Source organism: Arvicanthis niloticus, chromosome X (assembly GCF_011762505.2).
Source record: "Arvicanthis niloticus isolate mArvNil1 chromosome X, mArvNil1.pat.X, whole genome shotgun sequence".
Classification (NCBI taxonomy): domain Eukaryota; kingdom Metazoa; phylum Chordata; class Mammalia; order Rodentia; family Muridae; genus Arvicanthis; species Arvicanthis niloticus.
Genome location: NC_047679.1, coordinates 64352223 through 64480823, shown reverse-complemented (window position 1 = coordinate 64480823; position 128601 = coordinate 64352223). Strand labels below are relative to the sequence as shown.

Genomic DNA, 128601 nt, shown 5'->3' with positions numbered 1-128601 from the left:
TATAGCAAATTCATGACTTGGAGTTTATTATAAGGGTATTCTCTATGTTTTATGTAGAAATAGCTGAGTGAAGTTTAAACATCTTAAATGCCATATTCAACAGATCTCTGATTGGTTTGAGGACTAGTATGTATCTAGTATGTATATCTGAGTTAAATAATCTTTGTCTGCTATTAGTTATCTGTTTCAAACTGTACCTTGCAAACATAAAGCAAGAGATTAAGTAAAGCTTTAGTCTTGAAATTGACTGCATCAGCATTTAGCATGACTTTACTATATTTCTGAAGATATTAAAGGATTTGATCACTCATAAGGTTATTGACAGGTGTATTTCTTAATTACAGTAGCTTTTATGAGACTAAAGCCCATTAGGTTTGAGCCTTATAAATCATAATTCTGAATTGAAGCTCTTCTAGTATCAAAACAAAACTTTTAAAATCATGAACATATGCCATAAAGAGACCAGGAACTTTTTTGATCTCTGTATGGTATATCATCACAGAATACAACAGTTTCTGTTTGATTAAATTTAAGCCAAAGCACGTATCAGGACAAAAAAAATGTTAACAAGTTGGAGAAAAATAAAGACAAGGTCCTTGGCTGTTATCTGCTCCTTGGGCTGAAAGGAGAGGCTGCTGGAACCTTACCAGAGCTCAGTCAAACTGAAACAGAGGGAGGTGGATTCCAAGAGACAGGGTTTTTAAATCTTTTTAGTGATTTAACCCTTCAATCTATAACAGATAGAAAACCTCAAGAATGTATATCTAATTGACATTATATTGTAGTAATTAACAGCTGTACTTTTTAAACAAAAACCTTCTGTTATTATATTCATTATTTCCATCATCAGATCCATAGCCATCATAATTTTATCACCATCATAGTTATTTGCATTAAAAATGTTCCCATTGTAACAACTGTATACCAACAAAGACATTTCAATCATCTATATTTAATCATAATCTCTAGAAGACAAAACCAATTTTTAACAGTTTAAACAACACAGTGTCTATAAAATTAATACAAAGTGTATTACCTTCACACCATAAAGTTTTGTTGCCAGCAAGAAAAGTTCCCTCATATGAACTCATAGAGGTGCAGCTTCAATACCTCATCAAAGAGGCTTTTTTAAAGCATATTTATTATGTGATCTATTGCAGCTCATTTATTACAAATTTCACTTGTGTATTTTTGGTTTTTATTAATTGGTTATTTTATTTATTTACATTTCAAATGTTGTCCTCCTTTCCAGTATCCCCTCTACAAATCCCCAATCCCATCTCCCCTTGCTTTTGCCTCAAATAGGGTTGAAATTGTTGTTCTTCCTATGGGGTTGCAATCCCTTTCAGGTCCTTCAGTCCTTCCCCTAACTCTTCCATTGGGATCTCCATGCTTAGTCCAATGGCTGTGAGTATTTGTACCTGTCTTAGTCAGATGCTGGCAGAGCCTCTCAGAGGACAGGCATACCAGGCTCCTGTCAGCAAGTGCTTCTTGACATCAGCAATAATGTCTGGGTTTGGTGCTGGCAGATGGGATAGATCCCAAGGTAGGGCAGTTTCTGGATGGCCTTTCCTTCAGTCTCTGCTCCACTTTATCCCCCTACATTTCCTTCAGACAGGAACAATTCTGGATTAAAAATTTTGAGATGGGTGAGTGGCCCTATCCTTCAAGTGAGGGCCATGCTACTGAAGGGGGTCTCTTCAGGTTCTGTCTTCACTCTGTAGTGTATTTCAGCTTATGTAAATCCTTGGTGAGTCCTGGGAACTTTTTCCATCCCTGGAGCCTGGGACTTTCTAGTAGCTCCAACCTGTGCCCCACCCCCCACTACTACATATTTCTATTCATTCTCCTAACCCTCTGGACTTCTCTCCTGTCTCTTCCCATACCTAATCTTGGCCACCATTTCCCTTCCCCTCCTTTCTTTCTCCCAGGTTCCTCCCCATTCTACCTCCTGTGATTATTTTGTTCTCTTTTCTAAGTAGGACTGAAGCATCCACACTTTGGTCTTACTTTTTCTTGAACTTCATATGGTCTGTGATTAGTATGGTGGGTATTCTGAGTATGTACCATGTGTGTCCTTTTGGGTCTGAGTTACCTCATTCAGAATGATATTTTCTAGTTCCATCGAATTCCTGTAAAATTCATGAAGTCATTATTTTTAATAGCTTATTAGTACTTTATTGTATAAATGTACCATGTTTTCTTTATCCATTCTTCTGTTGATGGACATCTGTGTTGATTCCAGGTTCTGGCTATTATAAATAAGTATACTATGAACATGTGTCTTTGTTATACGTTGGAGCATCTTTGAGTATATGCCCAGGAGTGGTATAGCTGGGTATTCAAGTAGTACTATTTCCAATTTTCTGAGGAACCATCAGACTGATTTTCAGAGTGGTTGTACCAGCTTGCAATCCCACCAGCATTGGTGGAGTGTTCTTTCTCCACATCCTTGCCAGCATCTGATATCACCTGAGTTTTTGATCTTAGCCATTCTAACTGGTGTGAGGTGGAATCTCAGGGTTGTTTTTATTTGCATTTCCCTGAAGACTAAGGATGTTGAACATTTCTTTAGGTGCTTCACTGCCATAAAAATTCCCCAGTAGTGAATTCTTTGTTTAGCTCTGTACCACCTTTTAAAATAGGGTTATTTGGTTGTCTGGATTCTAATTTCTTGAGTTCTTTGTATATTTTGAACATTAGACCTCTATTGGAAGTAGGGTTGGTAAAGATCTTTTCCTAATCTGTAGGTTGCTGTTTTGTCCTGATAACAGTGCCCTTTGCCTTACAAAAGTTTTTCAATTTTATGAGTCCTCATTTGTCAAATGTTGATCTTAGAGTATAAGCCATTGGTTTTTTTGTTCAGGAAATTTTCCGTTGAACTGGTGTATTCAAGGTTATGTCCCACTTTCTCTTCTCTTAGATTTAACATATCTGGTTTTATGTGGAGGTTCTTGATACACTTGGACTTGAGCTTTGTACAAGGAGATAAAAATGTTTCAATTTTAATTCTACATGGTGACCTCCAGTTGAACCAGCACCATTTGTTGAAAGTGCTTTCTTTTTCCACTGGATGGTTTTGGCTTCTTTGTCAAAGATTAAGTGACCATAGGTGTGTGGGTTTATTTCTGGATTTTCAATTCTAATGTATTAATCTACCTGTCTCTCTTTGTACCAATACCATGCAGGTTTATTTTTTTTTTTAATCACTGTTGCTCTGTAGTAGTTCAGAGTTGGTGATTCCCACAGAAGCTCTTTTATTTTTGAGAATTTTTGCTATTCTAGTTTTTTGTTGTTGTTGTTGTTATTCTGGATGAAGTTGAGAATTTCTCTTTCTATCTCTGTGAAGAATTGAGTCAGAATTTTGATAGGGATTGCACTGAATATGTAGATTGCTTTTGTTAAGATGGCCATTTTCACTATGTTAATCCTACAGATCCATGAGTATGGGAGATTTTTCAATCTGCTGAGGTCTTTTTAGATTGCTTTCTTCATAACCTTGAAGTTCTTGTCATAGAGATCTTTCACTTGCTTGGTTAGAGTTACACCAAGATATTGTATATTATTTGTTACTATTGTAAAGGGTGTCATTTCCCCAATTTCTTTCTCAGCCAGTTTATACTTTGTGTAGAGGAAAGTTATTGATTTGTTTGAGTTAATTTTATATCCAGCAACTTTGCAGTAGTTGGTTATCAGCTATCAGAGATTCTGGTAGAATTTGGGGAGTTGCTTATATATACTATCATACCATGTGCAAATAGTGATACCTTGACTTCTTTCTTTCTGATTTGTATCACTCTGGTCTCCTTTTCTTATCCATGTTCTTGCTAGAAATTCAAGTACTATATTATATAGATAGGGCAAGAGTGGGCAGCCTGTCTTGTCCCTGATTTTAGTGGGATTGCTTTAAGTTTCTCTCCATTTAATTTGATGTTGACTATTGGTTTGTTGTATATTGCTTTTATTATGTTTGTGTATGTGCCTTGAATTCCTCACCTTTCTAAGACTTTTAATACAAACAGGTGTTATATTTTGTCAAAAATTTTTTCAGCATCTAATGAGATGATCATGTAATTTTTATGTAAGTTTGTTTACATAGTGGATTATATTGATGGATTTCTGTATATTGAACCATCTCTGCATCTCTGGGATGAAGCCTAGTTGATCATAGTGAATGATTGTTTTGGTGTATTCTTGGAATCAGTTGGGGAGAATTTTACTGAGTATTTTTGCATTGATATTCATAAGGGAATTTGACCTGAGTTTCTCTTTTTTTGATAGGACTTTGTGTGGTTTAGATATCAGCATAACTGTGGCTTCATAGAACAAATTAGGTAGTGTTTCTTCTGTTTCTATTTTGTGGAATAATTTGCAAAGTATCATTATTAGATTTTCTTTGAAGGTCTGATAGAATTCTGTACTAAAACCAGCTGACCCTGGGTTTTTTTAGTTGAGAGATTTTTAAATAAATTCTTCAATTTCCTTAGGGGTTATGGGACTGTATAGATGGTTTATCTGATCCTGATTTAACTTTGGTACTAGTATCTTTCTAGAAATCATCCATTTCATCTAGATTCTCCGGTTTTGTTGAGTAGACTTTTGTAGTATGATCTGACATTTTTTAAAAATTTTAATCAGTTTCTGTTATTGTTTCCCTTTTCATTCCTGATTTTGTTATTTTGCAAACTGTCTCTGCGCCCTTTAGTTAGTTTGGATAAGGGTTTATCTATCTTGTTGATTTTCTCAAGGAGCCAGCTCCTAATTTTGTTGATTCTTTCTATAGTTCTTTTGTTTCTACTTGTTTGATTCCAGCCCTGAGGTTGATTATTTCTTGTGGCATATTCCTCTTTGGTGTATCTGGTTCTCTTTGTTCTAGAGCTTTCATATATGCTGTTAAGATGCTAGTGTATGCTCTCTCCAGTTTCTTTATGGAAGCACTCAGAGCTATTAATTTTCCTGTTAGCACTGCTTTCACTGTGTCCCACAAGTTTGTGTATGCCATGCCATTATTTGCTTTAACTTCTAGAAAGTCTTTCATTCCTTTATTTCTTCCCTGACCAAGTTGTCACTGAGTAGAGAGTTATTCAGCTTCCATGAATGTGTGGGCCTTCTGTTGTTTTGCTTGTTATTTATGACTAGCTTTAGTGCATAGTGATCTGATAGAATGCATGGGATTATTTCAATCTTCTTGTATAGGTTGAAGCTTCTTTGTGACCAATTATATGCAAGTATATGGTCACTTTTGGATAAAATACCATGAGCTGCTGAGAAGGTATATTCTTTTGATTTAGGGTAAAATGTTATGTTGATATTGGTTAAATCCATTTGGTTTATAACTTTTGTTAGTTTCACTGTGTTTCTATTCAGTTTCTGTTTCCATGATCTGTCCATTGGTGAGAGTGGGGTGTTGAAGTCTCCCACTATTATTGTGTGAGGTGAAATGTGCATGCTGAGCTTCAGTAATGTTTCTATTACAAATGTTTACATTTCAGATTTTATTCCTTTACCCCATTCTCCCCACCACCCAGGAACCTCCTATCCCATCACCCCTCCTCCTGCTTCTATGAGGATGTGCCCCCACCTACCCCCCCACTCCCACCTCTCCACCCTTGAGTTCCCCACCCCCCACTCAGTGTTCAGCCTTCATGGGACCAAGGATCTCCTCTCCCACCTATGCCCAACAAGGCCATCCTCTTCTACATATACAGATGGAGTCATGGGTCCCTCTCTATGTGCTCCCAGGCTGGTGGTTTAGACCCTGGGGTTTCCTTATCTTTCTTGATAAGTTTTTGTTGAAAGTTTTTGTTGAAAGTTTTGGATATTAGAATGTCTACTGAGGCTTATTTCTTGGGATCATTTGCTTGGGAAAAAAGTTTTACAACCTTTTACTCTGAGTTACTATCTGTTTTTGTCACCAAGGTGTGTTTCTTGTATGCTGCAAAAGACGGAGTCCTGTTTATATATCCAGCCTGTTAGCCTATGCCTTTTTATTGGGGAATTGAGTCCATTGATGTCAAGAGATATTAAAGACAAATGATTGTTTCTTCCTGTTATTTTTGTTGTTAGAGCTGAAATTATGTTTGTGTGTTCTCTTCTTTTGGGTTTATTGTAAGAAGATTATTTTTTTCCTTGGGTATAGTTTTCCTCCTTGTGTTGGAATTTTCCTTCTAATATTCTCTATTGGGCTGGTTTAATGGAAAGACATTGTTTAAATTTGGTTTTGTCATGAAATATCTTGGTTTCTCTATCTATGGTAATTGAGAGATTGGCTGTCATTTGTGTTCTTGTAGGGTCTGTATGATATCTTCCCAAGTCTTCTGGATTTTAGAGTTTCTGTTGAGAAGTCTGGTACAATTCTGATAGGTTTGCCTTTATATGTTTCTTGACCTTTTTACCTTATAGCTTTTAGTATTCTGGTTTTTGTTCTGTGCACTTTGCACTTGGATTAGCATCTGATGGGAAGAAATTCTTTTCTTGTCCAAACTATTGGGCATTCTATAGGCATCTTGTATATTTATGACAATCTCTTTCTTTAGGTTAGGGAAGTTTTCTTCTATGGTTTTGTTGACGATGTGATGTTTACTGGCCCTTTTAATTGGGAATCTTCACTCTCTTCTATACCTGCCAGTCTTATGTCTTTTTTCTTTCCATTGTGTCCTGAATTTCCTGGATGTTTTGGATTAAGAGATTTTTGCACTTTTTATTTTCTTTCACTGTTGTGTCAATGTCTTCTATAGTATTTTCTATGCCTGAGATTATTCCTTTTACCTCTCATAATCTGTTGGTGATGCTTGCATTTGTGTCTCCTGACCTCTTTCCTAGGTTCTCCATCTCCAGGGTTTTCTCCCTTTGCTATTTCTTCATTGTTTCTATTTCCATGTTTAGAACCTGGACTATTTTGTTCAATTTCTTCATATGTTTGGTTGAATTTTCCTGTATTTCTTTAAGGCAGTTATTTATGACCTCATTAAGGTCCTCTATTATCTTCATGAGATGGGATTTTATATCAGAATTTTGCTTTTGGGGTGTGATAGAGTATCCAGAGTTTTCTGTCATGGGAGAAGTGTGTTCTGATGTTGCTAAGTGTTGTTGGTTTCTGTTGCTTATATTCTTGTGCTTCCCTCTCATCATCTGGTTATGTGTGGTGTTAACTGCCCTTGCTGTCTCTGACTGGAGCCTGTTTCTCTTATGAACCTGATTATGTTGGGCCTCTTTGAGTCATGCAGTCTCTGAGTGTTCAAGAGTATCTAGAGTGCAGGGCAAGAGGTCCTATATCATCAGGGGCCAGAGGGTTGCGGGGAGGCTGTTCCAGTTAGGCCAGGTATTGGGGCAGGGAGTGGGACTCACCTGTGAGACAGGTTGTGTCAGAACTTCTGGTGGGTCAAGCTGTCTCTGAGTGTGGATAGGGAGACAGGTAACTGGAGCACATTATCTGCTCCCAGGCCCAGTTACAAATCAAAAGCCAAAGAGACATTTTAAAAAACTGTCTTTTATAAGTCTAATTTCCAGAGCAGAAGCTGCATAAAAATAGTATCCCAATTTAAAAATATCTCCAGAAATCCTGTTTGATTCATGCCATGAGTTGTCCAAAATGGCTTTAATCTTGAGTTATTTCAAGTCAATATTCTATTACCAATATTATAGACAATTAACTGTGTATTATAAAGTATAAGTCAACATTTTATAACCAAGACATACAAAACAAAGTGACCTTATATATTCAAGATTGGTCAGAAATAAGCATGCAGTGGCCACATACATTTATACATTTAAAACAGAATTTTAAAAATTTCTTTTAGTTATAATTTTAGGAGAGGAGCACCTTGCTACCTGTTGAATCCAATTTTCATGGACATAGATGTTTTGTAGCAGAATTTGCCATGCTGCTTTCTTATCAGAGAAGCTGAGAAGCTCCGGAACCCTTTATAAAACAGCCTTCACAGAGCACTTGGATTGCTGCCAGCTTGATCCAGGCAGGAGACAGCGCTCCAAGGGCAACACCAGTTTGTCAGTTTTTGTTGTTGCAATTCAGCTGCTTATTTTTACTTCTAAAAATTCTCGAGATGAGTGAAAACTACGTGAAGGAGTGGACAACCAATAGATGAAGTTTTGACCATTTTTCCCTAGACCCAGAAGTACTATAGTACAGGAGTTAAAGATAGAGGAGAGAGGCAAAAGAAACGAAAAACAAAACAGAGTTGATGGTCCTGCTGTCTAGTTGTTACTGAAAAAAAAAAAAAAAAAAAAAAAAAAAAAAAAAAAAAAAAAAAAAAAAAAAAAAAAAAAGGTTAGCTTCCCTGACCATACAGTTACACTTAGATTCTCTGTCAGGCATTTGAAATCATTGAAGTATAATTGGACTAGGTCCAGCAGAATGGAGCTGATTGTCTTCCCCATGGCGTCTCTCAAGGTAATAGGAAAGAACAAATAAATAGCAAGCACAAAAAGCACACAATAAACGTACAGGAGTGCAAAAAAGAAACTCAAATAAAGCTGATGGCAGTGTATCCTTCTCTAGGGCTCTGCCTGTCAGAAACAACCTTGCAATCTCCACCAAAACCTGCATTTGGCTGGAGTTCTCTGACTCCCACTGCCAGGGGAGGCTCTAGAAATGCAGCTTCTCTAGCCCTCAGGCTACACCAACTATGTCCATCCTGTCAGCCTCTACCAAGACCTGGTGCAAATCATACAAATGGGAGCTTTTCACCTCTGACACAAGTGGTTCAGAAGCATTCTCAGAATTGCCCAGCCAGGAGGAAATCTCTGTCTCATCTGCTCTGCCGCCAGTGGCCTCTAGGTTGTGCCTCCCAAAGAAACAGAAAAGGAGAAAAAAGATCCCCCCTACACCAAATAGAGTAGGCTCTGAGCAAGATAGATAAAAATCACAAAGACCCACAACACACAGAGGTGCTTCAACACACAGATTGGCGAAGAGTCAATTACTTCCCTAGAAATGGTCTACTATTGAGTCACAAGGGTCCACAGTGATGTCAGACAAGTCCCCAAATGTTAAGGTCCAAGAGTCAATGAAGGAAGACCCCAGATACAGATAATATGCAAAGGCAAAGAACATTTATTGTGTGGAAATCACCACCATGCAGTGAGCAACTATCAAAATGGTGTCCCTGGATGTCAGGGTCCATCCTCAACACAGGATCGGAGTTCTCAACTGGAAGCAGGGATATCTGGAAGGCACATAATAAATATAAACAAACTACTTTTTTGGGTACAAGCGGACAGGCAATTTTTCAAGGCTTGAAGTTTTTCTCTTCTCCCTCACTCTCTGCTTTCTTTCTCTCTCACTCATTTGCTCACAGCTTGAGGCAGCACATGCTCCGCATTTTCCTGCACACTCTGCTTTTCTCCTGTATGCTTTTTTTTGAACTCCCACACTCTTACATACCTCTGTGCATTCCCTTTTCACTCTTATGAACACTCTTCACACACATCTTACATACATCTCATACACACCACATGCACACTCCTGTCACTCACACACACACTCTCCATACACACCTCACATTCTTTATTCACTCACTCTTCACATGCTCTTCTCATGCTCTCTACATTCACCTCACATGCTCTTTCATTTGCCCTCTCATTCGCCCTGTCATTTGTTCTCTCACTGGCTCACATGCCTTTCTCTTGCCCCAGTCTTATTGATACTCCAAAGGCAGGTAGAAAAAAATATTGTATCATCATTGCCAAATCAAATTTAAAAAAAAAACCCATATCCTACAAAGAATTAAGAATTACAATTGTACCCCAAAGTTTCAAGCTTTCTTATTCCCAGACCTGTAGCCAAAACAATAATAATTGCAAAGTTATCATTATTTAAACTTTAACTTTAACTTATTATACTTCTGAGCTCAGAGCTCCGAGGTCAGCTACTTGCATTTTCCTGTGAACCTCTAATGATAAATGACATGGGCAAAGCTGCCAGGCAGTGGCCAGAAAGAATCAAGTTAACCCTTAACTCAATAGTTCCACTAGTTTTCTACTCCTGTACATTGCACACAATGACTCTCCTAAGAGTTCCAGTGTTTTGACTTAGTTTAACTTACATATAATTTTATGTGCTCTATAATTCCTTATCTAGGAACCACTCTTAAATGCTGTGCAAAGCTTCTTTCTTAACTTCAATAGATTTTTCCTTTCTTAGGGTCCCAGGGTTGGATCTCTCTCTCTCTCTCTCTCTCTCTCTCTCTCTCTCTCTCTCTCTTGGTGTTTCAAGACAGGGTTTCTCTGTGTAGCCCTGGCTGTCCTGGAACTCACTCTGTAGACCAGGCTGGCCTCAAACTCAGAAATCTGCCTGCCTCTACCTCCCAAGTGCTGGGATTAAAGGCGTGCACCACCATTGCCCAGCATTCTCTTTAATTTTTTTAAAAATAACTTCTTCAAACTTTTTTGCAAGTCTAGCATTAATCTGGAACTTCCATTGTGCACTTATTTCATTGTTTCCAAGATGAGAACACAGAGCATGCACCTGGGCCATTAGGACTCTGTTGTGCCCTGTGCCTCAAGTTTTAATTACTTAAGAATCATTACAGTAAGGAACATCTAGTTTCACAGAATTCACCAGAGCAGAAGGAGAAAGAAGTATGAAAGTCAGATATAATAGAAGAAGAGTTATAGAATAGAAGAATAGTTGGCACACCAAAGCCAACTGAAAAGCAGTCATGCACAAATGAAATCTATACAGCCATTGTCCAGGGATAAGGTTAGGAGAAATGGGAACAACTGTTTTTTACAAAGAGCTGCCATGGGCTACTGAGATGTCTCCATCCCAGCCTACTGTAAGCAGTCCCTTATTTCAGATGGCAGGTCCCTTGGAGGGATGTGTCTCCTGCTTCTAAGGGTCCCAGATGCCATATTCTTTTCAAGGAGCTGCTGCGGGCTTCTGAAATGTCTCCATCCTGGCCTACTGCAGGCAGTCCCTGTCATTGTATGCTGTCTCCAGCATCTCCCCTTTTTGGTTAAGAAGTTGTATGGTGCGGACATCCACAGTTAAGGCCAAGAGTGAGCATTGAATTAAGGAGATGGTAACTGGAAAGATAATAAGACAAAGTAAGAAAAATCCAACAGCAATGACAGCATTCTGTAAAAATGACCTCCAGTTCACATCTTGCACAAAGGAATCCACAGAGGAGGCAAAGACAATAGTCACTTTTTCCAAAAAAGCAAAGCCAATGTGGGAATTACTAATGTCTGAAATTTCATGGTGTAAAGCATCAATAATCATAGCTGTGGATGAATGACTCCACAAGCCTCTAATATGCTTTTGAATACTTACCCAGTCATGAGTAGACTCATTATAAAGCAGGGGAGAAACATAGATCCACCTAAACAAAGAATTACACTGTACTGATAATCTGATCTTAATATTTGATATTTCCTGTCCCATATAAAGAACTGCCTTTCTAGGGCATTCAACCTGTCTTCAAATCTTCTATCTATCCTTTCTTGAATCAATAGAGCAATACTAACATTCTTAGATAGCTGGTCACATGATGAGCAGTATAAACTTCCTTAACCAAAGAAATGTTAGACAAGGGAAAAGAAGAAATTACACCAATCAGAGCAATGATACCTAAAATTATCGTGGCCACAAAACACATACCTCTGCAAAATGTAGACGAGACACGATGAATGATCTCTATGCCAGGATTAGAAAACCATGTTTCATTAATATAGACAGGCAAAAATACATAAGGAGGCCGCAGTAGTATGACAAAAACATTTTTCATTGTAACAGTAAGGCAATTGGATAATTGACAATTTATACAAGTAACATGATAAACACCACAACCATCTTGAAGAAGGGAAAAGTCACCATGCTCTTCAGAGGAGAGAATAGAGAAAGGTGCAGCCACACAGGCTAAAACTGAAGCAGAATTTCTCTTAACCTCAGAGAGAGGTCTAATAAGGGTTACTTTATGAGTAGCAGCAAAAAGGCAATATAGATCAGGTTGAACAGGGAGTAAATGGGAATTAAATGTTGGGAGAAAGGTAGGGGAACCCAGCCAGGGGCATACCAGGCATTAGTAGGGGAGGTAGGTAAAGAAGCATCTCCCTTGGTATAACTATATTGCTTCAATTGTGTAGTATAATCGTGTTCTGGACTTCTAACAGACCAATCTAAGATGACTAGATGTCCTGACAGCCAGAAAAGGTGGTCTTTGCCTGTTCCTCCAAGAAGAATGCTGTTTCTACATCAACCAATCTGGGATAGTGAGAAATAAAATACAGTAGCTACAATCAAACATGCAGAATTTCATGGAACATGAGGCCTATGATTCCTGGGTTTTTGAAAACCCTATATAGAAGTTGAAAGAAAATTTTGAAACAGGCCCAAACTAATAAAAATAACAGGGCCCTGTGATTCCTTTTCCCTAACCTAAATAGTTAAAAATGCCTGTCAACAGGTTTGGGCCCAGTTAATTAGTTACAGAAGATGTAGAGTTACAAGACAAAGGCCTGTTGAATCATTCAAGGAACTGGCTGGCCATGAAAGATAAAAGTATACAAGGACATCCTTAAAAGAACAGAGATATGTCCAAATGAGTAATGGGCCATCTGGTGTTCTTCCACCCTTCCCCCTTTTGGGCCCACTCGGCCTATACAGCCTGCTGATGTTCAAAAATGTAAAACAACCAATCATGTGTACCCACATGAAAATCTCCCACTTGCCCCATCCCTTGCCTATAAAAGTCCTAATCCTTTGAGCCTCAGAGTAAATCCCTCTGTCTCCTATGTGAGATATGGAGATATGTGCTGACCCAGAGCTCTGATATTAAACTGCCTCATGTGTTTACATCAAGCTGGTCTCTCGTGAGTCCTTGGGTGCTGCCATTCTGAGACTTGAGTGAGAATCTCCCTTTGGGGTCTTTCAAAGTCAATACTCCCTTTTATACTCATTTTCTAGTCATTTTCATGGCTTTATTATTTTCTCCCTGCCTCAGTAATCTTGTTTCTATATTCCTTCAAAGAAAAATTTAAAAAAATTTCTAACCAAACAATCAGTTCCTATCACAGGATTACCAGTCACTGTAAACAGAGGAGCCAATGTCCACAAAGGAGCCTGATGCAAATGTTTACCAAGTGAACCCCCTGATGGTGAAAGTCAAATACATCCCAAAATTGATGATTCCTCTAGACAGTAGGAAGCAATTTAAGAGATCCAATGCCCCTATAACCTTTTCACCATCAGCTTCCCCTTTCCTCTTTTTTCTTTCTCTTTATGATAAGAAAAAGGGAGAAATGTTGGCATTGGATCCTACAGTCTCCAAATCCAGTGATGACATAACTCATAGGACACTAGGACCTGCCATTTGTTGCCATGGCACTGCCATACATTCCCAGCATTTACAAGCTCTCACCTTACCTGTGTGAGGTAGTGCATGAGATTACATTATGGCCTGAATAAAAGGTAGAGCCCCCACCCTGACCTTGCCTCCTCCTCCTCCTCCTCCTCCTCCTCCTCCTCCTCCTCCTCCTCCTCCTCCTCCTCCTCCTCCTCCTCCTCCTCCTCTTCTTCTTCTTCTTCTTCTTCTTCTTCTTCTTCTTCTTCTTCTTCTTCTTCTTCTTCTTCTTCTTCTTCTTCTTCTCCCCTGTCTTAGTCAGGGTATCTATTCCTGGACAAACATCATGACCAAGAAGCAAGCTGGGAAGGAAAGGGTTTATTCAGCTTACACATTTATATTGCTGTTCATCAAAGGAAGTCAGGACTGAGATTCACAAAGGGCAGGAAGCAGGAGCTGATGCAGAGGCCATGCAGGGATGTTACTTATTTGATTGCTTCCCCTGACTTGCTCAGCTTGCTTTCTTATAGAACCAAAGACTAACAACCCAGGGATGACACCACCCACAATGGGCCCTCCTCCCTGATCACTAATTGAGAAAATGCCTTACAGCTGGATCTCATAGAGTCATTTCCTCATCAGAGGCTCCTTTCTCTCTGATAACTCCAGCTTATGTCCTGTTGCCACACAAAACCAGCCAGTATACCCCCAATCATCCTAGTCTCTTCTCCATTTCTTCCCCAATAAACATTTCTCTCCTATGGAGCTGGTCTGGTCTGGTGTGAACTGTCTGGATACAAGTCACCATTCTAACATAATGTCATGTATAAAGGCACTTGATGTCAAGTCCAACAACCTAAGTTCAATTCCTGGAACTCTCATGATAGAAAAGTATCAACTCCAAAGGCCTTTATGGATGCATGTGCATGAATGTGTACATACACATACACACACACATACACACAGATACATACACAAAGAGATACACATATACACAAATGAAGATAACAAAAGTAAAAATTAATAATGCTCACATTTATATCCATATATTAGTACAGCCTTCAAATCTCAGGATAGAAGCTTCTTGCAATGGACAGCACATAACACTGAGACTCACAGCTACTAAAATACAGAGAAGAGGTGACAGTGGATTGAACTAAATAGAACATCTATGACACTCTTCTACACTTAATGCTCAGGGAAGATTAAGAGGTGGCAGAAAGACTGTGATAACTAGATGTTGTGGAGGATCAGAACCCAGTAAAGTCTTCTGGATATGACAAGACCACTTGAATTCACAGCAGTCATGAATTCACAGTAGTTGTGGTTGCCTATACAAGACTGGCAGGAGAACAGTCCAACTAGCATTCTAGCATGCACAGAAGAGGGAACCCTGAAACCCAATCTGCAGCTGAAAGGTATTGGCAGTTGATGGCTATAGGACAAAGAAGATTTCATTTTCTTCTCTGGTAGTTTGAACCTACACTGGAGGATGGCCTTATATTCATGCACATATTGGTAGTACTGATCTCAGAGGGTTATAAATAAAAAAAAAATAAGATGTTGGGAAATTGAGAGAGAACTACAAGCCTGTGTAAGGAAAGTTAGCAAGTGTATGGGGCGATATATTTAAAATATATTGTATACATATTAAAGTCTCAAAGAATAGATACAATTTAAACATTTAAAGAACATTAGTAGACAGCACCAAAGTATAGCTACCCATCATGAAACTTTTTCCACCCAAACTCAGATCCACATAAACCTATTCTTTATGACTTGTTCAAAATTTTGTATTTCACAATAGTGCCACAAATGGGGGACTCCAAACATAAAAAATTGTAGTGAGTTGTGGGTGTAGTATTTTCATATTGATGACAACATAGGTGTATGCATATGCAAAAGGCATCAAAATGTATACATTTAATGTAATGGCCATTTATTATTTTTTTGTATGTGTGTATATGCATGTGTTCTTGTTCCTATGACTGTATGAAATGAAGAATGGCTGTATGTATATAGTTGTGTGTGCTTGTGTGTCAGAGGACAACATTTTAGATTCTCATGGGCTGTCCTCCTTCAAAACCGCACAAACAAAAGAACAACAGCCACAACAACAAATCAACCTCTCTTACTGGACTAGGACTTAGCAAGAAAAGTTGGCTAGCTGGCCAACAAGTGTCAAGGATCCTTCTCCACATTCTCAGTGCAGTAAATAAAAGTTTTGTCAGCACTACACACGGATTTTAAAACTATTTCTTTTTTAAACAAGGTTTCACTAATAGCCTCATTGTGACCTGCCTGTCTCTGCCTCATGTGTGATGAGATTAAAAGCCTATGCCACCATGCCTAGAAGATGAGGTTTTTCATTTTTATATGAGTTCTGGAGATCAAACTAAGGTCCCTCATACTTATGAGGAATCAAGTGAGTCATCTCTTCAGCCCCAATTTACTCTTTTACAAATAATTCTTCCATAAATCAGTTTCAGGATACCTCTTGAAAGGATCAAAAAAGTGTTAGAAAATACAGAGTAAATCTATGTGGAAAGGCAGTGTTGTTTTAAGAATATATATATATATATATATATATATATATATATTCTAACTAACTACACACACACACATATATATGTGTGTGTGTATAGTTAGTGCATATATATAGTGCATATATATACATATATATGTGTGTGTGTATAGTTAGTGCATATATATAGTGCATATATATACATATATATGCATATATATATATATATATATATAGTTAGTTAGTTAGTTAGTTTCATCTTTGTGAGGAGTACTGGTTGGCAGACCACTCCTTACTGTCCTATTCCTCTCCCAATTTCTGAAGTAGTAGGCTAAATCAGTGCTGCAGTTGCAGGTTTCAGTCAAGATTATTGTCTTTGTTATACACTGGCACCTTTGATGGGATGAAGTCTTTGGCTCTTCTGAGGGTCTTAGTACATGAGACCATAATAAGAAGTATAAGAAACACCACAAGCAGTTAGGAATCCTATAGGTGATGTGCTGCCTATCTTGGGACTTAAACTGCCACCCACAGTTCATATCTATGTAAAAGCCTGAAACCATAATGCATCCCTAGCTCCTAACATTTAGGAGTACCCCAGGTTTTCCCTGTTACTCTGTACAATAAATCTTCAGGGGGACGTATAAGCTAGTTTAGTTCTGACCCTCCAGTATCTGTCTATCAGTGGATTGTTCATCCCTCTCCCAACCGTGTAGAAACCAAAGTTCCTTCTGATCATCTGTCCTATCTTCCCTTCCTCCACCACCCCACTAGCTCCACCATTAGAGACTGAGAGTGACATATATTTTCATATCTGTTTGATTTTATTTTCACCATCACACAAACTAAGAGTGGTGAAATTTGCCCACAACATCGTGACTATGGGTCAGCTCCCAGTCCTTTTCACTGATGTTTAGTAGGTCATTGTCAATGAGCTGGCCAGGTCTTCATTAGGAACTTGGGCACGATTGGAGCATGGTGAAACATCCTCTGGAGTTGTAAAGTTTGCTTTCTCATTCATTTGCTCTTAAACGGGCAATGCCAGAATTGTTTCACTAATCTCTTCATGAATTCTAGTGCTGAAGGATTTCTTCGCTCTATTCCCAGTTGTCTTTCCAAGAGATCTCTCTCTCTTTTCCTTGTCATCTGAAAAACCAACATACTAATGTCATCAAGACACAGGTTTGGGACAAAGATAGATGGAATGTGGATGGGGATTCATGAGAAGAGGCAGAGGTATATGTGACATTTATAGCAGGCCTGAGAAAGTCTTAGGGAGAAGGAATGGCTGCAGAACTGAGGGAATGAGCTTAGCTTGGGACTCTCACCTTACTTGGACTTCTGCAACAAGATGACCTCTGACTCTTCTTGGGACGTTTGGACCTTGACAGGCAGCAACCTCTCTGCTTCTTTTTTGGCTTGGATTTTGTGGCTGCTCCTGTTGATGCCTCATTACTAGGCTTGGGGGCTTTCTTGGCTACCACTACAATACCGGAGCTCTCCCAGGGACTAGGCCCAGAGCTCTGAGCACCCTGCTTATCTCCTTATCATAACAATGATGGGAAACACCCCTCAGTCTTGATTGGTCAGCCAAGTCCTCCCTAGCCAATGGCAGCTAAGGAGTGGCTGAGACCTCACAAAGCCCTACCTTTGACCCCTTTGAGGATATCTAACCTATGGCAGGTATGGTATAAAAGGCTTGCAAATACATAGGTCATGTAATGTGTGCCTGGTGCCATGGTCCCTGAATATAGATCCTCTAAGTCTTTCAAAACATCATCTCCCAATTAAATCCTTTCCTTTATAAGTTGCACTGGTCATGGTATCTGTTCACAGCAAACAGAAATAACTGACTGATGAGCCATGGGAAGGTGATATAATAAAATTATGTTTTATATGTGTGTGCATAAAATTATCACAGAGTGAATTTTTAAGGGAAAAAGAACATTGCTGAATTGTATTGTGCAGAATGAAAATGACAAAGTGAACTTCGAGGATACATCAACATATTTGTCCTACTTAAACTAAGCTAAGATATTCTCTATTTTATGTTATGTGTGTAGAGATCTTGTCCACATGCATGTCTATGCATCTATTTATGTAGAGCTCCATGAGGGCAGAATTCTATGGAAGTTGAATTATAGACATCTGTGAGCTTCCACGTGTATGTTGGAAATAAAGCCTAGTTTCAAAGAGAAAATTATTCATTTTAAACACAAACATGGAAATATATCAGATTACAATGAAAGAACTAACTTTTATATTATTGGAACCTTAGATGAAGTTGGGAAACTATATTCTACTAAAAAACCTTAAACCTCCTTCCATTTTTTTATCTGAGCCCAGTTGCTAACTCTGTGCCACAGGCCTCTGTACCCTCATCCTGCCAGGAAAAAGTTGATATCCCAGGTGTGCTGACACACCTAAGATCACAGACACACAGGCACACAGGAGAGAAAAGCTCTAGTCAGAGCCATCAAGACCATCTAACACCAGAGCTACATCATGGCAAGAACTTAAGCAACAAAAACCAAGGCTACATGACATCATCACAACCCAGTTCTCCCACCACGGAAAGCCCTGGATATGCCAACATACTGGGAAAGCAAGATATGATTTAAAATCACATATCATGATGATGATAGAGGACTTTAAGAAGGACATAAATAACTCCCTTAAAGAAATAGAGAACACAGGTAAATAGGTAGAAGCCCTTAAAGAAGAAACACAAAAAAAAATCCCTTAAGAAAATACAGGAAAACACAAAGAGGTGACAGAATTGAACAAAACCCTTTAGGATCTAAAAATAATAATAAAAACAATAAGGAAACCACAAAGGGAGACAACCATGTACATAGAAAACCCAGAAAAGGAATCAGGAGTCATAGATTTAAGCATCACCAACAGAATACAAGAATCTCAGGTGTAGAAGATACCATAGAAAACATTGACACAACAAGAAAAAATACAAAAAGCTCCTAACCTAAAACATCCAGGAAATCCAGGACACAATGAAACCAAACCTAAGGACAATAGGTATAGAAGAGAGTGAAGATTCCTAACTCAAAGGGCCAGTAAATAACTTCAACAAAATTATAGAAGAAAATTTCCCTAACCTAAAGAAAGAAATGACCATGAACATACAAGAAGCCTACAGAACCCCAAGAAGACTGAATCAGATGAGAAATTCTTCTTGTCACATAATAATCAAAACACCAAATGCACGAAACAAAGAATATTAAAAGCAGTAAGGGAAAAAGGTCAAGTAACATATAAAGGCAGACCTATTAGAATTATACCAGACTTCTCACCAGAGACTCTAAAAGCCAGGAGATCCTGGGAAGATATCAGACACTAAGAGAACACAAATGTCAACCCAGACTAGTATACTTAGCAAAACCCTCCATTACCTTGGAGAAACCAAGATGTTCCATGAAAAAAAATCAAATTTATACAGTATCTTTCTACAAATCCAGCTCTACAAAGACTAATACATGGAAAATCCAACACAAGGAGGGAAACTACATCCTAGGAAAAGCAAGAAAGTAACCTTTCATGAAACCCAAAAGAAGATAGTCACACAATATCATTCTACCTCTAACAACAAAAATAACAGGAAGTAACAGCCACTGATCCTTAATATCTCTTAACATCAATGGATTCAATTCCCCCCCCCCAAAAAAAGACATAGACTAACAGACAGGATACATAAACAGGACCCAACATTTTTCTGCATACAGAAAACGAACCTCAGTGACAAAGACAGACACTACCTCAGAATAAAAGGCTGAAAAACAATTTTCCAAGCCAATGGTCCCAAGAAACTAGCTAGAGTAGCCATTCCAATATCAAATAAAATATACTTTCAACCAAAAGTTATCAAAGAAGATAAGGAAGGAAACTTCATACTCATCAAAGGAAAAATCTAACAAATGAATTCTCAATTCTGAACATCTATGTTCTAAATGCATGAACACCCACATTCATATAAGAAACTTTACTAAAGCTCAAAGTACACATTGCACATTAAACAGTAATAGTGGCAGACTTCAACATTCTACTCTCATCAATGGAAAGATCATGGAAATAGAAAATAAACAGATAAAATAAACAGTGAAACTAACAGAAGTTATAAACCAAATGGATGTAACAGATATGTATTAAATATTTTATCTAAAACAAAAAATATAACTTTTTCTCATCACTTCGTGATGCCCTCTCCAAAACTGCCCATATCAGTCACAAAACAAGAATCAACAGACACAAGAAGTTTGAAATAATCCCATGCATCCTATCAGATCACCAGGGACTAAGGATGGTCTTCAATAACAACAAAAACAACAGAAAGTCCACAAAGATATGGAGGTTGAACAACTCTTTCTGCAAGAATAACTTGGACAAGGAAGAAATAAAGAAATTAAAGACTTATTAGAATTCAATGAAAATGAATGCACAACATACCCAAACATATGGGACACAATGAAAGCAGTGCTAAAAGGAAATTTCATAGTTCTGAGTGCCCCCAAAAAGAAATTGAAGAGTGCATACAGTAGCTGCTTAACAGCATATCTGAAAGCTCTAAAACAAAAAGAAGCAAATACACTCAAGTGGAGTAGAAGGCAGGAAATAATCAACCCCGCGGCTGAAATTAACCAAGTTGAAACAAAGAGAACTATACAAAGAATCAAAATACTAGCAGCTGTTTGTGTGTGCGAAAAACACCAAGATAGATAAACCCTTAGCCATACTCACCAGAGGGCACAGAGGCAGTATCCAAATTAACAAAATCAGAAATGAAAAAAGAGACAACAATAACTGAGGAAATCAAAATATCATGAGATCCTACTACAAAAGTCTATATTGAACAAAACTGGAAAACCTGGATGAAATGATGCTCTAGATAGATAACAGGTACCAAAGAAAAATGAGGAACAGATAAACCATCTAAACAGTCCCATAACCCCTAAAAAATAGAAGCAGTCATTAAAAGTATCCCAATCAAAAACAAACAACAACAACAGAAAAGGCCAGGACCAGATGGATTTAGTGCAGATATCTAACAGACCTTCAAAGAAGACCTAATTCCAATACTCTTCAAACTATTCCACAAAAATAGAAACAGAAGGAAGACTACCCAATTCATTCTCAGAAGCTACAATTATGCTTATACATAAAGCACAAAGAAATGGAACATCAGACCAATTTCCCTTATGAATATCAATGTAAAAATAGTCAATGAAATTCTTGCAAACCGAATCCAAGAGTCCAAGAACACATCAAAATGATCATTGACCATGATCAAGTAGGCTTCATCCCAGGGATGTAGGGATGTTTCAGTATAAGCAAATCTATCAATATAATCTCCTACTTAAAAAAAACTCAAAGAAAAATACTTCATGATCATCTCATTAGATGCTTAGAAAGCATTTGACAAAATTCAACACCCCTTCATGGTAAAAGTCTTGGAAAAATCAGGAATTCAAGGCCCATACTTAAACCTAGTAAAAGCATTATACAGCAAACAAGTAGCCAATATTAAACTAAATGAAGAGAAATTTGAGGCAATCCCGCTAAAATGAGGAACTAGACAAGGCTGCCCACTCTCACCCTACCTATTCAATATAGTACTTGAAGTCCTAGCCAGAGCAATTAGACAACAAAAGGAGGTCAAAAGCATACAAATAGGAAAGGAAGAAGTCAAAATATCACTATTTGCAGATGCTATGATAGTATACTTAAGTGACCCCAAAACTTCCTCCAAAGAACTTGTAAACTGGATAAATAAACAAAGTGGTTGGATGTGAAATCAACTCAAACAAATCAGTAGCCTTCCTCTACTCAAAGGATAAGCAGGCTGAGAAAAAATTAGGTTAAGGACTTCCTTCACAATTGTCACAAATCATATAAAATACCTTGGTGTGACGCTAACCAAGGAAGTAAAAAATTTGTATGACAAGAACTTCAAGTATCTGAAGGAATAAATAAAAGAAGATCTTAGAAGATGGAAAGATCTTCAATGCTCATTGATTGGCAGGATTAATATAGTAAAAATGGCCATCTGGTGAAAACCAATTTACAGACTCAATGCAATTCCCATCAAAATTCCAACTCCATTTTTCATAGAGTTAGAAAGATCAATTGCAAGTTCATTTGGAAAGACCAAAAACCCAAAGTAGCAAAAACTTTTCTCAACAATAAAAAAAAAATCTCTGTAGGAATCACCATCACTGACCTTAAACTCTATTTCACAGGAACTGTGATTAAAAACTGCATGGTATTGGTACAGAGACAGGCAGGTAGACCAATGGAATAGAATTGAAGACCAGAAATAAATGTACATACCTATGATCACTTGATCTATGACAAAGGGGCTAAAATGATCCAGTGTGAAAAAGACAGCATTTTCCAAAAAATGGTTCTGGTTCAACTGGCAGTTAGCATGTAGAAGAATGAAAATTGATCCATTGTTTCCATGTAGAAAGTTCAAGTCAAAGTGAATCAAGGGCCACCGCATAAACCCAGATACACTGAATCTAATAGAAGAGAAAGTTGGAAAGAGCCTCCAATACATGGGCACAGGGGAAAATTTCCTGAACCGAACACCAATAGCTTATGCTCTAAGAACAAGAATTGACAAATGGGACCCCATAAAATTTCAAAGCTTCTGTAAGGCAAAGAACACTTTAAATAAGACAACATAGCAACCAACATTTTGGAAAAATCTCTTTACCAATCCTACATCCAAAAGAGAGCTAATATTCAATATATATAAAGAACTTGAGAAGTTAGACTCCAGAGAACCAAATAACCCTATGAAAATGGGGTACAGAGTTAAATAAAGAATTCTCAACTGAGGAATATGAAATGGCCAAGAAGCACCTAAAAAAAAATGGTCAACATTCTCAGTCATTAGGGAAATGCAAATCAACACGACACTGAGATTTCATTTTAAACCAGTCAGAATGGCTATGATCAAAATCTCAGGTGACAGAAGATGGTGGTGAGGATGTGGAGAAAGCGGAACACTCTTCCATTGCTGGTGAGATTGCAAGCTGGTACAACCACTCTGGAAAACAACCTGGCAGTTCTTCAGAAAACTGGACAAAGTACTACCTTACCAACCCATCTATACCACTCCTGGATCTGCTCAGATATCCAAAAGATGCTCTAACATATAAAATGGACACATGCTCCTTTATGTTCATAGCAGCCTTATTTATAATAGCCAGAAGCTGGAAACAACCCAGATGTCCCTCAACAGAGGAATAGATACAGAAAATGTGGTCCATTTATACAATGGAGTACTCTTCTCAGCTCTTAAAAACAATAATCTCATGAAATTCTTAGGCAAATGGATGGAAATAGAAAATATCATCCTGAGTAAGGTGACCCTATCAGAAAAGAACACACATGGTATGTACTCACTGATAAGTTGATATTAGTCCAAAAGCTCAGAATACCCATGATACAATTCACAGATCATATGAAGCTCAAGAAGGTCAAAACTGTGTATTCTTTGGTCCTTCTTAGAATGGGGAACAAAATACTACAGGAGGTACAGAGTGGGGGGGGGATGGGGCCACCCACTCATCTCTAAATTTTTAACCCAGAATTGCACCTGTCTAAAAGAAACAAGGGGACAAAGTGTGGATCAGAACCTGAAGGAAAGGCCATCCAGAGACTGCCCCACCTGTGGATCTATCCCATATACAGACACCAAACCCAGACACCATTCCTGATGCCAACAAGTGCTTTCTGACAGAAGCCTGACACAGCTGGCTCCTGAGAGGCTCTGCCAGAGCATCACAAATACAAATGCAGATGCTCACAGCCAACCATCTGACTGAGCACAGGGAACCCAATGGAGGAGTTTGAGAACAGACTGAAGGAGCTGAAGGGGTTTGCAACCCCAAAGGAAGAACAATATCAACTAACCAGATTCCCACCCCAACCCCCAGAGCTCCCAGTGACTAAACCACCAACTAAAGAGTACCATGATGACACTTCCACTTCTCCAGTGTCCTACGTAACATCTTTCAACACTGTGATAACTATGCAGCAGGAAAGAGGCCACTAGCTCATTTCCAGCTTGTTTTCTTTTTTTTTTTATATCTTTTTTTTCCTTTTTTTTATTATTAGATATTTTATTTACACTTCAGATGCCATCCCCTTTCCCCATTCCCCACCCCTTAGAAAACCCCTATGTCATGCCCCCTTTTCCTTTTTGCATTTATACATTTTTTTTAAAAATAATGCTAATCATAAGCGTTATAAGTTTGGAATTGTTCAATCAGAGGTGTAACCCACTACCCAACCTAGATATAACAACTATCTTTGACTGGTGGACATACATGAACATCTGCCTCCCTGTCTCCCCCCTCTTTCTCTCTTTCATCACCTAGCTTCTCCTCTCCTTCTTCTTCTCCTCTTCTTACTCCTTTTCTTCCTCTCAGTACTCCTCCTACCTTAGCTCCTCCTACACATCACCCTTCCTGTTAAAATGAAACTTTTCTCTCAAAATACAATTAGAGCATAATTATGCCAATTTGTACCAGTGAGGAACATGGTAGTCCTAATACCCAGTCCATCATTTTGTTGACTAAGCAGCACTTCTGTCATCTATCCTAACTAAAACATTTAGTTCTGAACCTGGCTTTAGGATGAATGTCAGCTGACGACCATCCACTCAAATCTTTTCTCTTATGGTAAATAGCTATAAGTTTTCAACCCCGTCAGAAATCCAGAATGACTGAGTTAACTATAATTGTGGGAAGCACAAAGCATAGCTTCTAAAACTTAGCCAATTTATAGAGACCTCTGAACACCTGAAAAGCCCCTATACTACCGAACGTTGGAGCATCAAATCTTCAGCCTTCTGGCCCAGAATCATCTGACAGACCTTGGTGATGCAGGATTATTAAGGACTGATTACTCTGTCTAGGCAGATATAATCAGTCGACTATTCTGCATGTGTGTCCTTTTCTGGACAGTAATTTGTCTGTAGATGGAGAGAGGCAATTCTTGCCTAGTGGCTGTTACCACACAACTGGAGTAACTCCAAGGATGCTCAATTTCTTCTTAGAATCCACGACAGGAAGCTGTCAGGAGGAGACAGGTCTCTAATCAGAATGGACATTAATACAGAAATGTTTGTCCAGCTTGTTTTCTTTATATCATGAAACAAAGGTGTGTTGGTGTCTTCAGCAACAGGTTCTTATCAACTAGTTTCTGGTGACTAACCAAGAGGGACATTAAGAGCCTGCATGGAGTGGAGGGCTGTGAAGTCTCCCTGACAAACAGTTCATAATATGATATTCTATAGCCAGCCACCACTGGGATTTTTGCTTTAAAACCCCATGGTTTTTAGGAGCAGCACTATCCAGTCCTCCAGGATTCCCTTTTCTCCCCTCTCCTAACAAGGTTGTAGTTTTCACATGACAATTTTATCCACCTTTTATTTAGGTTAACTCTTCCTTATGCCTCACTTTCTCCCCACACTTTTCTCTACCTCATGAATCTTGGGATTTGAACTCACGTCATTAGGATTGCCAGTAGATGCTTTTATTAGTCATTACTTTTTATAAGCAGTTTGCAACTTATCTTCTTTTCATTTCACTGAACATACTAAAGAATTCCATGAATAAATACACAGATATATTGTGTCAAAATTTGGAGATAATGAATACATGTTTGTGATGAATTAATGGAATTGGATACAAGAAATAAAAGGTTTTCATAATGGTCATCAGGAGGGGGTCAATAAAGAAAAAATCCAAGGCATAAAGAAACTAATTATCATAATTATAAGAAAAACAAAGTATGTAGAGCATGGAAATCATATTTGTCATATTTTCCTGGTATATAACAAGATTGGTGTATGTAGGTTCATTTTTCTCCATTGTGAAATTAGTAGTTAGATATCATGTTTGCACGACCAATTTTGTAAGGGATTTCTGATCGTTCATAAACTGAATATTTCTTTTCTTTTGGAGGATACGCTGCTCGTGGGACCCCGGCTGTGGAAAAATCCTGCAAGGAAGTTGAACATATCAAAGTAATTACATTACATTTGATAAAATGTTTAAGCTTGCTTAGATATAATATTGAATTAGAAAATTAAGCATATGTCATTTCATTAAAATGTTTAATTACCATAAGTCCATAATTATTTAAACCAATAAAGTGTTTCTTTTAGTAAGTGAATTTTAGCTGCTTTTGAATAACCACTAAATACTTGTACTATCAGTCCTCTAAACTGGCTTTGATACTGTACCACTCAGAATCTATTCGGTAAAAGAAGCAAGCATTGCTGGGTAATATGTATTTAAGGAAAATAAGTAGTTTTGTGATACTATCAAAGTTCATTTTGTTACTGTACAAGATGAATGTTAATACACCCTTAAGTAAGTCTCCCTGCATTTAATCACTTTGCATTGGTTTCAAATCTTCTTTCTAATAATTACATATTTAAATATTTTATATATAAATTATAAAATACAAATGAATACAAAAACATGTTATACGTACTTATATATACATTAACACCTATTCTATATTATGTATCCTATTTCTTTGATTCTCATTTCCTAATCCAATTATACAAACTGAAATAGTAGATATAGTAATTTATATGAACTTTGAAGCTTTTATTTGCCCTGATTTTATGTCATTTTAGTATAATGAATTCTAGTATTCACTATGTTGTCTGTACTGGAATAATAATTACAATAACTATAAATAGAAATTGAAATGTTTTCTACATACAAAGTTTGGCTTCATGTACATGGTTGGCAAATGATTGTTTCCATAGTTTACTGCAGGATTACTTGGTCCTGGAGAACCATTCCAGTTAAGATATGGAGAGTTGTAAAGACTGTCTTCTTTGTTTTCTTGAGCAATAAAGCTATTTTAAGAATAAAAAATTAAATACTTCAAAATATAAAATATGCATATATTGTTAAATTATATATAAAGTATATAATGTTAAGGTATTATATTATAGATAATTATGACTTTATTATATATGAAACAAATGAAGTCTTGCAGAAGTCATTAGATTGAAACAAGCATAATGAAATAATGGTGTATTCATAAGACTCAAAGTACAAAAACCATTTTTCTTTGAATTATATTACAAAACCTAAAGGATTAATAGGGAATAGTCACTATTTTCTTTCTTAGAATGGCTAAGAAGTTGTGATACTTAGTTAAATGAGGATGCACAGCATTTAATATTCTATAGCTTAATTTTGGTCACTTCTGAGTTTTTTCTCAGGAAATATACTAAAGAGCTATATTTTATGCTGTCAGAAATACCATTATATAGATATTTACAGTTGGAAACAGTGTTATCTCTAACTATGCCTGTTTCTCTCTGCAAATTTGCCTCTTATCCAAAAAACAAACAAAACAACAAAAACTCAAAGAAGTTTAAACTGTCTAAAGCAATTCTTTCCAAATAAGATACTCTTGTCTCCCTTTTCTAGTATTTGTATTTTGCACTTCCCTTTTATAGAATAAGATGGCTTACTTGGAATTTGTTCTGGATAATTGTGATGATGGAGAAAAAGAAGTTCCAGAAAAGGCTTCCTGGTGGGAGAAACTCCATGGATTCTGCACAGGGATTTTTTTTTAAGAGGGAGAGAAAGTGGTTAGTTATGACTTTAATGAAATGTGAAAATATAGTGAATAATAACTCACATTGCATCTCCATGCTAATATCTAAGTATCATGATAGTGCTAAATCACTTCCTACATAATGACATGTGAAAAAAGTAAGCAAGAATATTAGGAATTTTGCAAGCATCTACTAATTGATCTGACAACTATCATCTGTCACCTATCTAGCATATAGAATGGCATTCTGAACCACTGTAAATGGAAGCTGCATTTCAGACACAATCTAAGCATTAACACTTTTAACCAAAGATTAAATTTAAGCCCATCTTTCAACTGTCATAATGTGGAAAACTTCATATATACAACAGTTTTATGACAAAATAGCTCTGGAAGAGAAAATTTAGGTTGAATACAGAACCACAGCATCAGACAGCTAAAGTATACTATATTGTATGTTTTCTTTTTAAGAAAATCCATGAAAATCAATTGATTAAGTCTTTGAACTCAAAGACCAAAATACCTCAAATGTATGTAAAAGGGCTGACTTGTAACAGTACAGTTTTGAAGCAAGATATTCAAATTTTAGTATAGATGTGAAACATGTATAGTAGATCCAATCTACACAGAACCTAATCTTTTACACACTTTAACTATGAGTAGAGGTACAATACTGTGTTGTGGCCATTTAGACAGACAGACATTTAAAAATTAAGGATAACTTTAAATAACTACTTTGATACAGCTAACTTGACAATGAGAAGTTTCAGATAGTCTATAAAATTACTCATGTACTTACTTTGACATAGACATGGTTAGATGGTTATGTACATCATGATCCATGTGGGTTTTACTTTCTCCTTGAAAAACATTTTTTTATGTATTATTTCATAAAATTTTGAGATATCATACTCAACAACAAGGATTCATTGTTTTACATTCATGTTGATGCAAAGAGAGTAAAGGGCACATTTGTCTACCATGAAGCAATTTGTAGCCTATCCCATCGATTTTAAATAACAAAGAGAAAGCCACATGGAGGAATACTTTGGGGGTACAAAGGTACAGGAGCTACCAGATATAACATTTAAATAAATACTCAAAGAGCATAGACATCATCTGTGTTTCTTTCATAAATACAAAATTTTTTACAGTGGAATCTATGATAATATTATGAAGGATAACCAAATAGTCATGTGCATTAAGGTACGGAGGTCCATCTACTATAACTAGAACAGCCTAAGCCTATCTTTTGAAAATCACAGACAAGGAAGCATTCTGTTCTTTCTCTTCCTGAATGTCAATGATGTCTTCCCAATTTTTATATAATACAAGCCATCTCTATGAAAATAATACCTGGAACCAGAAGAACACTGCATCGTGTAGAACAAAATCTGAATTTCTCAGAGGTAGTTAATCTTTTAAAATTCATGATTTAAAAAATAAACTTACACTAATGCACTATTCAGCCTATACTATAATTGTCTTGTTCTTAGAATCTCCCCAAACTTCCAAATCTTTCTCCATGATCTTTATTCTCAGCTAATAACCTCACTTTTTAAAGATTATAATGAATGAGGAAACCCAGACCCAGAAAGACAATCATCACATGTTCTCTCACTTGCTTTTCCTAGTGCTACATCTTCAGATGTTGTGTATACAACATGGAGCAACCACAGAAACCACTAGCGTATAAGGGAACCATGAAGGAAATAACAGAAGGGAGTTTACAGAAAGTAGAAAAGGAAAAATGGAGAATTAGGCTCCAAATGGGAAAGGGAAGGGAGGTTAATACAGAAGGAGAGGGAGAGAGAAGAGAAAAAATAGCACTGTTTTTTTTAAAAGCTTCAAGTAATATTATTTTATAGTTACCAAAAATTGTATATATAAGTATATGTGCATATATATATATATATATATATATATATATATATATAAAGATTTTATGGCACTAGAGCTAGCAATGTCACCGTAAACAACTGTAGACTGGCAGAAACCTCAGTACTAGGCATGAGAAATTTTAAAAACAGTTGTTAAGGGTAGTCCAAGTGACTCATCAAACAATATTGACAATGGTTGTTGCCCTGGGTTGTCTCAGGAGGTTAAAGGTAAGCTTCTGTTGCTAAATACTTCACACTTAGGACACAAGACCCAGATTATTTGATCTGCAGCTAAGCGGAAGGCCTGCTTCCTATGGTCTAGCTATCATGGTACCAAAAATTACTATTCAAGCTGCTAAGGGAAGGAAACAATTAATAGTCCTTCCTATCTATCTACAACACCTCTGAACCAAAACAATGACCAGCATGGCAAGATGCCCATAAAGCTGCAGTAAGCAACAGTTATTTATTTAAATTTAAGGCCCATCCAACAGAAGGGAAACCATGTCTGGTCTTAGAAACCTAACCTAGGACTACTAAAGTCCTGTATCTAAAAGAGATCTGCACCTTTTGCTAAACCCACATTAATTCCTGCCTACATTCTGAATCTTGTCCTTTTATCCACAGGAAGCTTATCTTCCCAGCAAATGGGGAGCATCAGAGAAGATCTCAACTGGAGACAATATAGAGCTTTATTGTATGGGTTTCAGGAGCCTACACAACATCTCCTGTATCTTTAGCTCAGTGACCTCAGAAAGAGGTTAGAAAGATTTTAACAACTAGACCACCAGGAAATCTTCTGTGAAACACTCTGTCATAGAAATATCTTAAGAATGGCAACATCAATGGGACATGCTAATATGGGAGGAAGAAAAGCTCATTGAATTACACACTTGGAAAAGATACTATAGACAATTGAGAGGAGAATTAGTCTATTTCAGGGATGAATCTCTAATTGTTTAATAAAATTGGTGATTGCTGAAACCTGATATATACACAAACAACAACAACAAAAAACAAACTTACCATCTTGTCTTTATATACTTATACCTCTCTCTCTCTCTCTCTCTCTCTCTCTCTCTCTCTCTCTCTCTCTCTGTGTGTGTGTGTGTGTGTGTGTGTGTATGTGTGTGTGTGTGTGTGTGTGTGTGTGTGTGTGTGTACACGAGAGTAATTTGGGAGTGATGGGGACATGGAGGGAGTTGGAGGAATTTAAGAGGGATGGTAGTAGGAAACGGAAAGTGGGATGAAGAAGAAATTTCTAGTTGTGTCATGTGATACAGATTCAGAGATGTCTTGCTGACCCATGGGAGGACAAATGATATTTGGAGAGAGTATAAATAGGACCCAAAGGAAAGAGACAGGTCACTTGAATTACGTGTAGTGTGCCCCAACTTCACTGATCTCCACTATATTGAGAAAGGCATGGCAGAAAACTCCTAGCATTCTGGATGGTCCTGGTTGCTCCTGGTCACTCGTGCTGATTTGGCAGAGGCATCATCTGGATTGTGGTATTGTTGCTGATTCAAGTTTGGTATCCTGACACTACTGAACTGAATTCCTGGTATCCTGACAAATGGAGATTGGAATCACCCCAAAGAACTACTCCAAACAGGTACACATCCCTTTTTACTATTCACCATCTTTTCTCCCCTACCTTTAGATGGTGGGCTAGAAGGGAGTTTGAAGCATTTGAGAACCCTTTATTAAAATAGGTTTTGAAAACTCTAAGCCTACAGGGGGAAGTGATATGATTATATTCTAATTAAAATGTCTACATAAAGAAAAAGAAAAACGTCCTGCTTGTTGAATTGTAAAAGACAGAGAGGACTACTAAATTTATCAAAATATCAGTGTCCATTAATACTCTAACATGAATAAAATGTGTAAGCTGATATCAAAGATCCACTCCTTCCAAGTCATCTCAAGATAAGACCTCTTCTTGCCTAAGGATTAGTGCCCAGTTATGTACATTCTTACAGTAACAACTTACTGTCCATTGAATCATACTTACTAATACAAAGATACATATGAGACAGAAACTCTCTTAACTACTACATTACTGCTTCATGTCTCTGCTTCCTATTTCTGTAAAATGACTTTAAAGGCTGTCTATCATCATTGTCACAATTATTGCATCTTCCTTTCACTTTTGCATCTATGTCTAGTTTGCTTCTGCCTCTACCACATGGCTAAAACTGTACTTGTTAATGTTATCAACCACTTTCATATTGCCTAATGCAAACCAATTGTGAACCACCGTCCTCATTTCACATGCTTTTTTCAGTACAGTTTGATACAGTGGGTAATTTCCTCTTTCTTGAAATATATTTTCAGCTCTCTATTATCAAGATATCACACTACCATGACTTTTCTCCTATTACTGTGATTTATCACAATTTATTTTGTTAATACAGCTTCTTTATTAACAAACCTCTAAATGTAAAATCTAAGGGCTTGTTAATGAGTGCTTGCTTCCTTTGTAATTGTACTACAAATTTAAGTTTAGTAGTGTGACATTAAATAGCACATATATCATCATAACAAAGATTTCCAGCCTATATGTGTCCCTTGAGAATCAAATTCACTTACCCAACTACCTATTCACCACTGCCATTTATAAGTCTAATAGGTATCTCCAACAAAATGTCAAAACCAAAAATTTTGATCGCTCTGCACACTCACACACCTGTTCCTCCTCCAGTGATCTCATTTCATTAGTTCCTCAAAACATTTCTTGTTAATTATGCTACCTCCTGTTCTTCCTCTTTCTTATTCTTCCATATCTTATCCCATTTGAACTTCCTTCTCCATTATTCCTCTTTTCTTCTTTGTGTCACGTATGTTCTGCTATTCCTCACTCTTTGTTTTTTTTGTTTTTTTTTTCGAGAGCTATCCCTCACTCTTAAGATCTTCTTCTCCTTTACTTTTCCTGACATCTACAGGTATTCCAAGTTAAATATTCAAACATGAATAATGTTAGGTTTCAAATATGAATGGGAAAATGTGAAATGTGTCTTTTGAAGCCTAGTTTACCTCACTCAGTATAACGTTTTCTATCTAGCTCCATCAATTTAACTGCAAATTTCATAATTTCACTTTTGTTTACAGCTTGATAAAATCCCATTGTGTATATAAATCACATTTTTATAAAGAGAATATTAATCAGGAACAAAATTTTTACTCACATCTTTCTGTTACTATTAGTAATTTTAATAAAAAAGAAAAAACCAATCAAAAGAAAGTATTATGAATGAAATTTGATTAGTTTTTACTTGAACATTTAGCATATCCACATTTCTTTTACTCTTGCTTCTTCAGGACTGACAATAATTAAGCACTGAGTGCATAAAATCTAGTGAATAGTGTTCATCTACCCAGAAAATAGATAACTTAAGAAAATAGAAAAAGAGTGATGGTACTTTTAAAGCATCTATGATACAATTAATCCAAAACCAGAATGAAATTGTTTTCTGTTTCTATTTCATAGTAAGAGCACAACCCCCCACCCACCCAATAATAACCTTAGGTCTCCTTTGATATATTTTGCATCAATTGTGAAATAAATTTTAACCTTTCTTACATTTTTTAATATATGCCAATTGGCTTGTGGAACTTAGAGAAAAATTCCCTTTCATGACTGAAAAAATCTATAAAGCATATATAAACGTGCCTAAAATATATCTGTGAGAGAAAAATTAAAATATATCAGGTATACACAGGCACATAATAAAATATTAAAGATGTGTCTTGTAAAAACCAGCAAAACAGCAGCAGAATCTCATTAAGATCATTCTTGCTAACTTACACTCTTCTTTGTTATGCTGAAATTCTCTTTGACCACAGTCCAGAAATATAATAAAATTAAGTATTTCAGTCATTGGCCAAAAGTTTTTCCTCTCTCTCAGATTTAAATTACACTTGCATGAGTGTATTCATGCATGCACCTGACCACATAAATATACACTATGTGAATGTATTGTAAGGTCCATTAAAATACAGTCACCTCTGTTTGCTTTCTGTGCTACCATTAACAACACCCTGAGGGGACTATAGAGTAGAACGAGTGAATGAATGTGCCAAAGGTGCACACTTTATAACTGTTGTGTTAATTAAATGCCTCATCTTATTCATGTTACAATTTCTTCCATTGCATAACACCTAATAAAGAGACTATGTATCTTGGGTTTTTAAAAGAGACAGCACAAATTTCATGTAATTGTTTTCAATAATAGAAGTCAAGGACTCATGTGGTTAAATCAGGGAAAGACTAGAAGAATCTGAGGAGGAGGGCAACACCATGGGAAGACCAGCAGTCTCAATTAACCTAACCCCCACCTCCAAGATCTCTCAGACACTGGACCACCAACTAGGCAGCATACACCAGCTGCTATGAGGTTCCCAACACATATACAGCAGAGGACTGCCTGATCTGGCTTCAATGAGAGAAGATGAACCTAACTCTTGAGAGACTTTGAGGCCCCAGGGAGTGGGGAGGCCTGGTGGGGTGGGTGTGGAGGGTAGGGTGGGTTTGGAGGGTGGGGACATCCTCTTGGAGACAGCAGGGAGGAGAAATGGGATGGAAAAGGAACTGTGGGAGGAGTGAGGACAATTGCTGGACTGTAAAAATGTAATATAAAAAAGAAATTGTTACATATATCATCTAAAGTAATCTCAGCCTTATGCAAAGATTTTAATGTAAATAAATATAAAATTGTTTAAAATAATTTTGGAATGATAAATATTTTTCTATGAAAAATAATTCTTTTACAAATATCACCTATCATTTTAAAATAGTTGTCTTTCAGATCCATGATGAGGAGAAAAGGGCATAAAACTTGCAAGAATGAGTCTATTTATCATCACATCAATTTTTTATTCATTAGGAGATCATATATGTTTCCAAGATTTGAGTGCAAGTTCTATATTAATCATTTGAGTCTCAGGTATTTATTTGAGTCTTGGGTGTTTATTTTATTATTAGTTCAAAATATGAATAATAGTATCCACTACAAAGTTTTCTGTTGCAAGAATTAAATAAGATTTGTGAAATCTTGAGCCCAATGCCTGGTGAGTTATACCTTTTCATTGAAATTGTCTCAAGGCCTGTTTTTAATGTAAGGTTATAACTTCCCCTATTATCCACACTATACTTTTCTCTAAGTACATTCTATATTTTAATGGTGCAAACACAAAGATAGACAGGTCACAGAACTTGTAGTCAAGACAGAAAGGATCTCAGGGAAAAAAATCCAAACAACAATGACAATATAACAGTACAGTCTCTGTTTCCAAAGGATAATGAGCAGATAAATTGAGATAATGTGAATAAAATGCTTTAAAAATCAAATAGAGGGCTACTGGATAGATGGCTTGGCAGTTAAGAGCACCCCACTACTGTTTCAAAGGACCTGGGTTCAGATTGCAATGCCCAAGAAGTGGCTTGAAACAAACTGTAATTTCATTCCATGGGATCCTTTGCCCTCTTCTGGTCTCAGAAGACAACGAATGCATGTGTTGCACAAACATGCATACCTGCAAAACGCTCATAACATAAAAATAAATGTTACCAATGGGATGGAGAAGAGGAGGCCCTTGGTCCTGAGAAGGCTCCATGCCCCAGTATAGGGAAATGCCAGGGTGGGGAGGGAGGCATGAGTGAGTGGGTGGGGGAGTGCCTTCATAGAAACAGGGAGAGGAAGGATGAGATAGGGGGTTTCCAGAGGGGAAACTGAGAAAGGAGATAACATTTGAAATGTAAATACATAAAATATCCAATAAAAAATGAAAAAAATGGGAAAATGGGTTGGAACACGAAATATAAAAGTATAAGGTTCTTGGACATTTGCAATCACTCTTTTTCTAAAAACAGTTTTACTAAGATGTTGTTAATATAGTATAAAATACATCCACTTAAAGTCAATGTTGTTTTCAGTATAGTCATAGAATGGTATAGTTATAAGTAAAATTGTAGAACATTTTCATCATCTCCAAGACAAAGCTCTGTTCTCATGAGCATTCATCCATCATTTCTTCTCAAATATTACACCATACTCCTGCCCTAGAAAATTATTAATCTGTTTTCTGACTGTGGAACCTCTGGAAATTGTGTATGAGCAGAATTATAAAATATGTAATCCTGTTAAGACTTACTGGCATTTTCACATACTGCAGTGTTTTCAAGTGTTATCCATGCTATAACATATATCAGAATTCTTATTTTTAATAGAATACAATAGTTCATTGTCAGAATATGCCGCATTTTGTGTATCTATTGATTGATGGATGTTTTGTCTCCTTAGTTTGTCTATCTTGAGTTTGCTGTAAACATTCCTGAATAAAATATTATTGGACTGTAGCCAATTCTCCTTGTTCTATGCTTACAAGTAGAATTGCAGGTCTTATGGTAACACTGTGGTTAACTCTTGGAGCAAGTGCCAAGTTGTTTCTCTGTGCTATAGAACATTCCAAATAGCAATGTAAGAAAATTCCAATTCAAAATGGTTCTCACTAGATGTTTTCTTTTCTCTTTCATTTTTTCTGCCTTAGAGTGTGCAGCACAGTTTTTCATTATGGTTCCAGTTCTCATTTCTCAGATAACTATTGATGATGAATATCTTTTCATGTATTTATTCTTCATTTGTACATATTACTTACTAAAAATTTATCTAGAGACTGTCAATTTTTAATTGGGTTATTTACATAAACCAAGAAAATGTGTAACTATAATCTACTAAAAATTGTCTTTTAGTTCTTATGTTTAGATTGTTTACCAGTTCTAAGTTACTTTGTATATGGTATGAGATAGATGTCTAGTTTACTTTTGCATATGAAGACTTGATGCTCTTCCTGAAGACCTTAGTTTGATTCCCATCATCCACAACCAGGGGGCTAACTGCCTGTAAGTCTAGCTCTAGAATAACCAGCATCCTCTTCTGGCCTCTGTGGACATCCACACATATGAAGCATACACTCACAGACAAATATCAGCGCAAATACAAGTACAAATACATTTAAATGGGAATACAAACAAAATAAAAATAAATCTCTGATTTTTTGATATGAAAAAAATAATGTTTCATCCGGATGTTTGAGTCTATTTCTCATATTGAGTTTCACTGGCACCCTTGTAAATACCAACTGATTGCTAATGTGAAAGTTTGTTTTAAAATTACAAATTTTATTATATTAGTTTCTATGCCTACCATTATGCTAATATATCATCATCCAAACCACAGGAACGTATTCAGAAATATCAGTCCTTCAACTTTCAAAATTTTCATTTTATTGAACACATTTATGAGATATAATATGTAATAGGCAACGCCCATATGGTAGATACACTAATCAAATCAGGATCAGTAAGGCTTCGATTTCTTTATCATGAATTTTTGTCTGAAATCTTTGAGCTCTTCTTTTCTAGACATTCAAAATACATACAATAGATTATCAGGTGCTATATTTATCAGATTGTGCTTTGAAAACTGCAACTTAATACTTTCATCATTGCCACAAATTATTTTTAAAGACCATTAATATTTCTCATGTTTAAAAAATTATCTTGTAGTAGTTCTGTACTTCTACAGAACCACAAAATAACCTCAGGCTGCTTAAGCAATTTTAAGCAAAAAGAACAAAACTGGAAGCACAACACTGCCTGGTTTTCAAATATAAGACAAAGTAGCTGGCAAGATGGTGGGACTGGTAAGAGCTCTTGCTGCCAAGCCTGATGACTAGAGTTTAGTCAACAGAACCCACATGGTGGAAGGATAGAACTGACTCCCTCAGGTTACCCTCTGACTGCCACATGCTTTCTGGGGAATGTGTGTAGCTATTGTAATCATATCATTGGCACTTATTCAAGGGCAAACCCACAGAAGACTGACTCAGAACGGAGTGCCAAGTGTTATCTCTGGGCATTCATAGCTAACTTATTTTCAAGTTGCATGAATGTGCACTTGTATAAAGCAATGGGCATTCATAATGAGATTTCTGCTGAGGTTTATCATGTACTTTGGACAGATTGACTCCCAGTGACCCTCTTAAATACTCTGTCTCATACTTTGATAATCTTCTGCCACTTCTCACGTAGACCTCTTTCTAGTTTCATGCCATATGTATATGCATATGTATATGTTTTGATATATCTATCACCTAGGTTCTATCTAAGATAAAATACATGCAAAATTATCTTCCCAGGTATGATTTATTTAGCTTCGTATGATGATTTCCTATTTTCATTCAAATGGTCTAATTTTGTTTTCCTACATGGCTAAAAAGTTTCCACTGTATTTCTTTATTTTATATATATTTAAATATATATAGTTTATAATATGTAATATTATATCTGTAATATATAATATGTAGCAGAATTTTAGCAAGAATCTAGAGTGATGGAGCCAAAGCTTTGAAGCCTTTTGTCAGTGATTGTTATCCAACATTTTACTGGGTTATTCATTTGAAGGATTCTCAGAACCTTTGCATAAATTAGTCCCAAGACAGTCCTGGTAAACCAGGAAGCCTTGTATGCCTGAGAATTGCTTAGGTGATGGGTCTTTCAAGATAACCCCTAATTCAGATAAGAAGTTTTGGTATACAGAAATTTACTTGATAAATGTGTCTTTTAATATAACAATAAAAAGAGCTTTAGAAAGCTGTCAATGCTCAGTCCTTCAGAGGCTGTATGAAGTCCTTTCCCCATACTCATACCATTGTTTGTTGTTGCTGGTATTATTGATGAGGGCCATTTTGACTTGGGTGACATAAGATATTAACGTATTTTTCATCTATGTTCTCCTGAAAGCTAAGGATGCAGAACACTTTAAAAGTGTTCCCTGGCCTGTGCATTATTTCTTTGGGGACATATTTATTCATGCAGCTCATTTTTAATTGGTTTGTTTGCTTTCTTGGAGTTTTTTCTCTACAGTAGGGATGAAATCTCTTTCATATGTAGCTAGCAAAGATTTTCACCCATTCTGTGTGCTGCCTCTTCATGTGATTGATAGTTTCCTTTACCATAGCTTTTTAAAAATTCCATGAAGTTCTATTTGTCAATTGTTTTCTTATTTCCTGTGTTACTAGAGTCATATTCAGAAAAACACTATCTATACTTATATGCTCAATATTATAGAATGATTTTGGCAAAAAAACAGGTGCATATATCAGTCTTAAAGAGAACACACATGGTATTCACTCACTGATAATTGGATATTAGCCCAGAAGATTGTAATACCCAAGATTCAACTCACAGACCACATGAAGAAGGAAGACCCTGTGTTGGTGCTTTGGTCCTTCTTAGAAGGAGTAACAAAATACTCAAGGGAGCAAATATGGAGACAAAGTGTGGGATCCCATGTGCAGTCACCAAAGGTAGACACTGGAAGGACAAACACTACATATTCATATATGGATTCTAGCTCTATAGCCATGCCATACCTATGGAAGCCAATAAGGGGATATGGGTAAAAGTAATTACTTTGGTTGGAAATTATTAAGCAGAGAGAAAAGGCAGGGATTGGGAGGTGGTTGGTGGGGTTGTAGGGGAAAGTAATTAGGATAAAGATTTAAAATTTCTATGGAAATCTGTGATTTTGTATTCTAAATAAAAAAATATATATAAAAAAATCTCCTTTCATTGCTTAATGGCACTGCTCCTAGAAACAGTGAGTTGCTGAACATTTTCTCCAGTCCCAAGGATGAGATACTGCTACTGGACTTGGTCAACGATGCCACAGAAGCCCTCAAAACAATGCAGGCTCTTGTCAATTCTTTGGCTTGCATGCCAGAATTAGAGACTATGATAGAATTGTTGGAGATATCTGTCCTGGTAAGGTTTTCATTTGTTTCATTTTTTTTTTTATCAACTTGACCCAACCCACAGTTATCTTGAAAGGGAGAACCTCAAATGAGAAAATGCTTTCATCAAACTGATCTATTGGCATTTTCTTGGGGTTCGTAAGAAAGCTGGCTGAGGTGAGCTGAGGAAGCAAGTCTCCATGATCTCTGCTTTACTTATGACCTCCTTATATTATCTGAGTTCTGTCTTGGTTTCCTTCAGTGAAGGACTGTGGTCCAGAAATGTAATCCAAACAAACACTTTCCTCACCATGTTCCTTTTGGCTATGGTTATTAGAAATATAACTAGAACAATGCCCTACCTTTGTCATAGGAAATATCCACAGCAGGAGAACCAGAAGCAGAAGACCAATCTGCTAGGCATTATAGGCCCACCTGCTCAATAGCAACTTCACTGGGGTTAACTAACAGCTCTCTGATTGGTTTTGAACCCCTATCAAGTAAGGGGCCCCATGTCTTCTACTTTAAGTGTTGCTAACAGTTTAGGCTCTGCTAACAGATAATAGGCTCTGGTGGACAACATTACTCTAGTGTAAGTAAATTGACATGGTGTCAACCTGACTTCCTAAGTATCTATGCTTATGCTCAAAAACCAACAGCTGTTCCCAGCTTACATCAGAGAAACCTCTTTCTACAATGAACAGTGGCAATATAGAGACTCATGGCAGTCCAAGATACTGAAAACAAGTAAAAGTTCAGTTCACTGACTCAGTTCAAAACAAAATAATTGCATCACCTTCTCTAAGTTTCATGTAATACTGCAGAGTGAGGAGCAGGAAGTAGTTAAGAGTTATAATATAAAGGGCTACAAAATGTAATCATCTGTACTTGACATGACCATTGCAATCATTCCCTCCAGTCCATGGTTACCTACCTGCACTAGGCTTCTATACGATTTGGCTATCAACAATTAGTCAAGGAAAGAGAGACTTATGGGGTCTCTACCCTTCACTTTTGAATTGTTCACTATTGGTTGATTCTGGGGTTTAGGGTTCCTGTCTTAGTTGTATACCCAGCAATTTCCAAAGGATAGTGCCAAATCCATAATCATACAGATAGCTCTTATTTAACTTTGCATGTCACAAACATACAAAATAACAAGATGTGAACACAAGAAAGAAGAAGACATGTATGGGGTTGAAAAGTGACACAGTGGTTGTACAGAGTCGAGAGAGGGCAGGATATGAGAGTATTCAGTATTCATTCTATACTTGTGTGAAATTGTGTCAAAGAACAACTTGGGTAGTAAAAAAATTAGATAGACCTTCAAAATACATGTCAAATTTCTACAACAAAATCTACTTAAATTTAAGTCACCATAGGACTAGAGAGATTATCTGCCAAAGAAATATCTAATTTCTTCCAAGCTACAATTTGATAATGTCCTTCCTGGGAATAAACTTTTAAGTCAAGGATAATCCTCACTGAGATCAGTGAAGGCTGGTTGAATGAGTAGGACTCAGCAGATAATCTTCATTAAACTAAATGTTGTTCATTAGAAAATGGGCTTCAAAGGGTAGCCTTGGCATTTAACATACTTAGAACACAGAATTCAGAAAGGATGTTTGGAAATACACAAGTCTAGTAAGTCAACCACTTTCTGTTGGAAGGCCACATATCCAAAGATATATAGGCAGCATTAATTGAACTTAAAGAGTTTGATGAAAAAAATGACACAAAAATGCAGGTGGACCCAGGATCAGTTGGGGCAGTGAATATGATCTAAATATGTTGTACAAATTTTAAAACAACACATATGCAGGCACACACACAGACACACAGACACACACACACACACACACACACACCTTGGATCCTTCACGTGTAGAGTTAAATCAAATTTAAAGTATGGCTTGCAGGAAAGGTATACAAATCCTTGGAGCTGACTGACGATCAGCGAATCTTAGCTGTCATTTAATCTGCACCTTCACTTGAAGATTTCCTTTTTGTCATTTTTGCCTTCATCAGGAATATTTAGAGTTTGAATGTGAACACTGTTTCATCCTCACTAGAACAATCTGCTTGCTATTCCAGTTGTTAGAAATTTAACTACTTAGATTGAGGTGACATTTGCCTTTACTACAAGTTCCAATTTTGCACTTTGAATCTATACAAAAGTAATATAGAACCTCTTTCACATGAAATATCCTATATATACTTTCAATCCTCTGTCATGTACACTATTGTACAGAATGTTTCCTCTGATGCTGTTAAGCACAAAGTCTAGAGGAAAAGTAGGTATTTAGAAGGGCCATTTACACACTAACTACCATGAAAATACCAAAATAAAGCTGAATGCACATATATTTCTTCACAATAGCAATTTCAATTATTTTAGCTATTTACAAGGAGGTTAACAGTTTTAATTTTTGAGAACCTATATGGTCTTTTCCATAGTTGCAGCACTAATTTATGCTCCACTCCCAACAATACTACCCTTTTTATTAATGCAAACATTTAGAGATGGCTCAGTGGTTAAGAGCACTGACTGCTCTTCCAGAGGTCCAGAGTTCAATTCCCAGCAAGCACATGGTGGCTCATAACCATCTATAATGAGATTTGGCACCCTCTTCTGGTATGCAGGTATATATGTAAACAGAACATTGTATGTAATATAAATAAATCTTTAAAAATTATGTATAATAGAATACTATACATTGTGTATAATAGAATATTATACAGCCTTAAAATAAGATTCTGTCATTTGAGACAACCTAGACAAAACTTTGAAACCTTATACTAAGTGAAATAAACCAAGAACAAAAGAAAAAGTATCATTTAATTTGAAATCTTGAAAAACATGGAAAAGATAAAGTAACAGATCTTAAAAAGCACCTGTAGTCTTGGGCCTAAATAATGATGTGGTTAATTTGTTGGGTACTTTATTCCTGTAGTTTATATTTATTTTTTAAAAAGGTAGTTGTAATCTTTTATCATCTGTTTTCCTAGTTTTTCTTGATTGAGTGTTGTCTTAGAATACCTTTTTTGCAAATCTGATCAAGGGTTCCCAGTGGAGAATTAGAAGACTGAAGGAGCTGAAAGGGTTGGTGGCCCCAAGAGGAGAGCAACGATACCAACCAACCAGAGCTCCCCAGGGTCTAAACCACCAGCCTGGGAGCACATAGGGAGGGACCCATGACTCCAGCTGTACATGTAGGGGAGGATGGCCTTGTTGGGCATAGGTGGGTGAGGAGATCCCTGGTCCCATGAAGGCTGAACACTGAGTGGGGAGGAATTCGAGGGTAGAGAGGTGGGAGTGGGGGTAGGTGGGAGCACACCCTTGTGGAGGCAGGAGTGGGGGATGGGATAGGGGTTCCTGGGTGGTAGGGGGAATGGGGTGAGGGGATAAAATCTGAAATGTAACATAATAGCCAATAAAAAATATGAAAAAAATAATGTATTTTTGGTATATTCTCCAAATAATTAGGCTCAGAGACCTTAACTACCATTTCCTTTTAAGAAACTGAAATATTGAACCTATTTATTGACATCAGTATGTGTATGTGCATGTACATGTGTACATGAATAATACAATCTTTAAAACTAAAGTTTTGGTCATTTGAAAGAATGGACCTACAGAAAAGTTTGTTGAATGTGAGACTAGAATTTTAATTCATTAACTTTTAAAACTTAGAGTTCAGTGGCCAAGAGAACTGGCTACCTTTGCAGAGAAACCAGGTTCGGTTCCTAGCACCCACATGGTGGTTCACAACCACCCCTAACTCCAGATCCAGGAAATTCTGACTTCTACAGTTACCAGGCATACATGTGATGCAGATACACAACTGCAGGCAAAACATTCACACAAACACAATCAATGAAAAACTACATTACTGATCTCAAGAGACTGTTCTGTCAGTAATGTGTTTGGCAAAGTAAAAAAGAAAAAGAAAAAGAAACATTTTTTTTCCAAGATAGGGTTTCTCTGTGTAGCTTTGGCTGTCCTGGAACTCACTCTGTAGACCAGGCTGGCCTTGAAATCAGAAATCTGCCTGCCTCTGCCTCCCAAGTGCTGGGATTAAAGGTATGTGCCATTTGATTCCAAAACCACACATGAATAGTTTAAGGGCTCAAAGGCAGGCTGATCCCCTAAGCTATGATACCTACTTGTTAAATTGCAGGCAAATGAGAGAACTCATCTCTTAAAAGCAAGGTATATGATGAATAAAGAATGACAGCCAGATATTGTTTTCTGTCCTCCACAGTCTCCTCCCTCCCCCACACACTTGCACACATGTATGCATTCATGTGTATACATATATATTTGTATTAATACCTGTGCCAGTATATATATGTGTGTGTTTGTGTGTGTGTATGAATATGCACATACATACACACAAAATTTATATTTCTTTTTTTGCTACCTTTAACACTTAAAACATTTAAATCACATATTGGATAAGGTTTTTTTGTTTTTTGTTTTTTTTTTTAGTTTTCTGCCTCAAAAATGCAAATTGTTTACAGTATGAAGTCAAAACTTTGGAAATGAAGCCCTAAAGCTCTCAAGGTCACTGCCCCCTGCAGTCTCTGGCTCAATACAAACATGCTAGTTTTATTTTTTAATTGTGTATTATATTTACATTTCAGATTTTATCCCCTTACCCCACTTCCTCCCACGACCCAGAAACCTCCTATCCCATCCCCCCTCCTCATGCTTCTATGAGGCTGTGCCCCCACCTACCCCCAGCCCCCACTACCCCCTCCCCACCCTCACATCCCCCCCACTCTGTGTTCATTTTTCATGGGACCAAGAATCTTCTCTCCCACCTATGCCCAACAAGGTCATCCTCACCTACATATACAGCTGGAGTCATGGGTCCCTCCCTATGTGTTCCCAGGCTGGTGGTTTAGACCCTGGGGGGCTCTGGTTGTTTGGTATTGTTGCTTTCCTCATAGGGTCACAAACCCTTTCTGCTCCTTCAGTCGTCTCTCTAAGTTCTCCATTGGGAAACCCTTGATCAGATCAGTGGTTAGCTGTGAGCATCGTCCTCTGAATATGTCAGACTTTGTCAGACCTCTAAGGAGACAGCTATATCAGGCTCTTGTCAGCATGCACTTCCTGACATCCACATCAGTGTCTAGCTTAGGTGACTGTACATGGGATGGATACCCAGGTGGAATGGTCTCCAGATGGGCTAGTTGTATTAAAAAAAACAGCATGTACATATTGCAGTGTCCTACACTAATCCTTAAAATAAATTTCTGAATCTTCTACAACATGCTTCCTGTTAGCTTGATTTCCTCCCACTAAGCCCAACAGTTTATTACCCATAGCATCATTATTTAGTAATAAAGTAGTCTGAAAAAGTTTTATGAATTTTAGAAAATGATTATGAGAATATTAATTTACAGATTAAAAAGAGTTTAATGTATTAGAAACATTTTATTTAATTACTCGATGTGTGAACATTCCTGCATGAGTGTGTGTGAGTGTGTGTGTGTGTGTGTGTGTGTGTGTGTGTGCGCGCGCGTGCGTGTTTGTGTTCCAGAAATTAAAGTCAAGTAGTCAGGTTTGGCATCCAGTGCTTTTACCCAGTAAGCCATCTCACATTTGCTAAAATTTCTTTAGAAGAATATTTATACAATCTAAATTTCAAGTTATTATAAGCACTATCTATACCATTGTCAAATAAAAACAGTTTCACATAGGTCTTTCCTCAAATTCCAAGAGAAGATAGATATATAAAGGTTAATCACTGCCATCTACTGGTAAACTTAGTGACATGCCTTTTCGAGGACTGCTCCTTTCTGAAGAGGAAACAGGACAGTGGATCTGGGGGAGAGGGGAAGTGGGGAGGAGCTGGTAGGAGTGGAGGAAGGGAAAACTGTGGTCAGGTCATATTCCATGAGAGAAGACTCTATTGTGAATAAAAATTTTGGCAAAAAATTAAAGGAACAAAAATAGGCTTATGATATAACAAAAGAAAATGCATTTGTTTATTTTAATTTTTGAGGCTACAAGTGATCTAAGACAACTTGAAACAAAAGTTTTAGGGGTTAGATATAATAATTAGATCATTATATTAATTAGTTAGATTAAAATGTCAAGAAAGTTAATTGGTATCAGTCAGTAATCACTCAGAAACAGCATTGATATCTCAGTTGAATAAAATAAGTTATTCAAATTAAGGCATATTTGGAAGGTTCTTTTACAGGTGTTACTGCCATTGTTGGTGTCTTGTATTTTAAGCTTTATTAAACAAAATTTAGGCCATGATTCCATCACAGATTGTTAGTGAGCAAAGGCTAAAGATAAAGAAGATACTGGGTTTTACTAGATTAGTCCATAGAGCTCCTATAGAGTGCCATCATGTTTTCTCAAAGGCTGTGGCCAATTAGCAATCAATTTTATTCCAGCTTGGGCCATATAAAATAGGACATCCCCAGCCAATTGATCCTTGACAATGCTGCCTTCTATTACTGGGTCCATTGTAATTCAGATCTAGAGGGAAATATCTACCATTTTAATTCCATGAAGAAATGATACAGAGTATTAATCCTTTGCCTTTGAATCTGAGAGAGACTATATTGGATTGAAGTCCAGTTGGTTAGAAATCATATTCCATCAACATCTGAAAGGTAATTATGTTTTTAGCAGTCAGAATGACATATTATATACTAGGCACTACACAGCGAACCACCTTGCCACTGTGAGGCAAATTGTGATTGGTTTTGTTAGAAATTCATAACATTATCAAGGGATCAAATAAGAATAGCTGCAGAGATTTAATTTCATGTTCATGCTTCTATAAGAAAGATAGCAAATTTGCTGAAGTAATGAGCAGTTATAATATGATAGTAATTAAACTGCTATTTTGGAATAGAGATGCAAGCTTTGACAAGTATACTATCAATGCCCTTTAGCTCATTATAGACTTTCCAGAATTAGGTCCACACCTCATGCTTATTCTAGAATCATTTCCAAAATAGAGGCAGAAAGTCTTAACAGATAACTTATTATCCCATCTTTTCCATTCTCCCATTGTCTGTGCATTGCATTTTAGTTCAAAGGACATATGGCCCACACAAAGCTACTCCTCAGAGCTCTTCCATTATGCTGTGTGTACTCATAGCCTTCTGGAATGCAAAGAGGATGCAATAAACTACTTTTCTCCTGGTAGACAAGTGTTATGTAATAGTTTTACTCACTCATTGTAAATAGTAACAGATGCCGTTTGCAGATTGATAACTACACTCTAAGCGTCAGTCCATTATTTCCCTTTGCAATCTCTTACTCAAAACATATTTTAATATCAATTTAAAACTGAATAGTAATAAAAGACTATTAAAAATTGTTAAGTTCTAATCCTCTGTCTCAATAACTCATATTTTTATACATTACCATGTTATTCCATGAAACACAAACTCCAAGTTTACCTATAAAACTGTACACTGACATTAACTATACAAGTCAGTTCTAGGCAGCCTAGAGCAACATCTATGGGAAACTCATACACTAGAAGAGAGAGTAAAGGGACATGTGGCTGGGGTAGGGGTTATAAGTTACTAATTGCAGTGTCAGGTGCTCCAGCCTCACCCCTGAATCTGTGATAAGCATTGTTACTATGATTGAGGCAAGGTCAGAATTTAACACAATTGTTACTTGAAGATTGAACTCATATTACAAACATAAGCCAGGTTGACAAAGGGACAGAGAGATAGGGGGCAAATGAAAGCATTAAGAGAGAATTCTAAAAGCTGTTTACAACATAGCTAAATAAAATAGGAAAAGGTATTATTGGATGATAGAAAAAAATCTTTAAAAACACCAAAAGCCTTGAAGATAAAATTTTAATGTATCCAGTAAATTTGTGTGCTACTAATTAAAAATGGAATTTTTCTATTATTAACTCATGGCAAAATAAATGTTTTTTAAATACTAGAAAAAATAATAAAAGATAAATGAATCTATTGTGTGCTTTTATGGTCTTTCAGATATGCGACGTGGACGTATACCCCGATAGCTGTCCTCAATGACCCATCCATCTGGAAGAAGCCATATCAAATCATTGCTCCAATTCTACAGTGGCAGTTAAGGTTACCACTGTAGAGTAAGGGAGATGATAAAACAACAGAAAAGGCCTCTTAAGAGAAAACTCCCTGTGATCAAGAAAAACTAATCTCAGGGTATGGTGAAAACTTCATATACTCTGTCAATGGATCATCTCTAGGAAGGTGGGACCATAGTAATAATATATTGTTAATAGAGCCCCATATTTCCTAAACGGTGTGTTCCCATCAATGAGACCTAAGGTAGGGATTAAAAAAAAATAAACAGAGGTCATGATCAAGCACACTCATGAGATCAATTTGAGTTCTGAAGCATCATTAAATTCTTGTTACCAAAAATTACCATGGTGGGGTTGAAGGGAGGATCTACTTGTTGATTTAGTGAAAATTTTGAGAGGAATTGGCATAAGAAATAGACTCTGTGGCAAACTCAGACGTTTAAATAGCAACTGGGAAAATATTTAGCTATCATGTGTGGCCTTAATACAGCAGATTTAATTTTTAAACTTTTATTATCAGTTTGTGTAAAACAAATTTTATCATGATCCTAGATAAATAGTAATATATTTTCTAATAACCCCTTTGATTCAGTAATCTTTAGCCATGGTAAAATTTCCTGAATAAATCACTATTTTTTTCTAGTAAAGTTCAGGATGCTTATCCTCTTACATGTGTAACATGCTCCCCAGAAAAACATTATTTATTTATTCATTAAACATTAGAATCATTGGAAGGGGAAGTATTTGTAAACGTGAAAATATTTGAATGATGTTTCATATCATAATTTTAACTTCATTAACTATATTTCAATAACAATATTGTAACTTGGAACCTAAATAATGTGTTGATGCTACTATAAAATGTTTACAGGAAAACTTTAATATTCATCATGGATTTAATCTTATAAGAATCAAAAATGAAATCAAGAAACAAATATTTATTTCTAACTAGACCACTAAGATGCCTTTAAGCAATTCTCTATCTTTTCTCTTGTGGTTACAGCATGGGAACAGGTAAATGCTGACCCTGATTTTTAATTAAATGTACTTGAATACTTGTGTGGAGGAGTATGTGAAAGTTAGAAGACAACTTGTTAGAGGATCAGTTCTCTCATTTCTCATAGCCTGGTGAAAGTGTCTTTAACCACCTTACCTGCTGAGTCCCTGGATTAATTCTTTAATGTGGAAATTCTCGATTTTTTTCAAGACACAGAGCCCATGTTTACACAAAACAAATAGAGTGTTAAATGAAGATGGAAATAAGTATAAGGAACAATTTGGCTGACTGTTGTTTTCTGCTAAGATTATATGTTTATGGCCGCAGTGAGAGAGTATGTGCCTAATTCTGCAGTGATTTGATGTGCCAGTGTATAGTGATACCCACAGGGTGGCTCCTTATTCTCAGAGGAGAAGGAGAGGGGAGGACTTTGGGGGGGAGGCTGCAATCTAGGTATAAAATGAAGAAATAAATAAATAAATAAATCCAAAAAAGAAATTTGCCAAAATAGAAAAAAATATAAGATAGTTTGCCTTTCACCAGAGCATGAGATTGGTTTTCATGCTTTAAACAATTTCACTATGATTTTTTTCAGTTTCTTTATTGACCAAACAACACAAAGTGAAGATATGAAGAATCATATTCACTTTTCAGTTAATGAGACTCTTCGGTGTTTCTAGAATGCCTTTTTATGTAAAATATTGAACCACAAAAAAAGTAATCTTAGCCAGTCATATTTGCTCATACCTGTTATCCCAACACAGGAGAACTGCCTTAAACATGAGGCAAATCAAGGCTACAAAGTGAGATCTTGGCTCAAAAGAGAGAGAGAAGGACTAATAAGTTATCATAGCAAAGGGATTATTTTGCCTTGTTGCTAATTTACATAATAAATTTTCTTTAGAAATTTGGAATTAGGTAAATGACAAAAGATAAAGTTTTATTTTATATATCAATAAAATGATAGCTAATAACCTACTTGATGTCAAATATATGCAGACATATCACATATTGAAAATGTAGCAATGATCTTGAGTTTATCAAAGTTTTCGCAGAACTGTTTATAATAGAGTGGTATTACTATTTGAAATGACATTGACTTCTAAGGAGAAAATAAGTCAAAATAATAGTATGTATATAAGGAGTACTTTACTTACTCTTTTTTTTCTTTTCTTTTCTTTCTTTCTTTCTTTCTTTCTTTCATTCTTTTTTTTTTTTTTTTTTGGTTTTTTGAGACAGGGTTTCTCTGTGTAGCCCTGGCTGTCCTGGAACTCACTCTGTAGACCAGGCTGGCGTCGAACTCAGAGATCCATCTGCCTCTGCCTCTGAAGTGCTGGGATTAAAGGCGAGCACCACCCCGCCCAACTGACCATGGAAACTCTTACAAAGGAAAACATTTAACTGTGACTGGATTTCAGTTTCAGAGGTTTAGCTCGGTGATGTGCAGGCAGTCATAGTGTTGAAGAAAGAGCTGAGAGTTCTGCATCCATATCAGCAAGTAGCAGGAAGAAAGAATGTCGTATTGGACCTAGCTTGAGCATCTGAGACCTCAAAGCTCACTCTCAGAGACACACTTCCTCCAACAGTGCTACACTTGCTTCAACAAGGCCACACATCCTAAGAGTGACATTCTCTGTGAACCTATGAGGGTCATTTTCTTTCAAACAACAATTATCTAGGATGAATGATTACCTGAGCTTATCTTAACATTTCTTAATATGAATTTACTCAATTTGTAAATATAACAAAGTTGGCAACTGAGAATGTCTTGTGAGTATTACTACCAAATTTTTAAAAATTGAATTATTCTAGCTTGAAGAAGTTAATGAAGAGTTGGCACCCCTATTTTCTGGGCTTGGGGACTGATGTGGTTAATATTGGGCTGTCTTTCTAGGGAAAAGTAGTGGTTTTGTTGGAACAGGAAGGAATAGCTAGAGTTTATTGCATAGCCATAACCTATTGGTAGAAATATGTATAATTGTTATTAAGATGAAGGTATAATTTCTTAAACGATACAAAATTTACTTTGATTTCAAATTTAAGATTTTCATTAGTACGGGTTTCTTATTAATATAAAAGTGAAATTAATATTGTTACTCTCATAGGCATTGTACCTGCATAACACATTTAAAAATATAAGGCTTAGACCCAGTCCTTCTTTAAATTTTTAACTGATTTGAGATGGTTAGCCTGTGAGTTAAGGGCTTATAGCAAATTCATGGCTCTGAGTTTATTGTTAGGATGTTTTCTATATTTTATTTAGAAATAGCTGAGAGGAGTTAACATACAACAGTCCAGATTGCCTTACATGGATAGCTGGTTTTCAAAACACCAGAAGTCCATAAAATTGACATTACAAACATTTCTGTATTAATGTTCATTTTGATTAGAGACCTGTCTGCTCCTGACAGCTTCCCTGTCTTGGATTCTAAGAAGAAATTGAGCATCTTTGGAGTTACTCCAGTTGTGGTGAGACAGCTACTAGGCAAGAATTGCCTGTTTCCATCTACAGACAAATTACTGTCCAGAAAAGGACACACTTGTGGAATAGTTGACTGATTATATCTGCCTAGACAGAGTAATCAGCCCTTAATAATTCTGCATCACTAAGGTCTGTCAGATGATTCTGGGCCAGAAGGCTGAAGACTTGATGCTCCAACGTTCTGTAGTATAGGGACTGTCCAGGTGTTCAGCGGTCTTTATAAATTGGCTAAGTTTTAGAAGCTATGCTTTATGCTTCACAAAATTTGAGTTAACCCAGTCATTCTGGATTTCTGACAAGGTTGAAGACTTATAGTCTCATAGCCAATCCCAGATATTTACTTTGAGAGAAAAGATTTAAGAGGATGGTTTTCAGCTGACATTCATTCTAAAGCCAAGAAAAAAGCCAGGTTCATAACTAAGTCTCTTAGTTAGGAGGGAGGGATGACAGAGGTTCTGGTTAGTCAACAAAATGATGGACTGGGTATTAGGTCTATCTTGTATCTTACTGACATAAATTGGTATAGTCATGCTCTAATTGTATTTTGAGAGAAAAGTTTTATTTTAACAGGAATGGTGATATGTAGGAGGAGCTAAGGTGGGAGGAGTAAGGAGGAAGGGAAGGAGAGGAGGGCTAGGTGATGAGAGAGAGAGAGAGAGAGAGAGAGAGAGAGAGAGAGAGAGAGAGAGAGAGAGAAACATGGAGGCAGATGTTAGCATGTTTCTGCCAGTCAAAGATAGTTAATATATCTAGGTTGGGTATTGGGTTACACTTCAGATTGTATGGGCATCTTGTTATTGAGCAGTACCAAACTTATAAAGCCTTTGATTCACATTTTTTAAAAAGTTACTAATAAAAAATAAATAAATAAATAAATAAATAATTCTCTTTAAGGTTTTTGGGAGACCATTTCTCCTTAAATGTTTCTATTTTATGCTTTAGTCTTCCAGTTATATCATTATTTATTCTATGATCATCAAGACATATTCATTTTCCAAAGCTTTATTAAGTACAACATGTCCCAGTATAGTTACTGTAAAATTTCATGGATGAAAATGATTCAAGTATATTTATTCTGTGGTAAGGACTCCAGCAAATAAGCTTATTTTAAAAGACAAAAAAATTTTAAGTTACTTAAGATCAGAATAAATTCCCCAAATAACCAGCAAACCTAGTGGTGAATTCTTGCAGGATGTACACATTTGGCTGTCAAAGGGTCAGAATAAGTTGGGCTTTCTAATTATATGCTCATGCTCAGATTATATCAACTTTAAAAACCACTTTGTGCTAAATGTAAAAAATGTGTGTGTGGTTGGATAAAGAAGAGCTAACAAATACAAAATCTTACCAGTACTCTCTTAAATTTAAGTAAGTCAAATCACAAAAAATATGGACAATTCAAGGACTTTGTGTTTATATTGTATTAGCTAGCTGAATAAACAAGTTATCAATGGAAAACTGTTTAATTCAGTGGAAACAATTTGGTATTTAGCATCTGAGAAATCATTATTTATCAAAGGCAATACTTTAAATGTACAATTAGAGTATAATGTATCTAGACAACTTTCTAAACAGCTTAAGTCTAAGTCTTCCAGTTCCTTATTCAGTCGCTAACTAATGTAGTCAATTTCTATGTTTTAAAGTATCCAAGCTGGCCAAAAATTTTAAAGCGAAAACTGTGCTAGATTGTGACAGATATTGTGGAACATTTGAAGCTTCCCCAGGCAAGGACTATTCACAGCACTTGAATATAAATTTTTAGATAGACATAATAACAATAGCAAGCATCTATCCACAGAGAGATGGAGAGGAAGGAAGGGAAAATTGTATTTAATGAATACTACCTAGCCAATAAGCATTTCATCTCATGAGTTTCATGTTTCGTCTCATGAGTTTTACCCATACCCAGAGTGTACATAGCACTTTCTTAAAAGATGAGAGGGAAGTAGAGAAAATCAAATCAACTCAGAAATTTGGAAACTAGATAGGTGACAGACGTCACTATGGAGGCTAAGAACAAGTGAATTATTAAAATGGAAAACTGTGCTATTGCATGTTAGGTTCTCTAATTCATAGTTTCTTCCTACAAACCAAATGCTCACTTCAAGGGAAAAAACAGCCAAAACCATTTGACAATCTTAGAGAATACCATTTTGGAGATATGAATAATATTTACATTAGCATGTTTGTCCAGAGCAGTTTAATCTTTTTTTTTGAAAAATGCTTTGGAACAGATCTTTAATGCTGCTATTTTAAAGTTCAAATATTTAATTTATTTGATGTTAAGTAGAAAATAACTCAACAAATCCTCCATTCAACAAACATTTAGGTTAACCTTTTAGTGCTCCAATTTTTAACTGGCCTTGATATTAAGATGGTACCAGATCAGACACATATATAGAACTATACTGAGCTTGGAGTTATTTAATTTCCATACAGTTATACTTCTTTAGAATACAAACATTGCTATTAGTATATTTAAGGATAAATAAAAGTTAATAAAGAGATTACTTTATGGTACTTTGTGATTTGTTTGAAGAATATTTCTGACACTCTTATACTTGTGGTCTAATGTGACAGCAAGGTCCCTTTTATTTTTTGTTCAGAGCAGTTCCTAAAATACACTGAGCCCAGTGTTTCCACATGACTTCTTTTAAATGATCTGTGCAATTGATCCAGTATTACTAGATATGAGATTTTATATCAAGACCAAATTCTTGGCATTTTACTCATTTTTGTTGCCCTCTTCTGGCAACTTTTGCTACTTTTTTGTTACATATTTTAGTTTTCTCCAAGCTTGCCTTTAATATCTGTTTTAACTTGATTCTTGGAGGAAATGATGTACAGAGAGATAGAGAACATCTCCAGTGTCACTGCTGCAGGCCTGTCCTGTCCTCTATTGATATTTGATATATAACTCAGCACCAACCATCTCATATTTGTGCAATTTTATCTTTTGATAACATTTTCTTTTAACATTGGAAAGCACGACTTTCAATCTCTGTGACATTTCTCTCTTTGATGTCTTCTGCAAACTTAGTTTATTTGACAAATGATTTTCAGTTTTTACCTCTCCTTGATTAGGTTGAGAAAGATTACCAAAACTGTATGCAGAATTCTGCTGAGGTCGAAGTTCTGACATACTCCTCTCCACCCTGGCACACATAAAAAAAAAAGTGGCAATTCAGTTAGAATGAAGCATTTGCATAACTGGTTATAAGCCAATGTCTTAATAATTTTTTTGAGACTACACATCAAATGCTTCCATTTTAAGACCATACTCAAGAAAAAGAATTAATAAAGCTGCAATCTATCAAATCTATTTTATGATCAAGGTGCTTTACTTCATCAGATTTTATACAACATTTCGTTGTAAACACCTTCAAGCATATTGTAAAGTAAAAAGAAATTTTTAGCAATATCTATATCTCTTGCACATTTACTCAACTATTACCATTTTATTACATATATTAACACATACATATTTATATATCTATTTTCCTATGGAACTATCAATCCATCCTATTTATTATGCAATTGAAAGTAAATTTTAGAGAGCAGAATATTACACAAAGAAATTCACTGAATCATTTGAATATTACAGAGAGCTTGCTAATTGAGTGTTTTAAATTTAATTTAGAGATAAGAAACGTAAGGCCTAGACAATTTGTAGAAACTTCCTGAGCTACCTGTTTTTAGGACTTTGTGGGGGAAGAGATGATAACCCTATTTACTAGGCTCAATAATCTTTTCACTTTCCACTAATTTAAAGAATCTCACAGAGTGGATTCAGAATTATCTTGTCAATTCACAATTCAGATAATAAAAGGGCTATAAAAAGAAACTCAAATTAAAAATCACGTTAAGTTAAAGAAAATAGAGTAGCTTAAGTATTTATACAGAAAACCCATGAATGACTTCAAATCTTGTGAAGACTACTACTATCTTGATAAAATCTATTTTGTTTATCATTCTAAATACCATTAATTATTTCATTTAAATCTCAGAATACTGAAGAAAGAAGATACAGAAACTCCTCTTTCTACAACAGTGAACTTTGATTCATTTAAAGTCACAGAGTTATTAAAAGAAAGAGAATTGGAACATATGTTCATTGATTAAGTACTTTGGAATAGGGGGCTGGGAGTGAAGTGCTCAGTAAAGAACTTGCTGCTCTTTGAAAAGATGCAAGTTCAGTTCCTAGCAGCCATGTTGGGCAGTTCACAACTGTCTATAACTTCAGTGTCAGAGTCTCAGACTACCTCTTCTAGCTTCTATAGGTATTTACATTCACATGGTATACATAGACATGCAGCCATGCAAACAATGATAAATCTAACAAAGAACTTTTGGATGGGAAGATTATAGAAAAATATTTTTAAAGTGACTTGCATAGTTGTTATTCATAATTATAATGCTTGGTTAGTGCCTCAAGGAATTTACAGCTCATATTACAGCTGATAATATGAAATTCTTCATATTAGTTTCAATTTACAAAATTATGTTGGTTAACATTTATTATATATACCACATACATAAACATATGAATATGCATGTATACATATATACTACATGACACCTTAAAGAATATGGAATAATGGCATAAAGATTAGAAGTTTAAAATGATCAAATAGTTGGTGAGTTTAATCTTACTTTCTCTATAGACAAATAGCCATGGCAATTCAAACTGCTGATTTTGTTGGAATTTGAAAGCCAGCTCTTATCAATATGAGGCAAAGAGTACCAGACACTTCCCATTTAAAACTAATATTTCACTGTACCCTCATAATGCTTGGAAGGAAGGTAACATTATCTTGTCATGGAGGAATGATGAAGTAAAGTAGATGATAATTTTAATTATCTGATAGAAAATTGATGAGATTATACATTGATATTTAACCCTCATATTTCTAAAATCCAGAAGCATTAAAACCATAAAGGATAGAGTTTGTTTACATAAAGAAATAAAGGTGATGCAGCAAGGCATACCAACTTTAACACTGTTTTAAGCTAATTGGATTCTGTTAACACAACATGAATTTTATGCCTAGTAACCAGACTCAACACCACAACCTTGGCCAAGTTATTTGATCTTTCTATGCCTCAGTAGTTTCATCAATGTCTTATAGGGTTATTGAGAGGATTAAATGAATTACTAGGCATGAAACTTTTGTAACTCATCTTGCTATGCATAATAAATAGTCTGTGCCTGATTGCTGCTTTTAGTGTCATCCTTACCATCTCTGAACTGAGTAGGCCTGATTATAAACATCTATATTTTGTAGATGAGAAAATTAAAGCCTAAGGATGTTAAATTAGTTAAATAAGACAGAGTGCCATTGCAGCCAAGACAATCAGATTCATCTTTTGGTGTGTTGGATAATGCTGCTAGATAAGGAAGCTGGATGGACTGGCACAGCCACCTCTGATCCTCTATTCCCACCCTACCAGAGAAGAATGTGTGGTATGTGCAAACACTGCCTTAGTGGACAAAAAAGCACTGAAACTGGACATATGTTCAATTAATTTGGTTTTTATTTGGAGAAAGGTTTTTTATATTTTTCCCTAATGAAATTCTAAACCAAATATGTGTACTTTGGCAATGTTAACTTGACACTGAATTACAGTGTTGATGGATAGGAAAGAAAACATACATATTACATGCATAGTGAGTGGCATTCATTATTTCTTGATTCATTTACTGGTCACATAAGTGAGAAAAGACATACTACTTTTCTCTGAAGTACTGAGAAATCTCTTACCTGTGATGATTTGCATTCTTCTTTGACTTCCCTTTACAGTAATGGATAATCTGGATTACTACACCAACAATTATAGCCAGTGCTATTCCAGGCAATGTTGCTACTAAAATCAAGTCCAGAGTATTCCAGAGTTGATCACATTTCTCCCCCATGTACCAGTAGTCTCCCCATTGGCCTCTGAAATTTGGACATCTAGGTAAGGACAAAATAAATGTTTCACACAACAGCGGAATACAAGTTATCTCATATGAGTGAATCAAATGTTTCATTGTTATTCAACCATGAGACCTCTCCTTAATCTCTTCAGAGATTTACATCATCCCATTTTTCCACTTGAGCAAGTGCTCTAAACCTACAAGTTTTGACACATTGAGTAATCATACCAAAGATGTGGGATTTTAGGATTTACTAACCATCAGCTAATGAAGATGCAACAATTAGTACATAGGAACAGAGAGGGAAGAAAAGCTGTTTTAAGTATGCTTTCAAAACTCATTGTGCACTGCTCCTACCTGCATTCTAATTTGACTACTCCAGCTTTCTCGCTTCTGAAAAAAAGAGTTATACTCAGTATAAGCTGCCAGTTCTGTAGAGGGCAGGCCATGTGCCTCCCACCTACTAACTTCTGCAAGAAAGAATACAAGTTAACAGACTAAATCTACCACACCACAAGAAATGCAAGAAGAAACATGAGAAGTGAATAAGCTGCCAGAAAATATGTCTGCCCCCATCTTTCCCATGGCTCCAGAGTTTCCTTTTCATTTTTTTGAAAGAAGTGACTCATTTGTGAACTACATGTGTTTCATAAGTCTTGGGATACAGCCAAATAATGTGAATACAACTCTCTGGTGCATAGACTAAAATCTGGCATAGCATACACCCACATAGAAATGTCCATGAGTTGGTGAAGTCAGAAGGATGGGATTTTTCATGCCTTCCCTGGAAGTGCCTAGAGAAGTTTTCTGGGGTAGTGTGTTTAGGGATACTGTCTCCTAAAGGACTGATAGGAGATTACCCAGTTGTATAATAAAGGCAGTTAGTAAGGCAAGTTCACTTGTGGCCTTTTGTGTTGTTCCAAAACACTAAATTTTACTGTCATGGTTGACGTGAAGAAACTGACTAGATAGTTATAATCTTTTATAGCACCAATTGTCTGTGATTCTTTAAAAAAATGCATCTGCCAATTTCAACCTAATAGTCATTTATTAATAGGATGTGCCTTTTGGTATGCAATATACTTTTATCTATTTAAACAGGTCAAAGAACAGTTTTCTTATATCTTATCTACCTTCCTGTATTTCTTCCTTGGAAAATTTCTTCCTGCCATGAGAATATATTTCTTTACCTAGCAGAAAATCACAATTATCCTACAATAATATTTCACTCATTCAGCATGTATTCACTATGTGCTAAATATTATTTCAGATATTTGCAATATACTATTGAATAAAATAAAATTATCCATATGCTCAACTGACATAAAATATAGCAGAGAGAGAGAGAGAGAGAGAGAGAGAGAGAGAGAGAGAGAGAGAGAGAGAGGCAAAATTAGTAATTTATCTACCATCCTTAAATTTAAGGAGTGCTATGGGGTTAAGTAAAGTAGAATTGGTTAATGGGGTTTGATGCCATTAATATATTCTTCAACTAACACTGACTTTTCTTATACAACTTCTGGGAAATGAGATTTTAAAATGTGGATTATGTTGAGAAATTGGTCAAAATATAGAATAAATACAAAACATTGATTTTACATGATGAATGTATTTAATGGTCACATATTATCATCTTGAAAAATACTGAGAGTAAATATGCTTTCCTCAAAAAAAGATGAGGTCATGCATATGATAATTAACTAGATCTAACAAAATTGTAGTGGATATGTGTTTGAAAATCCCATATTTTACATAATAAATAGAGATTCATGTGCCAAATAAAAGATAATTTATATGAAGATTTTATTCTGTAATTACATTAAAAAACAAAAAATTTACATACCACTCAAGACTACTGTGAGAAATACAAAGAAATATTTCAAATGTTTAGAATTGTAACTGTCTCAGACTCTGCTCTGAAATAACATTTCATTTCTTATCCATAACCTCATGGTGTCAAAGGTAACCTAAGCTCTCATTTTACTTAACCTGTCAGCAGCAATTAACATAGTTGATCACTCTCTGAATTTTTACTTGACTTCAAGAACATTTTTTCTAGTTCATTGTTCATCTCTAAATTACCTTTCTTAGTTTCTTATCTTCACCAATCTACTTAAAGATTGGAGTGTTTCACAAATACCATTAATATTCTTAGATTTGTTTGCTTACCTTGGAGTACTTGTGGAATCTAGAAAAGACCAGACAGAAGAGAAAGATCTTAAAATAATAGAATAGTGGATCACATATCATATGAACTGGGGAATAAGAGGAATGAAGGTTTAAGTGGAAAAAAGAATGGAAGAATAAGGCAGAGGAGAGGTTAGGAGAAGGGATAACTAACAAGAATGTTTGAAGAGTACATGCAATGAAGCACTCGAGAGGAGGCAGAGGCATAGGCATAGGCATAGGCAGAGGCAGAGGCAGAGGCAGAGGCAGAGGCAGAGGCAGAGGCAGAGGCAGAGGCAGAGGCAGAGGCAGAGGCAGAGGCAGAGGCAGAGGCAGAGGCAGAGGCAGAGGCAGAGGCAGAGGCAGAGGCAGAGGCAGAGGCAGAGGCAGAGGCAGAGGCAGAGGCAGGCTGCTGTCTGTGAGTTTGAGGCCAACCTGGTCTACATAGTGAATTTGATGCCAGGCAGAACTACATAGTGAGACATTGAATAATAATAATAATAATAATAATAATAATAATAATAATAATAATAAATGTTTGAAAAAGTTATGTAGAAATCTATTACACACACACAAGCACACACGAGAGGTGAGAGAGAAAATTCAAATAAAAGTTTAATTGAAATCACCTTACACAGAGAATTATGTTATTTCTAGAAGACAAAGGTTGCCAAATTAAAAGCTAGTGCCAAGAGTGGGATACCTCCTCTCTGGTTGTTGCTCAGAGATGACCCAGTATTCCCCAAAACAAGTTATCAATATTGCTCTTTGTGGCCAACCAGAAATTATTGGTAAGACTTTATTATTGAATAAATAGTTTCATCACAGGACATAGAAAAATCAAGTTGGTGATGATTTGGAAACTTCTTTCTTGCTGGGTCACTTTCATAGTATCAGAAGGTACTGTGTAAGGTGCTATAGGGGATAAAGTCATCAAGAGTTTTACTTAGTTGTAAACTGTAACAATGACAGGTGTGGCAGAATATACCAGTGGGTGCAATAGTGGCACAGATGTTATGGAGGGAATGTACCTTGTTTGATTGTATTTAAGGCCCATCCCACAGTTAAAGACACATAACTAATACTAAAATCTGGCCAAGAACCCATGGTTGGGGAGCTCACAGGCCCCAGTGTGAATCTACTATTCTTATTTTGTTAAATAAATACAGCATCAAACTGTCCTGTCTATTAAAATCTCTCTACCCACATTTGATAGTAGATTACTATTTACAGTATATAAACAACTAAAAAAAACCTAAGAATCAATGAAACAAATAACTTAAAATGAGGTACAGAACTATGGAGAGGGTTCCCAAAAGATAAAACACAATTGGCTCAAAAATACTTGAGGAAATAGTCAGTATCCATAACCATATGGAATACACAAATTGAAACTACTTTGAGATTTCATCTTACCCCAGTCACAATAGCCACTCATGTGCACATACTCAAAGAACTCTACAGCCTACAATGGAGGTACTTGTTCACTCATGTTTATTGCTGCTCTACTCATAGTAGCTAGAAATTGGAAACAGCTTAGACATCCATCAACAAATTAATGGAAAATGAAAATGTGGTATATTTACATAATTGAATATTATTCAGCTGCTAAAAAAAAATAAAATTTGTGGATAGAGTGGATGGAGCTAAAAAGAAAAAAAATCATCCTAGGTGAGTTAATCCAGACTCCCAAAGACAAATATTTTTAAAAGCATTGCTTAGCTATTTATATTTTATCTATGAACTTGTTCAGTTCCATAGTCTACTTTTAATTGGGTTGATTTTTCTTTTAGACATTTAGATTTTTTTAGTTCATATATACTTTAGACACTAATCTTCGAGCTAATGTATAGATGGTGAAAGGTTTTGTTTTTGTTTTGTTTTTTTTTTTGTTGTTGTAGTTGGTTTTGTTTTTGTTTTCTATTCTGTAGACTGGCAACAGCCATTTCTTTGGACTTTATTTGACTGTTAATACCCACCTGGCTACAGATGAAGGAATAAGAATACTAGAGAGTGAATTCTATTTTGAGGTATACAGTATCAGAGCATGGTAGTACATACTTATAATCCCAGAACTCTGGAGGCAGAGACAAGAGGTCACAATTTCAAGGCTATCCTGGGAAATACAACTAAATTTTGTCTCTCAAATGAGGAAATAATGTATTTCCCCTCCCTCAGTTCCTTAAATGACTAATAAAATGGGGAAAGAAGAAGCCAAAATTTAAATTCCATATTATTTCTTTAGGGAAAAAACAAGAAGAGAAAATGGGTGCTGGATCCTTTCTTATGACCAGAATGGCATGCAAGGACTTGGGATATCTGGGAAGAGAAGAATGAGGAAGAACATGAAACTCAAGTGAAACACACACACACACACACACACACACACACACACACACAAGCTTTGCTTTTTGCCTGCCAACTAACTAAAGACAAAGAAAAAGTAGACACATGAAAATATAGTAAAAGGTCTTCATGATCAAAAAACTACATCTGGTCAAGTTTATACTCTCCAGAAATGTTAGATACTACAAAATCTTTAACATTTAGCTCCAGGAAAATCTGAGTGCCTGGATGATGGGTCTCTGGGACAAGGGAAGAAATGAAGCAGAGAAAACAGTAATATTATTGTGCACCCATCCCTAGGCATCATGTTAATAATGGCTGTAAATCTAAGGAAATATTACCCTTACTTAATGGATTATCTTGGGCAGAAGGGAGGCATGACCAGCTGATCAGGATCTTCCAGTACAAGGACGATCCCCATGGGAAATCAGAGGAAGGGAGGATAATCTGCAAGAATTGAGCATTCAATGGCATTTTGTACTCAAGTCTTTCAAGGGTATGACAAAGCCATTTTTATAGCCACAATGAAGAATAGCTGTTACAACATGCTCCTTGATAATTTGTAATCTGTTTTCTTCTTCTTTCTTTACCCTGATAGTGGGCCAGTATGTTTATTGTGTGGGAATGGCTACTGTGGGCCTGGGAAATATCAAATGTGGCCAGGACAGGGTGTAACTTGTCATAAGACTTGATAGGAAATAGAAGCAAAGAAGAATAGAAGTAGGGGCAGAGGTAAAAGCAAGTTAAGATAACAAGAAAGCAGATGTCTTGTGATTTATTTTCTTTTGGCAGCCTCAAATGAAATCTTGGTAGTTTTATAGTAGGAACTTAGGTCCAAATAACAATTACAAGAATTTTCTCCCCAGAGTGAAAGAAGGGATTCCATACTCCAGGATTGCTGGATGCTAAACCTGGGTTTTCCTAACTTGACATGCTTTAAGAGTGGGACCATGATTGCTTCAAATTGATGCCTCTAAGGGGTAACCAAAGGCTTTACATGATTGTGATTAAACCTCTTCAGTCCTTGAAATCTAGGATAGATAGTCTGTAAAGGAGAACATTACAAGTAGCAGAAGCTTTCAGGTGGATAGCTCAGAAAGAAATGTCATAAAATGAAGTACTGTAGAGTGTCATAAATTGTCCACAGCATCTTCCAGAGTCCCAAATTACCATTGAGAAAGATGACTGCAACTTTGAGGTTAATGATTGTCTATTGGGAACTAAGCATTTCTTATTTCTGGTACAGTACCTAACATTTCTCTGGTACTGGAGGAAGAAATCCCCTCCCTTAGCTTTTTCAGCACTCCTTTGAATTAAATGCATAATATTGAGTTACCTTCATTTAGTAAGAAATAATGCACATTCCTAACTGATATCATGTAGATAGATAAATAGATAGATAGATAGACAGACAGATAGATAGATAGATATAGATATATATGTATCTACCTATCTAAAAATAGATAGAGATAGATATAGATATATATGTATATACTCATGATATATATGTGTGTATATATAAAGTTTATACTTTGTCATAAAACATGCAAACTATCCTTTCAGGGATTATTTATATAGTTTATTATTAATTCTTAGTGAATGATCATACACTTACACTTAAAGTGTCTTTCTGTTTAAAATCACTTTTCATTGTTTTTAGTATGAGGCCAGTATTTTGTAGTACTAAGTAAGTACTCCTATTCAGTGATTGGTTCATTGAAAAACCCTTGTAAAGAGGGAAGATAAAATAGTATATGTATAGAGATGAAAGCATATTCATTCAGAATGTCTAGAGCATAGTCTATCTGCATTTTTCTAACTGTATAATTTTTTCAAACCTCAGAGCCCTTGCCTGTACATGGTTATGCTATTGTACAATTTTATTATTGGCTTCTTGCTGGCTATACTCTCTTTAGTCAATGAGGCAAGCTTTCTTATTTATATGATATCTTTTCCTCCAATCACTCTCATTTTTAGGGTTAGAAAAACAGAAAATCTGTTTAAGATTTTAAATACTTTAATAACTGGGAAAAGAAAGGCTGTCACATGTCTAAAGGATATTTTAATTTACAAACAAAAGATCATTATTCATTATTGAATAAAGTGATACATACCTAATTTTCCTTGCTTATTAGAGTAATAAAACATTTACTAACAAATATATATATATAATCTAGCTGTAAAAAGTCTAGCTACAGAAAGCAAATCTGAGTGCTATTAATCTCATGAAGTCAAAAGAAACCATCTCAGTTTTAATTTTTAAAATTTCAGTATAATTTTTATAATATTTAAAAAACACAACCATTGTCCTATGTGCATAGGAGATGTTTCTTATTACATTATTATTTTAAAGTGTTACATCATTGCATACACAAAACAAAGAAACAAACAAAAATAAAAATTACTTACAATATACCATGTTCTCATTTTCTACAGTATAAATACTACTTACTTGCAGAAAGGCTTGCCATCTTTGCATACACAGACAATAGACTCTGGGCAGAAATCTGCTGTGTCTCCTAGACAATCATTAAAGTCTTTCACAGATGTACAGTTAGCTGTAAACAGTAAAATTCAAAAATCAACTTCACAACAGAAAATAATGTTTCAAATGTATATACTACACATGTGCAAGGTTCTAAATGTTAAGAAAATTGTTCATGTGGGAAGGAGAAGGTGGGAACAGACATGAGAGTGGAAATTATGAAATTATCATTTCATAAAAGAAAAAGAAGTTTAAAATAAAAACTGAAAATAAGTTTGTGCCACTTTAAGATTTTCCAGACATCATACTGATAAGGATTAGGCCTCTAAATTCAAGATGAATATCCTAACATCACTTTCTCATACTATTTTGTTCTGTTTATTTGGAAACATGGCTTTATGAAGATCCATAGCATGATGGACAAAAGGGCATCTGGCGCTCTTTCAGAGAAAATGTGAGCATGATCTGGATAAGGCACAAAAGTATCATATCTAATGGTAGAGGTAGTATACAACTGGCATGCTTAACTTCACTTTACTATTGCTACCCTAGAAAAACAACTGCATCCCCTTCCCTTCAAAGAGACAGGAGAGAAGTCCAGAGGGCCAGGAGAATAAATAGAAACATGTAGCAGTGGGGGGCCAGGAATGAGGGAGTGGGAACCACTAGGAAGTCCAGGACACCAGGGATGTGAGAGGCTCCCAGGACCCAATGGGGATGACATTAGCAAAAATGCCCAACGGTGGGGAGAGAGAAGCTATAGAGACCATATCCAGTAGATAGACCCAGCCCCTACTAGAGGTTTGGGGGCCCACACATTTCTCAAAAATTTTTATCCCAGAATTTTTCCTGTCTAAAGGAAATGCAGGATCAAACATGGAAGAGAGATTGAAGGAAAGGCCATCCAGAGACTTCCCCACCTGGGGATTCATCCCATAGACAGATACCAAACCCAGACACTATGGCTGATGCCAAGAAGCACTTACTGATAGGAGCCTGATATAGCTGTCTCCTGAGAGGCTCTGCCAGAGCCTGACCAATACAGATGTGGATACTTACAGCCAAGCATTAGACTGATCATGGGGTCCCCAATGGAAGAGTTAGGGGAAGGACTGAAGGAGCTGAAGGGGATTGCATCGCCATAGGAAAAACAACATTATCAACTAACCAGGAGCCCCCAGAGCTACCAGAAACTAAACCACCAACCAAAGAGTATACATGGGTCAGTCCATGGCTCCTGCTACATATTTAACAAAAGACTGCTTTATCTGGCATCAGTGGGAGGGGAGACACTGGATTCTGTGGAGGCCTGATGCCCCAGAGAAGGAGGATGCTAGATGGGTGAGGTGGGAGTGGATAGATGGATAGTGGATAGAGTGGGGGAGCACCCTCTTAGAGACAAAGGGAAGGGGAATGGGGTGGAGGTTTTATGGAAGGGAGACTGGGAAGAGGGACTTTTGAAATATCAACAAATAAAATAATTTTTAAAGGATATTGATTTACAAAGCTAGATTAAAGAATCCATCAGATGGATGTGTCTCTGACTCTTTTTCTTGCTCTTGAAATTCTTTCCTCCTTTTGGGTTGCTTTGCCCATCCTTGATATGAGGGCTTTTGCCTTATCTAATTGTATCTTGTTTTTTCATGTTTGATTGCTGTTTGTTGGAGGCCTGCTCTTTTCTGAAGGGAAATAGAGGGGAATGAGTCTGGGTAGAGGGGAGGTAGGTGGGAGCTGAGAGGAGTGGAGGGAGGAGAAACTGTGAGTGGTATGTATTGTATGAGAGAAAAATATATTTTTATTAATAACAACAACAACAACAATAACAATAATAATATCCCTGAACTAGTAAGCCACAGAGAGTAACACAACAGACACTTCAGCTTCAACATGCTTTGTTTTTACCCAAGGCATCTATAGACACTTATTCTGCCAAAGATATGGCTGCACTAACATCCCAATGAGAACTGAGAAAAAGACTAGTCTAAAAACAAGTGAAAAGTGCTTGTTACAAATCACAAGATGCATAAAGCACAAAAAAATCTTAATCCCAGAAAATGGTGAATCATTTTTATCCTCCACCAGTACAGATAAAAAAAAAAAAAAACAAAGAGTTTATAGAGTGAGATTTCAGAATTGTCTGAATACTGGTATCTCTTTGGTTCAGAAGATGTGGGTAATGTAGAATCCAATAGGAGGCTAATAATCTTTTCTAGAGACAATTTTCCTGATTTTCTTATTTAAATATATTACTGAAAGGAACAAAAGAGAAACATCACAAAACATAATAGCATTTTTAACCAAAACTAAACAATAATGTAATACTTTAAAGGTTTGATTCTCATTTTTTTCTAATATGAAAGAAACTTCAACTAGCCAAAATGTTCCCTCTAACTGCACATTATAGAAATCCCACCACAATTACTTGGGCAAATATTGCTGCTTAGCAAAACGTTAGCCATATCTGTTTTTACCAGGCAGTGTTTAGAAAAAGAAATATAGTTCTTGTCTTGGTAACAATTTTAGGTTTTATTTTATAGACAGACATGATTAATTAATCCATTTTTAACCACCACTTTAAAGCAATCTATGTAATTTGATCATATCAAATAAGTACATAACTGAATATATTACAAAATAAAATTTTTCTTAAAAATAAATTACAACTTTAAGACATTCTGAAAAACAAATTATTAAATGTAAGTGGCCTAAACCAATTACCAGTATCCTGAAAATAAAATCTTTATTTCTTTCCCTACAGAATTTTTCACCTAAGAGACTTTTTAACTAAGAGATCAGAAACAAACATGTTAACTTCAGAATAAAAAATCCCTTCAGAAAGTAAATAACTCCAATAAAGGAGATATTTTCAAATTTTACATATTTTCAATAACAGAGCTCTTGCCTAGAATGCTGGTTAATTTCTTAGTCTTGGACACTGAAACCCTATTAATTCATTGTCTTCAACCTATAGAAATAAAGCAAGTAAAATTTTCTTACGTTGTGAGCAATGTGCTGTCAAAAACCAGGAGATGAACAGAATTTGAGTCAGCATAAGTGCGCACTCCGCCATTATGAGAGTAAAGCAGAACCCTAAGCAGTGTTAACAACTGAACTTAGGTCTCCTGCAGTTAAGATAGCCAGCTGCTGAACAGACACTGTGAGTGGCTTATATAGGAGATATGTGAAGATGGATTTTGAACTTTTCCCTTACAGAGTGTATAAACTGCTAATTAACTTTTCACTGAGATTTATTGGTTTACTGTACCCACAGTTCCTACTTCACAGAATACAAGTGATTTGTTTATGAACTGTATACTGCTTGTGTTTATTCTCAACTCTGTGCCATTTACTAAAACTATTTGTTTCTACTTCTACATTAACTTTCTACTATGTTTCATAATGTTTTGCTATTGCCAAAGAAGAATCTTTACTTGGAACATATTTCTATGAATACAGTTTTCAACATTGCTTAGAGCAAGAGATCTCTGACTTCACGATCACTGGGAGTACTAAGCAAGAATCAGAAGACACAATTGTGTTGTATTGCCAATAAGAAAAAGAGAAGTTAGAAAAAGGAATAAACTCAGAAGCAGATAAGGAGAGCTATGAGGAAGGGAAAATTAAGTGATGAAGAGGGAAGCAAACCAGATGTAAAAGTGTTGGAACACACTTTTCACGTTCACAAGCAATACTGAGAAAAAAATGGAATATAGTTTCTGGCTTGGAAACATTTTAAGATTTATTTTATTGACAGATATGATAGCATTGTTTATTTCTTAATCCATTACTTTAGAGAATATTTTATGTACTATTTCCTGTTTGGAATTGATCCATTGTTTTACCTTATTCTCAACCCATGCTTTCTAGCTACCAATAAAATAATAATACTATGAGCTCCAGATTGAAATTTCTTGTTACCATGAATAAAAACATGGTATCCAATAAAAGCATCCTTTACTTGGTACACCCTGATTCAATATAATTTATTCTGAACAGTTTTATTTAATGTTTTAAGAGACAGCTATTTATTTTTATAATATCATGGCAAGGCAATTAAATGTGTACTTTATGGTATTAATATGCTATTATAAAAATATAAATACTCATTTTGAGTATAAACAATTTTCTTTATTTGTATCTATTATGATTAAAGCCAAGGTCTTGTAGGCACATAGTAAAAATTAATATGTTATAAATACAGAATTTAATTATTTTCCTATTATGTTACTTTTCTCTATAATAGCCATTGCATTCTTTTTAAGTCAGACACTCACTATATGGTCCAAGTTGACCTTAGACTCAGTGGTGATCCACCCAACACACTGTGCTTGCTAAGTGTTGGGATATGTCACCACACCTATTTTCTAGTGGACTTTAAGATGAATATCAGTCCATCTTGGCTCAGAACTTATAAATTACTGGTGTCATTCAAGAATTCTGCTTATGTAGTCTAGAGACAGGTAAGTGATCCTTTCTACACACAGGCTTCTTGCAGCTCTGTCAGAAACAACTTTTATCCTATTAAACCAAAACCCACTTTCCTGAAACTTCCAATTAGTAAGGAATAAATTGATTATGATCTACTTTGAAAGTTCTGGCATAAAGTGAGACTCTGTAAATACAGTAGCACTAAGTCTTGATCAGGAAATGTTTAGAGCTCACATAACTAATTTAATATGGATACAGTTAATACCTGGTTCCTCAATATCATTTTAAGACACTAACATTTGTTTCTAACTTTGTACAGTAAGCACACAATGGTAGTTACATGTACAACAAATTTCTCCTCAGTAATCTTTCATGCTATGTAGAAACTAGAATTTCCAGTTATTTCTGTTATAGCCTATTTTGCAGCTAAGAGGGGACATATGAGAAAATAACAGACTAAGAGTAAGTGTAACTAGGATTCTCAGAAAGTTTTTCTTCCTGTGAAGAAAGGGCTAATGTCCTTTTTGGGCCCCCTTATTCCTCATTGCCTACATCTTGGTGTGGCTGTAATGATGGAACTTTATAAACTCATCTGGCCACTTTAAAACCCTGGATTTTTCAGAATAAAAAACTGGACAAAAATGTGTGTTTGAGTGACTAGATTGACCCTAAGATTGCCTAGATTTAGACTTCTTAACATGTAAAATTTACAAATAAACATCTGTTGCTTAATCTATGTTTTGTTGTTTTTTCTTTGTTTTTGAGACAGGGTCTCATTGTATAACTCTGCCTAGCTTGGCATTCACTGTGCAAATGAGGCTTGTTTGAAGTTCACAAAGACCTACTTATCTTTACCCCCAAGAGCTAGAGTTAAAGTCATGTGCCAAGAAGCTTAAATTAGTTTTAGTTGGGTATTATGATGGGGAATTTATAGAAGGAAATTACTGTAGTTGATATCTTAATTAAAAGTAGACACTTGAAGTGAGATCGCCACTTTCACTCCAATAACTATACAAAGCAGGACCGGCCATGAGTGTACAGGGCAATCCTTCTGGTCTCCATCTGCATCTGGGAGCTGGGGCTGTTCAACTACCCTCTGCACACAAATAACACCAGGAGAGGACTGATCTCCCAGGAGCTCCTAAGCTCAGAAGTGAGATCACCACTTTCTCTCCAATACCTATCCAAAGTGGGACTGGCCAGGAACACACAGGGCACAGGAATAGTGGAGCAGCTAGGGACAGGATCTTTCCATATCCATATGCACCCCTGAAATAAAGCTGTTCCACAGCCCTCCATAACCAAACCCAGCCAAGGAGGGAGCTGCTCTCTCCAGAAGTGCTGACAAAACTATGATTACAGGCTTAAAGACCCCCAGGTAGGACAAGATCCAGTCAGAGGCAGCAAGACCAACTAAACTCAGAGATAACCAGATAGTGAGAGGCAAGCACAAAATCCTTACCAACAGAAATCAAGGCTACTTGGCATCATCAGAACACAGTTCTCCCAGAAGAGCAAGTCCTAAGCAAGATGCAGATTTAAAATGATGTCTCATGATAATAATAGAGAACTTTAAGAAAACAATCTTCTTTTTTAAAAAAACAAGAAGAAAATAGCCAGATAACCACTATTCTACCTCTAACAACAAAAATAACAGGAAGCAATAATCAGTTTCCCTTAATATATCTTAACATAAATGGACTCAATTCCCCCCCCAAAAAAATACATAGACTATCAGACTTGATACATAAACAGGACACAGAATTTTGCTGCATACAGGAAACACACCTCAGTGACAAAGATAGACTCTACCTCAGAACAAAAGGCTGAAAATTTTTCCAAGCAAATGGTCCCAAGAAAACAAACTGGAGTAGCCATTCTAATATAGAATAAAATCAACTTTCAACCAAAAGTTATCAAAAAAGTTAAGGAAGGACACTTCATACTTATCAAAGCAAAATCTACCAAGATGAACTCTCAATTCTGAACATCTATGCCTCAAATGGAAGGGCACCCACATACATAAAAGAAACTTTACTAAAGCTCAACACACACTGCACCTCACACAATAACAGTGGGGGATTTCAACACCCCACTCTCAACAAAGGACAGATCATGGAAACAGAAACTAAACAGAGACACAATGAAACTAACAGAAGTTATGAACCAAATGGATTAAACAGATATCTATAGAACATTTCATCCTAAAAGAAAAGAATATACCTTCTCAGCACCTCATGGTATCTTCACCAAAATTGATCATATATTTGGTCATAAAACAGGCCTCAACAGATACAAGAAGTTTGAAATAATCCCATGTATACTATCAGATAACCACAGACTAAGGCTAGTTTTCAATAACAACAAAAACAATAGAAAGTCCACATAAACATGGAAGCTGAACAACATTCTACTCAATGATAACTTGGTCAAGAAAGAAATAAAGAAATTACAGATGTTTTTTAATTCAATGACACCAAAGGCACAATATACCCAAACTTATAGAACACAATGACAGCAGTGCTAAGAGGAAATCTAGTAGTTCTAATTGCCTAAAGAGAGATCATACATTAGCAGCCTGACAGCACATCTGAAAGATCTAGAACAAATAGAAGAAAATACATCCAAGAGGAGTAGGTGGCAGAAAATAGTCAAAAGCAGGACTGAAATCAAACAAGTAGAAAGAACAACAACAAAAAACTATACAAAGAATCAAAAAAACCAGAAGATGGTTCTTTAAGAAAATCAACAAAATAGATAATCCTTTAGCCTGACTAACAAGAGGGCACAGAGACAGTATCCAAATTAATAAAATCAGAAATGAAAAGGGAGACACAACAGAAAATGAGAAGATCCAAAAAATCATCAGATTGCAAAAGCCCATACTCAACAAAACTGGAAAATCTAGATGAAATGGACAATTTTCTAGGCAGATATCAGGTACCAAATTTAAATCTGGATCAGATAAAACATCTAAACAGTCCCATAACCCTAAAGAAATTGAAGCAGTCATTCATAATCTCCCAACCAAAGAAATCCCAGGACCAGATGGTTTTAGTGCAGAATTCTATCAAACCTCCAAAGAAGACCTAATACTCTCCAAAGTAATTCACAAAATAGAAACAGAAGAAACACTACCCAATTCATTTTATGAAGCCATAGTTATGCTGATACCAAAACCACACAAAGACCCAACAAAGAAAGAAATTTTCATACAAATTTTCCTTATGAATATCAATGTAAAAATACTCAATAAAATTCTCACAAACCGAATCCAAGAACACATCAAAATGATCATCCATCAGGATCAGGTAGGTATGCTTCATCCCAATGATGCAGGAATGCATGGAAATCCATCAAAGTAATTCACTATATAAACAAACTCAAAGAAAAAACCACATGATCATCTCATTAGATGCTGAGAAAGCATTTGACAAAATCCAACACCTCTTCATGATAAAAATCTTGGAAAGATCAGGAATTTAAGGTCCATACCTAGATATAGTAAAAACAGTATACAGCAAACAGGTAACCAACATCAAACTAAATGGAGAGAAACTTGAAGCAATCCCACTAAAATCATGAACTAGACAAGGCTGCCCACTCTTTCCCTACCTATTCAATATAATACTCAAAATCCTAGCCAAAGCAATTAGACAACAAAATGTCAGATGAATACAAATTGGTAAAGAAGAAGCCAAAATATCACCATTTGTAGATATGATAGCATACTTAAATGACCCCAAAAATTGACCAGAAAACTCCTAAACTTGATAAACAACTTCAGCAAAGTGGCTGGATATAAAATTAACTCAAACAAATCAGTAGCCTTCCTCTACTCAAAGGATAAAAAGGCTGAGAAAGAAATTAGGGAAATGACACCCTTCAAAATAGTCACAAATAATATAAAATACTTTGGTGTGACTCTAACCAAGTAAATAAAAGATCTATATGTCAAGAACTTCAAATCTCTGAAGAAAGAAATTGAAGATTTCAGAAGTTGGAAAGATCTCCTATGCTAGTGGATTGGCAGGATTAATATAGCAAAAATAGCAATCTTGCCAAAGAAATCTACAAGTTGAATGCAATCCTCATCAAAATTTCAACTCAATTCTTCATAGAGTTAGACAGAACAATTTTCAAATAAATCTGGAATAACAAAAAAACCCAGGAGAGCAAAAACTGTTCTCAACAATAAAAGAACTTCTTGGGGAATCACCATCCCTGATCTCAAGCTGCAGTACAGAGCAACAGTGATGAAAAAATGCATGGTATTGGAATATAGACAGGCAGGTAGATCAATGGAATAAAATTGAAGACCCAGAAATGAACTCACACACCTATGGTCACTTAGTCTTTGACAAAGGAGCTAAAATCATTCAGTGGGAAGAGACAGCATTTTCAACAAATGGTACTGGTTCAACTGGAGGTCAGCATGTAGAAGAACCCAAAAAGATGCATTCTTATCTCCTTGGAAAAAGCTCAAGTCCAAGTGGATAAAGGACCTCCACATAAAACCAGATACACTGAAACTAATAGAAGAGATGGTGGGGAGGAGCCTGGAGCACATGGGCAGAGGGGAAAAGTTCCTGAACAGAACACCAATGACTTATGCTCTAAGATCAAGAATTGACAAATGGGACCTCATAAAATTGCAAGGCTTCTGTAAGGCAAAGGCACTGTCAATAGGATAAAATGTCAACCAGCATTTTTGGGAAAAGATCTTTACCAATCCTACATCCAATAGAGAGCTAATGTCCAATATGTACAAAGAAATCAAGAAGTTAGACTCCAGGCAATCAAATAACTGCATTAAAAAGTAGAATACAGAGATAAACAAAGAATTCTCAATTAAGGAAATTTGAGTGGCCTAGATGCACCTAAAGAAATGTTAAATATTTTCAGTTATCGGGGAAATGCAAATCAAAACAACCCTGAGATTCCACCTCACATCAGTCAGAATGGCTAAGATTAAAAACACAGGTAACAGGAGATGCTGGCAAGGAAAGAGGAACACTCCTCCAATGCTGGTGGGATTGTAAGCTAGCACAAGCACTCTGAAAATCAGTCTGGCGGTTCGAAGTAATTTCAGACAGAAATCTAAATTTTAGTCTAGAACAAGGAAGTAGGCTTCAGACATGAAAATGACCTTAGTCTAGGACAGGGAAGTAGGCTCAGATACTTTGGTCATCCTGATAAGCCCTTAGAAACAGTGATCAGAGGAGTCTTCACAGAATTGGATTTAAAGCCTTGCTTTTTTTTTTTCTATTTGTGCTTATTGTCTTGCTTGTTCCTTGACTATTTGCATCTAATGTATTGCTAGACCCTCAACCTAGAACTGACCTTACTTAATACATGCATGGAATTAAAATGGTATAAAAGTATAAAGGAGGAGGGGGATGGGACAGGGTTTTCAAAGGGAGGGGAAATGGGGAAAAGGGATGGCATCTGTATTGTAAATAAATAAAATAAGCCATAAAAAATTTAAAAGAAGAAAATTGGACATAGTACTACCTGAGGACCCAGCTATACCACTCCTGGGCATATATCCAAAAGATGTTCCTACATATAACAAGGATACATGTTCCATTATGTTCATAGCAGCCTTATTTATAATAGCCAGAAGCTGCAAAATAACCTACATGCCCTTCAACAGAGGAATGGATACAGAAAATGTGGTATATTTATACAATGGAGTACTACTCAGCTATTAAAAACAATGAATTCGACCCAGCTGGTCTGCTCCCCTGTGAAAACCACATCCGAGACATCCTAGAGAGGCCACAGACCTCAGAGAAGCAGGCAAGACCAGTCGTCTACCACCCTACAACCCAAAGCTACATCTGGGAGCAGGGAGGCCACAGGATCCGCCAGCCACCCAAACCCCGCCCCTGCGAAACACCACTCCCCTTCTGCCCCTTGCCCGGATCCCTGTGGCCAGAGCAGACACACAGCTGGTCTGCTCCTTTGTGGAAACCGCATCCGGAGACATCCTAGAGAGGCCACTGAACTCAGAGCAGCAGACACCATATCCTGAGACATCCTAGAGGAACAACTACACTCAGAACAGCAAACACCTAGCCAGTCTGTACCCATGAAGACATCTTATCCGGAGACATCCTAGAGGAGTCGCTGCATTTAGAGCAGCAGACACCTAGCTGGTCTGCTATGGTGGAGACACCATATCCTGAGATATTCTAGAGGAGCCATGTGGGAAAAAACTCACAGGGAGTCCAGCATCTGGGTCCCACAGCGGTCCCGCGGGGTCCCAGGCAGGCTTTCCAGCGGAGAGTCCCACATTCACACAGCCACCACAGGCTGGCGGCTGCAGTTCAAGGTTCCAAAAGCTGGGAACCTGGAGGCTGCAGGCACAGGAGACACATGGAGTCTAGTTTTCCAAAGCTTTTATTGTTCATGGCTTGGTGAGTGGGTGTAGATGGTGCATGCTCCCCCCAAAAAGTCAGGGGGCCTGACTTTTTATAGGGATGGGGAAAAGGAGCAGGAATAACTTAATTAGCTATGACCCCCAGCCATTAGATAACTCATTAATATTTTCATCTCTGGAGGTGGAGACTTGTTAATCACACTCTCTACCTGCATCATATGTGATTGATGGTACAGGTTAAATGGCCAAGGCCCAATAGAGCCAGTGTACGCAGAGAAGCTGGAGCTCAGGATCACAGGATCACAGAGACATTTGGACCCTGAGGAGTTCTGATACAAGCAAGATAACTGGAAAGGCAGGCTCCAGTCAGAACCAGTAAGTGCAGGTAGCACTAGAGCTAACCAGATGGCGAAAGGCAAGCACAAGAATGTAAACAACAAAAACCAAAGTTACTTGGCATCACCAGAACCCAGTTCTTCTACCATAGCAAGTCCTGAACACCACATCACACCAGAAAAGCAGGATTCAATAAAAGAACTTCTGGGGGAATCTCCATATGACCTCAAACTGTACTACAGAGCAGTAGTCATCAAAACTGAATGGTATTGATACAGAGACAGGCAGGAAGATCAATGGAATAGAATTGAAAATTCAGAAATGAACCTACACACCTATGGTCACTTGATCTTTGACAAAGGAGCTAAAACCATCCAGTGGAAAAAGGACAGCATTTTCAACAAGTGGTGCTGGCTAAACTGGAGGTCAGCATGTAGAAGAATGGAAACTAATCCATTCTTATCCCCTTGTACAAATCTCAAATCCAAGTGGATCAAGGACCTTCACATAAAACCAGATACACTAAAACTAATAGAAGAGAAGGTAGGGAAGACCCTAAAATACCTAGGCACAGAAGTCCCTGAACAGAACAACAATGGCTTATGTTCTAAGATCAAGAATTGACAAATGGGACCTCATAAAATTGCAAAACTTCTGTAAGGAAAAGGACACTGTCAATAAGACAAAACGGCAACCAACAGATTGGGAAAAGATCATTACCAATTCTACATCTGATAGGGGGCTAATATCCAATATATACAAAGAACTCAAGAAATTAGACTCCAGACAACCAAATAACACTATTTAAAAATGGGGTACATAGCCAAACAAAGAATTCTCAAATGAGGAAACTCAAATGGCCAAGAAGCACCTTAAGAAATGCTCAACATCCTTAGTCATCAGGGAAATGCAAATCAAAACAACCCTGAGATACCACCTCACACCAGTCAGAATGGATAAGATAAAAATCTCAGGTGATAGTAGATGCTGGTGAGGATGTGGAGAAAGAGGAACACTCCTCCATTGTTGGTGGAATTGCAAGCTGGTACAACCACTCTGGAAATCAGTCTGGCAGTTCCTCAGAAAATTGGACATAGCACTACCTTAGGACCCAGCTATACCACTCTTGGGCATATACCCAGAAGATGCTCAAACATATAACAAGCACATATGCTCCACTATGTTCATAGCAGCCTTATTTATAAAAACCAGAAGCTGGAAAGAACCCAATGTCCTTCAACAGAGGAATGGATACCAAAAATGTGGTGCATTTATACAATGGTGTATTACTTGGCTATTAAAAATAATGAATTTGAGAAATTCTTAGGTAAATGGATGGAACTAGAAAATACCATCCTGATTGAGGTAACCCAATCACAAAAGAACACACATGGTATTTACTCACTGATAAGCAGATGTTAGCCCAAAAGCTTGAAATAGCCAAGATTCAACTAACAGACCACATGAAGCTCATGAAGAAGGGAGACCAAGTGTGGATGCCTCAGTCCTACTTAGGAGTAACAAAATACTCAAGGGAGCAAATATGGAAACAACATATGGGACAGAAACTCAAGGAGGGGCTATCTGAAAACCATTCTACCTTGGTATCCATCCCAGGTGCAGTCATCAAAGATAGATGCTGATATGGATGTCAGGAAGTGCATGCTGACAGGAGCCTGATATAGCTATCTCCTCAGAGGTCTACTAGAGTCTGACATATCCAGAGCAGATGCTCACAGCTAACCATTGATATGATCAAGGGTTCCCAAAGGAGATTTAGAAGACTGAAGTAGCTGAAAGGGTTGATGGCACCAAGAGGAGAGCAACAATACCAACCAACCAGAGCTCCCCAGGATCTAAAACACCAGCCTAGGAGCACATAGGGGGGGGGAACCCATGACTCCAGCTATATTTGTAGGGGAGGATAGCCTTGTTGAGCATAGGTAGGAGAGGAGATCCTTGGTCCCATGAAGGCTGAACACCAATTGGAGAGGAATTCAAGGATGGGGAGGTGGGAGTGGGAGGCAGGTGGGGGCACACCCTCATAGAAGCAAGAGGAGGGGGGATGGGATAAGGAGTCCCTGGGTGAAGGGGGAAATAGAGTAAGGGGATAAAATCTGAAATGTAAATATAATATAAATAAAATAAAATTTAAAAAATTAAAATAAAAACAATGAATTCATGAAATTTTTAGGCCAATGAATGGAACTAGAAATTATCCTCTTGAGTGAGGCAACTCAATCACAATTATAACCACACACTGTATATACACAGAAATAAGTGGATATTAATCCAAAAGTTTGGAATCCCCAAGATACAATTCACAGACCACATGAAGCTCAAGAAGAAGAAAGATCAAAGTGTGGGTGCGTCAGTCCTTCTTAGAAGGAAGGACAAAATACTCATGGGAGGAAATACAGAAACAAAGTGTGGAGCAGAGACTGAAGGAAATGCCATCCAGAGACTGCCCCACCTGGGGATCCATCTCATATACAGTTACCGAATCCAGACACTATTGTGGATGCCAAGAAGTGCTTCCTGACAGGAGCCTGATATAACAATCTCATGAGAGGCTCTGTCAGAGTCTGACAAATACAGAGGCGAATGCTCTCAGCCAACAATTGGACTAAGCACATGGTCCCTAATGGAGGAGTAAGAGAAAGGACTAAAGGAGCTGAAGTGGTTTGCAATCTCATAGGAAGAACAACAATATCAACCAACCAGACCTCCAAGAGCTCCCAGGGATTGACAGGGAGCAATTCATGGCTCCAATGGAATATGTAGCAGAGGATGGCTTTTTTGGACATCAGTGGGGGGAGAGGACCTTAGTCTTATGAAGGCTCAATGCCCCAGTGTAGGGGAATGCCAGGACAGGGAAGTCAGAATGGGTGAGTAGGTGGGGAAACACCCTCATAGAAGCAGGGGATAGGGGGGATGGGATAGTGGGTTTTCCAAGGGGAAACTAGGAATGGGGATAACATTTGAAATGTAAATAAAGAAAATATCTAATAAAAACATGGAAAAAGTAGACAGCTAACATGAACCAGCAAAAATGCTTTTTATTATTAATTTTATTATTTTTTACAGTCCAGTTGTTGCCCTTTTCCCAGTCCACCCTCCCACAGTTCTTCATCCTATTTCTCCTCCCCCCAATTCTCTAAGAAATGCCCCCCTACCATGCCTCTTCACTTTTGGGGGCCTCAAATCTCTAAAGAGTTAGGTGCATCTTCTTTCACTGAGGCCAGACCTGGCAGTCCCCTGCTGTATATGTGTCAGGGGCCTCAGATAAGCTCATGTATGCTGTCTGCTTGGTGGCTCAGTGTCTGAGACATCTCTGGGGTTCAGGTTAGTTGAAACTGCTGGTCTTCCTATACGGTAGCCCTCCTCCTCAGCTTCTTCCAGCTTTCCCTAATTCAACAACAGGAGTCCCTGAATTCAGTATAATGGGTGCTTTAAAAAACATCTAGGAATAAGAGGTAAATATACTATACTTATATTCTAATAAGTTTTCTAAACATTTATTTACTTATTGGTATGAGTGTAATCATGTGTACATGTAATCCTGAATGATACTATGTTATGTTTATGGAGGCCAGAAGACAACTTGAAAAAGTCAATTCCCTTCTCCCATGTAATCTCGGATCAAACTCACTCATCAGGCTGAGCAGTAAGTACTGTAAGTAAGTATTGATATCCATTGAGCCTTTTCACTAAGATCTCATATATGTTATCCCACCAGAGACAACTGTTGCTAACTTATCATTTTAAAATATAGACAAAATCACAATTAAATCCACAAAGGTTAAAGATGGATCCAATTTTTTTTTTTAAAAAAAAAAATATTTATAACAAGGAATTCAGTATGATAAAGGACTATCCCTTCTCCAGGAAAAAGACATTGGGATGGGTATGGCCCTCATGACTCAATGGACAAAGACAGGAGGACTGGAGCCATTACAAGGTCCCCTTTAATTACTGGAGGTCAGGCCTCTATCCCCACCTTGGCAAGATTAAAATTGCCACAGCCATTCTATACTTGGAGAAGGAAGGAGATGTCAGGAGTAGCCCTGCTTATACACTGAAGGCCTAAAATCAGTCATAAGCCTAAAATCAGCAATAGGCCTGACATACATGCCTGCTAACACAAAGTCTTGGGTCTCTATGGAAAAACACTGAAACTGATGGCTATCAGCTATTGTAAACAGGCAGCTTTTATGAAAATTTACCAGCCTGGGTAGTCATAGACCTTGTAAATAGGCAGCCTTGGCGGATAGTACCAACTTAGATAAGGACAAGTGAATCATAGGCAGAGTCATAGTGACCTGTCCCCTGAACCTTTACCCAGCTGATACCCTGTTCTGAAAGATATCTGTACTCCCCCTGAACACCTATGCTACTGTGTCATCCCCTTCCCCACATCCTGTATTTTTGTGTTTATAACCCTTGTGTTAAAAAGTAAAAATTATGATTTGATAATTTTTAAAAAAACATAAAATTACCATCAATTTGAATATACTTAAATAATTCTGTAAACTGACTGGTATTATAACAAGTTTTCTCTCTGAATTGAGATACAACTTTTATCTCAATACATCAAGACATGCTATTTCAAATATGCAGGATGTGGGGAAGGGGATGAATCTATCCCAGTTCTGCTCTTTGTTAACTGTGTGACTTTGAGGAAGTTTTCTAGCCTTCTTTTGCTTCACTTTCCTCTTTTAAAAAGTAGAGTACCTACCACAACTATGTGCTAATACTCAATTGCAGAAGATAACACAACTCACTTTGTATGCAGGAAACAAAAAATAAAAAATAAACCTTTCTATTCCTGCTGACTACCTTAAATAGCTCCAGAAGGTGCTAGGCAGGCTGCAAGGTGAGAAAGCCATTTGTGGTACAAGCATAATATATATTGCATCATGTATATATAAGCATTTATAAATTCTATGGCACAATAACAATCTGCCAGGCAAGATGTGCTAACTAGTGCAATAGTAGCAAGATTATTTTTGGTACAATCAACTGTTTTCTTGACTCGGTATATGCCTGCTCCACAGGAAAATTTTCATGTCTGGTGCTATACATCTGGTAGAAATCTCATGACTCAGGATCTGATCAATCCTAGGCTGAGAATTTGTGTGTGTTTTTTTTTTTTTTAATTTTTTTTTTTGCTAAATTTTCAAGCTGTGGATCATTCTAAATGTGTATGTTTATAGTCATTGCATTATATTTCTCTTGACTTTGGTCAGAAAAGCTTTTTGTTGCAGTGGGTAGTGGTTCATTTAGTGACTTTTAGCTAGTCACAGTGCCAGATATTAACAACTCTGAACTCTGTTAAGTTATGGGTGGGTCACCTGTATCAACCTCCTACCATTCAAGATTCAGGGACTACTGTGGGAAAAGAAGGGGAAAAAGAGATAGCAGATGGGTAGAAGATGTGTGTACTTCTGCACATGATGTGGCTGTTGCATGCCTCAACAGGATCTGTGGTTACCTACACAAAACCTACACAAGATCAAGCCAGCCAAAATTCAATGGGGAAAAATCATGAGATCTCATCCCCCACTAAAGAAGTAGTGGCCATTGATGGCTACTGGGAAAGAGAATATATCTCTTTGGGGGATGTGGCAACTGGTAGGTTGCTCATTTCACAACGTACGGACACACATCAGTGTGTATAGAGACAATACTAAGTAGCCTCAGGAATAGCAAATGAATTGATAATATCAATATCAACACTGATAACAAATAAAATAAAAAGTGGAACATGAAATTGGTGGGGTGTGGGAACTAAGGGCAGTTGAAGAAAGATGGCAGCAAATATAATCAATATACATGTACAAATGCATGAAAATCGCAAAGAATAAAAAGTATTATTAAAAATAAAATAAAAATGTAGTTTATAGTTACTTATGCCATAAGTTGCTGAGATGCTTTGACAAGTGATATTGCACTCATTAGGAACATTCTAAGTGTTCAGTGAGTGTGGCTACTACTATTATTTTTTGTTTCATAGAAAAATATAATAAAAAATTCAGAACATATGTTTTCCATTGGAATAAACATGATACCATTTTTGCTTTGATCTTTAAATGGACTGAACATCAAAATCAGGCAACAAATATCTAGAATGTAGATAAGAACAGAGAAAATTAAATGTAGGGCAAATATAAATTTAAAATTATATATACCAAATACTGCTAACCTTTAGAGGGTGTAGTCACTAAGGACTTGCAAAGAACAAGGAAGTGTTAATAATGTGTTTCTTGATTGGGTTTTCACCTGAGTAAAAATATCTAAGTGTGAATATATAGTTTGTCAATGAAAAATGTAAATTGAAATTCATTTTTAAAATGAGGCTTGGAGTTCTTCATGGAATTGTTATCAGTTTAATGTAGACTAAAATCAAATATTTTACTTTGAAAAGATATTATGACTTTACTTTTTAAATTAGCTTCTTGAGAGCTTTGTACAATGTAATTGTTTTCATTCCCTTTCGCAGATTCTTCCTTAATCTACTACCTTTCCTTATCCACACAACTTTGTGTCCTTATATTTGTAAATCTTTTAAGACAAATTTGTACTTCCCAAATACTATTGGGTGTTTGGTCAGCTATTGGATCATGGTCAAGTTAACAGGGGCTATACTCTTAGAGAAAACTGCCTTTCCCTTTCTAACAAGATAACAACTGGCAGTGTCTCCAGGGATCTGGGTGTGATTTTAAACCCAGCTTCCTCCTCTACACTGAGATTTTATTGGGCTGGATTTTGCACAGGTTTTGTGCATACTGTTACAACCATCGGGAATTCATATGCACAACTGCACTGCCTTGCCCCCAAAATAATGTTTTTGTAGTCATCCTCCTCTACCTCTTATGCTCATTCCTTCACGTTTTTCAAAATGACCCATGAGGCTTTGGATGAGAAGGATGATATATATGTTCCATTTAAGGCTTGGTATTTTGTAATCTCTTATTCTCCGCACTTTGGCCAGTTGTGGGTCACTGTGTTAATTACCATCTACTACAAATTGAATCTTCTCAGATGGGGATTTAGAGATGCATTGATCTATGGACATACTAAGTCATAAGCAGTTGGTTTAATACCATATTCATTTAGCAGATAAACAGTGGTAGTCCTGTTTAGCCACAGGTTCTTGGCCCAACAATGATGGCAGGTATGCATTTTACCTTGTAGAGTAGAAGCTAAATCCATTGCAAAAGTAGTGGTTCCTCCCTTGGTGTTTGTTATATTGCAACAGTGAACACATCTTCCAGGTCAATCACCATTATAGCTCAGATGGTTCATAGCTGAGTATGTCTGATTGCTTTTTTCCCCTCTGGTACCTTGCATAGCACCTTCTAACACTATGAAAGCTAGTCAGTAGCTATGAAGATACCAGGTATGTGCCAGCTAGATTTTGCCATATTTTATGAATTAAGAATATGGTTTCTTCAGCAATAAGGTTTTATCATCAAGTTCTAGAGGGTAACCAAAGGGCAGTGGCAATAGACAACAATGTTTCGGAGTCTATGTGTTGTCACTGGACAACTCTTAAAGAAATAAATATTTTCTGGCACTGGGCTTTTTCTTGATAAGCCCTGGTGTATAGTATAGAAATTAATGCTTCTTATAGATTATCTTTAATTTGACTCTTCACACACACACACACACACACACACACACACACACACACACACACAAATACACTATGTAGTAGGAAGTTTCTGTATCTCTTTTATGATAGGTACTCAGTATTACTTATGCCTCCTCGTACTCCCTCTTCTACTCTATTCTGTGCTCCCCAACCCAGTTTAAGCCTTTCTAATTACTTATTCCCTTCTTATCCTTTGTACAAGTGCATTCTATGTCCCCTCCGTCCAAACTCCCTCTCTATTGCCACTTAGCAATTTCCTGAGCTCTATGGGTATTCTAAATGGAATATACATATCCAAAGATTCAAAGTTAACATTCACAGATGAGAAAAAATGTTATGTTTGTCTTTCTGGGTGTGGATTACCTCACTCAGAGAATTTCATTTTCCTGAAAACCACATTTTCAATAGCTATTCATTCAGTTAATGGACCTCTAGACTATTTTCATTTTCTTGATATTGTGAGTAGAATGGTAATGAACAGAGATGAGAAGATAGCTCTAGAAGATGAGAATCCTTTGAGTCTATGCCCAAGAATTGTATAGCTTGATCATATGCTAGATCTATTTTTAGCATTTTGAAAAGCCCCTACCCAATTTCCAGTTTAAACGTGTACCCTCTCCCTCAAATCCATATCTCTATTTTGTTGTCACTTTTTGTAACTTAGACATTCTGAATATGATGAGATAAAAATCTCAAAGTTTTAATTTGCAGTTTCATAATGCTTAAAGGCATTGGAAAATATATTTAAATATTTCTCAGATATTTGTATTTAACCTTTAGGGAACCCTCTGTTTAGATTTCTGGCACATTTTTAATGGTTTGATGCTTTATCCCTGTATTGATTTAAGAGTGTGAAAGCTCACACAGCTGGCCTCAAGTTCTGACCCTGTCCCAAACCTCTTGTAGGCTCTTGAAAAGTCATTTAATATCATTGTTTCCTTTTTGTAATACTTAAAGCAATAATGTGAAACTTTATATTATTCACTATATATATATGTATATATATACACATATATATATATAGAGAGAGAGCATAAAATAAGTATATTTACTTTATCATGTATACTATTCTACAAATATAAGTTAGTGAATTGATATGAGAAGAAAAAGAAAGTATCTTACAAGGTCCCCTTTAATTACTGGAGGTCAGGCCTCTATCCCCATCTTGGCAAGATTAGAATCGCCACAGCCCTTCTATACTTGGAGAAGGGAGGAGATGTCAGGGGCAGCCCTGCTTATACACCGAAGGCCTAAAATCAGCCATAAGCCTAAAATCAGCAATAGGCCTGACATGCATGCCTGCTAACACAAAGTCTTGGGTCTCTATTGAAAAAGCACTGAAACAGATGTCTAGAAACTATTGTAAACAGGCAACTTTTGTGGAAATCTACCAGCTTGAGTAGTTATAGACCTTGTAAATAGGCAGCCTTGGCGTATAGTACCAACTTAGATAAAGACAAGTGAATCATAGGCAGAGTCATAGTGACCTGACCCCTGAACCTTCATCCAGCTGATACCCTGTTCTGAAAGATATCTGTACTCTCCCGAATGCCTATGCTCCTGTGTCATCCCCTTCCCCACATCCTACATTTTTGTGTTTATAATCCCTGTGTTAAAAAGTAAAAATTATGACTTGATAATAAAAAAAGAAAAACAAGAAATAAAAAAAGAAAGTATCATCAATCATGTTGCTGTTTTCTTCACTAAAAACCATGAACACCTTTCACTGAAAAAGTGAACTCACATCTATTTCTGTAATCCCTGAAGACATTTAGCATGGTACTCTTATTACTCGAAGTTTGTATAGTTCTTTTCTTTTCACATGTTACTACAGGATCATTGTGCTTTGGGATCTTACTTTATTTGTATTTGTATTTGTTCTTAGAATAAGATTATCTACAGAGCACCAATGAGAATGTGGACAGGAATGCTTAACAATGAAGTGAAAAACCTCAAATTTATTTATGTGGGTGTTATCTCAGAAAAGAAATAAGGATGACCAAAATGTGGGTGCTTCAGTCCTTCTTTGAAAGGGGGAGCAAAATACTCACAAGAGGAAATACAAAGACAAAGTGTGAAGCAGAGACTGAAAGAAAGGCCATTCAGAGGCTGCCCCACCTGTGGATCCATCCCATATACAGACACCAAACCCGGACACTTTTGTTGATGCCAAGAAGTGCTTCCTGACAGGAGCCTGGTATAGCTGTTTCCTGAGAGGTTCTGTCAGAGCTTGACAAATACAGAGGAGGATGCCTGCAGCCAACCATTAGACTGAGCACATGGTCCCCAATGGAGGAGTTAGAGAAAAAATGAAGGAGCTGAAGGGGTTTACAACTCATAGGAAGAACAACAATATCAACCAACCAGACTTCCCCGACCTCCCAGGCACTAAACCACCAACCAAAGAGTACTCATGGAGGGACTCATGGCTCCAGCCACATATGTAGCAGAGAATGGCATTGTTTGGGCATCAATGGGAGGAGAGGCCCTCAGTCCTGTGAAGACTTAATGCCCCAGTGTAAGGGAATGCCAGGGTGGGAAGGCTGGAGTGGGTAGGTGGGGGACCATCCTCACAGAAACAGGGGGAACAGGATTGGAATAGGGGATTTCTGGGGTGGGAATCAGGAAAGGAGATAACATTTAAAATATAAATAAAGAAAAAAATAACATTCAATAAAAATCAGTCATTACCAACATATAAAAACTATAAGTATTTGCATAGACTGTCAAAAAAAGAGGAACTGACCCCTATGAAAATAAAGACACACAGAAGCACTGAAAAAGAGAACTTCAAGACTGCAGGAGTTCTTAGACAGGACTCACATTCAGGTTAGTAAACCTTTGGTCAGTTTGATTTGCATATAGAATAATTGAGGAGAGTGGGTTAGTATTTACACAACACTATAGCCAGTCTTATGTCAACTTGACATAATTAGAATTACCTGAAAGGAGGGAACCATAAGATCCAACTACTGTAAAGCCTTTTCTTAATTAGCAATTAATGAGATCCCAGTCCTTTATGGGTGGTGCCATTCCTGGTCATGTTGTCCAGGGTTCTGTAAGAACACAGACTGAACAAGTCATAGGAAACCAGTAAGCAGCACCTCTCCAAGGCATGTGCATCAGGTCCTGCCTCCAAGTGTCAAGCCCTGTTTGAGCTCCTGTCCTGACTTTCTTCACTGATAAATAGCAATGTGGAAATATAAATCAAATAAACTCTTTCTTCCTCAACTTGCTTTTTCAACATGGTATTTCAGTGTAGCAATAAAAACCCTAAGACACAAAGGATTATTAAAGTATAAGATTTACAGTAAAGAAAAATCTGTTTTCCTAAAACAGTTTTTATTTATCCTTATTTACTTTTTTATGCAAGGACAAGTCTTAATGTAGCACCCTTTGAAGTAAACCCTACTGGTACTTAGCTGCCAGTGACAGTAGGGGTTAATGTAGAAAAATAATGATGAACTATGAAAAAAATCTAAGAGAATAGGAGACCATGAAAAATGTTTAAATGGTAAATGATAAGAGAATGTGAAAAATATAATGAAGTCTGAAGGACTGACAAGAAAAATGAAAAGAAAATTCTGTTTTTATAGTAGAGATCAAAATCAAGTCCAAAAAATAACTAAAAATAATCATCTTAAGGAAGTATTAAGTATTTAAGGAAGTGTTCGTTAGTGTTCTAATGATTATTTCAAGGACAAGATTGCTTTATAAGCATTTCACTTGAACCCATCACAACATTGGCATTCCAATCATCTGTTTTATAAGTCTATTTTCTTATACTAGTAAATTTTAAATGAAATAACTCTTGTTGGTGCACTATACCATATAGTATGGTATACAGCATAAGTCTCACTCCATTCAAAGTTCTGCATTCCATTTTTTAGAATTAACTCCTTGGTACTTTGATAATGTAATTCATTAGTACAATAGCAATTATATTTTTCTTATTTTTTTATTGAAAATAGATTCTTCTCTGATACAAAATATTTTGGTAACAGTTTCTCTTTCTTCTACTCCTGTCAGCTCCTGTGTTAGGCCCATTCCCCCTCCGTGTCCCTTCAGTAAAGGGAAGGTCTCCAAGAAATAACAACAGAACATGAAGAAACAAAATCAGACGAGGCAAAAACACTGACAAGGCAACCCAAAGGGAGGAAAGAGTCTCAAGAACAAGCATAAAAGTCAAAGACACACCTACTCCCAACATCACCAAGCTAACAGCTACAATATGTAAGCAGAGAACCTGGTGTAGACATTATGCTTACCGCATCAGTCTCTGGGAGCTAATGTGCTCCCTACTTAGTTGATTTAATGGGCCATGTTTTTCTGATGTTCTTCATTCCCTTTTACTTCTACAATCTTTCCCCTCACTCTTCCATAGGATTCCCTAATCTCCAAGGAAAGAAATCCAATGGAGACATCCAGTTTAGACTCTCTCCTCATGTCTTGTCCTGGGTCCCTCCACCTGCTCCAATCTGTTGCCAGAGGAAGTCACCCTGATGACAACTGAACAGGACATTCATCTATGAGTATAGCAGAATGTCTTTATTTTTTTGGATATTTTATTTACATTTCAGATGCCAACCCCTTTCCCCATTTCCCCTCCCTAGAAAACCCCTATCCCATGCCCCCTTTTCCTTTTTGCTTTTATACAATTTTTTAAATGTTAATCAAAGACTTTTTTTTATTAGATCTTTCATTTACACTTCAGATACCATCCCCTTTCCCCATTCCCCCCCCTTAGAAAACCCCTATCCCATGCCCCCTTTTCATTTTGCATTTATACATTTTTTTAAGAAATGTTAATCATAGGCTTTATAAGTTTGGTATTGTTCAATCAGAGGTGTAACCCACTACCCAACCTAGATATATCAACTATCTTTGACTGGTGGAGATACATGAACATCTGCTTCCCTGTCTCCCCCCTCTATCTCTCTTTCATCACCTAGCTTCTCCTCTCCTTCTTCTTCTCCTCTTCTTACTCCTTTTCTTCCTCTCAGTACTCCTCCCACCTTAGCTCCTCCTACACATCACCCTTCCTGTTAAAAGGAAACTTTTCTCTCAAAATACAATTAGAGCATAATTATGCCTATTTGTACCAGTGAGGTACAAGATAGTCCTAATACCCAGTCCATCCTTTTGTTGACTAACCAGCACCTCTGTCATCTATCCTAACTAAAACACTTAGTTCTGAACCTGGCTTTTTCCTTGGCTTTAGGATGAATGTCAGCTGATGACCATACACTCAGATCTTTTCTCTCAAAGTAAATAGCTATAAGTTTTCAACCCCATCAGAAATCCAGAATGACTGAGTTGACTATAATTGTGGGAAGCACAAAGCATAGCTTCTAAAACTTAGCCAATTTATAGAGACCTCTGAACACCTGGACACTCGCTCTACTTCAAAACGTTGGAGCATCTGTTCTTCTGCCTTCTGGCCCAGGATCATCTGACAGACCTTAGTGCTGCAGAATTATTAAGGGCTGATTACTCTGTCTAGGCAGATATAATCAGTCGACTATTCTGCAAGTGTGTCCTTTTCTGGACAGTAATTTGTCTGTAGAAGGAAAGTGGCAATTCTTGCCTAGTGGCTGTCTCACCACAACTGGAGTAACTCCAAGGATGCTCAATTTCTTCTTAGAATTTAACATAGGAAGCTGTCCGGAGCAGACAGGTCTCTAATGAAAATGAACATTAATACTGAAATGTTTGTCATGTCAATTCTAAGGATTTCTGATGTTTTGAAAACCAGCTATCCATGTAAGGTAATCTGGACTGTTGCCTGTTAACTCCACTCAGCTATTTCTAAATAAAACATAGAGAACACCCTTATAATAAACTCCAAGTCATGAATTTGCTATAGTCCCTTAACTCACAGGCTGACCATCTCAAATCAGTTAAAAAAGTTAAAGAAGGACTGGGTCTAAGCTTTGTATTCCTAAGTGTGTTATACTGGTACAATGCCTATGAGAGTAACAATATTCATCTCACTCTTATATCACTAAGAAGCTCATGCCAATGAAAACCTTAAAATTTGTAAACAAAGTAAATTGGTGCCATTTAAGAATTTATATCTTCATCTTGATATTAATTATACAGATTTCTACTAATAGGTTATGGCTATGCAATAAACCCTAGCTAATCCTCTCTATTCCGACAAAACCACTACTTTTCCCTAGGGAGACAGCCCAACATTTACCACCTTAGTCCCCAAGCCCAGGGAATAGGGGCGCTGACTCATCATTAGCTTCTTCAAGCTGATTATGGGCGTTGAGATATTAGAAGAGGAGTGGGGGGGGGAGAGCAAGTTGACAATCCTCTGATGCTGTGTCTTCGCTGCCTCCAGATGGAATTCACGGACCTCAGAGGTTTGAGCAGGTCTGCCCAGCTTGCTTGTTGAGTAGATACACCAAGGCTGATCATTCTGCAATATACAATTCTCAAAACAAATTTTAGTATCAAGATAGTTTTTTTTTTTAAAGAGGGCTGACATTTTATTAAGAATGTTGGTTCTAACCGCTTTTCTAATTTTCCCCACTTTTATTGGATATAATATTTACATTTCAAATTTTATCCCCTTACCATATTTCCCCCACCACCCAGGAACCCCTTATCCCATCCCCCCTCCTCCTGCCTCTATGAAGGTGTTACCCACCTACCCCCAGCCTCCCTCCCCACCCTCAGATTCCCCCCCCTCAGTGCTCAGCCTTCAGGGTACCAATGATCTTGTCTCCCACCTATGCCCAACAGGGCCATCCTCCCCTACATATACAGCTGGAGTCATGTGTCTCTCCCTATGTGCACCTGGGCTGGTGGTTTAGACCCTGGGGAGCTCTGGCTGGTTGGTATTCTTGCTCTCCTCACAGGGCCACCAGCCCGTATGGTTCACAGTTCCCTCAATTTACTCTCTAACTCCTCCATTGGGAACTTTGATCAGATTAATGGATAGCTGTGGGTATCTGTCTCTGGGTATGTCCGACTCTGAGAGACCTCTAAGGAGACAGCCTTATCAGGCTGCTGTCAGTTTTCCCATCCTGACATCCCTATCAGCGTCTATTTTTGGTGACTGCCTATGGAATGAATACCCAGACACAATGGTCTCCCTACAACCCCCCCCTTATGATTCTGACCCACACTGTGTCTCCATATTTGCTCCCTTGGTTATTTAGTTACTCCTTCTAAGAAAGACCTAGGCATCCTCACTTGTTCTTTCTTCTTCATGAGCTTCGTGTCTTCTGGTAGTTGAATCTTTGTTGTTTCAAACTTTTGGGCTAATCTCCGCTTATCAGTGAGTAAATACCATGTGTGTTCTTTTGTGATTGGGTTACCTCACTCAGGATGATATTTTCTAGATCCATCCATTTACCTAAGAATTTCTCGAATTCATTATTTTTAATAGCTGAGTAATATTCCATTGTGTAAATGTACCACATTTTTTGTATCCATTCCTCTGTTGAAGGGCATCTGGGTTCTTTCCAGCTTCTGGCTATTATAAATAGGGCTGCTATGAACATAGTGGAGCATATGTCTTTGTTATTTGTTGAGGCATTTTCTGGGTATATACCCAGAAGTGGTATAGCTGGGTCCTCAGGTAGTGCTATGTCCAATTTTCTGAGGAACCGCCAGACTGACTTCCAAAGTGGTTGTACCAGCTTGCAACCCCACCAACAATGCAGGAGTGTTCCTCTTTCTTCACATCCTCGCCAGCATCTACTATCACCTGAGTTTTTGATCTTAGCCATTCTGACTAGTGTGAGGTGGTATCTCAGTGTTGTTTTGATTTGCATTTCCCTGATGACTAAGGATGTTGAGCATTTCTTAAGGTGCTTCTCGGCCATTTGAGTTTCCTCAGTTGAGAATTCTTTGTTTAGCTCTGTACCCCATTTTTTAATGGGGTTATTTTGTTGTTTGGCGTCTAATTTCTTGAGTTCTTTGTAAATATTAGATATTAGCCCCCTATCAGATGTAGGATTGGTAATGATCTTTCCCAATCTGTTGGTTGCCGTTTTGTCTTGTTGACAGTGTCCTTTGCCTTACAGAAGCTTTGCAATTTGATGAGGTCCCATTTGTCGATTATTGATCTTAGAGCATAAGCCATTGGTGTTCTGTTCAGGAACTTTTCCCCTGTGCCTAGGTATTCGAGGGTCTTCCCCAACTTCTCTTCTAATATTTTCAGTGTACCTGGCTTTATGTGAAGGTCCTTTATGCACTTGGAGTTGAGCTTTGTGCAAGGAGATAAGAATGGATTAATTTGCATTCTTCTACATGTTGACCTCCAGTTGAGCCAGCACCACTTGTTGAAAATGCTGTCCTTTTTCCACTGGATGAATTTAGCTCCCTTGTCAAATATCAAGTGACCATAGGTATGCGGGTTCATTTCTGGGTCTTCAATTCTGTTCCATTGATCGTCCTTTCTGTCTCTGTACCAATACCAAGCAGTTTTTATCACTACTGCTCTGTAGTACAGTTTGAGGTCCGGAATGGTGATTCCCCCAGAGGTTCTTTTATTGTTGAGAATAGTTCTCGCTATCCTAGGTTTTTTGTTATTCCAAATGAATTTGTAAATTGCTTTTTCTATCTCTATGAAGAATTGATTTGGAATTTTGATGGGTATTGCATTGAATCTGTAGATTGCTTTTGGCAGGATAGCCATTTTTACTAAATTAATCTTGCCAATCCAGGAGCATGGGAGATCTTTCCATCTTCTGAGATGTTCTTCAATTTCTTTCTTGAGAGACTTGAAGTTCTTGTCATACAGATCTTTCACTTGCTTTGTTAGATTCACTCCAAGATAATTTATTTTATTCGTGGCTATTGTGAAGGGTGTCATTTCCCTGATTTCTTTCTCTGCTTGTTTATCCTTTGAGTAGAGGAAGGCTACTGATTTGTTTGAGTTGATTTTATATCCAGCCACATTGCTAAAGTTGTTTATCAGGTTTAGGAGTTCTCTGGTGGAAGTTTTAGGTTCACTTAAGTATACTATCATGTCATCCGCAAATAGTGAAATTTTGACTTCTTCCTTTCCTATTTGTATCCCTTTGACTTCCTTTTGTTGTCTAATTGCTCTAGCTAAGACTTCCAGTACTATATTGAATAGGTAAGGTGAGACTGGGCAGCCTTGCCTAGTCCCTGATCTTAGTGGGATTGCTTCCAGTTTCTCTCCATTTAGTTTGATGTTGGCTACTGGCTTGCTGTATATTGCTTTTACTATGTTTAGATATGGGCCTTGTATTCCTGATCTTTCCAAGACTTTTAACATGAAGGGATGTTGAATTTTGTCAAATGCTTTCTCAGCGTCTAGTGATATGACCATGTGGTTTTTCTCTCTGAGTTTATTTATGTAGTGGATTACATTGATGGATTTCCGAATATTGAACCATCCCTGCATTCCTGGGATAAAGCCTACTTGATCTTGATGGATAATTGTTTTGATGTGTTGTTGGATTCGGTTTGCGAGAATTTTATTGAGTATTTTTGCATCAATATTCATAAGAGAGATTGGTCTGTAGTTCTCTTTCTTTGTTGGGTCTTTCTGTGGTTTAGGTATGAGTGTAATGGTAGCTTCATAGAATGAATTGGGTAGTGTTCCTTCTGTTTCTATTCGATGGAATAACTTGAAGAGGATTGGTATTAGGTCTTCCTTGAAGGTCTGAAAGAATTCTGCACTGAAACCATCTGGCCCCGGACATTTTTTGGTGGGAAGATTTTTAATGACTGTGTCTATTTCTTTAGGCGTTATGGGACTGTTTAGGTGGTTTATCTGCTCCTCGTTTAACTTTGGTACCTGGTATCTATCTAGAAAATTGTCCATTTCCTCCAGATTTTCCAATTTTGTTGAGTATAGGCCTTTGTAGTAGGATATGATAATTTTTTTAATTTCCTCTGTTTCTGTTGTTATGTCTCCCTTTTCAGTTCTGATTTTATTAATTTGAATGCTGTCTCTGCGCCCTTTGGTTAGTCTGGCTAAGGGTTTGTCTATCTTGTTGATTTTCTCAAAGAACCAGCTCCTGGTTTTGTTGATATTTTGTATAGTTCTTTTTGTTTCGACTTGGTTGATTTCAGCCCTGAGTTTGATTATTTCCTGCCGTCTACTCCTCTTGGGTATACTAGCTTCTTTTTGTTCTAATGCTTTCAGGTTTGCTGTCAAGTTGTTGATGTATGCTCTTTCCACTTTCTTTTTGTGAGCACTTAGAGCTATGATTTTTCCTCTTAGTACTGCTTTCAATGAGTCCCACATGTTTTGATATGATGTGTCCTCATTTTCATTTAAATCTAAAAAGTCTTTAATTTCTTTCTTAATTTCTTCCTTGACCAAGTTGTCATTGAGTAGAGCATTGTTCAGTTGCCAAGTGTATGTCGGTTTTCTGATGTTTTTGTCCATGTCAAAGACAAGTCTTAATCCATGGTGGTCTGATAAGGTGCTGGGGATTATTTCAATCTTTTTGTGTCTGTTGAGGCCTGTTTTGTGACCAATTATATGGTCTATTTTCGAGAAGGTACCATGAGGTGCTGAGAAGAAGGTGTATTCTTTTGTTTTAGGGTGAAATGTTCTATAGATGTCAGTTAAGTCCAATTGGTTCATAACTTCTGTTAGTTTCATTGTGTCTCGATTTAGTTTCTGTTTCCATGACCTGTCCATAGCTGAGAGTGGGGTGTTGAAATCTCCCACTATTATTGTGTAGGGTGCAATGTATGCTTTAAGTTTTAGTAAAGTGTCTTTTATGTATGTGGGTGCCCTTACATTTGGGGCATAGATGTTGAGAATTGCAAGTTCCTCTTGGTACATTTTTCCTTTCATGAATATGAAGTGTCCTTCTTTATCTTTTTTGATTACTTCTGGTTGAAAACTGATTTTATTTGATATTAGAATCGCTACTCCAGCTTGTTTCTTGGGACCATTTGCTTGGTAGATTGTTTTCCAACCTTTTACTCTGAGGTAGTGTCTGTCCTTTCCACAGAGGTGCGTTTCCTGAATGCAGCAAAATGTTGGGTCCTGTTTACGTATCCAGTCTGATAGTCTATGTCTTTTTACTGGAGAATTGAGTCCATTGATATTAAGAGATATTAAGGAAAAATGAGTGTTGTTTCCTGTTATTTTTGTTATTGGCAGTGGGGATATGTTTGTGTAGCTACCTTCTTTTACGGTTTTTGGAAGATTACTTTCCTGCTTTTTCCAGGTTGTAGTTTCCCTCCTTGTGATGGAGTTTTCCACCAATTATCCTTTGAAGTGCTGGGTTTGTGTTGAGATACTGTGTAAATTTGGATTTGTCATGGAATATTTTGGTTTCTCCATCAATAATGATTGACAGTTTTGCTGGGTATAGTAGTCTGGGCTGACATTTATGTTCTTTTAGGGTCTGTATGATATCAGTCCAGGATCTTCTGGCTTTTATGGTCTCTGGTGAGAAGTCTGGTGTAATTCTTATAGGTCTGCCTTTATATGTTACTTTGCCTTTTTCCCTTACTGCTTTTAGTATTTTTTCTTTGTTTTGTACATTTGATGTTTTGACTATTATGTGGCGCGAAGTATTTCTTTTCTGGTCTAAACTATTTGGAGTTCTGTAGGCTTCTTGTATATTTATGGACATCTCTTTCTTTAGGTTAGGGAAGTTTTCCTCTATAATTTTGTTGAGAATATTTACTGGTCCTTTAAGTTGGGAGTCTTCCCCCTCATCTATTCCTATTATCCTTAGGTTTGGCCTTCTCATTGTGTCTTGGATTTCTTGTATATTTTGGGTTAGTAGCTTTTTGTATTTTGCATTTTCTTTGACAGTTGTGTCTATGTTTTCCATGGTATCTTCTGCACATGAGATTCTCTCTTCCATCTCTTGTATTCTGTTGGTAATACTTGTATCTATGACTCCTGGTCGTTTTTTTAAGTTTTCTATCTCCAGGGTGTTCTCCCTTTGTGATTTCTTTATTGTTTCTACTTCCGTTTTTAGATCCTGCATGGTTTTGTTTAATTCCTTCTCCTGTTTGGTTGCATTTTCTTGTAATTCCTTAAGGGATTTTTGTGTTTCCTCTCTAAGGGTTTCTATCTGTTCTTTGAGAGTGTTATTTATGTCTTTCTTAAAGTCCTCTATCATCATCATGAGAAGTGATTTTAATTCTGAATCCTGCTTTTCTGGTGTGATGGGGTGTTCAGGGCTTGCTATGATGGGGGAACTGGGTTCTGATGATGCCATGTAACTTTGGTTTCTGTTGCTTACGTTCTTGCGCCTGCCTTTTGCCATCTGGTTAATTCTAGTGCTACCTGTACTTCTGTCTCTGATTGAAGCCTGTCTTTCCAGTTGTCTTGCTTTTGTTTGGTCTTCTAGGAGTCCAGATGTCTTTGTGGTTTTTTTCCAGCTGCCCTGATTACAGTGGTATCTCTAGGATGCCTCAGGATATGGTGCCTCCAAGGTAGCAGTCCAGCTAGATGTCTGCTGTTCTGGGTGCAGTGTCTCCTCTTGGATATCTCAGGGTATGTTGTCTGACACTCTGAGTTCAGTTGTTCCTCTGTGGCTCTGGGTTGAGCGGACCTTCCAGTATGTCTCAGGTGGAATCTGGGGTCCACATAACTGCAGACCTGGTAGAGGTCTGGTCTGGGACTCAGACCCTGCAGGCCTCAGACCGGAGGGGGGGCGAGCAGCAGAAGGAGCGTGCTAGTGCTGGCTATGTGTTCTATGGATCCCCCAGAATGTGTCTGGGGGACTCCTGGGTGCACTTATCCGCAGGCCTCAGACTGCAAGAGGGGCGAGCAGGGGAAGGGGGGGTGCTAGCGCTGGCTATGTGTTCTATGGATCCCCCAGAATGTGTCTGGGGGGCTCCTGGGTGCACTTACCCACAGGCCTCAGACTGCAGGAGGGGCGAGCAGCGGAAGGGGCGTGCTAGCGCTGGCTATGGGTTCTATGGATCCCCCAGAATGTGTCTGGGGGGCTCCTGGGTGCACTTACCCACAGGCCTCAGACTGCAGGAGGGGCGAGCAGCGGACGGGGCGTGCTAGGGCTGGCTATGGGTTCTATGGATCCCCCAGAATGTGTCTGGGGGGTTCCTGGGTGCACTTACCCGCAGGCCTCAGACTGCAGGAGGGGCGAGCAGCGGAAGGGGCGTGCTAGCGCTGGCTATGGGTTCTATGGATCCCCCAGAATGTGTCTGGGGGGCTCCTGGGTGCACTTACCCGCAGGCCTCAGACTGCAGGAGGGGCGAGCGGCGGACGGGGCGTGCTAGCGCTGGCTATGGGTTCTATGGATCCCCCAGAATGTGTCTGGGGGGCTCCTGGGTGCACTTACCCGCAGGCCTCCAATCAAAGACTTTTTAAGTTTGGTATTGCTCAAGCAGAAGTATAACCCTATATCCAACCTAGATATATCAACTATCTTTGACTGGTGTACACACGTGAACATCTGCCTCCATGCCCCCTCCTCTTTCTCTCTCTCTTTCTCTCTCTCATCACCTAGCTTCTTCTTTCCTTCTTCTCCTCCTCTCCTTACTCCTTCCCCCTTAGCTCCTCCTACATATCACCCTTCCTGGTAAAATAAAACTTTTCTCTCTAAATACAATTAGAGCATAATTATGCTCTAATTGTATTAGTGAGGTACAAGATAGTCCTAATACCCAATCCATCATTTTGTTGACTAACCAGAACCTCTGTCATCTCTCCTAACCAAAACACTGAGTTCTGAACCTGGCTTTTTTCTTGGCATTAGAATGAATGACAGCTGAAAACCATCCACTCAGATCTTTTCTCTCAAAGTGAATAGCCAGGATTGGCTATGAGACTACAGGTTTTCAACCAGTCAGAAATCCAGAATGACTGAGTTAACCGAAATTATGGGAAGCACAAAGCATAGCTTCTAAAACTTAGCCAATTTATAGAGACCGGTGAACACCTGGACACTCCCTATACTACAGAACGTTGGAGCATCCGATCTTCAGCCTAATTCTGTATCACTAGGTCAGTCAGATGATCCTGGCTAGTGATACAGAATTATTAAGGGCTGATTATGCTGTCTAGGCAGATATAATCAGTCGACTATTCTGCAAGTGTGTCCTTTTTTGGACAGTAATTTGTCTGTAGATGAAAAGAGGCAATTCTTGCCTAGTGGCTGTCTCACCACAACTGAAGTAACTCCAAAGAAGGCTGAATTCCACAGAATTGATGTTACAAGTATTTCTATATTAATGTTCATTTTGATTAGAGACCTTTGGATGCTCAATTTCTTCTTAGAATCCAAAACAGGAAGCTGTCAGGAGCAAACAGGTCTCTAATCAAAATGAACATTAATATAGAAATACTTGTAACATCAATTCTGTGGAATTCTGACGTTTTGAAAACCAACTATCCATGTAAGGTAATCTGGACTGTTGTCTGTTAACTCCTCTCAGCTATTTCTAAATAAAATATAGAAAACACCCTAACAATAAACTCCAAGCCATACATTTGCTATCGTCCCTTAACTCACAGGCTAACCATCTCAAATCAGTTAAAAAGTTAAAGAAGGACTGGGTCTAAGCCTTGTATTCCTAAATGTGTTATACAGGCACAATGCCCATGAGAGTATCAATATTCATCTTTCTTTTATATCAATAAGAAGCTCGTACCAATGAAAACTTTAAATTTGAAATCAAAGTAAATTTTGTACTATTTAAGAAATTATAACTTCATCTTGATAATAATTATACAGATTTCTACCAATAGGTTATGGCTATGTAATAAATCCTAGCTAATCCTCTATTCCCACAAAACCACTACTTTTCCCTAGAAAGACAGCCCAACATTTACCACCATAGTCCCCAAGCCCAGGGAATCCGGGCACTGACTCTTCATTAGCTTCTTCGAGCTGATTATGGGCATTGAGATATTAGAAGAGGGGTAGGGGGAAGAGTAAATTGATAAGCCTCTGATGCTGTGTCTTCACTGCATCCAGATGGAATTCCAGGACATCGGAGGTCTGAGCAGGTCTGCTCAGTATGCTTGATGAGTAGATACACCAAGGCTGTGTATTCTGCAGCTCTGAGGTCCATGACCTCTCTAGGATGCCTGCAGCTCTGTGGTCTGTGACCTCTCTAGGATGCCTCCGAATGCAGTTTCCTCAGGGGAGCAGATCAGCTATGTGACTGCTCCTGCCTCCAGGATCCGGGTAATGGGCAGAAGGGGAGTGGTTTTCCGCAGGGGCAGGTTCTTGATGCCAGGTGCACTCTGGTGGCTCCCTACTGCCAGTTGTGCTTCTGGGGCCTAGGGCGGTGTACGGGTCCTCCTACCTGCAGCTCTGCAGTCCATGACCTCTCTAGGATGCCTCCGGAAACAGTTTCCTCAAGGGAGCAGGTCAGCTGTGTGACTGCTCCAGCCTCCAGGATCTGGGCGATGGGCAGAATGTCTTTAGGAATCATTTCATTGATGTTTTTGACCAGCCATATTTGGTTCAAACCTAGATCTCTGAGCTATCCAGTCACTAGTTCATCACCATTCAAGCAGTGTCAGGCATGGGATCCCTCCAGTAAAGGGACTTCAAGTTAAATAGGACTTTGGTTGGCCACTCCCACAAACTCTGTGCCACCATTGCTCCAGCACTTCTTGCAGATGAGGTAGATTATAGGTCAAAAGCTTTGAGGCTGGCTTGGTTCTTGTTTCTCTTTAGGTAGATTGCAGGGTGCCTTCTCACACCACAGAGACTAAAACATACGGATGAAGGCTCCATGCAGGCATCAGCTCAGTCTCTTCACATTCAGTGAACTGTCTGCATCCTGCCCTTGGGAATGGGGCTCTAGTATCAGTTAGTAGAGAGCAGCCCTCTGTCAAAGCAACAGCCTGGGTTGTTGAAAGATCTCCACAGGACCCTTTTGGCCAACAACTCAAACAAATGCAGCCTAATCCCTCCACTGGAAGCTTTGCCTGGTTATAAGAGATGGCCAGTTTAGACTCCATTACCACCCATTACTAGGAGTTCTGACTAGAGTGACCCCCATAGATAGGAAGTTTCCACTTCACTAGGATTCCAAAAAGCCCCCCAAAGACTTCACTATCCATCCATCTATCCCTGCATCTGTTCTGTCCATCTTCTCCCTATCATATCCCCCAAACTAATCCCTCCTACACTTGTCCCCACCCTTAGTACACCTTTAAAATTGTCTATTTCTCTTTACCTGGGATATTCATGCTTCTATGCTAGAGCCCTCTTCTTTTCTGAACCTCTCTGGATCTATACATTGTACCTTGGTCATCATTTATTGATCTATGGAATCACTAGCCTTGTAAGTGGCTAGTATCCACATATAAGTAAATACATATCATATTTGTTGTTTTGTATAGGGGTTACATCACTCAGCCTGATTTTTTTCTAATTTCATTCATTTGCCTGCAATTTTTATAATGTTATTTTTAAAAAAATGATTAGTAGTAAACTGTGTAAGTGTACAATGTTTTCTTTATTCACTCTTCAGTTGAGGGACATCTAGGTTGTTTCCAGTTTCTGACTATTACGAATAAAGCTGCTATGAGCATAGTAGAGCAAGTGGCCTTATGGTAAGATAGAGTGTACTTATACCCAATGTGGTATAGCTGAGCCTTGAGGTAGGGAGATTCCCAATTTTTTGAGAAATTATTATATTGATTTTCATGGTGGCTGTATAAGTTTGCAATCCCAGCAGCAATGGGGGAGTGTTCCCCATGCTCCACATCCTCAGCAGCCTGAGCTATCACTTATGCTACTGAGATGGAATCTCAAAGTAGCTTTGACTTGCATTTCCTTGGTGGCTAAGAATGTTGAAAATTACTTTAAGTGTTTCTCAGCCATTTGAGTTTCCTCTATTGAGAATTCTGTTTAGGTTTCTACCCTGGTTTCTTAAGTTTGAGGTCTTTATATAGTTTGGGTACTAGTTCTCTATTGGATGTGGAGTTGGGGAAAATCTTTTCTTTCTGTAGACTGCCATTTAATCCAATTGATGGTGCCTTTAGCCTTACAGAACCTTTTCAATTTCATGAGGTCCATTTACTATTATTGACCTTAGTGCTTGAAGTATTGATGTTCTGTTCAGAAAGTCATCTCCTGGGCCAGTGTGTTCAAGGCTATTCCCCACTTTCTCTTCTGTCAGGTCCAGTGTATCTGTTTTTGTGTTGAGGTCTTTAATCCACTTGGACTTGAGTTTTATGCAGGCTAATAAGAATGAATCTATTTCCAGTCTTCTACATGTAGACATCCAGTTTGATCAGCATCATTTGTTGAATATGCTGTCTTTTAATACTGTGTATTTCTAGTTTCTTTATAAATAAATCAGTAGTCCATAGTTGTATGGATTTATGTTGGGATCTTCAGCTTGATTCCATAGATCAATGTGTCTGTTTTTATGCCAATACTATGTGTACTTATTTTATTTATTTATTTGTTTGTTTGTTTATTTATTTATAAACTATAGCTTGAAATCAGGGATCATGATACAGCAAATATGAGTGCCCTTGCATTTGGGGCATAGATGTCAAGAAAAGTCATCTTGATGGATTTTTCATTTGATGAGTATGAAATGTCTTTCTCCACCTCTTTTGGTTAATTTGGGTTTGAAGTCTATTTTGTTAGATATTATAGTAGTTACACCAGCTTGCTTCTTGGGTCCATTTGCTTGGAAAATTTTTTCCAACCTTTTTTTCTGAGGTAATATCTACCTTTGATGTTGAAATGCATTTCTTTTATGCAATAAAAAGATAGATTCCTGTTTTTGTATCCATTCTGTTAGCCTGTGTCTTTTTATTGGGGAATTGAGTCTCTTGATATTGAGAGATATTAATTACCAATAATTGTTAATTCCTGTTATTTTGTTGTTGATGTAGATAGTGGTAGTCTCTGTAGGTCTCTGTCTCTCTGTTTTCTGGTTTAGTGTTTTATTTGTATATTCAAGATAGCAATCTTCTACTAGAGGTATAGTTAGTTGGCAAAAATTTTATCTCATCCTATAAACCATCTTGTGACTTTTATCTCCTCTGATGTATTACTTTACTTTCAAATTTCAAATGTTGAACTTGCTTCTGAGCAAGGTGTTTTTATTCAGGAATTCTGCATCTATGTCTGTGGCTTGAAGTACACTGTCTACTTTTCCTCTAACAACTATGGATTTTCAGGTCTGCTATTATCTGAAAAACCATCTAGTTTGATTTTTCTTTGAAACAATATCTAGTTTTCTCAATACCATATATTGAAGAAGCTGTTTTGTCACTAATGTGTGATTTTGGCAACTATGTCAAAACTCATGTGATTCAAACTACAGAAACTGGTATCTCAATCATCTATTCTGTTTCATTGATCTACATGTCTGTTTATGCATTGGTACCATGCTGTTCTGTTACCATGGATCCATAATCAGGTGTGGCAATATCTCTATCCCCAATTATAGTTTCTCTGAAAAGATTCTGTTTAGCTCATGTTTCATATATTCATATATATATATATATATATATATATATATATATATATATATATTTCTTTAACTGGTAGATTTTCTCTTCATTCTGTTCTTTTCCTTGCTGTACATGAATGAAAAAGACTTTTAATTTGATACAGCCCATTTGTCAGTTACTGGGATTACTTTTACTGCTAATAGAGTCCTATTCAGTAAGTTATTCTTTAAACTATTCTACCATCTCGGGTACTTTATTAAGGCCTTGTGATACACTTTGAGTTGATCTTTGTGCAAGGTTAAGGATATAAATATAGTTTTAATTTTCATTTTATTTATATATTAACAAGAAAATCAATAAATAAATCATAACAGGGCATGGGTCATTTAAGAAGTCTTTTCAAAGATTTATGAAATCTTTCATAAAAGATTTATAAAAATAGGCCAAGACCACACAGTAAGGAACTTTAGCTTTCATTTTCTCTTTAAAGATTTAACTATGTTCAGCATACCTTGAAATAATCACCAGGGTATTAGTGAATCCATAGTCAAAAGTAGGCAAGACTGATAATGAAAAGTGTATAGACTCCACTGTTTTGTCCAATGTTCTGTTTCCATAATGTATTGATAACATATTTTGATTCCCTTGATACTAGCAGTAAATGTCAATTTACCTTTCAATAAAATGGGAGTGAATATATATACAATTTTTCTTATTGAATGATTGTAATAATAAAATTTCTATACCTGTGTCTGCTTATGTAAATATATATATATATATATATATATATTTTAGAACAATATCTGGCCAATAGTAGGTGCAAAGCAAGTATTAACTATTACATGTTTTATAGCCTGTCCTCCATTTAAACTTCCTCTTAAACACTAAGAGATTCATATTTTTTTCAGAATTCAGATTCCATTATTTTATCTAAGCTATGTTTTCTGAAATTAAAAAAAGGACAAAAAGCCATACAAAATTTTATCTCATTAAACTTATTTTAGTTCGTCTCAAAATTCTGTGACAGATTTTGAGTCAAGTTGTTTCCATGAAAAGCACTGATTTTAAAAACTAATAACATAAAACTTCCACAGACAGACAGACACAGACACACATGAGAGAGAGAGAAAGAAAGAGAGAGAGAAAGAGAGAGAGAGAGAGAGAGAGAGAGAGAGAGAGAGAGAGAGAGAGAATTATCCACAAAATATTCTTGTTTCCTTCTGAAAGCTTTATGATTCACTGTTACCATTAACCAGTTGTTTACTATTAAACTTTAATGGCCAAATGACACAGTTTGTGACCTTATGCCACTAAGACTGGGGTGGGAAGTGTTAGTTGTAATATTATATGGCCTTCTGAGGTTTCTGGGAAAGTTTGGTTACTTTCCAGCAGCTTTCTTGTCCACAGCTTTGATAACACAACTGTCTGCCTCATGTTATGAACAGGAAAGTGACCCAGCAAAGAATAGTCAGAGAATCTCTCAACCCACCATTGGCTTGCCTGCAACAATAGTTGATCTGTTGCATCACTGGATTTCAAGAATTTGGAGCTACCTTCTAGCTTCTTGCCAGAACAATTATCAATCTGTTCTTTAAGTTCAGAAAATTTGCAAGCTATGTGAGCTGTATGACAATCTAATACAGAGACATAGCCATCAATAATTTGGTCTAGATGATTTAGGAAATTCACCTGATCAATGAGACCAGCAGCTTCCAGTGGCGCCTTATTTTGTCTGTCACCAGCAGCATTGTCATGTCTAACATCATTGACAGACATATTCTTTACATTGAAAGCCCACATTGTCCCCAGGAAGTTTCAGTCAAAGCCTCATAATGGATTTTAACATACTTTTGTTGTAACATGGACTGAAACAAAGGTAACCTATGCTAGGTTTGAGAACAATTTCCACTTTGCCCACAAGGACAATACTAAGATCACCAATTTTACAGACATACTGGAGAGGCAGTAATAAAAGCTTGTCATTTGAATAACTTGGTGGCAGGATACAGGCTACACTTTCCAGCAGTGTAGTTCCACTGACAGTGACATTCTTGCAGGTGACTCTTCATCCCTTGAACCAAGGCATATTTTAGCACTTTGTTCTAGTATGTTTTTAACCATCCCAACCAGAAATTGGCACAAATGCTACTGTCTCAAGATTGTAGCCAATTTTCTTAATGTAGGTACTAACTTTCTTAACAATTTATTCATATCCCCTCTGGTTGTAGGTTGGCTCAGTGGAATCTATTTTGTTGATACCAACAATTAGCAGTTTCACATCCAGTGTATAAGCCCCTGTGGAATGCTCAGGAGTCTGCCTATTTGGGGATATATTTGCTTCAAATTCACCAACATCAGCAATAACACTCAGGATAGGACAGCCAGCCTGACACTTGTCTATAATTATGCTTTGGTAAAGCATATGTGTCCTGGAGCATCAGTAATAGTCACATACTATTTACTGGTCTTAAACATTCACAGGGAGATAACAATTGCGATAGTATGTTCATATTCAGCTTTCAGTTTGTCCTTGACCAAGAATACTTGAAGATGCCTTTTTCTACCTTGGCCACCACCTTTTCAAATTTTTTGATGGATCACTTGTAGATTCAACACTTGTAGAGCAGATGACCAGTAATGGTGGACTTGTCCAAATCTATATGTTCGATGATGACAGTGTTATGAGTCTTTTTCTTTCTCATTTGGTGTCAAATTGGCAGTGATCTTTCAAAACCCCCGTGTTCTGATGGCAAAACTATTATGGATGCCCCCAAAATATCAGCAATACAGTTTTATATAAGATTGTGGAACAACGAATGAATGTTAGTTCTAATATTGTTCTCATTCTATTTTTTGTTATTATGATATGTTATTTGTACAAAATAATGGGTCTCACTGTAACTTTTTAAAACATGTATTCATTGTAATTCCGTCAATGTTTCTCTTTGCTAATTGCTCCTATCACAAATCAAATCATAGTCCAAATGCTTTTTTTAAGAGGATAAATCACTGGCGTTAGCAATGGGTAATGCTGTTTTAAATGAAAGTGGTAAATCACAGAAGGCTGAATATGGGCCAACATTAGAGAAGAAAAATATACTGAGGGAAGATCTGTATAAATTGAACTAGGTTCATGTGTTGGAAGGATTAATATTGCTCAAATATTGACATTAATTTATATTTAAAGATTTGCTATTGCTTTAATGGTTGTACTTCCCAAAGTAAAAATTGATATTACCCATCAAAATATTAAGGCATTTTTGCAATAGAAAGCATCTTAAACTTTACACCAAATATTAAAGTACTATAAAGAAAAACAAGATACTTGATAATGTCACAGTGTATATTTTCAAAATGATAGTAATCAAAATAGCATCACTGTCATAAAATCAAACACATAAGTGAGAATATATTTCAGGGATAGCATGTCTGTCTATCATGTACCATACTTTGAGTTCAATACTCACAACTCATAAATAATAGATCAATGGAATAGAATTGAGAACCCAGAAAAAATGTATTTGCATATTGCTAGCTCATATCCAACCAACAAAGGTCCAAATGACATCCATTACAGAAAGTACAATATGTATAATAAATGCTGTAAGGAAAATGATATCTAAAAGAAAAAGAAATGAAATTGAAACTATTTTTTATCAGTTCTAAAATTTGTCAATTCAACATATACCAAAGAGCTAGGAAGTTAGCTCAGTGGTTAAAGATACTTGCCACCAATTCTGATGATCTGAGTTTTATTCCTGGAACCATATGGTGAAAGAAAAAAATGGACTTTTGCAAATTGTTCCCTGATTACCACATGGAAACCTGTACATTACCCTTCTAAAAGAAATAAAATGTAATATAATTTCAAAATTTATGGAAATAATTATATGATAGAAAGTTAAAAGTATTAGAAAAAACATAAGCAAAGTCTCTCAGAACATGGATATTGCCAACCCCTCAAAACACAGCTCTTACTTCAAAAGAGACAGTTTTTCCTGGAACCAAATATGAGTGAGCATGGACTGGGAACACATTTAGGTTATGTGGTGATTTAATATGCTTGGCCAAGGGAGTGGTACTATGAAGAGTTGTGGCCTTGTTGGAGAAAGAGTGTCACTGTGGGGTGGGCTTTAATACCCTCCTTCTAGTTGCCTAGAAGTCAGTCTGTTCCGGGCTTCCTTTCGATGAAGACATAGAACTCTCACCTCCTTCAGTGTCATGTCTGACTGGACACTGACATATTTTCTTCCTTGATGATAATGAACTGAACTTCTAAACCTGTAAGCCATCCACAATTAAATGTTGTTCTTTATAAGACTTGCCTTGGTCATGGTGTCTGTTCACAGAAGTAAAACCCAAACTAAGGTTATCTCAAAATTCATGTTCCAACATGAACACAATTTTGTACAGTTTTTCTAGTAACAGAACAAAAGATGCCATAAATCGAGACAAATTTCAAACACATTGATTGATGTGTGTGTTAGTCAGGTTACAGCAAATTGGGAAAACCAGGTATTCTTAGATTCTATTCTATTTGATGACACGCTTAGCTTCTAGCTTGGTGGAAACTTAAGGTCTTCTAAGTTAACACATTTGAAATAATTTTATCTGACACTAACAAAAAATATTAGGTCAGACACAGTCAGGAAAGAAAAGAATGACAAGCAAGAGCATTGAAGATAGCACAAGATTATAACTAAGATTATAACTAGGCCTGCAGTATTCTAGCCTTTCTGCACGATATGATGTTCTCGTAGTTTGACATTTCAGAAGGTTAAAAAGTGAAGCTTCTTCCTAGGAACTTCCATTGACAATATAGGCAATAACTTCTTTGAATAAAATCCAAAAGCACTGGTAACAGAATAGAAGATAGACAAACTTAAAAGTTCTTATACAGTGAAGGAAACCATCAGCTGTGGAGAGACAGCCTAGATAATGAGGAAAATATTTGTAAAATATTCATCTGCTAAGGGACTAACATCCAGAATATAAATGGAAATCAGGCCCTATAAGATTCCTCAATGGCTAAAGGTCATTTATGGAGCCCACATGTTGGAAGGAAGAGAACCAATTCCCACAAATTGTCCTCTGACCTCCACATGAGTAACATGGCACATACATGATCTCTCTCTCTCTTGTCTCTCTATCTGTCTGTCTGTCTGTCTCTTTCTCACACACACACACGCACATACACAAACTTGTATGCATACGTAAAGTAAACATAAATGTTACAAAATATTTTAAATGAAAGTCATACATTTAAAAAACAACAAAACAACAAAAATATCTGACTAACAATTTTATAAACTAGATACTTCAAAGAAGCAAGACAAATGACCAATAAATGTATTTTTAAGTTTTATAAATTGTTAGACATCAGAGAAATTTAAATAAAAACTATAATGAAATATTATTCCATCTTACTTGTAAAAACTATCATTAAAAAGACAAAACATGGTAGTGATAATATAGAAAAAGGATGTATCCTTTAGGAATGAAGCTTAATAGTCACTACAAAAGACATTACAATGGCCTCTAAAAAGAAGATAGAACTTCCATATTATATAACAGTCCCACTGTTTGTTAGGCAAATTTACAAAAAGAATCAGAATCAGAATGTTTTAGAGATGTGTTCACCCCCTTTTATTCCTAAAAGCCTGAAATCTAAACAAATATAGTTACTCCTTGATAAATAGATAAATTGTGGCTTGTATAAACAAAATAACAATCTTTGTCCAGAAAAAAATAAATGAAATCCTGCCATTTACATCTACAGGGGGGCATAATGTTAAATGAAATAAGCCAAAGAGAGAAAAACAGTGAATATTATCCTTGACTCTATAGCAGATCATTGGCAGGGGCCTCTTGATCCTCTTTGATTCAACTCCCTGGAGACTCTCTCAAACCTCGTGGCAGAATAAATTTTCTTCTCCGTATGAACTCTTTCATCCCACAACTCCACTACAGCAATCCCTGAGAAATGCAATTTAGCTGAAGCACAAGACAAGGACTTTAAAATAGCTATTATGAATATGTTCAAGAACCTTTAAAAGGATATAAATAAACCCCTTAATGAAATTTGTGAAAATACAATCAGTGGAATAAAATAAAATCTTTCAAGACATGAAAGTAGAAATAAAACCACTAAAGAAAACCGAAACTGTGATAAAATTGGAAATGAAAAATGTAGGAAGTCAAACAAAAACCTCAGAGGTAAGCCTCACCAACAGAGTACAAAACAAATGAAACAATCTCAGGCATTAAAGAAAGTAGAAGAAATATATACCTATGTCAAAAAAATATTGAGTATAAAAATATCCAGACATAAGACATCCAGGAAATCTGGGACACTATGGAAAGAACAAATTTACAAATAATGAGAATAGATGGGTGAGAAGAAACCAAGGTCAAAGGCACAGAAAAATATTTCCAACAAAATTATAGAATATCACTAACTTAAAGAAGGAGAAGCCTATCAAGGTACAAGAAGAATATAGAACATCAATTAGACTGGACTAGAAAAGAAAATTCCCCAAGAAACATAATAATCAATACACTAAACATACTTAACAAAAAAAGAATATTAAAAGATGGAAGGAGGAAAGACCAACTAACATATTACACCCAGCAAAATTTTCAATCAAAATAAATGGAGAAGTAAAAGCATTGCATGCTAAATACACTTTAAGCATCTACAAATATAGCTTTACAGAAGATTCTAAAAAGACTAATTCAATCTGAGGAGGTAATCACACCCAAGAAACTTCAAAGAATATGTAATCTCAGATAATAAAATCAAAAGAAAGGGGAAAATACATCATAACAACAAGCTATCAGTAATCAACAAACACACCTCATAGATAACTCACAATATCAATGATCTCGATTCCCCCAAGGCAGTCACAGACTGAGAAATTGGACACAAAACCAGGATTCATCCTGCTGCTGCATCGAGGAAACAAACATCAAAGATAGATATCATCTCAGGATAATAGGATGGGAAAGATATTCCAAACAAATGGACTGAATATGCAAGCCAGTGTGACCAATATAATATCTGAAAATATATCAAACAAAAATTAATCAGAAGAGACAGAGAGCAATACTACATACTCATCAAAGGAAAAATTTACCATGATGACATTTCAGTTCTAAATCTATGTACTACACACAAAGACACAAGCTTTTGTAAAAGAAACTCCATAATAGCTAAAATCAGATATAGACCTTTATACAAGGATAGTGGGAAATATAAGAACCCCACTCTCACCAATAGATAGGCCATCCAGACAAAAACTAAACAAAAAAAATTCTGGACGTAGATAATAACATAAACCAAATATGCCTAATAGGTATTTATAGAACATTTCACCCAAACACAAAAGAAATTACCTTCTCAGCATCTCATGGAGCTTTCTCAAAAATTGACTACAAACTCAGCCACAAAGTAAGTCTCAATAGATAAAAGAAAATTGAGATAACAATCTGTATTGTAACTGACCACCACCAGTTAAAGCTGGGTATCAACAACAGAAACAACAGAAAGCTTACAAATCCATGAAAACTGAAAGGTTCACTACTGAATAAAAGGTGCCTCAAGATAAAAAATAGAAAAGAAATTTAAAACATCCTAGGAGTCCTTTCAGTCTGTGCCAGGGCCCTGAGCAGACCTTGGGAGTCAGCTTTGCACCCAATCACACAACACCCAGAGGAGGCTGGACACCCAGGAGCTCTAACAAGCCCAGGATCATAGATAAGGATGCCACAACACTTGCCCCAAACAGAAAGTAATTGGGACTCCCGGGGATCCAGGGTCATAGGAATGCCCACTCTGCCATTGGTATGGTCCTTCCAGTCTGTGATGGTGCCCTGAGAAGATCTTAGGTGGCAGCCCTGCACCTAATCCCACAACACCAAGAGTAAGCTGGATCCCCAGGAGCTCTAACAAGCCCAGGAACAAAGAAAGATCAAGGGAATAGAATTGAAGACCCAAAAATGAACCTACACACATATGTTCACTTGGTCTTTGACAAAGGAGCTAAAACCATCCAGTGGAAAAAAAGACAGCATTTTCAACAAATGGTGCTGATTCAACTGGAGGTTAGCATGTAGAAGAATACAAATTGATCCATTCTTATCATCTTGTACAAAGCTCAAGTCCAAGTGGGTAAAGGACCTCCACATAAAACCAAATACACTGAAACTAATAGAAGAGAGGGTTGAGAAGAGCCTAGAATACATGGGTACAGGGGAAAAGTTCCTGAACAGAACACCAATAACTTATACTCTACGATCAAGGATTGACAAATGGGACATCATAAAATTTTAAAGCTTCTGTAAGGCAAAGAACACTGTCAAATAGGAAAAACAGCAACCAACAGATTGGGGAAAGATCTTTACCAATCCTCCATCCAATAGAAGGCTAATATCCAATATGTATAAAGAACTCAAGAAATTTGACTCCATAAAATCAAATAACCCTATTTAAAAATGAGGTACATAGCTAAACAAAGAATTCTCAACTGAGGAAACTCGAACTGTTGAAAAGCACCTAAAGAAATGTTCAATATCCTTAGTCATCAAGGAAATGCAAATCAAAACAACCCAGAGAATCCACCTCATACCAGTCAGAATGGCAAGATCAAAACTCAGGTGAATGCAGATGCTGTTGAGGATGTGAAGAAAGAGGAACACTCCTCCATTGTTGGTGGGATTGCAAGCTGGTACAACCACTCTGGAAATCAGTCTGGCAGTTCCTCAGAAACTTGGACATAGAATTACCTGAGGACCCAGATATACCACTCCTGGGCATATACCCAGAAGATGCTCCAACATATAACAAGGACACATGCTGTACTATGTTCATAGCAGCCTTATTTATAGTAGCCAGAAGCTGGAAATAACCCAGATGTCCTTCAACAGAGGAATGGATACAGAAAATCCATTGGTATTTTTTGTGGTTTTGTATATTTTTTTATTTTTGTATTTTGGTATATTTTGTATTTTATTTTTTGTATTTTGATGGTACATTTACATAATGGATTTATGTAATAACTCAGTTATTAAAAACAATGAATTCATGAAATTCTTAGGAAAATGGATGAAACTAGAAAATATCATCCTGAGTGGGGTAACCCAATCACAAAAGGACACACATGATATGTACCCACTGATAAGTGGATATTAGCTTAGAAACTTGAAATACACTAGATACAAATCACAGACCACATGAAGCTCAAGAAGAAGGAAGAACAAAGTGGGTGTGCCTCAGACATTTGTAGGAGTAACAAAATACTCACAGGAGAAAATATGGAGGCAAAGTGTGGAGCAGAGACTGAAGGAGTTGCTGTCTGGAAACTGCCCCACCTGCGTATTCATCCATGTGCATTCATTCACCTAATGCAGACACTATTGTGGATGCCAAGAAGTGCACCCTGACAGGAGCCTGATATAGCTGTCTCCTGAGAGGCACTGCCAGAGATTAACAAATACAGACGTGGTTGCTCGCCACCAACCATTGAACTGATCACAGGGTCCCCAATGCAGGAGTTAGAGAGAGGAAAGAAGGAGCTGGAGATGTTTGTGGCCAGTGGGGAGAGCAACAATACCAATCAACCAGAGCTCCTAGAATCTAAACAGCCAGCCTCGGAACACCCATAACTCCAGCTGTATATGTAGCAGAGGATGGCCTTGTGGGGTATCACTGGGAGAGCAGGCCTTTGTTCCTGTAAGGCTGGATGCCCCAGTGTGGGAGAATTTGAGGGCAGGGACGTGAGAGTGGGTGGATGAATGGAGGCACACCCTCATAAAGGCAGGAGGAGGGGGGATGGGATAGCGGGTTTCTGGGGAGGGATGGGGAAAGGGGATAACATCTGAAATGTAAATAAATAAAATATCCAATAAAAATGTCCTAGGAATTGAATGAAAATGAATACACAACTTACTGAAACCTATGGGATACATGAAGTCAGTTATAAGAGATAAGTTCATAGCACTAAGTGCCTATATTAAAAAATTCGAGAAATCTCATGTTAACATGCTGTATCTGAAAGCGCTTGAACAAAAAGAAAAAAATAACATCCACAAGAAATATATGTCAAGAAATAATTAAATTCATGGCTGATAACAATAAAAGAGAAACAACAACAAAACAATACAAAGATCAATAAAATTTAAAAAATTAGTTGTTTGAGAAAATCAGTAAGATTGAGAATGCCTTAGTCAAATTAATGAAAAGGCACAGAGAGAAGACACCAAAACTCAGAAATTGAAAACAGCCTAGATGTTCATCAACAAATTAGTGGATCAAAAAAATGTGATACTTTTAAATAATAAAATATTACTTGAACATTAAAAATTAAATATCTGAGATTTGCAGATAAATGGATGGAAAAAAAAAAAAAAAAAACACCCTGAGTCAGGTAACAAAGACCCAGAAAGACAAATTATGTTGTATATTTGCTTACATGTGGATGTCAGATGTTAAGCCTTCAATAAGCAAACTACAATCCATATAACCACAAAGGTTGAGTACAGGATAAGGGACTAAGGGGAAAGGAAATTCCTTCTGAAGAAAGGGAGATAGAATATATTGAGATGGACAGGGATAGGAGGAGATTAGTATGGGAGAATTAAATGAAAATGGAGAGAAAAAAGAGGGGTTTGGAGAGACTATGAGAAAGGACACCTAAAACTAAAATTTATTTGAGGGGTTACATGAAAACCAACTACATTAGATTATTAGAATATATATTAGAGGAACAAAAACTAAATGGAATTGCCAAGTTATGAGAGACTCAAAGCCCCAACTAGAGATTTCTAGCTACCAAATGAAGCCCCAATTGCCAGGAATGTATTACATCTAATTGAGTTGTTGGCCAAAGAGCCCCCATGGAAATCCCAAGCAACATTAGCTAATGCCAAAGCTATTAGTTTCTCTCCACAAACTGACCCAAGACCCTACTGCTGAAGACGATACCTATATAATTCATTGAACTGAAGATATTGAGCCGGTGCCAACCTAGAGTCTTCACTCCTACTGAAGGGTGTTCATAGTACTAGAGGGCACACTACAAGCTATCAGAAGAAAGATAAACACCAACCTAGCTACAAATCTTTAGTTCTACAATAGTGACCTATGCACGATATCCGTGAAATGGAACCTATACCTGACACTGCTCAGGTGAACAAGAACCTGAGTCCAGATACTCTATGGATCTACAAGAAAAGAAAATACTACTGTTCTGCTAAAGAAATGTAACCATAAATGACTCCTAAAGACATTCTGCTATACTTGTAGACCAGTGTCTTACTCATCTGTCATCAGAGAATCTTCCTGCTGCAGCAGATGAGAACAAATACAAGGACCCACAACTGAAAAATGAGAGAGAGAGAGAGAGAGAGAGAGAGAGAGAGAGAGAGAGAGAGAGAGAGAGAGAGAGATTTTGTAACACTCAGTCCTAAGTGGGATATCTTATATCAGTTCCCTCCCCTAAAGGTTCAGGAAACGTGACAGAAGAGGAGGTGAAGATATTGTATGAACCACTAGGTATGGACACCAAGGAAACTATAGAAACTACCACCTTGACCTACATATGAAGTCTCAGAGACTGTGGCAGCATGTCCAAGGCCTGCATGGGTCTTCACTAGATGGGATCCCAGTGTTGAAAGGGCAAGTGGACATGTGCCCCTCTTCTTAACACAGAAGCTATGAACACTTGGTAACTGATCACAATTGAAAAAATATTTTTCTTCAAAAAAGTCTCACTGGGTACACATTTAAGGGTTGGCTGTATGTTGTCTCATAATATTTTGTCTGGAGTTTTTTTATTTGACAGGCCTTTTGCTAAGTATATTTTAGTTTATTTTGCTTTCTGGGTTTTTTAAGGAATTTCAGGGGTGCCTCTGCATCTGTATGTATTCCTTGTACATTGTTGTTGGTTCTTTTTCCTGTTTGTTTCTTTTGTCCTAGTTTGTTTGGCTTTGTTTTTCAATTTTTCAATACCTGTTTGTTCTCTAATGAAAGAGAAGAAGAAAGGATGTAGGTTTGGGGTGGTAGAGATGATCTTGAATGAGTTTGAGCAGAGAAAACCATGATCAGACTATATTATATGAAATGTATTTTCAATAAAAATATGTAATATTAAAAAGAAAGATAAGCACAATATGTTCTCAGCTGTGTGGTATGAAAGGTAAAGCAGCTTACTCTATAGAATTAGAGTATGAGAGTGGCAGAGGGATGAGAGAAAGGGCTAGTGAGTAAAATTTAGGAGGAATAGAGCATAGTATTGTATAGCACAGTAGAGAGAATCTATAGTCAAAAAGAATATATTAGAGATTTTACAATGAATTGAAAATGCTCTGAGTGTTTTTAACATAATATCATGTTTAATGTCTGTGGTGATGTAAATGACAATTACTCTAATTTTGTTATTTTACATAGCATATATGTATAAGTTGAAATATTGTACACATATAATGTGTTAATTATAGAAATCTTGGGAACCTCAGAGCTTGTTTGGGAAGAGATCATGCTTTCAATACCTTGCTACCTCATCAATAGAGTTAGAGTTTAAGAGTAATTAATTCCTTATCTGAGTTGTCTGACACAGAAGTGATTTAATGATGGTTTGGCAAATTCACACCAGGTTATGATGAAGCAGTGACACAAGAGGAGACCTTTCCTGACATAATGTCTAGTTTACAATGAAAACCTATTAGCCATGATAAAAGACTAGAGAAGAAAATATGAATAGAAAAAGTGACTATCAGAATTACAATAAGATATGGCATGAATTTTGAAGTTATCAGGCTAAGAATTTAAAATCGCCATGCTGAACATGATAAAACTCCCAACATAAAAAGAAGACAGCATTCAACAATGGGTGGGTAGTTTGGCTATAGTGATAAGCATCCTAGGGAAGAATAAAAGTGAGATTCTATATCTAAAATACTATAGGATAAAGGACAAATAGCTTTAATAGGCTTATTAGACTTTAGATTGTCTCAAAAAAGAATCATATTATAAAAATAAATCAATAGAGCTGGGCAGTGGTGGTGCACGCCTTTAACCCCAGCACTTGGGAGGCAGAGGCAGGCGGATTTCTGAGTTCGAGGCCAGCCTGATCTACAGAGTGAGTTCCAGGACAGCCAGGACTACACAGAGAGACCCTGTCTCGAAAAACAAAAACAAACAAACAAAGAAACAAACAAAAATAAATCAATAGAAACTTGCTAAACTAAAATGTAAAGCATGGGAAATGAATAAAAATAAAGAACAGAGTATCTAAGACTTGTACAAAAAACATGTGACATATGCATAATGGGAACATGGGTAAAAGAGGACAGGCTGAAAAAAACCAAATGATATATTTGAAGTACCAATGGCTGATAATTGTTCATAATTAATGACTCACATTAACCCACAGATCCAGGAGAAATTTTGAGCAAAACAATAAAAAGGCTCATAGACCACTATAAATGATCAATATCTCTCTAACTATAAATCTAGTTTATATTCAAATTGTAGAAAACCAAAAGAAAAACTTTTGAAAGTAGGCATAGTGGGTAGGACTAAGATGGTTGAACAGAGTCACACAGTGAAGTTCTGATGACTTCAACTAGGCTAGTATTAGTAGAGTTTGGGAAAAGTTGTTGAATTAGGGTGACAGTTTGAAGTTTACCCAGTTTCCTGATAGACTAGAATTATGCTATAAGACTAGAATAAGAAGTAGAAAGAATGACCTCTGATCGCAGAGTATTCATGCACCCATAATGTTAATTCTCTCATTCAACCGTTTTCTTCATCAGTTGTCTCAGACTTCACTACTCAAAGAAAATTTCTATGAAGTAAAAACTTCCTGGCCCTTACCATTCAGCCCTCGCCTTCAAGTCTTTGCTTCTATCTTTATCTCCTTCAATCTCATCTCATTAGAAAAGATGGCTCCCAATCATAATACATCCCACCTTTGCCTTTGTCCTCCAGATTCAATACTTATCTGTTTCTTTGTAATTTGTGTTTCACTGACTAGACCTCTCTGTTATTTTTACCCTCTTCCCTTCCATTGGCTTTTATACATCAGTATTTAGACATGGCAAAATCAATTCACAGAGGAGGGCAGAAGGAGGAAGAAGAGGAGGAGGAAGATGAAGGAGGAGGAGAAACAGAGGAAGAAGAACAAGAAGAGGAAGAGGAAGAATGAGGAGGAGGAAGAGGAGGAGGAGGAAGAGGAGGAGGAGGACCTTATAAACCCTAGGGGTTCTGTATCACTTGTTCATTCAACTTATCAATATTTTTCTCTATCTCATAGATAGTTGCAAGAATAATATTCACTCTTTTTACTTCCTCATTTTCTGAAACACCTTTAATAACTTCTACCATTATAAATTATATAAAATGAGAATGTACCCTCTCAATAAAATATTCTGAAGTCTCCTGATATTTTTTAGGTTGGGAAAGGGGATATTTCTGAGCTATTTCACTTCTGGTTTACTACTTGGCCTACTGCATTGTGATTCCATTCTCTTTACTTCATTTAAACTAAAACAGTGCTCACCAAACATTCTGTATAACCTATTAGTTATTAAGTCCATTGGGTAATTCCATGTCCTTATCAATGTTAACTCAATGTTCACAGCATTTGAAAAAAAGTGTTTCCTTCAGTAAACTCAATTCCTTTTTCTTCTATGAAAATGCCAGGGTTTTTTTTTTTACTTTGCCCATATTGCTATGAACAATTTTCCTGTCTTCCACGGGTGTTCTTCTTCCACTTAGTCAAAAAGCAGTGCTATTTCTTTATTCTGATACCACACCTGGTACTCTCCATTAGGTCATCTCATTGTGATTGCCCTCATCTACCCACCTCTCTAAAAGCATGTCTGTATATAGCCCAGATAGCTGTCATTAGAAAATTTTAAACCATCTCAAATTTGATATAACAATTTAAATCCATAATGTTGCACCCATATCTGCTCCTTCTCCTATATGACATTTTCATCAAATTACTCTGTTAAAAATATATTTCTCCACTTCCTTCTACCTACATTCTTATCAGATAAAGTCATCAAATTTCCTCACCTACCTCTCCTTCTTTCTAAATCATTGAATTCATCCTTTTTCTACTTTTTTGCCCACCACTTTACTTCAAGACAGAGTTCTTCCTTCTTCTTGGAGTTATGCTATGTTTCCCAGATAGGTCTTGAATTCTTGCGCTCAAGTGAACCTCCTGCCTCAGCCACTTGAGGATCTGAAACTACATACTTTTGCACTGTGCCTGGCTATTGGTAATCACACAGTTTTTCCTTGTCATTGCATTTACCTATCTAATGCACAAAAGTTATCATGAAATTGTTTTGCTTAAATTTCTTTCATGGCTCTCAGTCACTTCAAGTCAGAATTCTTAGCAAAGCATATCAAGTCTTTTCAAAGTTCCTGCCTACACCTATATGGGCCGTATTGATTGCTATTTCTTCCCTAACAATCTAGACATTAGATCCACTCAACCAACCTCCAGAATCCTCTTTACTTTCCTAAACAACTTTCACTACCTACAATACATCCTATTCTCTACAACGAATAACTGCATTTTCACACTTTAAATTCAGCTCAGGGCTTTTGCTTCAACAACACTGAAATTATTGAGAACAGAGATTTATCTGTTTGTCCATCTCCAAAGAACGTGATCTAATACCTACTGCGCACAGAGGAGGCAAGTGATACATTTTCTATAGTGAAAGCCTAACTGAATTGGTTTTTACCTTCTTAGGGTTGATTTGAAATTTCTATATTATCCACTCATACATACCTTCTCTTTCTTATGAGTCACATAAATATTATTTTTAATGTGTTTTAAAGACTACTACCTTGAGTTTTTCTATTGAAAAATTTAAAGGTGGGGATATTATGTATATTTGTAGAGTATTCATGTTATTATTATTATAAATGAAGAAAATTATATATATATGTATGTATATATATATATAATATACATACATATATATATATACTGAAGTTTTAATTTTGAACAGGGAAGCAATATTCTAGCACCTGTGCAAAGTTTATTTTTGTTTACTTCCAGTATTCCCTAAAACATAGATTAATTTTAGTTGAGTTTTGAGCAGTGAAAAGAACATAATTATTCTTCCCATGTATGAAAATTTGCATGCAACATTTGACATGTCATCATTTACTATTGATTAAATAGGGCACATTCAATGTGGTATGGCCATAGAGGTTTATAATGTAAAAAAAAACAAAAGAAATTAAAACTTTTAATTTTTATAACTAATTTATACAAGTACTATGTAGTATACAAGGCAAAGTATAAAATAATTTTAATTAAATATAGATTTTCTTACAATTTTTGTTATTTGTTATTAATGTACAGAAGAAATTGAGATCATTAAATGATAAAATTTCAAACATACAAGGTGTTACACTTGAATAGAATAAGGTTTGCAGAAGTGTAAACTTACACCTAGATGACAAATTTTGGATTGAAGAAAAATCTCTTTCTTTTCATTCTTTTCTCATTAATTACATCACTACTGCAATTCTCCTCCCTCCTTCCTCCAGGCTCTCTACTGCTACCTCCCCCCTCTCTACCAAATCCTCTCTGGCTTCATCTCCCCAAAAGAGCAAGCCTCCCAGTCAACCATATCACATCACTGCTGGATAGGACAACCCTATAGGAGGAAAAGGTGCCAGACGCAGGTAAAAGAATTGGAGAGATGCCCTCCCAACTCAGAGGACACCTCTCTTCCTACTATTCGGTGTTTCACAAAAACATCAAGCTACTCAGCCATAACATACAAGCAAAGGACTTAGGTTAAACCCATACATGATCCCTGATCTCTACAAGTCCCCATCAGTTGATTTTGTGGGCCATGTTCTCCTGGTGTTTCTGACCCCTCTTGTTCCTCTGATACTTCCTCCCCTTGCTCTTCAGGACTCCCTAATTTCTGCCTTATGTTTGGCTGGGGGATTCGGTATCTACTCCCATCAGTTGCTGGATGAAATTTCTCTGGTCTCTGATGATTATACTAAAGTCCTGGTCCAAGCATACTCTGCACGCAGGAAAAAATGTAGGTCAAAGGGTTTGTGGCTGGGTTGATGTCCTAATCTCTCCACTTGAGGTCTTACCTGGTTACAGAAGATGACCAGGTCAGCCTCCCTGTCCCTCATTATTAGAAATCTTTGTTAGGCTTACTCTTGTAGATGCCATGAAGTTTTCATTATACTGGGTTTCTACCTTGCCCACCAAATGCCTCCCAATTCCAGTCTTTTCTCCCTCGTCCCATATTTTCTCCCTCCCTTTCCTCCAACAGATCCATCCTGTTCCCAATCCCACTTGCCCCCAGACCACTTTCAAAATTTATTCTATTTTTCCTTCCTAGGGAGATCTTAAGTCCCACCCCCTTATGCCCTGATCACTTAGCCTCTCTGGGTCTATGGGTTGTAGCATGATTATTTTTTTTACTTTACAGCTATTATCCACTTATAAGTGAGTACATACAATGTTTGTCTTACTCAGCCTGGGTTACCTCACTCAGGGTGAACTTTTTCTAGTTTCAGACATCCCATTCAGAGTTTGACATTCCATCTTACACCTGTCAGTATGGCTAAGATAAAAACACAAGTGACAGCAAATGCTGGAGAGGATGTGAAACAAGGGAAATACTCCTCCATTGATGGAAGGAGAATAAACTTGTACAGTCAGTATGGAAACCTATATGGAGGTTTCTCAGAAAATTGGGAATCTATCCACCTCAGGATTCAGCTATACTGTACCACTCTTGGGCATATACCCAAAGGATGTCCCATCCTACCATAAAGATACTTGCTGAACTATGTTCATTGGGGCTAAATTCATAAGAACCAGAAACTGGAAAAAAACAAAGAATGGATAAATAAAACATTGTACATTTACACAATGGAATACTACTCAGCTGTTGAAAACAATGGCATCATGAAATTTGTAGAGAAAATTTTTTGTCATTATTTATTTATTTATGATCCAAATTTTATTCCCCCTCCTGTCCACCCTCTGACTGTTTCACATCCCCATACCTTCTCCCCAACCTCTGTCTCAATGAGGATGTCCCTACCACCCACACCCACCACCAGAACTCTAAACTCCCTGGGGTCTCCAGTCTCTTGAGGGTTAGGTGCATCTTCTCTGACTGAACCCAGACCCAGCAGTCCTCTGCTGTATATGTGTTAGGGGCCTCATATCAGCTGGTGTGTGCTGCCTGGTTGGTGGTCCAATATTTGAGACATCTTGGGGGTCCAGGTTAATTGAGACTGGTGGTCCTCCTACAGGGTCACCCTCCTCCTCAGCTTCTTCTAGACTTTCCCTAATTCAACCACAGGGGTCAGCAGCTTCTGTCCATTGGATGGGTCCAAATATCTGCATCTGACTCTTTCAGCTGCTTGTTGGGTCTTCTGGAGGACCGTCATGATAGGTCCCTTTTGTGAGCACTCCATAGCCTCAGTACTAGTGCCAGGCCTTGGGACCTCCCCTTGAGCTGGATCCCACTTTGGGCCTGTCACTGGACTTTCTTTTCCTCAGGCTCCTCTCCATTTCAATCCCTGCAGTTCTTTCAGACAGGAACAATCATGGGTCAAAGTTTTGACTGTGGGATGGCAACCCCCTCCCTCATTTTATGCCCTGTAATCCTGCTTGAGGTGGTCTCAAAGAGTTCCCTCTCCCTACTGTAGGGCATTTCTTCCAAGGTCCCTCCCTTTGAGTCTTGAGGGTTTCTCACCTCCAGTCCTCTAGTACATTCTAGAGGGTCCCGCCTACCTCCTACCTCCTAAGGATGCCTGTTTACACTCTTTCTGCTGGCCCTTAGGGCTTGAGTCATTTTCCTTCACCCAGTAACAGATCAGGTTCCCCTAAGCAGCATTTTTCAGTTCTCAGATTTGATATTATGAGTAATAAAGCCTATGTTTGTGTAGCTCTTTAAAATAGACACATTCTTATTTTATTGTGAAAATTATCTTTGCAATTAGGCAAATATTATTCCCAAAATCTCATACAGAAGAAAAAAGAAGTAGAAGACAGAAGAGTGTGGCAGGCGAGACTCAGAGCCATTACATAAGTAATTAATGTTATATGAAATATGTTGGATCTAGAAATCTAATTCAAGACTTTTATCTCTTAATTTCTGTACTAAATAGCAATCCATTGCCTAGAAATCTAAGTCATTAACTTATAAATAGAAATATAATTTTGTGTTTTATTTTTATTATCTTTCTTTTTCAAAATAACTCATTGAACTTATAAATAGAACATTTTGAGCAAGTTGACTGGATAAATAAAAGTATTCCCCAAGTCAGTTATCTAATGCTTCAAAATACTGTTGACCTTTGAATACTGAGTCATTTTAATTGCAGTAAATGATAAGGTTCTAGCAATGGCATATATTGGTCTAACAAATACAGGAAGGCGAACTTATTATCAAAGAAATAAAGGTCCCTGTTGGGCATTTCCTCCTCTGGAAGTTCTTTCTATGTTTGCCAAGTTATCAAGTACCTAATCTTAGAAGTTGTAAGGGCTAGACAAATGACTGGAAGATCAATTCTTTACATCTCAAGGCTACAAAGTATTTCAACAAGTAGTTCATATTTGTAAATTAGATATTGAAATATAGGAAATTGCTTAACAATGAATCTCAAACTTGGTAAAATCACTAAAGTAATACTTTGAGAATGAACTGAATGGATAATGGAAGACAGTTTTACTATTCTAAGTTTCATAGCTGATGCATTCTAAAGAATACAAAAGTTGCTAATAAAAAAAGTTTAAAGCACTTGCACAGTCAATCATTGTTTTTCATATGTGTGTTTGGTGTTTGTATGTATACACATTCTTATCTATCTGAAATCTCTCCAGTGACTTTTATGATACTGGAACTACTTAGTTAAGCAAATTCTCATGCCTTATTGCAAATTGACTCTGAGATATGTTCTTATGTGTTCAGAGTTCAGAAGTGATATGAGTACTTACACAAAACACTAGGCACTCTATTCTTCCTCTCTCTTTTCTCTCTTTCTCTCTCTTTCTGTCTCTGTCTCTCTGTCTCTGTATACACAGATACACAGACCTTGGTGCTCAAAGTGTTATTTTTTTATTTTTACTTTCATTTTTATATTCTGCCTAAATAACTTGATATTCCTTAGGGTGATTATCCACTTTGAAGCAGTAAAGCAAAAAACAAAGCTAAATAAGACAGTTGTCTTATCTTTTTTCCTCATATTTCATTGTTCTTCACTGCATCTAACAGACTTTTTCACTGTGTAGAATCTGGGTGTGATTTGCCTGTCTTCTTCATTCTACTGGTAGCTCCTTAATCTCACTTGCCATATTGATTTTGTGCATGTATCACCAGTTCATTTTAGCAATATGTGATATGAGCTAAATAATTTTCAAATAGCTTTGTTTTCCCCAGTCTTCTTCTTATTGCCTATAGTTCTAAAAATGAAACTGTGCAATACTGTAGGAACAATATCCTCTGATAAGGAAAGAGTGTCCCAAACATCCTGGGCCTTGTTCCTGCTGCTCCCAGGGAAGATAATAGCATGAGAGTTACAGGTAACTGTAAAGAATAGGTAAGATTTTGTTCTTTCTCACTGGAAACAGGATATCTCTTAAAGTTTTGCCCAATGAATGATATGGAATCCCAAGATATACAGCTTATGGTACTTTGGTATAAGTGGGACATGAACAGTGAAGATACCATCTTCAGTTGGATGAACATGAGCCTTAGAAGCCTGTACCAAGTACATCTTAGACATTTTTGTACCTTGATTTTTATCTCTAAACAATAAGCCTTCTTAACTGTCTACATGAGAGTATGTTCTGTCTTACTGGATTCAGACAATTGATAAAATTGTAATTCAAATACAGTAAGCAGAAATTTTTTTTTATCCAAAAAAATATTTATTTTTTTTTATTTATTAGATCTTTCATTTACACTTCAGATACCATCCCCTTTCCCCATTCCCCCCCCCTTAGAAAACCCCTATCCCATGCCCCCTTTTCCTTTTTGCATTTATACGTTTTTTTAAGAAATGTTAATCATAGGCTTTATAAGTTTGGTATTGTTCAATCAGAGGTGTAACCCACTACCCAACCTAGATATATCAACTATCTTTGACTGGTGGAGATACATGAACATCTGCTTCCCTGTCTCCCCCCTCTATCTCTCTTTCATCACCTAGCTTCTCCTCTCCTTCTTCTTCTCCTCTTCTTACTCCTTTTCTTCCTCTCAGTACTCCTCCCACCTTAGCTCCTCCTACACATCACCCTTCCTGTTAAAAGGAAACTTTTCTCTCAAAATACAATTAGAGCATAATTATGCCTATTTGTACCAGTGAGGTACAAGATAGTCCTAATACCCAGTCCATCCTTTTGTTGACTAACCAGCACCTCTGTCATCTATCCTAACTAAAACACTTAGTTCTGAACCTGGCTTTTTCCTTGGCTTTAGGATGAATGTCAGCTGATGACCATACACTCAGATCTTTTCTCTCAAAGTAAATAGCTATAAGTTTTCAACCCCATCAGAAATCCAGAATGACTGAGTTGACTATAATTGTGGGAAGCACAAAGCATAGCTTCTAAAACTTAGCCAATTTATAGAGACCTCTGAACACCTGGACACTCGCTCTACTTCAAAACGTTGGAGCATCTGTTCTTCTGCCTTCTGGCCCAGGATCATCTGACAGACCTTAGTGCTGCAGAATTATTAAGGGCTGATTACTCTGTCTAGGCAGATATAATCAGTCGACTATTCTGCAAGTGTGTCCTTTTCTGGACAGTAATTTGTCTGTAGAAGGAAAGTGGCAATTCTTGCCTAGTGGCTGTCTCACCACAACTGGAGTAACTCCAAGGATGCTCAATTTCTTCTTAGAATTTAACATAGGAAGCTGTCCGGAGCAGACAGGTCTCTAATGAAAATGAACATTAATACTGAAATGTTTGTCATGTCAATTCTAAGGATTTCTGATGTTTTGAAAACCAGCTATCCATGTAAGGTAATCTGGACTGTTGCCTGTTAACTCCACTCAGCTATTTCTAAATAAAACATAGAGAACACCCTTATAATAAACTCCAAGTCATGAATTTGCTATAGTCCCTTAACTCACAGGCTGACCATCTCAAATCAGTTAAAAAAGTTAAAGAAGGACTGGGTCTAAGCTTTGTATTCCTAAGTGTGTTATACTGGTACAATGCCTATGAGAGTAACAATATTCATCTCACTCTTATATCACTAAGAAGCTCATGCCAATGAAAACCTTAAAATTTGTAAACAAAGTAAATTGGTGCCATTTAAGAATTTATATCTTCATCTTGATATTAATTATACAGATTTCTACTAATAGGTTATGGCTATGCAATAAACCCTAGCTAATCCTCTCTATTCCGACAAAACCACTACTTTTCCCTAGGGAGACAGCCCAACATTTACCACCTTAGTCCCCAAGCCCAGGGAATAGGGGCGCTGACTCATCATTAGCTTCTTCAAGCTGATTATGGGCGTTGAGATATTAGAAGAGGAGTGGGGGGGGGAGAGCAAGTTGACAATCCTCTGATGCTGTGTCTTCGCTGCCTCCAGATGGAATTCACGGACCTCAGAGGTTTGAGCAGGTCTGCCCAGCTTGCTTGTTGAGTAGATACACCAAGGCTGATCATTCTGCAATATACAATTCTCAAAACAAATTTTAGTATCAAGATAGTTTTTTTTTTTAAAAGAGGGCTGACATTTTATTAAGAATGTTGGTTCTAACCGCTTTTCTATTTTTCCCCTCTTTTATTGGATATAATATTTACATTTCAAATTTTATCCCCTTACCTTATTTCCCCCACCTCCCAGGAACCTCTTATATTTATGCTAGTTGGTACAGTGGTGACCTTTGCAGTTTTCAGGCGATGGGAATATTTCCTTTAGTCTGGCTATTCATACATCTTCTATACAGCATTTAGGTGGTTAGTATATGTTTGCTTAACTAACAAAGTGAAGAAAAGTGGCATTCATTTGACCTTTGTCACTATGCTAACACATTTAACACATTCTTTACAACAGTTCCAGGAAGGTGCTCTCCTTCGCCACTTTAAAAATGAGGAAACTCAACTATTAAATGTCTGTACCTGAATTTGAAGTAAGGGCTGTTAGATCTCAAGGACAGCTGTATTTTGTCTTGCTTATTTTCTCAATATCTGCTCAATGTTACCTTGTTATAACTAAAAGAAATGAACTGTAGCAAAACAGCTCAAAGTTGGATAACCTGAGGTAAAAATTTCTATATTGTATATAATTTTTTAATTAATTCTGAAAACAACAATTTCTACTAAAATTATTGCAGAATCATAATTATCAGTTATTACAACAGCAAATTCAAAGGCAGAAATATATTTTTCTATTTAGTCTGTGTGTTCTTAGAGCATGTCTGCTTATATGCAGGATTCAAAGAGCTCTACATATGGAGCTGTTCACTTTAGAAATATTTGTCTTTCCCCTTCTTCTTTTGCTTTTTCCTTTCTTCTCTCCCTTCTTATCTTTACTTTCTATCACTCTTCAGTCTACTCCATCTCTTCCATTACCTCCCACCTCTTTTCTCGCCTTCCTTCACTTATTCATTTTATTCCTTCCAACATGAGATGCTGCTAATCATTTGTCAGGCACTGACAATGCATGATAAGCCAGACTGCACAGTACTATTCTCAGTGCCAGTCAGAGGAAAAATATCAGTGCAAAAATTCAAACTCAGAGTGACAATTTAGATGGTAGACAGAAAGATGTATTTTTTTAAACCATATCAACACATTTACTAACAGTGTCTCTTGGAGATTTTTTAAGTTATTTTATTTATTGAAATATTACTATCTAATCTTCCCCTCCCCCTCTTCTCTCTTCTACCCCTCCAGTGTCTGTCCTCACCACTGATCCTCCTCAAATCCAAAGTTTCTTCTATTTTAACCATTGTTATTACAGATCTTCCTTACCTCCTTCTTGTGAAGGGGGTTGTTAGACCTAAACCTAGGGCTCTGCACAAACTTAGGAAATGTTTTTCTACTAAGCATACTCACAGGTCATATTCTATCCTTCTATGGTGAAAAAACACATTTCCATAAAATTAAACAAATAAAAAATATAGTAACAAACTCAGAAAATGATATTATTTTTTTTAATTTTTATTGGATATTTTATTTACATTTCAGATGCCATCCCCTTTACCCATTTCCCCTCCTTAGAAAACTTCTATCCCATCCCTCTTCTCCTTTTTTCTTTTATACTATTTTTTAATGTTAATCAAAGGCTTTATAAGTTTGGTAATGCTCAATAACAAGATGCCCATACAATCAGAAGTATAACCCAATACCCAACCTAGATATACCAACTATCTTTGACTGGCTGGGACAAGCTAATATCTGCTTCTATGTTCCCCAAGCCTCTCTCTCTCTTTCATCACCTAGCTCTTTCTCTCCTTCTCCTCCTCTTCTTCTTAATCCTTCTCTTCCTCTCCTTACTCTTCTCACCTTAGCTCCTCCTACATATCACCCTTCCTGTTAAAATAAAACTTTTCTCTTAAAATACAATTAAAGCATAACAATACCAATTTGTCTCAGTAAGGTACAAGATAGACCTAATGCCCAGTCCATCATTTTGTTGACTAAGCAGAACCTCTGTCATCCCTCCTAGCTAAAAGACTTAGCTCTGAACCTGGCTTTTATTCTTGGATTTAGAATGAATGCCAGCTGAAAACCATCTCCTCAAATCTTTTCTCTCAAAGTAAATAGCTGGGATTGGCTATTAGACTATAAGTCTTCAACCCTGTCAGAAATCCAAAATGACTGAGATAACTGAAATTATGAGAAGCACAAAGCATAGTCCCTCCCTGTGTTCTCGGGCTGGAGATTTTAGAATGGTTACTCCAGCTTGTTTCTTAGTACCAGAAAATGATATTCTTAATTTGTTTTTTTTTAAATGACTGAACTATCATTTTCTGTCTGTATTAAAAAATGACCTTTTATGTAAAAAATATATTTACCTAATTTCCCCCTTCTTTTTTACCCTTCCCATGTCTGCCCTCTCTACTACTTGTTTGAAAATTTATAGCCTTTTCTTCTATAAATATTGTTGTTAACATGACATAAATGAATAAACATAAAAATACAACCTTTTGAGACCAGTCAGTGCCCTGTTTATGTGTATGTTTCTAGAGTTGACTTTTTGGTATTAGATAATCACAAGGTTCATTCCTGGGGAAGACTAGTTTGATTTTCTCACAAGTAGTTAAAGCATATAGCTCTTTATTTAGAGATCGAGCCTGGTGAGGGTTCTCCTACCTATTTGTTGGGATGTTAACTGGTATCAGAATTTCAGGTCTTGTTTAGGTTGTCATGTTGTTGAGATTTCATGAATGCAGCATGTCACCTTCTGGTACTGTGAATGTTAAAGCTCAGAGAGGAGGATTTTGGGTCATGGCCAACATGTATCTATCTCCCTAGCCCTGTGTATGAAATCAGGTGGTGCCCAGAATAGTCTTCAACAATAGGGACTTAATGCAGTGAAGGACAACAGCAGTAGCTAGTATTGTTTTTAGAAAACAGAATTCCTTACTTGAAAGGAAGTCTCTATGCATGGTACTGGGGTTTGGTTAGTCTACGGCTCTTTGAGGGAGTATTATTAACCCCAAGTAGCATAATTTTCTCTAAACTATATATGTATTTCCTACATTCAATTTTAAGTTCAGTAAATATTAGTTAAATAAGTATTTTCTATGTATTCCCCCTGTCTCCCTAATTAGAACCCTTCTGTAGGACTATCCAATTTCCCCCTTAATACCACCTGTACTCTGGTATTCCCCCCCTTTAGAGACCTCCAGATCCCATTTATGTTCCTGGCTTTTGCAGTTAAGTCAGGTTATATACTTACATTTAAAATTCTAGAGCTAAAACCACAGAGGACAAAGAACATGTGGTGTTTATCTTTCTGGCTCTGGGTAATAATCACTCAATATGATTAGCTTTTTTTTTTTTTTACCTAAGTGACCTATATATCAAGATGAAGGTATTTAAACATCTTAAATAGAGAATTTATATAAAATTCTTCAACTGTTATTTTCCCAAATATGTCTTTAGTGTTTCCAGAAATAGTTATTTATTTTTAAATTATTTACACATATATGTTTACTGGAACAGTGTTTAATACCAATACTCTGGAAGCTATTAAAATGCATCTCATCAGTTGACATCCCAATAGAGATGGGGAAAATGTCACAAGATACCACCCCTGGATGAAGAGCTATATGCAATTAATTGTTGCTAAGACAATCTTCTCCAGGGATACATTCTTGATGGGTTACCAAATTCCAAGTGGATGAGTTGACACACACACACTGAAAACTGTAATATATATGCAGAGTACTTAACCCTCATGTTGCAATGTCTTTGTTATAGGGAGTTACCCTGCAGGCTACCAAAATAGAAACGTAAACATCAACCCAGCTACAAAACCTTTGATCCACAATGCTTGGATCAAAGCATTCGTAGGGCAATGGTGGCACAAAGTCTGTAGGGAATAACCAACTTATTTTTGATTTGACTTAAGGTCCACTCCATGACATGGAACCATATCAATAATGCTTCTGTGACCAAGAACCAGAAACTAGATAGCCTAGAGACCTAGCACAAAGCCAAATACTACCATTTTAAAAAGATAGTGATAAAATGACTCTTAACGATATTCTGCTATACTCATAGATCAGTGCCTTGTTCAGCCATTATCAGAGAACCTCCTGTTGCAGATGGGAACAAATATAGATAGCCACAGTCAGACATTTTACACACACACACACACACACACACACACACACACACACACGCGCGCGCACCACACACACAGTTGCACTTGCACAGGCACACACAGGCCTTGGAACATTCAGCTCTAAATGGAATGTCTCCATCAAATCCCTCCCCTTAACGTTTAAGAAACTCCAAGGAAGAGGAGAACAAAAGAATATAAGAGCCAGAGGAGATGGAGGACACCAAGAGAACAAATCTTTTTAAATCAGAGGAGCAAAGCTTGTATGAACTCATGGAGACTGAATTAGCACAAACTTAAATACTTAATTTATTTTATTTAAATATATATATTTACTCCATATTATTTTAATTTTAATATTTTTGACAATTCTATACATGAATATAGCATATTTTGATTATATCCACCCCATATTACCTTTTTTTATTCTCTCCCACTTTCACAGACTTTCTTATGCCTTTTGTCTTTTTGTTGCTCACTGAATTTAACTAAGGAGATATTTAATGGAGCACAGTCAACTTCCCAGCAACTACATCACTGAATAAAATGATTCTTCTTCCTCTAACAACCACCAACTTTTAATAGCTCCCAGTGAAAGATGGAGCCAAATGAGCCCCTCCACCATTCATTACTGAAATTTAGAGGATACACTCATGTACAGATCTTATGCAGTAAATCACCAACTATATTCGTTCATTAGTTCAACTGATATATTGTGTCTAGAAGTCAACATCTCACAGCACTTTTTCCTATCCTTCCCAATCTGACATTATTTGTACCCCTTCTTCTGTGATGTTCTCATGGCCTTGGGGATGATGGTTATGGACTGATATCCATTATGAACACACACATACAATAGTTTTCAATAAAATACTTGCAAAGTAAATATAAAAGAAACAAATAAAGATTATTTACTATTGACCAAGTTGGCTTCATTCCAGAGATGCAAGGGAGGTTCAACATATGGAAATCAGTAAATGTAACACATCATATTAATGTACTCAAGGAAAAAAAC

At 37.0% G+C, this 128601-nt stretch overlaps 1 protein-coding gene and 1 pseudogene across 1 annotated transcript; both read right to left on the bottom strand.

The window, feature by feature from the left end:
* Window positions 1-25257: 25257 nt before the first annotated feature.
* On the bottom strand, window positions 25258-66726 carry LOC117695315 (uncharacterized). The gene is made up of 7 exons (XM_034486170.2): window positions 66576-66726; window positions 63546-63651; window positions 56427-56618; window positions 53735-53819; window positions 27356-27438; window positions 26590-26728; window positions 25258-25854 (listed from the first exon to the last, which is right to left on the bottom strand). Exons 1-7 carry the CDS (start codon window positions 66646-66648, stop codon window positions 25732-25734), a joined length of 801 nt encoding a protein of 266 aa, XP_034342061.1. The 5' UTR covers window positions 66649-66726; the 3' UTR covers window positions 25258-25731.
* A 35371-nt stretch (window positions 66727-102097) lies between these two features.
* On the bottom strand, window positions 102098-103456 carry LOC117694494 (elongation factor 1-alpha 1 pseudogene; annotated as a pseudogene).
* Between the last annotated feature and the right edge of the window lie 25145 nt (window positions 103457-128601).

Bases quoted from the DNA above. Each gene is read 5' to 3' on its own strand.
- LOC117695315 (XM_034486170.2), bottom strand. From the start codon at position 66,648: ATGGCGGAGTGCGCACTTATGCTGACTCAAATTCTGTTCATCTCCTGG. The intron at 56,619-63,545 runs GTAAGTAGTATT...GTCCTTACCTAG, and splicing joins GATGGCAAGCCTTTCTGCAA to ATGTCCAAATTTCAGAGGCC. The intron at 27,439-53,734 runs GTAAAAACTGAA...ATCCCTGTGCAG, and splicing joins CTCAACCTAATCAAGGAGAG to AATCCATGGAGTTTCTCCCA.